The sequence below is a fragment of the Pantherophis guttatus genome, chromosome 6 (assembly GCF_059756535.1).
Source record: "Pantherophis guttatus breed Tessera chromosome 6, ASM5975653v1, whole genome shotgun sequence".
NCBI classification, from domain to species: Eukaryota; Metazoa; Chordata; class Lepidosauria; order Squamata; family Colubridae; genus Pantherophis; species Pantherophis guttatus.
Genome location: NC_142068.1, coordinates 10,097,228 through 10,228,575, shown reverse-complemented (window position 1 = coordinate 10,228,575; position 131,348 = coordinate 10,097,228). Strand labels below are relative to the sequence as shown.

Sequence of the window (131,348 nt, the reverse complement as noted above, 5' to 3'; positions counted from 1 at the left end):
CTCCACTGTGGCTATTTTTGGCCATTATCCCCAAACAGTATTTTTTGAGGACCTGCATACTGCACGAGTCAAAAAGGGGGCTGTGAAAATATCTACACACCCCTCAAAACGACGCAATTTTTCTGGAAATCTGTTCATATCCCATATCATTTGAAGGGCGTTCATCCCAAAGTGCATCTTGAGAGAGTTATATCTATATAACTGATTCGCCAGTTGCAGCCCTTTCTGCACCGGGACGCCTTGCGCACGGTCACTCACGCCCTTGTCACCTCCCGGCTGGACTATTGTAATGCTCTCTACATGGGGCTCCCCTTGAAGAGCACTCGGAGGCTCCAACTGGTCCAGAATGCGGCTGCACGGGTGGTTATGGGCGCAACTCATTGCGCCCACGTGACACTCCTCCTGCGCGAGCTGCACTGGCTCCCAGTGGTCTTCCGGGTGCGATTCAAGGTGTTGGTCATCACCTTTAAAGCACTCCATGGCACGGGACCCGGGTACCTTCGAGACCGACTTCTGCCACCAATAGCCTCCCACCGGCCAGTTCGCTCCCACAGAGAGGGTCTCCTCAGGGTGCCATCGGCCAAGTTATGTAGGCTGGCGACACCCAGGGGGAGGGCCTTCTCTGTGGGAGCCCCAGCCCTGTGGAATGAACTGCCCCCTGAAGTGCGTAAGATCTCCGACCTCCGGGTATTTCGCTGTGCACTCAAGACCCTGTTGTTCTGCCAGGCCGGGCTATCAACATAATAATTTTAAATTGGGTGTTTTAAATTTCTGGGGTTTTAAACTGAGCCGAATTATTTAATAATTTTAAATTATTTTAATTGATGTTTGTCTTGTGCTTTTAATAGGCTGTACACCGCCCTGAGTCCTTCGGGAGAAGGGCGGTATAGAAATAAAATAAAATAATAATAATAATAATAATAATAATAATAATAATAATAATAATTATTATTATTATTATTATTATTATATATATATATATCTGTGTGTGTGTGTGTGTGTGTGTGTGTGTGTCTGTGTGTGTATCTGTGTGTGTTATGTGTATGGGTAGATATATACTTTCTTTTGAGAACAGGCAACAAAATTTCATTTTTAATATGTGCCAGTGTACTCACAGTAAAAAAAATGACAATAAAGGTTATCTTATCTTAATTATCATGGTATAAATAGTTGAATTTATAATTCTGCTATTAGAGATAGTCCTCGGCTTCCAACCATTCTTTTAGTGACATTTCAAAGTTACAATGGCACTGAAAAAAGTGACATATGACCATTTTTGTCAGCCTCTATGATGCTTGCTTGGTTTCGGCTGCCATAGTAATGGGAGGTGGGGTATAATAGGTATTTGGGAGGGGGGAAGTGAGCTGGTGGAGATCATAATCATAATCGTAGGTTTACTTGTCAAGCATATATAAGATAACAGGTAAAAGTATAAACATAATTTGAATACATGAAAAGAGTAAGTAAAAAGGACGGTAGGCATGCTGGTGCACTTATTCACGCCCCTTACAGACCTCTTATGAAAGGGGTGAGGTCAACAGTCGACAGTCTTAGGTTAAAATTTTGGGGGTTTTGGGATGAAACCACAGAATCAGGTAGTGCATTCCAGGCATTGACCACTCTGTTACTGAAGTCCTATTTTCTGCAATCGAGTTTGGAGTGGTTTACCTTGAGTTTGTATCTATTGTGCGCTCATGTATTGTTGTGGTTGAAGCTGAAGTAGTCATTGACAGGAAGGACATTGTGGCAGATAATTTTATGTACTATGCTTAGGTCAGACTGAAGTCGGCGTAGTTCTAAGTTGTCTAAGCCCAAAATTTGGAGTCTGGTGGCATAAGATATTTTATTGCGGTTAGAGGAATGGAGGACTCTTCTCGTAAAATATCTCTGGACTCTCTCGATTGTATTTAGGCCCGATATGCAGTGCAAGTTCCAGACAGATGAGCTGCATTCAAGAATTGGTCTAGCAAATGTTTTGTATGCTGTAGTTAGTAGTACAACATTACCAGAGAAGAAGCTACGCAAGATTAGGTTAACAACTCTTAATGTCTTTTTGGCAATGTTGTTACAGTGGGCTCGGGCACTTACACGAGATATCTCGTGAAAGGGAGGAAAATTCTGTCTTTGTAGCAGCTGCAGGGAGTGCTGATAGCAGTCAAGGTCAACCGTTCTGGCATACCAGATAGATGGGACCATCTGAAGAAGTACCCCACATGACACTTTGGGGAGATGTGGATTGGACATTCAACTTGAATCCTTGGGGGGGAGGGATTTGGAGATGCTTTCAATATGTAATTTTCGCGCCTATTGCCTCAGACTTTGCTTTCCTTTCGTTGCATTCAGTTCATACTCAGCAAAAGTACCTTTCTCTACAAACATGGAGTTTTGAACGGAAGCACACCTGAGAATTTTTCACACTTATATGACCGTTGCAGCATCCCCATGGCCACGTGGTCAAAATTTCGATGCTTGGCAACTGGTTCATACTTATGACATATTGCAATGTCCTGGGATCATGTGATCAGCTTTTGTGACCTTCTGACAAGCCAAGTCAATGGGGGAGCCAGATTTAATTAACAACTGTGTTACTAACGTGACAACTGCAGTGATTCACCTAACAAGTATGGCAAGAAAGGTCATAAAATGGGGCAAAACTCACTTAACAAGTGTCTTGGTTAGCAGCAGAAGTGTTGGTCTCAGCTGTGGTTGTAAGTTGAGGATTACCTGTACTGAATTCTATTACTTTCTTTAGATTCTACTTTTAGTGGAACTATTATATCATCATCATCATCATAATCTTTTAACGACCCCATAATCCCTTGTGGGGTGGAGTCTGGGCAACGGAGCTAGCAGAGTGTTTAATGGCCGGATGCCCTTCCTATCGCCAATGCAGTGTTTTGTTCAGCAGATATATTGTTGTGGCCCGCCAGTGGCCAGCGAATCTGGTGACAGAATCAGACAGTGAGGAGGTTTGGGAGGAACATGGGCCAGTCCTGGAGTCTGGGGAAGGCTCTGACGAGTGCTCTGCGTCGGAGGCAGAGAGGGGGCCAGGGCCGTCTGACAGTTGTCAGCTGCCTTCAAAGTCGGACATCAGTGGGGCAGAAGAACAGCTGGATCCTGTTCCCAGTGTGCGCATGCACAGAGCTGCCAGGAGAAGGGAACAGCTAAGGAACAAGGGTCGAATCAGGAGTAAAGCCACAGGTGGATGGTGAATGGCCCCTCCCATAGGGGATAAAGAGGAGCGAAGGGGAGGGGAGTTTGCAGGAGACAATTAGTTCATTTGCAATGTTCCTGCATTTTTGCCAAGTATTGTCTGTTACAGTGTGGAGTCTGAAAGCCTTCTGATTGTGAGGCAAGAGTTAGTGGAACTATTATATATTGGAATTAAAATTGTGTGAGAGAATACTTTAACAACAATAACAACAAAAAAAGCTCTACCACATTGGCGTAATCAGTCATTAAGCCGGGGTGCTACTGTAACATGGTCTGGGAAAGAGAGAAGAAGAGAAAGTTGATGGTATGAAAATTATCTGACCTGGTCAAAGATGTTTGAATCCCAGGGGGACCAAAACAATTTTTGCAAATGTTGATACCCCACAGTTTGCATTCCATCATAAAGAAGAGATGTCCAAGATATACCTTGAACATGGGGTAGAAAAGATGCTGGCTCTTCTAATATTTATTTCTTCATTGTCAAATGTTTTTATTTTTATTTTATCCTTTTAATTGTCAAGACATTTATTTACTTCTAGGTTGATTCTCTGATCAGTTTCCACCCATTGCTTCTTGCCCTGCCTTCAGGTGCTTTGAAGAATAGGTTGACCCACTGTCCTCCCCTAGAGGTGCTGAACTATAATTCCCAGAATTCTCACCCAGGCTGACCAAAGCCATCTGGCCCACGAACGTCAAGCAAGACAAAAGGGCAAGCCCATTTTAGAATTGAACATTTTATTTAGGAAGTACCCCGTGCTTTTTGCTGTCAATATATTGGACTTTGTTCAACATTGCCCCTGTAAAATAATGTAGCATGGTGAAACATTCAGAGGGGGGGGAAAATCTCATAAGGAATAGAGGTAATGAGCAGATATTGTCAAATGTTATGCATTTTCTCTTTAAAAAAAAAGAAAGAAGAATTTTGACTTTGGGGCTAATATAACTTCTGTTCAACTTTCTTTTAGCTCCTTGGCTGAAGAGCGAGAGACTGGAAGATGTTAAGTTTGCAGTCAGCACCTGCATTTCTAAAAGCAGAAAGGCACGAATGCAAAGCCTCTTTCTCATAACAACAACGGGTGATCACAACACTTGGCCAGGACGGTAACGTATCAGGGTAAAACCCCCTTTTTTTTGGATTCAGGGTTTGAGTTCCGATTTGGAAAAAGGGGTTTTGCATTTAACTGGGCGGCTTCTCTCTGCTCTGTGTCACAGCTGGCCTAAATCTTGAAGTGATGTACTTTTCCGGGACAAAGGTTTGTAGCGTGTGTGTGATCATGTGATGCCTCTGTTGGAGCTTCCCTTTTGACCACAGGAGCGGCGACTGTCGCTGCGTGTTCGTGAGAATGAGTCTCGTGTGAGGCGCTGGTATGGTTGTGCGAATGGACGAGGTCCAGGACAGTATTGTTGTGTCCTGGGGAAACAATATTTTTTGCATAGTGATGCTCGATCAAATGGGCGTGAGGAATTCCCACCTGGAAAACAAAACAAAAACAACAACATGCAAACATAGGTGAGTCTTCTTCGGTCATGAGCCGTGGTGGCGCAGTGGTTAGAGTGCAGTACTGAAGGCAAGTTCTGCTGACTGCCGGCTGACTGCAATTTGGCAGTTCGAATCTCGCCAGGCTCAAGGTTGACTCAACCTTCCATCCTTCCGAGGTGGGTAAAATGAGGACTCAGATTGTTGGGGGCAAATATACTGACTCTGCATACCGCTTAGAGAGGGCTGTAAAAGCACTGTGAAGCGCTATATAAGTTTAAGTGCTCTTGCTATTTTATCCTGCTTTGAACTCTCCAACGCATTAACCCAAAAGTTAATTAAGAAAATCCACTGAAAATTGAAAAAAGAAAATCAAGAAAATCGATGGCTCTTAGTATGTTCAATACGGGGACTCCTCATTCATTTAGTGACCCTTCGAAGTTACAACAGCCCTGAAAAAAGTGACTTATGACTGTTTTTCACACTTATGACCATTGCAGCATCCCCATGGTCAAATTTCAGATGCGTGACAACTGACTCACATTTATGACGGTTGCAGTGTCAAAGGGCCCTGTGATCTCTTTTTTGCGGCCTTCTGACAAGCAAAGTCAATAGGGAAGCCAGATTCACTTAACAACCTGGTTACTAACTTATCAACTGCAGTGATTCGCTTAACAACTGTGGCAAGAAAGGGTGTAAAATGGGGCAAAACTCACTTAACAACAGTCTTGTTTAGCAATGAAAATTTGTGGTTGTGGTCATAAATTGAGGACTGCCTGTAACCTGGCAGTTGGCAAATGTTGGAGTAGAAGTCAAATGAATAAAACTGAAAAATGGCAGTTAGTCCTGCAGTTTAGTGGAGGGTTGTTCTTTTTGTTATTGTAAGGCATATGGCTAAGGCATAATTTGTTATAACCGCAGTTTGTTGAAAGAATAGCATGGCAATTAAGGGGCCAGTGTTAAACTGGGGAGATCTAGATTCAAACCCTTCCTGGCTAGGTAAATTTCTGGGTAGCTCTGAGCCAGTTATTCTGTTCTCAGCCCAGCCTACAATCCAAAGGGCAGTGGTGAGGATCAAAATAATAATCTCAGAGAAAAGGAAGTATATAAATAAAAGAATCTATGGTTTACAAATCATAAAAGGCTGCATTATGCTAAGGCAAACTCAAACAAACCCAGGGGTGAAATGCTCCCGGTTCGGACCAGAATGCTGGATCCGGTAGCGATGGTGGCAGATGGTTCGGAGAACCGGTAGCAAAAATCCCCCCCACACACACACACCATGCCCAGCTGAGCCGCACGATCATCAGAGGCTTTTTTTTTAATTTTGAAAAGCATTTTTTCTACAACCTCTTCCGAAGAAAAAATGCTTTTAAAAGTAAAAAAAAAAAAGCCTCTGATGATCGCGCGGCTCAGCTGGGATCATCAGAGGCTTTTCAAAGCAATTTTTTCTGCAACCTCTTGGCCGAAGAGGTGGTAAAAAAAATGCTTTGAAAAGTCTCTGGCAACTCCCAGCTGAGTAGCCTGATCGACAGAAGCTTTTCAAAGCATTAGAAAAAATGCTTTGAAAAGTTAAAAAAAAAAAAATAGTTGACCACGCCCACCCAGTCACATTAACCACCCCCCCCACTAAGCCATGCCCACAGAACCGGCAGTAACAAATTTTAGATTTCACCCCTGAACAAACCGTATTATATATCAGAGCTATTATATTATATACCCATGTGAAGGGATGCAGGGGAATCTATAGCTGGAACAGGAAGTCAATTTTGAGCTCCTTGGATGGACAGAAACCAAGAGATATGTTCTGGAGTTCAACTTCCAGAATTCCCCAACCTTCTGGCTAGGGAATTCTGGGAGTTGAAGTCTACACATCTTAAAGTTGGTGAGGATGAGAAACTCTGGTGTGGAGGAAGGGGAAGGAGGATGAACAAAATTGCCTTTAATGTATATACCTTGATATCAAAGATGATACAGTCTGACTCATACTTTTCATCTTTAGGTTTTTCAGTGGCAGCTTGCGATCTAAACACAGTCGCTCTGCAGAATCCAAGATGCTGGAGAGAAAGAGGGGGAAAAGGAAACATTAAGATATTTCCATGCGAACCCAAAAAGCTACTAATGAATTAAAGAATCTGGTCAGGTCACAAACCAATTCCATTGCACCCTGGTGGCGCAGCAGACTAAAGCACTGTTATTAACATCAGCTGCCTGCAATTACTGCAAGTTCAAATCTCAAATCTCACCAGGCTCAAGGTTGACTCAGCCTTCTATCCTTTCTAAGGTAGGTAAAATGAGGACCCGGATTGTAGGAGCAATAAGCTGACTTTGTATAAAATATATAAAAGTATGAAGGCTATTGTTTAACGCATTGTAAGCCGCCCTGAGTCTCCGGAGAAGGGCGGCATATAAATCTAATTAAAAAAAAAATCGTTAGAGTACTCGGCATCATATTCTTCTTCAGATATTGATGGGAAGGTTGGGGATGCATTATTTCTGGAGGAATTGTGATGACATTGACATTGCACAGAGGTTAAAGCAGGGGTAGGTTCTACTTACCTTTACTACCGGTTCGCAACGGGGCCACATGCGCAGAAGCATTTTGATGATGTCCGGGTCAGTGGGCGGAGCCTCCCGCTGGTTTTACTACCAGTTCTATAGAACCAGTGCGAACTGGGGGCAACCCACCACTGGGTTAAAGTGTAGGATTTGGGCTGGTGAAAGCCAGAATCAAGTCTCTATTTCTCTATGGAATATTTGGCCTTGCATATTTGTTTAGAATGTGGTCCTGGTTTGCTAGGAGAAAGAGGGGGGGGGAGGAAGGGAGGAGAGAGAGAGAGGAAAGAAAGAGGGGGGAGGGAGGGAGGAGAGAGGGGAGAGAGAGAGAGAAAGAAGAGAGAGAGAGAGGAGAGAAAGAAAAGAGAGAGGGGAGAGAGAGAAAGAAACAAAGAAGAGAGAGAGGAGAGAGAAAGAAAAGAGAAAGAGAGAGAGGCGAGAGAGAAAGAAAAGAGAGGCAGACAGACAGACATGGCAATTGCTCAGATAGGTTTGGAGTTGACCCTCGCACTTACTCCTTCTCCTGCTGCTTTGGGGTGGCAGTCATGATGGTTGTCGTGAGCTTCCTTAGCAGAGCAGTTGGTCTCCACAATAGCAAACTCCACATAGTAAGCTTCAGGCTCCAACTGAAATCAAAGCAAGAGACGTTTCAGCTGGATTGTGGGTAGAAATGGCTGGGAGAATGAAATTTTAGTCCTGTCTGCTGCATATCCCCACCATCACCCGTGGTCGCCTGTTCCGACTGAATTTCCCAGCTTCCTTTGGCAGAGGGAGAGGTAATTTGTGATTCCCCAGAGCCCCTAAGAAATAAGGATTTCCTAGCTTTTGCATGGCTGTTTCATCGCTTCTGTTTTAGAATATTTACAATAGAATAGAGCTGGAAGGGACCTTGGAGGTCTTCTAGTCCAGTTTCCTCTGCTCAAGCAGGAGAACCTATACCCGTGATGGCGAACCTATGGCACGCGTGCCACAGGTGGCACGCAGAGCCATATCGGTGGGCACGCGAGTGTTGCCCTAGCTCAGCTGATTTTCGGGCCTTCCGGGCCCACTGGAAGGCTATTTCCGGCCTCTGGAGGGCCTCCGGGGGAGGGAAAGGCATTTTTGCCCTCCCCAGGCTCCTAGAAAGGCTCTGGAGGCTGGGTAGAGCGAAGAATGGGCCTTCCAGTCCCACCGGAAGTCAGTATATAGGCCATTTCTGGTCTCCGAAGCGCCTCCAGGGGGATGGGGAAGGCTGTTTTCGCCCTCCTCAGGCTCCAAGTAAGCCTCTGGAGCCTGGGGAGGGCGAAAAATGGGCCTACTGGGCCCACCGTGCCATCGCGTGCCAAAAGCGGGGGGAGCGCAGGGGTGTCACGTGTGCTTGCGCGGGGGGGAGCGGGGTGCACTGAATTATGGGTGTGGGCACGCGTGAGTGCGACAACCCCCCCCCACGCACTCCCCCCACTGACCGATACCATTTCAGTCAAGTGGCTGTCCAGTCTCTTCTTAAAAAACCTCCAGTGATGAAGCACCCACAACTTCTGGAGGCAACTTCTGTTCCACTGTCCTCACTGTTAGGAAATTTCTCCTTAATTCCAGGTTGCTTCTCTTCTTGATTAGTTTCCATGCGTTATTTTTTGTCCTGCCTTCAGGTGCTTTGGAGAATAATTTGACCCCCCCCCTCTCAATTCTTCTTTTCTTTAGACTAGCCAAACCCAAAACCTGCAGCCGTTCTTCATGTGGTATTTCATCTGGTGGCTGTTTCTAAGTTTCACTTGACTGGGTATTGGCCGTAATTATATTTTATCAATAAAATGTCAGTGAATCCTTGTTCACTAGAGTCAGAGGCTTGGAAAGTAAATTTAAAAAAGCCGTCTTCAGCCCCTGGTTCTTGAAAAGGTATCTATCCCCTTTTTTTTCTTAGCAGCTGGTTCTTTGCAGAGTCTTGGTGCTCTCCGATCTCGGTTGTTTTCTTGCAGACATTTGATTACCCAAACTAGGTAACATCATTGGTGCTAGTTGATCATCGGTCTAGCACTGATGATGTTACCTAGTTTGGTTAACGAAACGTCTACAAAAAAAAAAACAAAAAAAACCCCACACACCCGAGCTCAGAGGGCACCAAGGACCCCTCATTTCAATCCTGAGCTACAAATATTCTCCTTTGTTGATTTCTGGTTCTTTTCCTAGACTTTTGCAGAGCATAATTGCCACCCCCCCTCCTATCTCCTCCTGCTTTCTCTTAGTTCTAAGTATCAAACCTTTAAACTGGAAGAGGTAATCGGAGATTTGCATACTAACTTTGTGCTGCCCTCTTGAAATCTCAAGGACTTCATAAGCGTGTTCGGGCAGTTGTTCATTGTGTTTATGGAGCACGTATTCAACACATTCTACCACATGAGGGTCATTCCGAGGCAACAGAATTGGACAGATTGGACAGTTTCGTCTCACATCTTCAATAGAATCTGAAAAGACAAAAAAAGAAAAAGTCAAGAAGGGCATTTACAGATACAGGTTAACAGAGTTGGAAGGGATCTTGTAGGTCATCTAGACCAACCCCCTGTCCAAGGAGGAGACCCTACACCATTTCTGACAGATGGCAGTCCAATCTCTTCTTGAAAGCCTCCAGTGATGAAGCTCCCACAACTTCTGAAGGCAACTTCTGTTCCATGGGTTGATTGTTCTCACTGTCAGGAAATTTCTCCTCATTTATAGATTGACTCTCTCGTTGTTCCGTTTCTATCCATTATTCCTTGTCTGGCCTTCGGGTGCCTTGGAAAACAGCTTGACCCCCTCCTGTCTGTGGCAGCCCCTCAAATATTGGAAGACTGCTATCATGTCTCCCCTGGTCCTTCTCTTCTCTTCACTAGACTAGCCATGCCCAGTTCCTGCAACTGTTCATCGTATGTTTGTAAAGCGGGTGGCAGTCTTAGCTGAAAACGGCTGCAAAAAAAGCAGGACATTGTGTACCATTTCGGACAAATGGTTGTCTAGTCTTGTCTTAAAAATTTCTGGAGGCAAGTCGTCCCACTGATTCATTATCCTGACTGTCAGGAAATTTCAGGCAGAAGGTTAAAAAAAAAAAATAGTTGGGCAGCAAGTTCAAATTACAGCTTTTGCAATGGGAGACCGTAAGGACAGACGGTGCTTGAGTTATGACCACAATTGAGCACAACGTTTATGTTGCCAAATGAGACTCTTGTTAAGTGAGCTTGCTCCATTTTACGGCCTTTCTTGCCACCGTTCTTAACTGAATCCCTGCAGTTCTTTAATTAGCCACACACACAGCAAAGTCAATGGAGAAGCCAGATTCATGTAGCAACCATGTTGCTACCATAGCTTAACACCTGCACTGATTCAGGAGTCTCCAACGTTGGCGACTTTAAGCCTAGTGGACTTCAACTCCCAGAATTCCCCAGCCAGCAAAGCCTCTCATTTTGCAGTTAAATGTTTTGATGTTTGCTAAGGAAGAGCCTTGGTAGTACAGTGGTCTAAAGCACCCTGTTATTAAGACCAGCTGCCTGCAATTACTGCAGGTTCGAATCTCGCCAGGCTCAAAGTTGGCTCAGCCTTCCATCCTTTCTAAGGTAGGTAAATTGAGGACCCAGTTGTGGGGGCTATAAGCTGACTTTGTATACAAAAAGGATGAAGGCTATTGCTTAGCGCACTGTAAGCCGTCCTGAGTCTCCGGAGAAGGGCGGCATATACATCAAATTAAAAAAAAAAATGTTCAATAAACATTGAGCCATAATTTTTCCTAGTTGATCCGAATAATGATTGTTCTTGTTCTAGATAATGAAATTGATTGGGAATGCCCTAAATGCAAACTAAATTGGAAAACTTCCATAGCAGTTTTCCAATTAACAGGAAGTACCAACAACAGAGTTAATTCTCCTGCACTTTCATTTCCTGGACTGGACAGCTTAGGGTTCTGATTGGCTGGGAAGAAAGGAAGGAAGGAAGGAAGGAAGGAAGGAAGGAAGGAAGGACGGAAGGAAGGAAGGAAGGAAGGAAGGAAGGAAGGAAGGAAGGAAGGGTTTATACAAATTTAATAAAATGAAACGAAACGAAACGAAGGGAGGGAGGGAGGGAGGGAGGGAGGGAGGGATGTTGAATGCTTTATTAAGGGTGTGTAAGTGCTTCCAGTCCATATCCAAACATCAAATTGATTTGAACTGTCAGTTTGATTCAAGCCCATCATTTGAATGGACTGAAAGCAGCATTTTAATTTGTATTCCTAAACAGATTGAGAAAGAAAAGTTTTTGCAGATGCAGAATAAACAGTTTGGAAGCATCTGATTCAGTGATCCATTCTATCTGATTAGATTGGCTTGAATTGCCTTTCAACTGAATTAAAGCAATGCATAGTTAGCCTCTCGGGGGGGGGGGGGGGAGAGAGATCTCAGGACCCTAAGATGCTGCTGAATTTTAAAGAAGGGCTGGGTTAGTAACTCCATCATCATAAAAAGTTAATAAAGAAGGACAGGAAATGACAAGGGGCCAGTGGCTCAGCTCTTAGTTTCTTGAACCCAGCCCAGTTAAAAATCCAACTGGGACAAAGATGAATTACCTGGTTCTGAGTGGCATTTCACAGCAACCACTTTCTCGACGCCCTCATCACTGAGAATCTTGACATCACAATCTCCTTCAACAGCCTGGAGATACAAGCCATCAAATTAAACAGGTTAAACTTTAACTTAACATTATTTAACTAACCATTTTGGGCTACTGCTTTAAAACTGGTGCTTCTGGGGGTGGATTTATAGCATTAGTAGGATTCATTATGGTCCATTATAGCACATTTCACGTTCTTAACAGATAGGAGATTATTAAAATGAGCACAATGCACTAATAACTTTGGTAGACTATTTTGTGAGGCAGCATCATTACAGTAGCTAGTGCACTGTGGTGGAATGTAGTCTGGATTCCCAGGTGGGAGGGGTTGCATTCCAGCGAAGCAAGAGACAGCAAAGTTTAGACAGTTTGGTTGGGAAGAAGAACGTCAACACAGCTCCTCTGTAGAAGTTCTCAGAGTACTGTATGCATTTAATGATGCAAGAGGTTTGCTTTAGTGTGGCACGATTTTGGTCTATAGGTAAGGAACAATAAAGGAAAATTGCTTTGCCCTAACTTAGCGGGAAGGGACAGGGTGGCTCAGTGGCTAAGACACTGAGCTTGTCGATCGAAAGGTCGGCAGTTCAGCAGTTCGAATCCCTAGTGCCGCGTAACGGGGTGAGCTCCCGTCACTTGTCCCAGTTTCTGCCAACCTAGCAGTTCGAAAGCGCATAAAAAATGGAAGTAGAAAAATAGGGACCACCTTTGGTGGGAAGGTAACAACTTTCCATGCGTCTTTGGCATTGAGTCATGTCGGCCACAGACTGCAGCGCTGACTCTTCGGCTTTGAAATGGAGATGAGCACTGCCCTCTAGAGTTGGGAACGACTAACACATATGTGCGAGGGGAACCTTTACCTTTAATTTAGCGGGTCTTTCTTGGTTTTGAGCCTGACATGCATATTTGCTCCAAAACTATCTTATTGGTGCCTTTGGGGAAACATTTGCAGGTGTGGTAATATGAGAACTTCTACTTGGCCAGTTCCATGTTGATAAAAATTGGACAGTAACCTTAAACCTGGGGCGTCCAACCTTGGACATAGCTTGCTGGGGAATTCTGGGACTTGAAGTCCACAGGTCTTAAAAGTTGCTGTGGTTGGATACCTCCTATAAGGCACTTTTCATGGAATCTGGCATGGGAACAATTCAACTTTGGACATCACGGGGTGAATGTGAAATAAGGATTGACTTCTTAATTCCTGGCTAATTCATTGTTCAGAGTTGAAATGAAATCTGGCTAGGTAATGTGCGCTCAGAATGAATGCCCATGGAATACATTAGACACCGCTGAGGTTTCATTAACCCTTTGTTCACCACTACATCAGTTTGTGTGTATATGTGTTCAGAAACTCAATTTACTCTTGGTGGAGTGGTAAGAAGCCACCTGTCCTCTCACAAAGTCTTACATTTTCAAGAACTTTCAGACACTTACATGGTATTTTTGGGGTCTTACAGTACATTTCTCGAGAGGGGATGGATCCAACACGTGACAGACTGTCTCCAGAAGACTTAGCTCAAGGAATATTATATTCCCACGGGGTCTCTAAAACGAAAAATTAGCATGAGAATGTGTACTTCTCAGTATCAACTGCTTTGAAGAAAATACACCCAACAGGAAATTTCAATGCTGCCTTAAGTTAAACACGGTTCCTTTGGAGGTTGCAAGGCAGGAATGGACAAGGCTGTCCTGTCCTGACGTCAACATCTGCTCTGCTCTGCAATGTGGTATGAGGTTTTCTTGTAGGCCTCAGTTGATTACCCAGTTGTTGGTTTTGACCAAGTCTGGGTGGAAAAAAATTGCCTCTTTCTGACATTGCATGGTTCACATGTGTGCATATTCAACCACCAGCATTGTGGCTCCAAAAAATGGCATTGGGTAGTCCTGGCCTGTCTACCTACAGATACTTAGGACAACAGTTTGGGACAGGGGTCTAATGAAGATTGAATTGTTGGGAAGGAGCTAACATTTTGCTCAGTTGGAGAGTTCATACAACACTTAACCCAGTTGCAGAATGAACCATTTCCTAGATTTCCATCCCACGCTGAACCATTAAATAACCCAAGGAGCTGAGCTGACATAACAAATCCAACTGGTGCTCACATCAAGTTCTGCATATCCAAATGCAGTCACAGAAACATGCTCTGCGCTGGTTAAACGTGTTGTGCGTATGGTGCAGATCACGAGATGACCCCCCCTTCCCTTTCTAAGGATCTGACAACTAAAGAAGCAGCAGTCAGGAGTATAAGCATTCACTGGGATGGGTCGGGGGCAGTGTGTGTCACTATCAACAAAATGGTGGACACCCGTTGTCCACACCCGTCTAGCAATTCAGCTGAAAATGGAAGCTATGAGATTACAGAACATGGACTAGAAAGAGGCTGTAGACTGCCCAGATCTCAGCAGGAAGGCTACAGAAATTGACTGGCACAACATCACCTCCCCAAAACAATCACTTAACTGTCATTGATTTAGTAAATGAAACTAGGAAAAATTTTCCTCCCATTGTACTTACCCGGGGTACGACATGAGCATCCTTGATTACATTGAGAGCTTGTATGTATCCATGTAGACTATGCTCATTGATGTAGTCCACTGCCAATTTTGCTAATCTTTCAGCTTCTTCGCCGTTGCAATCTAATTGCGGCAACAAGTGATGACTAAACGTGCATCCTATAATCTGACCCAGGAGTACGAGAGCTACCAGGGAATTCATGGCTGGGTTCAGAGATGATCTCCCAGGCACCGACGGAAGGAAGGTAGAGGATCCGACGTCAGGTGCTCCTTTTTATGGAGTATTTCTGTTCGCTGTCCCCCCCGCCACCTGCCACTTGCATTGGCTTATTTGGGAGGATGCAATATTTGCCGAAGGTCCTGCAAACAAGAGGAAAGGAAAAATAAATATGTGGAGACATCTAGTCAAAGTTTGATTAGATAAGGGGAAAAAATGCAGATTGTGCGAAAAGAGGACAGTTGGTCATATTAATCCCAGGATACCACTGCAGAAAAGGGTATTTTAAGAATACAAAATTATATAGCAATGATGCACAAAGATAGTGCAGGGAATCGAACCCCGGTCTCCCCGTGACAGGCGGGGATATTTACCACTTGACCGACAGGAAGAATGCTATTATGTCTACTAACCCCCTCTCCTAAATCCCCCCTCCTACTTTCCCACACATGAGGAGGTGGCAGCATTGAAGCTTCCGGCCTAATATGGCTTCCAGAGCTGACAGGGGCCCCCCACCCTGCAGAAAGACCCACATCCTGAAAAATAAAGCAGACAAAACACAAAAGAAAGGGTTAACACCTAGCGCAAAGCCCCTTAACCCCCCTCCCCCCCCCAGTGGGACCTTTCGGCTTCTCAGGAAATTTATTGTGAAACTGTTTCACGAGCGCATCAGCATTTACATCCCAACTCTTAACCCAAGTAGCTTCAGCTAACGGGTAGCCTTTCCAATGCACCAAATATTGTAATCGACCCCTATAGAGTCTAAAGCGCAGGATTTTCTTCACCTCATAATGAGTCTCGCCTTGCACTACTAAAGGAAGTGGTGGAGCACAGCGCATGCGCTTCCGAATCCGTAAGGAAGGTAAGTAGATTTCACCCCTGATCAGTACTGTTACCGCCATGTGAAGCAGAACGTTGGAACATTGTAAAAATAACCCCAATTAATATATTAAAAGTAAAATTAAAATTAATAAGCAAGTTAAGAGGTTGTATTGTAGATTCTGCAGAAGGCTCAGTGTCACCATTGTGTGATGAGCTTGTGCTTACTCTGCAACAGAGTGCAGCACGAGAAAGAAAGAAAGCTCAAGCCACAACATTCACAGTTCTCCGACCAAGCTAAGCCAGGAGTCTCAAACTTGGCAATTTTAAAACTTGTGGACTTCAACTCCCAGATTCCCCATTCAGCATAGCTGGCTGAGGAATTCTGGGAGTTGAAGTCCATAAGTCTTAAAGTTGGCAAGTTTGAAGACCCCTGGGCCAAGCCATAAAACCCTAGCCAAGTTGAGTGTTGGTTTTATAGCTGATCTGATTAAGTGCGTCCGTATATTATGTAATATCTTGTGTGAACAAAACACATGTAACAAAATTGATGGGCTTTGTGTTGTGATGGCCCAGTGTTCCTCTTTGCCATCCTCACAGATGTTCTTGTCTATGGTTATAAGTCATCCACAAGAATTTCCATAACAAGAGGTTTTACTAATAATCCAGGTTAAGGAATTCTAGGTGAAATTAGAAACCAGAGACAAACACTCTCCAGGATTAATTAAAAAACAACAACAGAATAACAGAATAATGGATTTGGAAGGGACCTTCGAGGTCTTCTACTCCAACACCCTGCTAAAGCAGGAGACCCTATAGCAGTGATGGCTAACCTTTTTTGCCATCGCGTGCCAGGAGTGGGGGGGGGAATTGTTGTGCGCATGCGTGCCTACACACATAATTCTATGCACCCCGCCCTGGCGCATGTGCACACGACTCTCCCTTCCCTCCACTCCTGGTACGCGTTGGCCCGGTAGGCCCATTTTTCTCTCTTCCTAGGCTCCAGAGCCTTTCTAGGAGCTTGGGGAGGGCGAAAACCCCTGGAGGCCCCCTGGAGGCCGGAAATGGTCCATTTGCCAACTTCGGTGGGACCGGAAGGCCTATTTTTTGCTCTTCCCCAGGCCCCGGAGTCCTTCTAGGAGCCTGGGAAGGGTGAAAATGGACTTCCCCATCCCCCGGAGGCCCTCCAGAAGCTGGAAACAGACTGTTTCCATACTTTCAGGTGGTCCAGAAGGCCTGAAAATCAGCTGGCTGGCGCGCGCATGCGCCCACTGATATGGCTACCATAGGTTTGCCATCACGGCCCTATACTATTTCAGCAGTGATGAGATTCAGCCGGTTTGCACTGGTTTGAGCGAACCAGTTGTTAAATTAACCGCCCGCCCGCTATCGAAGTGGATCCTGGGCACTGCGCTGCAATGGAGAAACGGGCAACAGAGCGGCTGGTGCGAGGGAAGGCGAAGGCCGCTTTCCCTCTTTCTTCTCCTTGCTCCTCCTCCTTCTCTCGTGCCAGCCGCTCCATTGCCTGTTTTTCCATTGCAGCGCAGCGCCCAGGATCCACTTTGATAGGTGTGTTTGTGGGGGAATTTAGCAACCAGTTTGCCCAGGGTCAGGTTGCCCATTGCAGGAGGCTTTCCCGCATGTGTGGTGGAGCTGGAGGACAGGAATAGGCCATGCCTCCCACAACAGCCAATCTGACCCTGGGGCAAACCAGTTGTTAAATTATTTGAATCCCACCACTGCATTTCAGACAAATGGTTGTCCAATGTCTTCTTAATAACCTCCAGTGATGGACTGCCAACAACTTCTGAAGGCAAGCTGTTCCGCTGATTGTTTTGTCAGGAAATTCCTTCTTAGTGCTAAATTGGTTCTGTCATTGGTTAGTTTCCATCCATTCTTCTTGTCTTGCCCTCAGATGCTCTGTAGAATAGCTTGACTCCCTCTTTTTTGTGGCAGCCCCTGAGATATTGGAACACTGCTATCATGTCTCCCCTAGTCCTTCTTTTCATCAAACTAGTCATACCCAGTTCCTGCAACCGTTCTTCTCATGTTTTAGCCTCCAGTCCCCTAATCATCTTGGTTGCTCTTCTCTGCACTCTTGTGAGCAACAAGAAGTCAAGAATTAGAGTAACAATGCAATTTTCACAACTGACACTACTTGGGACAATGCTTTCTATGAATATGGCTGAGCCCGTCTTCCATCATTTTACAAGTTCCAATGAAACCCGCTGGATTTCTGGTCTTCTGAATGAAGACCTCAAGGTCATTAATAGAGCCATCCAACCATTGGTGTGCCAAAATTACAATAACGTGAACAGGCTGGATATCATTTCAACAACGGCTGGGTGATCCCAGTATGAAGCTAGGAGGCCTCAATGGAGCCACAGCTATAGAATTGCAAGGTATATTCAGATACTGGGGATTAAACTGTGCTCTTTCAAGAAGGAACTGAGGAATAACAAACAGGATCTGGTGGTCCTTTGTGGCAACACATTTGGGACCTCTTATTTCACTAAGAGACCTTCCCTAATTTTAATGAAACTGTGGAGAGCATTCTATGTGACATCAAAAGGGAAGACTTTTCCACTATGCATGGACAAGGACATCAAATATGTTCAAAGTCAAAAATTAAGGTGAATGAACAAAGCTTAAATCAACAGAACTGTTTGTCTGAAAAGTAGCCAAAGCTAACATGTCTTGATAAAATATTTTACAAGTTCATGGACAGGTAGTTGCTGCAGTCCATCCCAAACTCACGGTTTGCCCTTTTCCCTCTGCTGATTCCATAGATTTAGACCACCCACTCCCCTTTTTTGTTATAGGTAGACCTTGATTTACAGCCCCAATTGAGCCCGACATTTCCATTGCTAAGTGAAATGGTTGCTAAGTGAGTTTTGCCACATTTTATGACCTTGCTTGTCACAATTGTTAGTGAATTACTGCAGCTCAGTGGTGAAATCTGAACCAGTTTACTATTGGTTCGCTGGCTGCGTATGTGTGCAGTACGCACTAAATGCGAGCTGCAGTTTAATGCGTGCTGCGAAGGTAAATAAGTAAGTAAGTAAGTAAGAGCCTTGGTGGTGCAGCAGACTAAAGTGCTATTAAGTAGCACCAGCTGCCTGCAATTACTGCAAGTTCAAATCTCACCAGGCTCAAGGTTGACTCAGCCTTCCATCCTTTCGAGGTAGGTAAAATGAGGACCCAGATTGTGTGGGCAATAAGCTGACTTTGTATAAAAAAGAACACCGCTTGTAGGGGGGCGAAAGCCCTACTAAGCAGGTATATACAAAAGTATGAAGGGTATTGCTTAATGCATTGTAAACCACCCTGAGTCTCCAGAGAAGGGCGGCATATAAATCAAACTAATAAATAAATAAATAAAAAATAAATAAGTAGATCAGCGTAGGTGTATGGGTGTGATCAACTGTGGCGCATGATCGTGGGAACCTTTTAACAAACTTTTTAAAAGCATTTTTTACTACCGGTTTGGGCGAATAGGTAGTAAAAAATGTTTTTAAAAAGTTTTTTAAAAAGGTTCTGACGATCGCACAGCACAGCTGCAACCAATTCCTGCAGCATCTTAGTTGCTCTTCTTTGCACTTTTTTTCGAAGTCTCAATGTCTTTTTTGTAATGTGGGGAGCAAAACTGGATGCAGTATTCTAGGTGTGGTCTTACTAAGGCTTTATAAAGCAGCCCAGAGATACCCAGGAACCATCTATGGTTGAGTTCTTCATATGTTTCAATTTGGGCAATTTGGGCAAACTAATTAAGTTGAAGCTACTTCCCACTTCAACATCTTACCTATAATTCTGCACTGCTTCTTGGAACGGAGAGAAGAAGTGGCTCAAAGTCTCCCAGTGAGCACGATGGGCAAAAGAAGCATCACAATGCCATTGTGCCAGTTCCATCTTTTTGTCTGTGTGCATGTCACAACATTGCATCCATGTTCAAAATAGGGGCAATGCTTGCATGGCAAGATCACCATTTCCGTTCTGCCATTTTGATGAAACGGATGGATTCTGCAAATGTCCACGGCCAGGTCATTGGGCCCTACAAAGGTCTCATAGGTATAGAAGGAAACATCTGGAGATGTTTGCCTCCTAATTAAATGAAAGTTCTGGGGATGTTTAGTTTCCAAATTTGCTCATAGCCCTCAAAGATTGAGAGCTAAATTATAATCCTGAGGATGGACCTTTAACTACTGCGAGAGTGAAAAAACAATCAGTGGAACAACTTGCCTCCAGAAGTTGTGAATGCTCCAACACTGGAAGTTTTTAAGAAGATTTTGGATAACCATTTGTCTGAAGTGGTGTAGGGTTTCCTGCCTAAGCAGGGGGTTGGATTAGAAGACCTCCAAGGTCCCTTCCAATTCTGTTATTCTATTCTATTTATCTAGAGCACCCTTAAAAAGATTCTGAATGTATATATACATGTGTGGTTTAAGAAGTTGGTTTCCTTTGCAGCTTTGTGGAATTCCTCTGGATTTGCCCCAAGAAGGTCAAAATTAAGGCTGCTGCTGCTGTAAAAAAAATACTTCAGGTGATGAGGTCCCTTATCTCATTTCTAAATCAGCCAGTGCCTAAACTTCCTCCTCAAAAGCCTTTAAGTCTCTAGTCTGATTTTTCTCCCCTTAGTGGATTTTAAGGAATAATAATAATAAAAAAACAACAACACAGCAACAAAAAGGAAAAAAAAAATGAATTTACAAATGGAGGATGTTTCTCATTTGGTGCTCTTGTAAATTTATCCTTGAAAAGGCTACGAGGTTGCACAATGGAAATTTCTAAAAAAACAGCCTCTGAACCTTGGTGGATCAATAAAAGAAATCTCTGCCCCAATTCTTATCTTATCACTTTAGGTGAAAGTTTAACTCGGAGCCTCCATGGATTGCCCACGCATCATTACAAAACTTAAAGAGACCCTACAACTCCCTTTAATGTTTAATTGTATAAAAAGGGCAGCATGCACTGCACCCCCTCTTCCCATGTTCTCTCCAACCCAAACTCTAAGACAAATCCATTCTAGCCAAAATCACCCAGGGAATTTCTGTGGCTGACTCTGGAATAGAAACTGCAACTGCAATGAAGAATAGAGGAAAAAGGGGAGGAACAGGGGATGGAAATGGGATAAAAAAGAAGAGGGGAATGGAGTTGGGAAACAAAGGAAAGAGAGGAACAAAACTGAATAGTGATCAGGAGAGGTAAAAAAAAAAGATAGTAATCAGAGCTAGAAAGAAAGAAGATGTATAATCTCCTTTCAGGTGGAGTTCTTATGGGAAGATGTGAGAAGATCTGGAGATGTGGAATTTGAGAAAACAGGTTTTGAAGGAGACACAGTGTCAACGCTCAAGTCATTTCCTCCTGGCAGGGAGTTGGCATTAGGAATAATTTTAGAGCTGGCATGGACTAGTGTTGAGGGGATACAGCTAATCTACAGAAATGAACGATCTTATCTAAATTACAGTAGTGGCCAAAATTGTGGAAACCTTTTGGGAAAAGTGTATTTTCTAAAACTAGCTAATAATGTCACTTTTTTGGGGGAGTAGTACCATAAAATTATACATCAATGGAAAGATAATTTAATCAAGAATGTAATGCAATAACTTTTATGAAGGATTTGCTATTAGAATAGCAGTTACAGTATAAAGAAGAAAAGTGAAACACGCAGAAAAAAACGAGATGTAAAAAAATGATCACCAAAGAAAAAATGAGATACACAAAAATTATCACGTCAGTTAATACTTAGTTGGGTAACCTTTAGCATGAATTACGGCCTTACAACGTCTTCCCATGGAATCTTTTAGTTCTGCAGCTGTTATAATGCAAAACCAAGATTGAATGATTGCTTCTATTAACTCGGTTTTTATTGCTGGGTCGCTTCTGACCAGGGGTGAAATGCTCCCGGTTCGGACCGGATCACCTGATCCGGTAGCGATGGCAGCGGGTGGTTCGGAGAACCAGTAGCAAAAATCCCTGCAGCCCCCCCTCCCAACCATGCCCAGCTGAGCCACACAATCGGCCGAAAAAATGCTTTTAAAAGTAAAAAAAAAAAGCCTCTGATGATCGCACGGCTCAGCTGGGATTATCAGAGGCTTTTAAAAGCATCTTTTCTACAACCTCTTCGGCCGAAGAAGTTATAGAAGAAATGTTTTCAAAAGGAAAAAAAGCCTCTGCCGATCAGGCAAGTCAGCTGGGATAGTCAGAGGCTTTAAAAGCATTTTTTTAATAACCTCTTCAGCCGAAGAGGTTGTAGAAAAAATGGTTTTAAAAGTAAAAAAAAAAAAAAAAAAGTTGGCCACCCCCACTCAGTCATATTACCCCCCTCCCACCAAGCCACACCCACAGAACCGGTAGTAACAAATTTTACATTTCATCACTGGTGCTAACTTTCTACAACTGCCTACCAACTAGAAGTCAATGGCCGGCAACCACACAGGCACCCAAAACAGAGATGGCAAGACACCATCAACAAAGATATACAAACCGTGTAGTGTTGTAGTCCGTTAGCAGCCTGCGGAGCTGGCAGCAGAGTCGGACAGGGAGGAGGCTGGGGAGGAACATGGGCCAGTCCTGGAGCCTGGGGAAGGCTCGGACGAGGGCTCTGTGTCAGAGGCAGAGATGGGGCCATCTGGGAGGTACGTGCTGCCTCCGGAGCCTCCAGAGTCAGACCTCAGCAAGGCAGAGGAATAGAGGGAGTCTGTTCCCAGTGTGCGCATGCGCAGAGCTGTCAGAAGGCAAGAACAGTTAAAACAAAAGGGAGTAAGGCCTGGAGATGATTGGCCCCTCCCATAAGCCTTAAAAGAGGAGCAAAGGCACGTGGGCCTTTGCAGGAAGCAACATTGTTAATTCTGTGCAGTTTAAAGCCTGAAGCTCTGTTTGATTCTGGACTCCGTGTGGCTTTGCCAATTAGGTCTTTGGCAGCGTGTCAAGGGAGATAAAGGTGGGTGATTATCAGCCTTATCCCGAAAGATTCTTTACAACTATTTGGGACTCATCTGTGAATGAACAGAACTCACAGCTGTTGCAATAAAAGAGGCTTTTGGGGCTACTCGTGTGTTTTACTGACTCAGGAAGCCTAGGTCAGAACACGCGGGCCTGGGCCCTGGAGATGCAGCTGACTGTGCAAAGTGGCATTCAATTATCCGAAAAGCGGACCCTACACCTGCGGGAATACGCTAGGAAGAAGAGGAAGAGAAGGAAAAGGAAGAGGAAGAGGAAGGAGGAGGAGGAAAAAGAAGAGGAAGAGGAAGGAGGAGGAGGAGGAGGAAGAGGAGGAAAAAGAAGAGGAAGAGGAAGGAGGAGGAGGAGGCAGGATCTGTTATGGATTTCAGAGTGAATGAGCTGGCACAAATTATCAAAATACCTGTTAGGGCAGCTAAGAGAGGCAGCTCAGCTCAAGCAGCGATAAAGGATAATAATAATAATAATAATAATAATAATAATAATAATAATAATAATAATAATAACGACGACGACGCAGCCTTCCATCCTTTCGAGGTAGGGAAATTGAGGACCTGGATTGTGGGGGCAATAAGCTGACTTTGTAGAAACACTGCTTATGGGGGGCCAAAAGCCCTAATAAGCAGGTATATACAAAAGAATGAAGACTATTGCTATAAGTGCATTGTAAGCCGCCCTGAGTCTTTGGAGGAGCCTTGGTAGTACAGTGGTCTAAAGCACCCTGTTATTAAGAACAGCTGACTGCAATTACTGCAGGTTCGAATCTCGCCAGGCTCAAGGTTGACTCAGCCTTCCATCCTTTCTAAGGTAGGTAAATTGAGGACCCAGTTGTGGGGGCAATAAGCTGACTTTGTATAAATATACAAAAAGGATGAAGGCTATTGCTTAGCACATTGTAAGCCGCCCTGAGTCTCCGGAGAAGGGCGGCATATAAATCAAATGAAAAAAAAACCAAAACTAATAAATAAATAAATAAATAACAACAACAACAACAATAACTTTTCACTAAAAATTCTGCAGCAAAAAACGTATATTGGGAAATTACATATAAAATCCCATAGGCTAGGCATGTTTAAAGTGCTTACCACAAAACTGCATATATTAAGGGGAACCATAGCTTACTAGGGCTGTGCCGGATGACAAAATCTGTTTGCTTTCTCAGAGACCTTTGCATTGCTTACGAGTTTTCTGCACCTGCAGTTCTGCACGTAACCCTGCAGTTTTTCTCCTATGGGTTAGAATTGGAGCAGTCCTTTGGCTGTTTACTGGAAACCAGATGCAAAGGACCTTGCAGTATTTCTTGTCTGCCAGGCGATGGCGCCGTTGCCAGTTTCCTCATTCATTTCTGCTAACTCAATGCTTTTCAACCTTGGCAAATTCAGGATGCTGGCATTCTGGGAATTGAAGTCCATGCATCTTAAAAATTACCGCTATTGAAAAAACACTACACTAAAATGTTCGAAGGCGGCCAGTTACAAGTTCGGGAGAAGGATTTACCACACATGATTGAAGGTTGTGCAGCTGGGTATTCTCCTTGGCTTGTGTGGTGAAGATAACTGGCACGACTGCTGAGGTGTGTGGGAAGCTACCCGCCTCCTAGAAGAATGAAATATTTTGAGAAATATATATATATATAAAAAAAAGGCAGGAGAAAATATTTCCCCTAAAACAGAGAGCCTCAGCTCCCTGCTCCCATCCCCAGCAGCTACTGAGCTGGGGCAGCTTTAGAAATGCAGATTTGGTAATCCATTACTCCCTGCAGCAAGGTCTGAACCAAGGTAGGATTAACCCACTACCATCTAGCAGCAGAACTCACCACGTGGCACAATCTCCTAAGGACATTGCATCACCCTCCAAACTTCAACCAAACTTAGCTCAGACAACCTACAGAGCCAGCTATGACCCCTACAACAACCAATAGAATACGTGTTCTTGCACAGGAACAGGAAGTTCAAGTGCAATACCCCCCATTCTCAATTACATGTGGTCAGCTGCCCAGAACCCATGTGCTTCTGCTTCATCATTAAACCATCTTTCCAATCAGCCTCCATGTTTCCAGTGTCTTTCTCCCGGCTTGGAACTGAACCAGATGGATATTTCTTTCCAGTGGTGAAATCCAATTTTTTTTACTACCGGTTCTGTGGGCGTGGCTTGGTGGGCGTAGTGTGGCTTGGTGGGCGTGGCTTGGTGGGCGTAGCAGGGGAAGGATACTGCAAAATCCCCATTTCCTCCCCACTCCTGGGGGAAGGATATTGCAAAATCTCCATTCCCACCCTACTGGGGCCAGCCAGAGGTGGTGTTTGCCAGTTCTCCAAATTACTCAAAATTTCCGCTACCGGTTCTCCAGAACCTGTCAGAACCTGCCGCATTTCACCTGTTTCTTCCAACAGGTGCAAAGGCAGAATTGGATCTGTTGAAATCACAATTTTCTCCATTTTTTTTCCGCTGGTTTTCCTCAAGTCTCCATTCACTCCAGCTTCTTATACTTAAGAGCTGTGTTTATGACAGTATCTTGGGGTCATGTGGTCACCTTTTGTGACCTTCTGACAAGCAAGGCAACGGGAAGGCCAGATTCACTTAACAACTATGCTAGTAACTTAACAATCGCAGTGGTTCACTTAACAGCTGTGGCGAGAAAAGTCATAAAACGGGGCAAATCTCTCTTAGCAACTGTCTCGCTTAGCAACAGAAATTTTGGGATCAATTGTGATCATAAATCGAAGATTACCTATATAAATGTCTGGTCATTATTGGCAGAGAATTCTGGTAGCCCTAGACCCAACCTATCAAGATATCAGAGACAAAATTCAAAATGGCGCCGTCAATGGCAGCCTCGGTGAAATGCTCTCTGATAGTTTTGTTGTTTTTTATTATTCCCTGTGATTCACTTTGGATTTCATACTTAAGTGACCAACTATTAAGCATCAAACAATACTTTTTTAAAAGGCAGCCTTCTGTGACTACAACCCCCCCTCCCCTTTTACAAATGCAGAAGAGATTCTCATCCAGGAAGAAGCCGCTCTCTCTGTACAATGGAAAAAACAAGAACAAAATGAGGAGCCGACGAAGGCGGAAAAGGGATGAATGGAAAAATTACTGCTAGATAGTTCAATCTGCTGAAGCTGCTGACTGTTAATGATCCAGGACTGTGATGTGCGTTATACAGTCAGCTGTGGCCAAAATACCGTATTTTTCAGAGTATAAGACGCACCTTTTTCCCCCAAAAAAGAGGGTGAAAATCTGGGTGTGTCTTATACTCCGAATGTAGCCCCGCCCAGCCTCGCAAACGGAGATTTCAGAGGCTGAAAGAAGCCTCTGAAAGAAGCTTCAGAAAAAAAAGCCTCAGAAAAAAAGCTTCAGAAAAAAAGCCTCTAAAAGGCTTTTATCTAAAATAATAGGGCAAGCAACCAAAGAAGAATCAGTAATGGTTCTAACCAAACTATGTTAACAAATCTGGAGAATGACACAATAACCAACAGATCGGAAGAGGTTAATCTACATACCAATACCAAAGATTGAACAGAGTACAGAGAGTCCTTCAGAATAAAAGCCTCTGAAAGAAGCTTCAGAAAAAAAGCCCTTTTTTCTGAAACTCTGTATCGGAGGCTTTCAGTGGCAGGAAAAAAAAAAAAGTTTTTTCTGAAACCGAGTTTCAGAAGTTTCAGAGGCAGAAAAAAAAGCAAGGCACAGAGCTCACAACCAATGAACCTGTTGCTAAAATTCACCTCTGGGAACAGCTGATTGGAGGTATTCCGGGAGGCCGATCCACCCACCAATTTTTTTCTTATTTTCCTCACCAAAAACTAAGGTGCGACTTATACTCCGATGCGTCTTATATTCCGAAAAATACAGTAGTTTCTGATGCAGGATCAAAGATAAAACAATTGCAATCACTCTGCCTTCTATTGAAGACCAGTATATTCCATGGGTCAGAAGGACGGTTGGGAAGATATCTGCAGACCTCTCAGATTCTGGATATAAACTGTTTCAATCCCTACAGGGCATTGCAAGCCAAAACAACTAGACACAGAGACTGTTTCCCCCCAACCTTATGCCATCACTCTGCTGAACACCTAATTCTCACGGTACTTTCTAATATCTATGTGTATTTTTTCATATAGTGTGGGTGTAGCATTATTATTTATCCTTCTTATTATTTTTCTTACTCCACCCTCTTTTTGATATTATGATGATGATGATCATCATTATTCTGTTAGTTTGCATGAGAGCTTTGGCACCAGAGAAGAAAAGAAAAGAAAAGAAAAGAATAGAGTAGAGTAGAGTAGAGTAGAGTAGAGTAGAGTAGAGTAGAGTAGAGTAGAACAGAATAGAATAGAACAGAATTCTTTATTGGCCAAGTGTGATAGGTGCATATGCTTTCAGTGTACATAAAAAGAAAAGATACATTCGTAAAGAATCATAAGGCACAACATTTAATGATAGTCATAGGATACAAATAAGCAATTGAATCATATTAGGATCAATCAATGTAAATCGTAAGGATACAGCAATGTTACAGTCAAACAGTCATAAGTGGGAGGAGATGGGTGATAGGAACGATGAGAAGATTAATACCATGTTTTCCCGAAAATAAGACCCTGTCTTATATATATATTTTTTTTTGAACCCTGAAATAAGTACTTGGCCTTATTGCCATGTGCTCAAAAGCCCGATTGGGCTTATTATCAGGGGATGTCTTATTTTGAGGGAAACAGGGTAGTAATAGTAATGCAGACTTAGTGAATAGTTTGACAGTGTTAAGGAAATTATTTGTTTAGCAGAGTGATGGCATTCGGGAAAAACTGTCCTTGTGTCTAGTTGTTCTGGTGTGCAGTGCTCTATAGCGTCGTTTTGAGAGTAGGAGTCAAAACAATTTATGTCCAGGATGTGAGCGGTCTGTAAATATTTTCACAGCCTTTTGTGAATCCCTTGTGTGTCTAATCACGCTTGGCCAAATAAAGTATTCAAAATTAGAGTAACAATTTCTGGATATCTAGTTTTAAGTTAAGATCAATCTGGCAATGGTGGTTCCAACACAGCTGCAGGTCTTCATGGAAACAGCTACTGTTATTTTGCCTGGAAGTCTCAAGAGGAAGCCATCAGGATAACAAATCTTAAACCAGCTTTAGACTAGACTCTCTTATCGCTGAAGCTACAAATGGATCATCTTGATGATACCAATGCAAGTGCTTTAAACAATCTGTGCAGTCCCTTGGCAATATTTTTTCCCCCTTTCCCTAATAATGTAACCCATTTTGTTCTGTTACGTTTCTGGCAAGCTCAACTGCCGTAATAAATGAGCACCATTAAGCTGGAAGAGACCTTGTTGAGGGCTGATCCACACATCCATCTATCTGTGATCAGAGGATATCAAAACAAATGTAAGATCAGATTACTTAGCATGAATTATGTCACTGGGATTGCTCTCGAGAGAAAGCAGAGTCCTTTCTTGAGGATCATTTGCTTTGCTTAAGGGTTTACTGACCTGGAGTCCATTACAGCTACTAAAGTAGTTGACCCTTTAGATGCACTCCATTAGTCTGTTAGTTATCTGCTCATCTACAAGGCCATCCATGTTTAAGGTCACTGCTCAATGCACCCGCGGTGATTCACACAGCCCATTCAGTGTGGTAACAGGCTGGGGAAAAAGAAATCTGAGTTCCACTGTGAGTTGCATAAAGTCTTCCTATATGCTCCAATCCTACATGTACTTCGAAGATCTCCCTGTTCCTGAAAATCAAAAACGATGAAAGCGAGTCGACTGTAGATTTTAAGAATCACTTTGTTAGATGTGACTTCCTTAGGGTTTGGAACGAATATCAAACAAGGTTCTCTAGGAAGGTACATCTTTGGGTGTCCCTTCAGGGAGCCTTTTTCAGAAAAGAAAGGATGGCAAGGCCAGACTGGTGGACCTATGGCCAAACAAGGTACCCCAAGGCTCTGTCTTAGATCCAGTATTCTTCAATATCTTCATCAATGATTTAGATGAGGGGATAGAACGGGAACTCATCAAATTTAAAGATGACACCAAGCTGGCAGGAATAGCTAATACTCCAGAAGATAGGCTCAATATACAGAAGGATCCAGTGGTGGGATTCAGCTGGTTCGGGCTCGTTCGGGCGAACCAGTAGTTAAATTGCTGGCTGGCCCCTTCCCTCCTCTCCCCACCCCTTCCAGGAGTCCCCACATGCCCCATTTTGGCTCTCAACTAAGTGCAGAGAGACCTCCTAGGCCCAAAACAGGGTGTGGGGGGTGCGGTGCCCCCCAGCCCATTTTCACTCCCAGGAGGCTGCAGAGAGGCCTCATAGGCCCAAAATGGGCAGTGCGGCTCCCTCGCGGCTCATTTTCCCACCCAGGAGGCTGCAGGAGGCCAAGTGCTGCCTGTCACACCCCCTGACCATGCCCACCATGGCCACGCCCACCCAGCCGGTCATTAGGGCAGAGAACCGGTTGTTAAATTATTTGAATCCCACCACTGAAAGGATTTTGACAGACTTGAACACTGGGCCCTATCTAACAAAATGGAATTCACCCGCGTAAAATTGGAGGTTTCTTGGCAACGTTTCGACGAAGTCTCATTCGTCATCTTCAGGCTGGTGTCTTCAGCTTTGTGCTTCTAGGAGCAATGTGTGTGATCGCAGCTGTTTCTTCCTTTTAACTGCCAGTGGGGGTGTGAACTGATTGGGTGGGAGCTTGGCTGTGTTCTGATTGGGTGGAGGTGTGTTCAAAAAAAAAAAAAGATGTTGCCTGATGAGACCTAATTCTATTTCTCTGTCAGGTTTCGAGGTCGTCTCAAATAAATTGCATTTCAAACAAAGTCTTTGAAGGAAAACTCCTATTTATTAAGCACAACATTCTAAATCAGACTCCATCGAAGCCAACACTGACTTCCAGACCCCAAAACCTCCCTTTCCGTTCCCCACTCCCCTGCACTCATTGGCCATTTCCCAAGTCATTCTACCCCTAATCTACTGCTCTAGCTCAAAGGAATTTCCCCCCTCTCATCCCATCCCATCTCCTAGGGGATATTATCTCCAGGGAAAATAAGTAGGTGAAAAGTCAAACGTCCCTTTCCAGACGCCTCCGCTTCTCCTTCTTATGTCAGCACTAGAGTAAATGCAACTTGAAGTGCTGACATTCTCACTTTTCTGCTTTAGAGATCATTGCATAACTGAAACATGTCTGTAGTTTCACTGGGATTAAACACTTATCCCAATTTAAAGAAATATTTTTAAAGCATCATCATCTTGGGGAATCTCGAAAAACCACTTGAGTACGTGGAACAATGTAGCATTTTCTCATGACACACACCATTAGATGTTATTATTTTTAAAAAATTATCCTGCCTTTTTTTAAATAAATAACTCAAGGTGATGAACATATCTTATATGCTTTCCTTCTTCTTCCCCACAACAACAATCCTGTGAGGTGGGTTGGCCTGAGAGAGAGAGACTGGCCTAAAGTCACCAATTGGCTTTTATGCCTATGGCGGGACTAGAACTCACAGTCTTCTGATGATTGGCCCAAAATCACCCAGCTGATTTGCATAGGTAAGGCAGGACTAGAACTCACAATCTCCTGGTGATTGGCTCAAAGTCACCCAGCTGGCTTTCATGCCTAAGGGCAGGACTAGAACCAAGGGTGGGCTGCTGGGGGTTCGCAGGATTTCAGGTGAACCTCTCGCTAATATTCTGTGCAGTTCGGAGAACCCCCAAATCCCACTCCTGACTGGCCCCACCCACCCCGCCTTGCCCCTCCCATGAGTTCCACACAAAGGCTCGGGGAGGGCAAAAAACTGGCCTACTGGAAGTTTGGGAAGGCCGGAAACGGGCTCATTTCTGGCCTCCAGAGGGTGTCCAGTGCCTGGGGAGGCCATTTTCACCCTCCCGGAGGCACAAAAAAAGCCTCCGGAGCCTGGGGATGGCAAAAACATCCCCCCCCACTATGGTGGAGGCCAACTAGGCCACACCCACCATGGCCACGCCCTCCCAGCAACCGGGCAGAGAACCCCTCACTAAAATTTTTGAAGCCCACCCCTGACTAGAACTCACCGTCTCCGGGTTTCAAGGCCAGGACCTTAACATTACACCAAACTGACCCACTGACACGTCAAGCAGGTGGTTGTGAGAAATGGCACCAGAGCAGGGGTGAAATCCAGCGGGTTCTGATAGGTTCTGACAGAGAACCGGTAGTGGAGATTTTGAGCAGTTCAGAGAACCGGTAGCGGAAATTTTGAGTAGTTTGGAGAACCGGCAAATACCATCTCTGGCGGGAATGGAGATTTTGCAGTATCCTTCTCCTGCCATGCCCAGCAAGCCACGCCCACCGAGCCACACTATGCCCACCAAGCCACGCCCATAGAACCAGTAGTAAAAAAAATTGTATTTCACCACTACACCAGAGTAGCCACTGCCTGGATTAGATTATTTTGAAACAGGATTGTGTAGGCTGAACATTGAAATTGGATTATTCTGATAGCCGTAATTCTCTCTGAAAGAGGGAGAGGGAGAGGCCTGGATACAGACAAGATAAGCAGCACCCAAGATACCTATAAAAAAACATTTTATGTATTTTATAACAGTTGGAGTCAGTTTAAAAAACTCAAATTCTTACCAGCAATTTCTGTGGTGATACTGTCAGAACAATTTCATCTGAATTTGCTTAACGCATTGTAAGCCGCCCTGAGTCTCCGGAAAAGGGTGGCATATAAATCAAACCAATAAATAAATAAATAAATAAATAAATTTTCTTTTTCTAAAATCGAGGCAGTGCCTCATATCATTCAAAGGGTAACCTGACTTTGATAAACTTGGAAGTTGTTTTGAAAGCATGAAAGAAAAATGGTACCAGTTATGTGGCATATCTTATCAACATCTTTTATTTTTTAATGTTTTCTCTGTGGAGAAGAGCATCTGGATGTGTTTTTCTTACACAGATTTACTACTTGGATTCCTACTCCAAAATTAAAAAGAGACTCTCTGTCTTCCATTTTCTTTTTTAAAAAAACAAAACAAAATCTATTCATCAGCCTAATGTGGGTGAGTCAACCCAAAGGAGTTTAAAAAAAGAAGATTATTTATTATCTCTTTTATTTTTCTATGCATAATTCAGGGCCAAAAAGTATCTTCCCAGTGGCAAGGCAAGTTTATTTCTTTAATCATTTGTCCTAAATTCGTTCTTAGAGGGATGTTTTTAAAGGGAACCAAGATTCAGATTTGGCTAAAGTTATGGATCCAAGCAGCTTGGAAAATAGCGGAGGAGACACAATCAAAGCTGTAAGACAGGGGTGTCAAACTTGATTTCACTGAGGGCTGCATCAGGGTTGTGTTTGACCTCGGGGGTGTGTGTGGCCAGAGTGGGCATGGCCAGTTTGACGTCACTCGTGTGGGGGGCGCGTGTGGTGGCCCGAGTGCTCTGCCAGCGAAAATGGGCTCCCGAGCTCCGTTTTCGGCTGCATCAGCCTCCTGCAACTCTCCCGAGCTCTGTTTTCACTGGCAGAGCCACCACGAGCCGGCCGTTCACTGTTTTCAGGGTGTAAGTACCCCGCGGCCACATCCGGTCTGTGGGCCTTGAGTTTGACCTCCCTCCTGTAAGAGATCCAAAATCTCCCATGTTTAATTGGACTAGTTTTATATTAAATGGATACAGGTGGTCCTTGAGTTACAACGATTCATTTAGTGACCGTTCAAAGTTACAATGGCACTGAAAAAAGTGACTTATAACCAGTGGTGAAATCTAAAATTTGTTACTACCGGTTCTGTGGGCGTGGCTTGGTGGTGGTGGGTGTAATGTGACTGGGTGGGTGGGCCAACTTTTTTTTTTTTTTTTTTTTACTTTTAAAACTATTTTTTCTACAACCTCTTCGGCGAAGAAGTTGTAAAAAATGCTTTTAAAAGGCTCTGACAATCCCAGCTGAGTTGCCTGATTGGCAGAGGCTTTTTTTCTTTTAAAAGCCTCTGCCAATCTGGCAACTCAGCTGGGATTGTCAGAGCCTTTTAAAAGCATTTTTTTTACAACCTCTTCAGCCGAAGCGGTCGTAGAAAAAATGCTTTTAAAAGCCTCTGACAATGCCAGCTGAGCCGCGTGATCATCAGGGGCTTTTTTTTTAACTTTTAAAAGCATTTTTTCTGTCAAAGAGGTTGTAGAAAAATGCTTTTAAAAATAAAATAAAAAGCCCCTGATGATCACGTGGCTCAGCTGGGCAATGGGAGGGGGGGGGGCAGGGATTTTTGCTACCAGTTCTCCGAACCACCCACCTCCATTGCTACTGAATTGGGCGATCCGGTCCAAACTGGGAGCATTTAACCCCTGCTTATAATCATTTTTAATACTTACGCCTATTACAACATCCCCATGGTCACATGATCAAAATTTGGATGCTTGGCATGCGGTATGGATTTACCATGGTTGCAGTGTCCCGGGGTCACGTGATCATCTTTTACGACCTTCTGACAAGCAAAGCCAATGGGGAACTGAGGTTATCTTAACAACCCTATTATCAACTTAACAACTGCAGTGATTCACCTAAGAACCACGGTAAGAAAGGCCGTAAAATGGAGCAAATTTCTTAACAACTGTCTTGCTTAGCAACAGAAATTTTGAGGTCAATTCAGAGGTGGTATTCAGCCGGTTCGCACTGATTCGTCCGAAGTGGTAGCGGAAATCACGGGTGGGGCTGCTCACCCACCCCGGCTCTATGCCATCCTATTTAGGCACATTTTTGAGGCCGGGCACATGCACGGAAGGGACACGCGTGAGCGAAGCTCCTGAGCGGAAGTCTGGGTGCATATGTGGAAGGCAGGCATCTGCGTGAACTGGCTGCATGCCAGTGGTGGGTTGTCCCCGGTTCGCACCGGTTCTATAGAATCAGTAGTAAAACCGGTGGGAGGCTCCGCCCACTGACCCCGACATCATCAAAACGCTTCTGCACGCACTTCTTCCCCTCTGCAAACTGGTAGTAAAGGTAAGTAGAACCCACTCCTGGTGCATGTACGCGTGCAGAGAACCAGTAGTAGCATAATATGAAACCTACCGCTAGGTCAGTTGTGGCCGTAAGTTCAGAACTACCTGTACTCATTATCCTCTTCAGGTTTGGACTAAAACGACAATTTTGGTGCAATTGCTCCATTAAGTTAGTCTTGCTATCAAATAAAAACTCAAAAAAGTCCTTTTAAGGCAAACTTGAATAAGTCCGTCAGATGAGACGAATCTGGTTTAATTTCTTGCCACTTCTACCCTGTTCCAAGCAGGCAAGGATTTAGAACATAGGATGTCCCTCTTGCTACTTACTCCATGTTTGATGGTTGCAGAATTTCTGGATGTATATTGTTACAAAAACTCCAATAGAAGAGAATTTTTGCCGCTCGGGGTAGAACTGTATTTGGTGCTCCCTGAGCTTGGGTGTTTACCTGCAGATGTTTCCGCAGTCATTATCCTATTCCCTAGATGTTATCTTACATATCCCTAGACATTCTTCTAGTTGGGTAATGAAACGTCTGCAACAAGCAAGCTCAGAGAGCACCAAGGACTCCACAAAACCTGTATTGGCCTCCCTTGTGAGGAGTGCAGATATAACTACCCAATGCACAACTTCTGAATATTTTGGGGAAGGTCAGAAATGGAGGAACTCCTTTGCTTGAAGAAGATCCCAGGTTCCACCCCAGGCATCTGCAGCAGAGGTGGTTCTCAGCAAGTTCTGACCAGTTCTGGAGAACCGGTAGCGGAAATTTTGAGTAGTTCGGAGAACCGGTAAATACCACTTCTGACTGGCCCCGCCCCATCTATTCTCTGCCTCCCAAGTCCCAGCTGATAGGGAGAGAATGGAAATTTTACAGTATCCTTCCCAGTGGTGGGTTCCTCCCGGTTCGGCATGGTTCGGCTGAGCTGGTAGCAGTGACAATATGACATCACCGAACCGGTTCTCTTTGTTCGGGAACAACCCCCCCCCCGGTTATCCTTACCTTTTATTTGGCCCCGCCCCCAATCTATTCGCTGCCTCCTGAGTCCCAGCTGATTGGCTAGAAGGAAAAAAACTGTTTAAACTCTTGCCGCGGGGCTTCAAAGGGCTGCCCTACAGCTGATCAGTGTTAAAAGGCACTGTGGTAGTAGACCTATGCCTTCAAAAACAAATGAGTAGACCTGTGCCTCCAAAAACAAATGGGTTGACCGGAACGCTCTAAGAACAAATGGGTAGACAGCTCTGCAAGCAGTTAAAAGCCTGGTAGACCAGTACCTCTTCTAAATCCTAAAGAATTGTCACATGACCATCAAACCACACCCACAAATTAAGCCCCGCCCACAGAACCGGTAGTAAAAAAATTTAGAACCCACGCCTGATCCTTTCCCTGCAGGAAACACAGAGCTGTTTCTCTCCCAGCTGAAGGATGAACAGCAGCTTAAAAAAAATAAAGTCTGACAAATATGAAAGGAGATGGAAGGGTCGCTTAACCCTTTCTGGCAAGTCCTTCCATCTTGCCCAAACGCTGTTCTGGTTCTCTACCATCAGCAGCACCCCCACAAAGAGCTCTCCATCCCCCACCCCCCCTTGGATTCAGACGTTTTTAAGGAAAGGAGGCTCTAGATTTTCCTTAGACTCTTCAACTCTCTCTGAGCATCCATCATTGTAGGAGAGATCTGCAACTTCTCATTCGGTGAGTGCTGCAGCTGTCTCTGTGGAGAAGGAATCCAGATTTGGCATTACAGATTTCCAGCTCTAGTTTTTGCCTGGCACAGATGGATGATGCGGAATTAGAGGTTAAAGAGGTGAGCAGAAAATGAAGAAAAAAAGGCAGCCAGATGCCTGAGTAAAATTATCAACAATGTTCATTTTCAGAAAAGTACCTTTGATTCAAACTTTGCTTTGCTTTGTTTTCCTTTGCTTTGCCCTTCCCTTCCTTTCCATTCATCCTTTCCTTCCCCCTACCTTTCCCTTCATCCTTCCCTTCCCCCTTTCTTTTCCATCATCCTTCCCCTTCTTTTCCTTCATTTTTCCTTCTTTCCCCCATTCTTCACTTCCTGTCTTCCTTTCTTTCCCCTCATCCTTCCCTTCCCTCCCCTTCCTTTCCCTCCCCTTCCCCCTTGCTTTTCCTTCATCCTCCCCTTCCCCCTTTCTTTTCCTTCATTCCTCCCCCCTTTCTTTTCCTTCCTCCTTCCCCCTTTCTTTTCCTTCCTCCTTCATCCTTCATCTTTCCCTTCTCCTTTCTTTTCCTTCATTCCTCCCCCATTTCTTTTCCTTCATCCTTCCTTTTACCCTTTCTTTTCCTTCCTCCTTCCCCCTTTCTTTTCCTTCATCCTTCATCCTTCATCTTTCCCTTCTCCTTTCCCCTCCCCTCCCCTTTCCCCTTGCTTTTCCTTCATCTTTCCCTCCCCTCCCCTTCCCCCTTTTCTTTTCCTTCCCCCTTTCCTTCTCTCTTACTTTTCCTTCATCCTTGCCTTCTCTTCCCCCTCTCTTTTCCTTCATCCTTCCCTCCCGTCATCACCCCAGCCCAGTTTAAGAACCACTGTTTGAGGCGGACCTACGAATCTGCTGGTATAAGGGGGGAGATAATTAACAATAATAAAGCAATGGACTTAATCCTTCTCACTCGTGGCCTGAGGCGGAGGTGAGGGGGAGCCCATGGACAGATGGCAGCAAAAGGAGATTGCCAGAGAATGTTTCCGCCATATTACATGAAACGGCCTGATTCTCACCACTCCTATGGTAACGGATGTGGATTGCTATTGGAAGGCTCCTGTTCTCATATACAGGTACTCCTCACCTTACGACTGGTCACTACATTACAATGCCTCCCTCCCAAATACTTAGAACCCAGTGCTGAAGTTTCAATGTCAGCCTTCACTTAACAGCTGTGGCAAGAAAAGTCATAAAATGGGTCAAAAAAACTCACTTAACAACTGTCTTGTTCAACGATGGATGTTTGGGGCTCAATTGTGGTCGTATGTCGAGGTCTACCTATACACACTGGCTGAATGTTATCCCAGCTCAGCTGCCCAAGTAAGCCAACTCCCCTGATTTGGCTTGGCTGCCTCTCTGGTTCCTCCTGAGCTTTCAAATTATTTTTAAATTGCAATATTTATTTATTTATTTATTTATTTATTTATTTATTTATTTATTTATTGGTTCGATTTATATGCCACCCTTTTCCGGAGACTCAGGGCGGCTTCCAATGAGTTAAGCAATAGCCTTCATACTTTTGTATATACCTGCTTAGTAGGGCTAAGTAGGGCTATTAGTAGGGCTAATAGTTCTGTTTCTCTCCAGCTTCTGACTTCCAGATTGAGGTGGGGGCTTGCTTATCGGTCAGGTCATGCCAGTGGACAGAGACCTGATGAACTAGTACAGAAGATACAATTAGAAGAAGGATGATCTTATTACCATAATAATCAGCAACCAAGCAAAAGTGGGGGCGGAAGATGGTAATGTAATATCTGACTGAAGTAATGGGCAACTTGGATGTAAAGACTCACCAATTCAGTGACATGATCAGGGCAAAATGAAATAATCTCCTTAAAAAAAAAAAAAGGATAATAGTAGAAAAATGTGGTCAGCTTGGCCACATGACCTTCCAGACACAATATAAATCGAGGGACCTTTACTGCTATTACTTTACTTTAATTCTGCTTCAGTGGAGAATGAGGAAATTGCAGGAGAGAAGTCGTCTCCCATTTAATTTTATTCCTGTTGGGTCAGGAAAGCTCCAGTAGATGCATTTCTTCTCCACAACTGCGGCTTCTCTGAATTCAGAATTCTCTGAATTAGGGCCTGGTAGCTCAGCAGACTGATAGCAACACCAGCTGTCTGCAATTACTGTAAGTTCGAATCTCACCAGGCTCAAGGTTGACTCAGCCTTCCATCCTTTCTAAGGTAGGTAAATTGAGGACCCAGTTTGTGGGGGCAATAAGCTGACTTTGTATAAATATACAAAAGTATGAAGGCTATTGCTTAATGCATTGTAAGCCGCCCTGAGTCTCCGGAGAAGGGCGGCATATAAATCAAATTAAAAAAAATTAAAATTAAAATTAAAAAAAAATTGCACTCTCGGAGAGTGGCATTTGCTTGTGTTGCTGAGAGCGAATTTGCATCTTCCCCTCGTGTATTAATTGCAGAAGGATAGTGACAGGAGAAGGGCATCTCCTACTTGTGGCTCCACCAGAGGGTTGGCTGTTGGCTATTGTGAGAAAGAAAAAGGCTAAAATGCATTTCAGCCTGGGAAGGAAGGAAGGAAATAAATGAAGGAAGGAAGGAAGGAAGGAAGGAAATAAATGAGAAAGGAAGGAAGGGAGGGAAGGAAGGAAGGAAATAAATGAGGATGAAAGAAAGGAAGGAAGTAGTAGAGAAAGAAAGTAGAGAATTGAGGAAGGAAGGAAGGAGCGTAGAAGGAAATAGAGGAAGGAAGGAAGGAGAGTGAAGGAAGGAAGATGATAAATGAGGAAGAAAGAAGGAAGGAGAGTAGAGGAAGGAAGGAAGGAAGGAAATAAATGAGGAAGAAAGGATATTCTGGTAAATAAGGAAGGAAGGAAGGAGAGTAGAGGAAAGAAGAAGATAAATGAGGAAGCAAGGAGATAAATGAGGAAGGAAGGAAAGGAAGAAAGTAAGGAAGGAGATAAATGGGGAAGGAAGGAGGGAAGGAAGGAGTAGAGGAAGGAAGGAGTAGAGAAATGTGGAAGGAGATAAAAGGGAGCAAGGAGATGAAGGAAGGAAGGAAAGAAGGAAATAAATGGGGAAGGAAGGAGGGAAGGAAGGAGTAGAGGAAGGAAGTAGAAAAATAAGGAAGGGAGGAAGGAAGGAGTAGAGAAATGAGGAAGGAAGGAGATAAATGAGGGAGGAAGGAGATAAAGGAAGGCAGGAAGGAAGGAAGGAAGGGAGGGAGGAGATAAATGGGGAAGGAAGGAGGAAAGGAAGGAGTAGAGGAAGGAAGGAGAGAAATGAGGAAGGAGTAGAGGAAGGAAGGAGAGAAATGAGGAAGGAGTAGAGGAAGGAAGGAGAGAAATGAGGAAGGAGTAGAGGAAGGAAGGAGAGAAATGAGGAAGGAAGGAGATAAATGAGGGAGGAAGGAGATGAAGGAAGGAAGGAGATAAATGGGGAAGGAAGGAGGGAAGGAAGGAAGGAAGGAGATAAATGGGGAAGGAAGGAGGGAAGGAAGGAATAGAGGAAGGAAGGAAGGAAGGAAGGAAGGAAGGAAGGAAAGAGTAGAGAAATGAGGAAGGAAGGAGATAAATGAGGGAGGAAGGAGATGAAGGAAGGAAGGAAGGAAGGAAGGAAGGGTCTTCAAGTGGCCAAGGTTGAGAAACTATGGCCTAGAATGCTCCCTTTCAACTCCAGTATTCTGAGAAATTAAAAATCTCTTCTTTATTCTGACCCTAGCAAAAAAAAAAACAAGAAGCAACTTTCTCAGGGCACCCATATATCCCATTATGCTATCCTAACCCTTTTTCTTGTTGTTGTGCTCTATTGGCAGATGTAGTTTTTTGAGATGACTTCATATTACTCTCTGCGGTGAGCCTACATATACATCCATCACAGCTTCCCTGCTGAGTCCTGGTCCGTGAGTGAGTCCCCCTCCTCCAGAGCCCTCTGTTTCGCAGAGAAAGGGTGGGTGGGAGACTGAGAAGAAGATGGGTGCTTTATTAATCACCAGAGAGGATCACCCTTTTAATCCCCAGCGCAAGAGCCCGCTATTAATACCCTTCAGTTCGAGACAAACAATTCCCAGAATTGCTGGATCAGGGAGAAATAGCAGGCTCTTATTTAGTCCAAAATGAAAAGACACGGTTGCATGAGGAGGAGAAACTCAGCAGAGGAACATACATTCCTAACATTTCTTTCTTGGTATCTTTCTTTTCTTCCGTCGTCTGTGGTATTCTCAAAAGCCAAGGTCATGATTTCATTTGAATTCTTTCAGGAGAAGCATTAAATATGGGAAGAAAACCTGGTCACCTTCAGATGTTTTGCAGTAAAACCCTGATTAGTTTATTTTTACTTTACTTTACTTTACTTTTATTTTATTTTATTTATTTTATTATTTTATTATTTTATTATTTTATTATTTTATTATTTTATTTTATTTTATTTTATTTTATTTTATTTTATTTTATTTTAGAATAGAATAGAATAGAATAGAATAGAATAGAATAGAATAGAATAGAATAGAATAGAATTACAGAGTTGGAAGGGATCTTGGAGGTCCTCTAGTCAAACCTCCTGCTTAGGCAGGAAACCCTATACCACTTCAGACAGTTTCAATGGTTTCAATGGTTATTACCTTTAAAGCCCTACATGGCTCAGGATCAGGCTATCTTCGAGACCGCTTTCTACCACATAGCTCCCAGAGACCAGTAAGATCCCACAGAGTTGGTCTCCTCTGGTCCCGTCAGCTACACAATGCCGGCTGGCGGGCCCGCAGGGGAGGGCCTTCTCTGTGGCTGCCCCAGCTCTCTGGAACCAGTTACCTCCTGAGGTCCGGACCTCCCCCACCCTATTGGCCTTCCGGAAAGCAGTGAAGACCTGGCTTTTCCGGCAGGCCTGGGGCCGTTGATCTCGCTGTTCAATCTTGCAAGATCCGGCCATGGATGGTGTGCATGTGTTTTTAATGTGTTTAAAATGTTTTTATAATGTTTTTTTTAAAAAAATTATGTCACTGTTTGTATTATTTCTGTTATAAGCCACCCAGAGTCCCTTGGGAGTTGGGCGGCATAGAAATATGATTAATTAAATTAAATTAAATTAAATTAAATTAAAGTTATCCAACCTCTTCTTAAAAACTTCCAGTGTTGGAGCATTCACAACTTGGAGGCAAGTTGTTCCATTGGTTAATTGTTTTGTCAGGAAATTTCTCTTTAGTTCTAGGTTGCTTCTCTCCTCGATTAGTTTCCACCCATTGCTTCTTGTCCTGCCTTCAGGTGCTTTGGAGAATAGCTTGATTATTTTATTTTTATTATTTCTTTTCATTTTCTATAGCCACTCAACTCAGCCAAGTGACTGGGCAGCTTACAAGTCTAAAATGCTAAAACAATTAAAACAAATTTAAAAGACATTAAAACAATAAAAAAAGAACATCCACAACATAAATAAGTATAAACGGCAGCTGTGATGTTTAATCAGCTAATAGTAAAACCAAGTAATGAGGCCCTTCACATTAGGCCCGGCTATCACAGCCAGTAATAATGGGAGATGTCATTCAAAACATTATCAAGGAGGTAGGTTGTTGTATCACAACTTCTAGCATCAAGATCAGAGGTGGTATTCAGCAGGTCCAGGCCGGTTTGGGCGAATTGGTAGCGGAAATTTTGAATAGTTCGGAGAACCAGCAAATACCACCTCTGGCTGGCCCCGCCCTCCCGCCCCCGCCTTTCCCTGTCCTATATTCCCTTGTTTTTCTTAGCTCAGCTGATTCGTGCGGCAGGGTGGATTGTTGTGCCTTAGCTGAGGTAAACAACAGCTCAGCTCACCAGCGCTGACACCAAGGGCGGTCTTTGAGTGCTGCGCATGTGCGTGAAGCACACGTTAGGTATGTGTGCACGTGAAGCGCACTCTCATAGAACCGTATGAAAAGATTTGGAATCCCACCATTGATCAAGATGTTGAGACTTTGGGAAGAGTGCAGAAAACAGCAACAAAGATGATTAAGGGTGTGCCTTAAAACAATGAAGAACAGCTGCAGGAATTGGGTAGTAGGACTAGTCTAGAGAAAAGAAGGACCAGGGGTGACATGATAGCAGTATTCCAGTATTTGAGGAGCTGCCACAAAGAAGAGGGAATCAACTTATTTTCCTTTTTTTCAACCTATTTTCCAAAGCAGGGGTCTCCAACCTTGGCAACTTTAAGACGTGTGGACTTCAATCCCCAGCTCTGCAGGCTGAGGAATTCTGGGTGTTGAAGTCCACACGTCTTAAAGTTGCCAAGGTTGGAGACCCCTGCTCCAAAGCACTTGTGGGCAGAACAAGAAGCAACGGATGGCATGGCAAAAATTGTGGTCACATAATTATAAAATGACAATGTCTACAGCATATAAGGAGAATTTGTATAAGATGTTTTACAGGTGGCATCTACCCCCGACGATGATAGCCAGAATGTTCCAGAGTAAATCGGAGAAATGCTGGAAATGTCATCAGACCCCAGGATCCTATTACCACATGTGGTGGTCATGCGTAGAAGCAAGGAGATATTGGACTAAGATACACACGTGGTTGGAAAAAATGATAAAGAGACATATTAACTTTAAACCAGAGATATTTTTATTAGGGATCGTACCGGAGACGTATAACAAAGAATTGCAATATTTAATGGTGAATCTTTTGACAGCAGCCAGAATTGTATTTGCTAAAAACTGGAAAGGAGAAAAGTTACCTAATGATGAAGAAATTATTAAGAAAATAATGGAATGTGCTGAAATGAGTAGACTGACATTTGAAATATGAGAGCAGGAAGATGGACAATATTATTTGATATGGGATTTATTTTATCAATGGATGGAGAATAAAAATTGGAGATAATTGTGATATAAATGGATGTTGAAACTTTTGGAAATAAACTAGCATGTTTAGTGATAAATTGAAGAGACGAAGTGCATAAAAAATGTTACCGACTGATACACTGTCTTTAATTGTTTGGAATGATAATGTTTTTATGTTTTGTTTTTGTTTTTTAAAAAAAATAAAAAAAATTCTTTAAAAAAAAAGAAGCAACGGATGGAAACTAATCAAGGAGAGAAGCAACCTAGAACTAAGGAGAAATTTACTGACAGTTAGAACAATCAACCAATGGAATAGAAGTTTCCTTCGGAAGTTGTGGGAGCCTCATCACTTGAGACTTTCAAGAAAAGATTGGACTGCCATTTGTCAGAAATGATATAGGGTTTCCTGCTTGAGCGAGGGGTTGGACTAGATGACCTACAAGATCCCTTCCAACTCTGTTAATCTGTTAATCTGTTAATGTGCTTGCCTTCCCAGAAGTTGTGGGTGCTTCCATTCCCCACCATCCAGTCAGAGCTGAAGAAGCTTCCTGGATGAAAAGCGAAACGTCTTCAAAGAAAAACAGGAAAGTCCAATTGCCTCTGGAAAAAGCACCTTTGGGACAGGAAGCAGGAAACTTCTCTACAATTGCCAACGACTGCCTCATCCATCATGAATTTGCCAAGTTCCCCTTTAAGAAGATATAAGTCAGTGGCCATCACTGCAATTAATGCAAAACTGCTGTATCACACACAAAAATCATGGAAACCTCTCATCAAAGCACATCAGATTCTTAGGAAGAGCCCACTGACTTACCAATGATGTTTTTCTTTACGAAGGATAATAATATTTTAAAAAGTTTAAACCATAAATTCAAGGAACCCCAAAACAACCTATGTCCGTAACTTTGAAAGAGGAGATGGAACCCCATTTCTTGTTTTTAATATTACTATTAGTGCTGGGTTAACCTTTCATCTGAAATAATTTTGTTGCTCTTCCAAATATGAGAACTCATTTCTTGCAAGTGCAGTCATGCTTTTTTTTAATGTGCCAGAATGATGAATCTGTATACCATGTTTCCCCGAAAATAAGACCCTGTCTTATATTTTTTTAAACTCTGAAATAAGCGCTTGGCCTTATTGCCATGCGCTCAAAAGCCCGATTGGGCTTATTATCAAGGGATGTCTTATTTTGTACAGGCAGTCCTTGATTTATGACAATTGTGACCAGAATTTCCATTGAGAAGCAACCTTTATTTGCCAGCGCTTTTGTTAAGCAAATCACTAGAGTTATTAAATGACTCATGCGGTCGTGAAATGAATCTGGCTTCCTCCATTGGCTTTGCTTGTTGGAAGCAATCTGGAAAGGACACAAATGGTAATCACATGACTCTGGGATGTCAAAACCATCATAAGAGCCGAGGTGGCGCAGTGGTTAGAATGCAGTACTGCAGGCTACTTCTCCTATCTGCCAGCTGCCTGCAGTTCGACATTCGATCCTGACTGGCTCAAGGTTGAGTCAGCCTTCCATCCTTCCAAGGTCGGTAAAATGAGGACCCAGATTGTTGGGGGCAAATATGCTGACTCTGTAAACTGCTTAGAGAGGGCTGTAAAAGCACTATGAAGTAGTATATAAGTCTAAGTGTTATTGCTATTGCTATACATCTGTGCCAAACCCCCAAATTTTGATCACGTGACCATGGGGAAGCTGCAGTAGTTGAAAGTTCAAAGGACTGCTCGTCAGTCCCTTTTTTGAGCATTGCGGTAACTTCAAACGGTCACTAAACAAATGGTCGTAAGTCGAGGAATACAGGTCGTCCTCAACGTACGGCCACAATTGAGCTGAAAATTGATGCTGTTCAGTGAGAAATTTGTTCAGGGAGTTTTGCCTCATTTTACGACCTTTTCTTGCCACATTTGTTAAGCGAATCACTGCGGTTGTTAAGTTAGTCACACGGTTGTTAAGCGAATCTGGTTTCCTCACTGACTTTGCTGGTTAGAAGGCCACAAAAGGGGATCACGTGACTCTGGGATGCTACAATTGTCATAAATGTGAGTCAGTTGTCAAGCATCTGAATATAAGTCACGTGATCATGGGGATGCTCCAACAATTGTAATCAGTGGTGGGATTCAAATAATTTAACAACTGGTTCTCTGCCCTAATGACCAGCTGGGCAGGCATGGCTGGGTGGTCATGTGACTGTGTGGGCATGGCCAACTCAACGTTACTCACGTCAATGGGCGCTTCGCCTTAGCTGTTACAATGTAATAAGGGTTAACCAGAGAGGCAGTTTCTGTAAGAAGGGCAATAAAGATTAGGCTGGAAACAACATCAGAATGTTTCCTTCCTGCCTTCCTTACAGGATTAGTCCTGTAAAGTGGAAAAAAAACAAAATAAGATTTCTTCCAACAACCGATTCTCCGAACTGCTTAGAAAGTTAACAACCGGTTCTCCCGAATAGGTGCGAACTGGCTGAATCCCACTGATCGTAACTGTGAAAAACAGTCCTAAGTCACTTTTTTCCAGTGGTGTTGTAACTTTGAACGGTCACTAAATGAACTGTTCTAAGTCGAGGACTACCTGTACCTACACTTTGTTCAGAATGTAAAGCACTTAAAAATAATAAGGCAGACAATCCAGCAGAGGGCACTGAAGCCACATCATTCATATTTGCAACTCATATTCTGTGATAAACGCAAGAAGGATAAACTTCCTTAAATTGTATTTCTTACTTTCTTTAGCACTGCTCAGAAATGTGGGCATCCATCCTTGCTTAGCAGCTAAATCTGGCTGATTCGGGTGACAATAAATTTCAAACACCGTTTTGGTGATTCATGTGCACCAGGGTTGTTTGGGGTTTTAGTCCAGCTTCCAAACCGTGTGGCTTTAGGTATGTGTTTGTCTCTACAGTATATAAATCAACAGCCGATATATTGTCAGCCTGTTGGTGTTTGTACAGATTTGCACCACTGAATGAGACGGTGTGGGGCTGTTCCCTTCTATGCTCTTGAGGAGACTAAATCTCACTGAACTCCGTGGAATGTGCTTCTGAGTAAACATTTTAAAGTTTGTGCAGTCAGACCTAATTGGCTTTCCATGGGGAGAATAGAAAATGCAAGAGGTTAAGACACGGAGAAGCCTGGAATCATTAGAGGCACACGGGAAAATTGAACTAGTCAGTCAGTTAATTCTTTACTAGAGTCAATGACCAGCGTTCCATCTAGAAAACCACACCGGTTGAAATGGGTTAGATAATGAAAACATATAATGCAATAAAATTTGGCAAGGAGAAAATAATAATCAGATAAACAGCCAGATCTAAATGATTAGCCAAATCTGCAAATCATAAATGGCACATGGCATGTCTTCATGTGTAAAAATTTTTTTTGACCATTGAGTGATATCACCAGAAAACTGAAAGCCCCACTTATAAATTGTCTGCTCTTGTCTAGAAAAACAGAATTTTCTTGTAAAATGGTGGAATAAGAAACTCTGTGACTTGACTGCTTCCAGATGATTAATCTGAATTTTAGGATAGGGATGTGTATTTATCTCATGCCTAAGAATTCATTGCTCTATTTCACACTTCAGAATTTTGAGAGGAAGATGTGAGGTCATTTAAAAGTTACCCACAGAAGCCAAAAGGAAAAACGAGGCATAGTTTGTCTTTTTTTCATTAAAGAAGAACCATGAGTCCATGACTAAGTTTCTTTTGATTTTGATTTGATTTATTAATTTTAAATGGCTGCCAAGCAACAAATATTCTCTGGCTGTCTTTCAGACCAAGATGAACTTAAAAAAAAAATGCTAACATTACAAAATGCAGGAAGTATTTTAAACAGCAAAAAATTCAGCCTAATAAAATTTTCAATAGTGACAGTAAGCAACAGCAGTTTAGATTAAAAACCATACCAAAATAGTGAGAACTATATCATCCATCCATCCATCCATCCATCCATCCATCCATCCATCCTTCTGTCTGTCTGTCTTCCTATCTATCTAGTGCAAAGGTCAGCAATCTGTGGCTCTGGAGCCACATGTGGCTCTTTCACCCCTCTGCTGTGGCTCTGTTACTCAAAATATGTGTCACAACCACCAATGTGCGACACCTGCTGGCACGCGATTTATTGAGCTTTTCAACCCTCTGGTAGGCCAACCATGGATAAATCCAAGAAAAGAAAAATTTCAGAAGAAAACAAAATGTTTAATTCAACTACATGTGCTAGTTTTGTGGCCACTCAAGAAATAGTCAGGCACGGAAGGGTTTTGTGGCTCCCGGTGTTTTCTTTTCTGTGGGAAACGGGTCCAAATGGCTCTTTAAGATTGCAGACCCCTGATCTAATGTATCATCTACCATCCATCATCTGTCTATCTATCTATCTATCTCTATCCTATCAACATACCATTTCCAATTAAAAAATTCAAAGCTACTCTTTGGTAAGCCTCAATTATCCTCTTGTAGCTGTTCACTGTATTTTGCTTGATGGAACATGTAAATACTGTATTCCCTTTTGATTTGCTTTTGATTGATTGGTCAAGTGCCATAAGTTGGTGTTGATTCTTGGCAAGCATATAAATCAGAGGTGGGAAATTACAGCCCCTTTATGACTTATGTACTTCAACTCCCATGCCGGCTCAGAAATTCTGGGAGTTGAAGTCCACAAGTCATAAAGGGGCCATAGTTCCCTACTTCTGAACATAAATAGATCCTTTCTTGCACCCATTCCCATTGTAATAAAATCCATCTATCTTGCTGCTGATTGTATTCTTCGTTCTCTTCCTTTATGCTTTCCCCATCATTATAGACTTCTCTAAACAACTTTTCTAGAGAAGTCCATATTTTGGATACTTTATGCATTATGGACTTCTCAAGACAACTGTCTTGAGAAGTCCATAATTTATCCAAAATATGATACTCTGGTAATTTGTGTCTGGAATTGATTGGTTTGATGATCAATGGATTTGTTTTCTGGCCTAACCTGGTATCCACCAAAGTTGCAAAGTGTCAATATGTTGTCTATCCTACTTCTTCCAAGTCCACGTTTCGCTGGAGTGCCACAAAAAGAAATTATTGCCTGCAGGATTCTGTTCTTTGTAGGTAGAGATAAATCCCAGCATCTGAATATCATGGTTCCTCTACCAATTGCTAGTCTGTGATACATTTCATGATGACTTGTTCCTTTATTATTCAGTTATTCAAGTCTAAAAGACATTAGTTATCTACCCCTTCAGAATCTTCATTGTCAGTTCTGAGGCTGGTTGCTATGCCTGCGTCATTAGTTTGGTCTGCGATATATTTAATCTTAATCCTTTTTCGCCGTGCTCCCTTACTTTCATTAGTAAGGTTGCAGATCATTTATACATTCAGGGATCAGAGTAGTGTCATTGGCATAGGAGAGATTATTGATGTGTCTTCCTTTAAAACCAAAGCTCATCTTTTTCTAATCAAGCTTTTCTCAATGTACGTATATTCAGCACATATGTAGAATAAATAAATAAGAAAGCATTCGGCTTTGTCTCACTTCTTTGCCAACCAGACTCAGCCTGTTAGCAGATATGGACATGAGACAGTAACAGGCGCATTTTCTGGTATCAACAACAGTGTACAGGTAGTCCTTGAGTTATGACCACAACTGAGCCCAAAATTTAAGTTGCTAAGTGAAACATTTGTGAGTTTGTCCCATTTTACAACTTTTCTTGCCAGAGAAACACGGTTGTTAAGTGAAACTGGATTCCCCATTGATTCTGCTTGTCAGAAGGTCGCAAAAGCTGATCACATGATCCAGCAACGGTCATAGGACCGTTGTGAGTCAGTTGCCAAGCATCTGAATTTTGATCATGTGACCGTGGCGACCGTGCGACGGTTGTAAGTGTGAAAAATGGTCATAAGTCACATTTTTCAGTGCCGTTGCAACATGGAACAGTCACTAAATAAACTGTTGTAAGTTGAGGACTACCTGTATATGTGCAGTATGATACAAGTAGTCCTTGACTTAGGACTGGTCACTTAGTGACTGTTTAAAGTTATAAACGGATCACCCTGGAGGTACTTACACCCTAGTTCAGAAGTTTCAGTGGCTTGTCCAGTCACATTATTGCATGTTGAGCATTTGGCAACCAGTCCGCATTTATGGCCGTTGGCAGTATCTTGCGGTCACATGTACATGTTTTATGACAGAAGCGGTCCACAGCAAATCATTGGACCAACTGCAGTGCTCGCTTAACAATTGCTGCAAAGTACTATTATGGTAAAACAAAAAGTTGTGATTTGTTATTAATGCCTTATTCTACTGCAACAGATAAGAGTCTTGGTAGTACAGTGGTTTAAAGCACCCTGTTATTAACACAGCTGCCTGCAATTACTGCAGGTTCGAATCTTACCAGGCTCAAGGTTGACTCAGCCTTCCATCCTTTCTAAGGTAGGTAAATTGAGGACCCAGTTTGTGGGGGCAAATAAGCTGACTTTGTATAAATATAGAAAAGTATGAAGGCTATTGCTTAATCATTGTAAGCCGCCCTGAGTCTCCGGAGAAGGGCGGCATATAAATCAATTTTTTTTTAAAAAAAAGAGTCGGAAGTCAATGCTTCTTTTTCTTTCCCTACCCTTCCTCACTTTTCTTTCCCCTTTCCCCTTCACTGTCCTCTTATTTGCTTTTGTATTTCATAATACTTTATAACCTAATAAAAATGTATTCTGAAGAGCAAAAAATCAAAACTAATAATTAAAACAATTGCTGCGAAAAAAAAAAAGATTGTAAAATCGGGTGTCGTGTGGTTGACCCAACTTGCGAATGTCATGACTTGGGACCATGATTGGCAGGTTCCATTAGGTCATTAAGTCGAGGACTATCTACACAGACTTTGTTTTTGTCAGATGTAAATGCCTTATTCTCCAATGTGTAAATAATGTATATATGGAACATCAGAGGTTAACTTATTCTTTGGACTTTAATGTATTCATAACTTACCACTCCCATTCCTAGCTCCACCCCTTGTATATATAAGGAGCCACCCTCACCATTCTCGTCGCTTCTACCTTGAATATTCAGTGAATATAGAATGCCTATCATAATTAAAAAGAAATATATTTAAAGCTTTAACTTCTATTATCTTTATTGAGTCTGATCCTGGAAATATTGCAACAAGCTGGTAGCAGAGGATGGTTAATTGACTCAATAAGTAATTAAAAATGTCCAAGAAAGATAGGCCCAACACCAGGGCCTACAGCAAAGAAATAGAAACTGATCAAGAGATGATCAACGAATCCACCAATGCGATTTCGAGAGAATCCGAAGAATACACCACTGAAGAAGAAGAACTAATGAGTGAAAATAATGACCAGAAAGAAATCGAAATAGAAAATAACGAACTCAGGTCAGAGATATTAAAGATACTAAAAAGCCAAAAGAATGATGAAAGTCTCATCGCGGACCTCCAGGAGATGCTGAAGAACAGCGGAGCAGCGAGAGAGAAAAACGTCATTAAAGAAAAACCCAAAGATCAAAAAATCGTAAGTGAGATGACTACTGAGAAAATAGTTGTTAAAAAGAAAAGATGTGATCCCGCGCGAAATTTTGAATGGCAGCCATCTTGGTTTCAACGAACTTCAAAAGAGAATGGAGCAGAGCCAATCAAAACGCTCAGTTCAAAATTTCTGGCGCGAAAAACACTATCAGACGAAGAAAGTGAGAAAGAAGTCTCAAACTCTTCAGATGATCCAAAATCAGAAAGTGAAGACGATTTAACAAAATCTCAAGTAAAATCAGCAATGAAAACGCTTTTTGCTGCTTTTGGGCCAAGACTGAAAATTACCAAGACATCTACGAAGAAGCAAGAAATCAAACCGGCGACTCAAGACCTGCACGCTCCCATCCTGACTTCGAAAGCGACGACGCCCGAGCCCAGAGAGCCATGCCGATTTCGCCCTACACCACAGACAAAATCGAATACCAACGCACACAAAAAGAAGAAAAGAACCGTCACCACCACCAGAACCCCAAAAACCGAGCCAGAGACCGACTCATCTGAGGAGGAGCGGATCGAGAGAGCTGAAAGGGAGAGAACCTTCCACGACGCCACCAAAGAAGAAATGAACAACGCGCATGTGCGAAACTACGTAGACGACCCAGAAGGACTTGAACTGGCCAGAGAACCGCGCAGACTCATTGCAAGCATCCCAATGCCGTTCTGTAATTTCCTGCACTTGAGAGATCACGGACTGCCCCAGGTTGTAAGTAATGGACAGAATAATGTAGGTAACTTACCCAGTGACTTCCCAAAACTTAGAATTGATGGCATTAATTTACAAGAGTGGTATCAACAGCTTCAGGTTATTTTCATGAAAGAAAATTTACTATTCTTTATAACTAGCCCTCCAAGAAGACCTTGGACTTTAAAAATAGATTGTTTACATCATAGAGCATTTTTCATAATAATATCTAGCGTGTCTCCTGCAATGTATCATAGCATCAAACCAAACCTAACTGTATCAGAAATAATTCAATGCATGTTTAATCTATTTCACAGCGATAGCGTAGCTACAACCACAAGAATGTCTAAGGATTTCTTTTCCTCTAGAGTAAAACCAGGGGTTTCTATAAGTGAGCATTTGATAAATCTAAACAAAATAAGAGCTGAGCTACAATTGAGGGGGGAAGTGATTTCAGATCAAACAATGAAAAGTGTTATTATCAATTCACTTGATCCATCATGGGATAGCTTTATGTCACACTTAGATACCATTAATTTGGGATATTTATCCATAGAAAGTCTATCTAACAAATTGATAGCAGAAGACAATTCAAGAAAAAATCGATCCAGTAACCAAACAGACCACAAACCTTTTAGGAAAGTAGTCTTTCAAGATAAACATAATGAGGCCTTTAGATGCTACAATTGTGGATCCAGGGAACATAGTAGAAGAGACTGCCCCAAAGTCTCAAGAGAGAGACATAGACCAGAATATAGGAGCAAATATAATTACAGACAATCTTCCACAGATAGACACAAATATAGAAGCCCACCAAATTACAAAGAAGGTAGAGGGGGTAGAGAAAATTCAAAAGAGAGGAAATCTGGGTCACTGAATGGGCTAAATAAGCAAGACAGCACCAGAACACAGCAGGATGAGAATAACAATTGGCTTATTGATTCTGGTGCAACAAATCACACCACCAACAACAAAAGTATATTATCTTCATTTATAGAAGATAAGTTTGTGATAAAGGTAGCTAATCAAGAAAAGGTTCAAGTACTAGGCAAAGGAAATGTGACCTTGCCTGGTCTAGGGAAAATAGAGGGGGTATTATTAATCCCAGAAATACCTCACAACATACTAAGTGCCATAAAATTAAGCAGAGAATCTGATATCAATATAGTTTTCTCAAAGGGGAAAGCAACTATAGAAAAGAACAAAACAAATGTAGGTACTGTAATGATAAAAGGAGGTCTACCCTATCTGATAACTAAAGAAAGATGTTTACATAACATTGATTCAAATATGGAAGATTGTATTGAAGCAGATGATGAAAATGTCAGTAACAGTGACAATGATGAGTGTAGAATAACTCATGATCACAAAAACACATACAAGGAAAAGAAACCAAAAATAGGTAAACCAATTCATGATGAGTGTGCTCACATCTTACACAGGAAGTTAGGACATGCAAGCTTTCCTGTAGTACAAAAAATGACTGAACACGCAGAAGGTGTCAAAATAAAAAATTGTGAAAATTATTTGGAATGCTCAGTATGTAAGTCCACCAAACTAAAAACCAGTCCCAGACCAAAAAAATCTAACAGATCAACTAACAATATTTTTGATTTGGTACATATGGACTTAGTTGGTCCATTAAGTCCCTCAATTACCTATAGAAAACGTTACTTCCTAACAATAGTGGATGACTACAGCCGATATGGTTTTGTTTACACATTAAAGCACAAGGATGAAACATTTCAGAAATTTAAGGAATTCTACAAACGTATAGAAACACAACATAATATCAGAATAAAGCAAATTATGACAGATAGGGGATGTGAGTTCATGTCTAAAGAATTCTCCCAATGGTTAAAGGATAGAGGAATGTTACATTTCACGTCCAATCCTTTTTCTGCATTTCAAAATGGAGTTGCAGAGAGGAAAAATTCCACACTACAAACCATGATTAGGTGCACATTAGAGGATGCTGGTTTAGGCAAACAATTTTGGTCAGAGGCATTACATTATTCGAATTACACTCAAAATAGAACCTGGTCCAGTATTGTGAATAAGACACCATATGAGGTGATGTACAATAGAAAACCCAAATTATCACACATGCACATATTTGGAGTCACTGCAGACGTACACATACCTGAACAATTGAGGAGAAAGGGAGAAAACGTATCCAGGAGATTAAGATTCATGGGATACGAAACTGGAACCAAAGGGTACAGATTTATTGATAGTAATAACAAATTTATAGTATCCAGAACAGCTGTGTTCCATGAACAGGCCAATTGGTCAAAATTGCACCTTAATGAAATATTTCCTAATAAATGTAAAGATACGATATCTTGCGAGGAAGGAACAACAGAAAATCAAAATATTAACAAAAGTAAGAACAAAACCAAAACTTGGACTAATAGTCAGCATAAAATAAAGACAGACACATTAACAAAAAAGGAAGCTAGATATTTGCATGATAACCATAGCAAGCCTGAAAGAACTATTAGAAACAATAGAAACCAAATACCAAATAAATACAAAGATTACATAATGCATATGAATGGAGAACAAATAACACCTAATACATATGAAGAAGTATTGAAACTTCCACATGAAGAAAGAGAAAAATGGGAACTAGCTATGGAAAAAGAGATGGAAAGTTTACAAGGATTAAATGTATTCACACCTGCGATCGCACCTAAGGATAAAACAATTATAGGTACCAGGTGGATTTATAAAATTAAGAACTTAGAAGGAGGCAATACCTTATACAAGGCTAGACTAGTTGCACAAGGCTATGCACAAAAATATCCAGAAGACTATACTGATACATATTCACCCACAGTGAGAACAGAGAGTGTCAAAACAGCCCTTGTAGTAGCATCTGCACTCAATCTGGACGTATTCCAATATGACATACAGACCGCATACTTACATGCAAAATTAGATAAGGAAATATATGTAAGAGCACCACACAGTCAATACACTAATAAGAACGAAATTTGGTTATTAAATAAGAGTCTGTACGGATTAAAGCAATCCGGCAAAAGATGGTACGATTGCTTGGTAAAAGTACTTAAGACCATGGATTTCAACGCCACCACTGCTGATAACTGTTTCTTTGTAAAAAAGAGTAATGATCATATTGAATTTGTATTAATTTACGTGGACGATATTTTATACATTGGAAAGCATAAAGAGAGCAGGGAAATCTTTGTAAATAAGTTAAATGAACACTTCTCACTGAAATCTCTGGGTAAAGTGAATAAATACCTTGGTGTGCAAATTAACAAAACTAAAAGGGGATTCAAACTTACACAGAAAGATAAAATCATCGAACTCCTAAACAAATGTAACTTAAATAATGCTAAAACCTGTGACACCCCTATGCAAACTGATTTTCTTAGAAACACTGATGAATCTTCCCCTGAGTTTAAAGACAACACATTTTACAGATCAGTTATAGGTTCACTCCTTTATATATCTAATTGGACTAGGCCAGATATTGCATTACCTCTCAATCTATTGTCAAGATATGTTAGTAAACCAACCTTGTATCATTGGGAAGCTGTCAAAAGAATTCTAAGATATCTGAAGGGTACATTAGATTTTTGTTTAATGTTGGAACCCAATAATGACAGAGAACCAAAAATTACTTGTTATGCTGATGCAGATTGGGCTGGTGATACAACATGCAGAAAGAGTACTTCTGGTTATGTTTTTCTATTGAATGATTGTCCAGTTTACTGGTATACTGGTAAACAAGAACTAGTGGCCACTTCTACTACAGAAGCGGAATATGTTTGTTTGTCCAAAGCTGCAAATAACCTTGTATGGTTCAATGATCTGATCACTGATGTTTGGAAGAAACCCACCTTACCATTTATTATGCATGAAGACAATAAAGCGGCCATTGAAATATCCAGATCCGATGCAATTGGACAAAGGTCCAGGCATATTGATATAAAGTTTAAGCATGTGAGACAACTGTCTCAAGACGGATTCATTAAAGCAATACATTGCGATACTTCTGAACAATTAGCTGACATATTAACAAAACCCTTACCTTCTAAACAACACAAATATTTAACTTCTAAATTATATGTATTATATTGTCCTGAATCAGAATGTAATTGGTGTTGTGTAACGAACCGGCATTTAGAGGGGGATTTGTCAGATGTAAATGCCTTATTCTCCAATGTGTAAATAATGTATATATGGAACATCAGAGGTTAACTTATTCTTTGGACTTTAATGTATTCATAACTTACCACTCCCATTCCTAGCTCCACCCCTTGTATATATAAGGAGCCACCCTCACCATTCTCGTCGCTTCTACCTTGAATATTCAGTGAATATAGAATGCCTATCATAATTAAAAAGAAATATATTTAAAGCTTTAACTTCTATTATCTTTATTGAGTCTGATCCTGGAAATATTGCAACAGTTTTCTTGTGGCCTCTTGGTACACGTCGTGGCCCCCCATTATGTCTCTCACCTGTGGGCCCCTTGAAATCTCCTAGGACCCCAGGATACCATATGGTTTTTATCTGAGAAGCACTGGAGCAGTTGATTCATATAATCCTTCATTCTGTTGACCTTTCCCATGTTCCTGCTTCTTGCAGTTTATGTTCCCATTGTAATTCTTTCTTTGCGGCTTTTGGATTTGGGCGCTCTTGGCGCACACTCCTGTTGTGCTCCACTCAACCTTCCCAGGAAACCCTTCCCCACCGTAATCCTAGTCCATCCCTAGACAGGGTAAGTTGGCCAACTGACAAGAAAAGCAATGATCTGAAAAGGATCTATAAATATATTTGACTGAATGCATTCCCAACCAGGTCTGTGCATAAAACTCTGAAATAGGGATTCAACATTTTTATGTTCTTTTGGTAGACGGATATAAACTCATGAATGTGAAATGACATCGCTTAAACAAGAAAAGAAAAATAAAAGGAATGTTAGTAAGAGTTAACTCTATTAATATATTAATAAGAATTTGTTAACTAATCAATGTTAATTAATCAATTGGTTAATAAATATCTGCAGGAGGTCACCTGTCTGAACTCTAAATACTTGCACACATCCCCCCTATTTGGTGAAACTTTTGCCAATCTTCCTTTGAGGGAGTCTTAGTGAATGAAATTGAACTAATCATATACAGGTAGTCCTTGACTTACAACAGTTCATTTAGTGACTGTTACAAGTTACAACAGCACTGAAAAAAGTGACTTTTGACCATTTTTCACACTTATGACTATTGCAGCATCCCCATGATCATGTGATTCAGGAGTGAAATCCAGCAGGTTCTGACAGGTTCTGGAGAACTGGTAGCGGAAATTTTGAGTAGTTCGGAGAACTGGCAAATACCACCTCTGGCTGGCCCCAGGGTGGGGTGGGAATGGAGATTTTGCAATATCCATCCCCAAGGAGTGGGGTGGGAATAGAGATTTTGCAGTATCCTTCCCTTGCCACGCCCACCAAGCCATGCCCAAGCCACACCCACCAAGCCACACCATGCCCACCAAGCCATGCCCACAGAACCGGTAGTAAATAAAATTGGATTTCACCACTGATGTGATTTATATTTGAATGCTTGACAAATGACTCACATTTATGACGGTTGCAGTGTCGTGGGGCGATGCAATCATCTTTTGTGACCTTCTGACTAGCAAAGTCAAGGGGGAAACCAGATTCACTTAACAACCATGTTATTAACTTAACAACTGCAGTGATTCACTTAACAAATCTGTGGCAAGAAAGTTCGTAAAATGGGTCAACATTCATTTAGCAACATAAATTTTGGGCTCAGTTGTGGTCGTAAGTCCAGGACGATCTATATTCTCCCTCCATCTCTCCACTATTGTAAATCCTTTGGATTAAAAAAAAACTTCTTGGATTCTGTAGAGGCAACAATATGTTGAAATGCTTTTTTGTAATATCCAATAAGTCATCTAAGCCTCAGTATTCACAGAACATGCTTAGCCCTGTTAGTAAAAACAACATTGGCTCCATTTGCAAAACACGCTAAGCTTGACTAGAGTTCCTCTAAATTTATCTCTCTGTGTAGCTAGGGTGTTACTGTATGTGAAAACAGCCAGATTGATTAATTTATGCTTTGGTGCATTACGTCACCCCAGAAAATGGGTGAACTCAAAACCCAGGTTATTCACATCACACACTGAGTCACAAATCAGCCAGCGCCATTCCGCTTGGATCGTTGTGTGTCACTAACTCATAAAGTCAATTTCTAGTTCAAGGGATTGTGCAAACCTTGGATGAAGTATATGAACATTGTGTCTAATGCTTCAAATGAAATTAAATATATAATAATAGGACTGGCCCTAGTTCCCAGAAGTTAAAAAAGAAACTTAGCTAAGCAGCAATGCATATGTGTGAGGAGACTTGCCGCGTAAAATATTCTGGATTTGTTCAATGACAAGAGTGCAGGAAAGATCCCCCTTTTTTCAAAAGGCTCAGATCTGTCAGAACAGGGGTCAGCAACCTGTGGCTCTGGAGCCGCATGTGGCTCTTTCACCCCTCTGCTGCGGCTCCCCGTCACTCAAAATATGTGTCACAACTGCCAATGTGCGACACCCACCGGCACATGATTTATTGAGCTTTTCAACCCTCTGGTAGGCCAACCATGGATAAATCCAAGAAAAGAAAAATTTCAGAAGAAAACAGAACATTTAATTCAAATACATATGCTAGTTTTGTGGCCGCTCAAGAAATAGTCAGGCACGGGAAGGGTTTTGTGGCTCCCGGTGTTTTCTTTTCTGTGGGAAATGGGTCCAAATGGCTCTTTGAATGTTTAAGGTTGCAGACCCCCGTACCAGAACATCATTCTCTCCATTCGGGTTTCCATCTAAGTTATGCTCGCCCCTGAATAAATGTTTTCAGCTTCTGCAACCTCTAAGTTCGAGGCACTTGTCACAGAGTGACGAGAGACCCTTTGAATGCGGAGAGTGGTAAGGACAGCCGAGAAGTTTACAGGAAGCTCACTTTCCATTATTCAGGATGCTTAGAGCTCGAAGCATTATTAGAGACCCCACACACCCACTTTACAATCTGTTTCTGTTGCTCCCCTCCGGGAGGAGATTTCAAAATATCTATAGCAGGACCATCAGATTCTGTAACAGCTTTGTTCCCTATGCCATCCATTTGGTATACTCGCAAGATTCGTTTTTCTCGCCATGTACATGTATGCATCGAACTTGACTGCATTGTTTCTCTGTGCCATATAATAATATATGTGGGTATATGCATAATTATGTATTTATTCTGTCATGTTTATGTAGTGCATAATGGAGGTGGTGGCCCTTTTGAGTGCTGTATGCAATGAAATTTCATTTTAATGTATGTCGATTAGTGTACAATAAAGTTATTCTAAGTTTCTAAGTCTAAATGCTGCTTTGAGTGAATGAGGAGAAACAAACAGGCAGACGGAGGTCACAGCCACCACAGTGCTTGCACCAATACAAATCCCACCATCCATCTCCTTCCACTTATGACTGCATGACTGTAATTTTGTTGCTTGTATCCTTACGATTTGTATTGATATTGTTTCCTGAGTGCTTATTTGTACCTTATGACAGTGGTGGGATTCAAATAATTTAACAACCGGTTCTCTGCCCTAATGACCAGCTGGGTAGGCGTGGCTCGGTGGTCATGTGACCGTGTGGGCCTGGCCAACTCAATGTCACTCACTTCGATGGGCGCTTCGGTTTCTGTAAGCAGGGCAATAAAGATTAGGCTAGAAACAACACCAGAATGTTTCCTTCCTGCCTTCCTTACAAGATTAGCCCTGTAAAGTGGAAAAAAACAAAAGAAGATTTCTTCCAACAACTGGTTCTCCCGAATAGGTGCGAACTGGCTGAATCCCACCATGCCCTGTGACTATCATTAAGTGTTGTACCTTCTGATTCTTAATGAACATATCTTTTCTTTTATGTGCACTGAGAGCGTATGCACCAAAACAAATTCCTTGTGTGTCCAATCACACTTGGCCAATAAACAAATCTATTCTTATTCTGTTCTATTCTAAATCAGCTGTCCTTTTCCTGGATTTCAGATAAACCTTTCACTATTTCATAGGAAGTTGGAAACAATGAAGTTCCCGGCTCAGTTCAGCAGAACTGATAAAATCACTTGTCCTTCCTTAAAAATGTCCCTTGAAACAAACTGTATTTTGAGGAAAATCAGTCCTTAGAGGTGATATGTTTACCCCTAACTTGGGGTGTCCTGCTTGCCGTATTTCAACTCCATTTCAAGAGTACTTATTTATTTACTGGTTGAATTTATATCCCAACCTTATTAGGTAGGTTGGGCTGCCAGTGGCTGCTAGTTTCACGCTTGAGGTCAAATAAGGACTTTAATGTTTAACTTTAGGTTAAAAGTCCAATCTTCACCTTTAGAAAACAATGATCTCACAAGTTATTTCCGCTCTAATAAGCAGAATTCAAATGTTTCTACAATACTACATGCTTATGCCTCATGCGAATCCATGAATTCTCCCTTCTGACATTCAAATAAATGCGTCACCCACATTCAGACATTCAACATCAACACGTAACTTAGAGGCCTTTTAGGCGCGTGAGCAGAACGCCCCGCCCACAAACAGGGGCGGGGCTTATTCTCTACTTCTTTCCCGTTTTCTTATTGGACACCCGAAGGGGAGAGAAGAACCGCTTGTATCCTAGCAACGGGAAATCAATCGCGCAGCCGCACCTGTACCAAGAGGGATTCGCTCGCGCACGCGCCTTGCTCCCTCTCTTTTTTTTCTCTAAGAGAAATGACGGCGGAGCTTCCTTCAGTTTGTTCTTTCTGTATTGCCCCGCCCCTCCCCCCAAACGATTCCGAGGTCCTCCAACCTCCCTCCCGCTTGCGCACAGACGCCTGCGCAGAACGGCCCCCTCCGTTTCTCCTTCCTCTCTCTCTCTCTCTTTTCCGTCCTCTCCCTCCCACCGCGTCTCTCTCTCTCTCTCTCTCTCTCCCCGCCCGTCGCTTTTGTCGCTGGAGGATGACGTAGGCCTGCTGGGGCCGGTCGCCGCCGTGTAGGTTGTGGGAGCCTGACCCACGTGAGTCGTTGCTGAGGCGGTTGCCGGGTGCTGTCGCTCAGGGGAGAGTGGTGGTGAGGAGGGAGGGGGGACGGGAGCGGGGGAGGCCAAGCCCTACTCGGAGGCCGGGATGCGCCCAGCGACGAAGGTACGCGCCGGACTGGCAGCGGCGGGAGGGGGCGTGGTGATCCGGGGGCTCGCGCCACGCTTCCTGCGGGGGGGGATGTGAGTCACGGGTGGGCAGGGCCGGCTTTCGGCCTAGTGGACCCCCCCACACACACCCGTCCTCCGGCCGGAATCCTCTTAGGGGCGGGGGTTCCCGTGGGGAGGGGGGGTCTTCTGTACCCCTAACTTCGGAGGGGGGAGGGTGGCGAGGATGGGCGTCCATTGAGGGATGCAGGTGCCTCCCCGGGGCCGGGTGGGGGAGGGGAGGGGAGGGGAGGGGGGGCTCCGCGCTCCCAAAGGGGCTCGATTCGGATCAGCCTCAGGCCCCTTTCTAATGAAATCTATCCCCCGTTCCGATGAACTCGATCAACCCGGGAGGCGCCACCGTTTCCTCGATTTTAAGCCCCCCCTCCAAAAAAAAAACCCGAGGGAACTTGAGGCAACCAAAACGAACATGGCTTCTTCCCCCCGCCCCCAGCAATCTCTCCCCTCTCTTTCCTCAATAGAATCCGAAGGTCCAGCCATTTAGAACCTGATGCGGGGGAGTGGGGGGGGGAGAGAAAAATAATAATTAAAATTAAAATCCTAACTCTGGTTTATTGTGACTTCTGTTTATTGAGGATACTCGCTTGCCAAATAAAATCCCACCTGCAAAAAAAATATTTTTTTTTAAATGTTTCTCTCTGTGCTCTTAAATTGGTATGTTGTGGTAGCAAGAACTGATTGGAGCTCTGACACAAAACACATCTGGTTTAGCTCTGGCCTCCCTTTTTTTTTTTTGCTTTAATTTATATGCCGCCCTTCTCCGGAGACTCAGGGCTGCTTACACTGCGTTAAGCAATAGCCTTCATACTTTTGTATATTTATACAAAGTCATCTTATTGCCCCCACAATCTGGGTCCTCATTTCACCTACCTTTGAAAGGATGAAAGGCTGAGTCAACCTTGAGCCTGGTGAGATTTGAACTTGCAGTGATTGCAAGCAGCAGATGTTAATAACAGTGCTTTAGTCCACTGTACTACAGGCTCTGTCCTTCAATAATATTACTTGAAGCAAAAAACAACAACAACACATATTTTTTCCTGTTAAATAACTTGGCAGTGGGAATGGAAATAACCCTTAGATTTATATACCGCTTCATAGTCCTTTTACAGCCTTTATGCACATCTCTTTTTATCCAGTGTTCTGCAGGAATTAAAAGGAACTGTAGAAATGGACAGTGAAGGTTAAGAGCTCCAGAAAGTAATGACTGTATATGCAAGCCTGGGAGTGTTAGGGAAACTAAAAGAGATTGTGAATCCGTGTTGTCTGCTGAGATTTCTTTTCCCTATGGTGTGGAGAAGTTATAGTATGGAAAAGGGAGTGAAAATGATGATGTATCTAATTTCAGAAAGAAGATTCAGAGAACATGCTTATATAAAAGCATATTTTCAGTAAGGTAGCAGTAAAAGAATGAAGAAAAATATCAGAATAGGAGGTAGTTATATATCTAAGAAAGCAGGGGTGTACATGAAGTACAACAGCTGCTTTAAAGATATACAGACAGGGCTGTGTATCTTCTCCGAAGATCCTTATTAGAATTAAACCTGAAGGGAAGGGGGTACATATTCAGGCTGCAAATTGTACAGACCTAAGTTGCTGATGCCAAGCAGATTTTTTTTTTTTACTTTATCTTTTCTGCTGAGAATTTTTTTCACAAGATGTCTGAAAAAGCTGTTTGGAAATACTTCTTGTATTTTTTTCAAGGGCAAGCACTTTATTCCTCTTGGCTGCAGGGGAAAATACAGAACTGTTTAAAGCACTTAGGTTCAATGTATTTTAGTATAGTTACATTCAAGGAGCTGCTAAGATCTAGATCCTGCCCTCATAATATTTGAGTTATTAAATAAAACTGATGATCAGGGTTGAAATTTAAATTAAATCAGACATTTAATTTATGGAACGTGCTTCCACAAGTTATGCTGACAGTTGCTAATGGGTGGATTTAAGGCGGATTAGACAACCTGTAAGATAATGCTGGTAGAAGCTCCTAGTCAGGAGAAATCCCTTTGTGTCTTGTTTGAGGTTCTCAAGAGACATCTGATAGATCACTATGGAAGGTGGTGACTGATGTTGATCTGCTGGTCTGATTCCACAGATTTTTACGCTGCTCAGAAAATGTCAAAAAAAGAGAGGCCATTTTCATATATCAGGTGTTTTTTTACCGAATCCAGTGTGAAGAGGTAGAACTGATGTAATGGTCACTGGTGAATATGCATGCTTGTACTGATTATACTTAAGAAGCTGGATAAGAATAAATGGGTGAGTGTTACATTGGCAGCTTATGCTTACATGGAAACAAGCGTCTTGATTGTTAAATGGCTGCAGATGGGAGGATAGGAAGCGTAAAGATTTTACATTATAAAATTTCGTTAGCCAAAGAACACAGCTATTTCGTAGGTGGAAGAATTAGATACGCTTAAGACCTGGCTTGTTGGACATTATTTTTAGGACAGTCTTTCCTCCACTCTTTATTATTTTCCTCTTGCATAAAGAAAAGTCTGGCCAGGAGAACCAGACAGGGACTTGCCAGACGCTGATCAGTTTTAAGTCTAAAAAATGGAGACTTTCAAGTTCATAGTGCATTAAGTCAGTGGCTCTCAACCTTTTTCTTCACCACGGACCCTCTTTAAGTAGCTTTTGTGGCCACGGACCGCCAAGACCTAATTCAAGATTTAAATCATAACATTTGGTTCAAGCCTTCACGAACCCCCTGTGATGACATCGCATCCGTGGACTACAGGTTGTGAACCATTGCATTTAGTTAAACAAAGAACTGCACCCTACTCTGTATGTTGAAAGTGGTATTGCAGGGAAGAGCACAATCCTGGCAAATGCACGGTGTACGGCTTGCCTTCATAATCTGTGGTCTGGCGTGTACTTACAAGTCAGATTTCTCTGACTTTGGGACAATGTCTGTGTTGCAGCATATTTTAGGGTGTGACAACCTTATAATTTAGCAATTTTAAACAGGCTAGTATTTAACAGCTTCCCTGACAGCCATAGGCAATAGGGAAAGTGATGCAGGAGAGTATATGGAGTTCCAGGCTGATGAACCAGTTGGCTGGAAAAAAACAACAGATCCTTCCTCTGGTTCCTTTGCCATTTGCACAGGGAGAAATACTTCCTCTGCAACCAGCAGAGAAAGATCAAATATTCCATCCTTCAGAGGCCATTGACTTCTTTGTGAACAAGTTAACATCTTGCAGGCTATAAATCTGTGATCTGATTTTTCAAGTTGAGTTTAGAATTTTGGTAGAAAGCCTTTCATATTAAAAAGAAAAAGTTTTGTGTGGAGTGGGAGACGGACCTGTGACATTGAGATGAGGGGGATAAGAAATCTGAAAGAGATGGATCCTAGTTTCTGCAAATTTTGAATGTGTAGCCTATTTATCACATTGCTGGGAAAACGGTGTGTTTCAAGGCCAGGATGGTTTGAATTTAGTTTTACAAGGCCGAGCTGGTGGAAAGTGAGCACTTTTTTTTCCACAGAAAGTGATGTCATGAAATTATCCTCATTTACAATTGAGAACAATGAACTTAAAATGTGCAGTTCTCTCCTCTGCCAGTGTTATATTTTTGGGGGACAGAACAGAAGAAGGTTTTGAGTTGTGTGCAAACTTTTTGAAATGGTTTCAAACAATAACATCTCAGACTCTCAGATACTTTTCCTCATTTCTGGGTAGATCAGACTTCTTCCAGTTGTGTTTTTCAGATATGTTGACTTTAATTTCTGCTTACAGTGCAGCCTGAGCAGATTTGAAGGGCAACAAGTCAGAAAAGGGTTTTTGTAAACCGATATTCCAATTTGTTTTTGAAATGAGTTTGTTGTTTTTCTTCTGAATTTTAGAGCAGTTGTTTTCAGTGACGATCAGCTGGTCTAAAGTGGAAGAAAGCTGAGTATGGTCCATGTCTAGTCTTTTTTTTTTTTGGTACTGTTTTACCTCTCCAGAACATTGTGCAGCAATATTGTTTTAATATTTTTATATTTTTGTGATTATTATGTTGTCCCCTGTAGCAAAACTGCTTAGATAACTAGAGTTCCCCACATTTTCCAGTAGTTCCTCTGGCACTGAATAATTGCCCACTTCTGCTTGTGTTGCTTTGTTACTTGCCAATTTGTGGTCAGTCAGTAACTGTTTACACAAGAATAAAATGTACAGTTTTCCAAAAATGTGCTGTTTAGCAGACAAAAATTTTCAACAAGAGATTACTAATAATTGACTTTTAAATATATAAAGCATGTGAAGCTATGTATAGTCTTCCGATATTTTGGACCTTTGAGAAAATAGCTTGACTTACAGCCAGGAAAATTTCTTAGAGTGAAACCTTGGTAAAGTCTGAGCAGAAAATGTTTCAGAATTTCTATTGTTTGCAGTTCCTTGGGGGGAAAAAAACCAAGTCAGTGCTATATATTATTTAATACGAAACATAAGCATTCTGAAACAAAAAATATTAGCATTCTCTGTGTGTAAAATTAAATTTAGGGATCTTCACATATTCATCTGATTAATTTATGTATTTAGGGATAGGGGCCACAAATCATTATTTCATTTCAGGTTAATTTTCTGTTGTCGACTTTGGTTAAAAAGATAGTAACAAAAATTTTATCAGTTTGCATGTTTGAAACCATTGCAGGTAATCCTCAATTTACTGCCATTCATTTAGTGACCATTCAAAAGTCATAAAGTGGGGCATAATTCACTTAACTCATTTAGCAACAGAAACTTTGGCCTCAATTATAGTAGTAAGTCGAGGGCTACGTATATGTGAAGTGGAATCATATTTACAGCTAAAATCTTTCTTTTTAATGGCAAGGATATACAAAAAGCATACATTCAGAAAAATTGCCTATAAACTAACACAGTTATTTGTAAAATGAAGGGTTCACTCCGCATTTGAACAAAAGAGTTATTCCATCTTCACTTGAAGTATGTTCCAGAAAAATAAAGCTTGGGAAAAAAAATAGGTGTTTTGCTATTTTCATTGTGGAAATTTGAAATAGTCCCTTTGCTTCTTTGTTTTATAGCAGTGAGCCACAAACTAGGATGTGGTCTAGGCTAAGCACTACCACCGCTCAACCTATAGAAAAATTGGGTAGGGGAGGGTTTTTTTCTTCCCTATTCTGAAACACTCCTATCTAACACTGGAAGAATAATAAGCAACTTTTACAACCAATGTCTGTTTAAAGCATTCGTCAGAAAACAGATACCAAAGAAGCAACAGCAATAGACTCATACAATACCTGCAACATAACAGCAAAAATATTTGTCTTGATGTTTCTTCCTGATGCACATGTTTGCACATTTTTCCAGTTATTCCTCCAAAGCTTAGTAAAGAGATAAACCTACATAATTTTCCGTATGGCACCTGCAAAGCTGAAAACCCAGTAATAGTGTTACTTAATTTTATTTTGAAAAATTTGTGGACTACCCACTCGAGACGTGCCAGTGGATAACGAAGCAAGGATAAATCAGAACACACTAATAATCAGAATGTTAAAAATGTGATACTCATATACTTAGCCAAGACAGGCACCCTCAAACAATTCAGGCTGAAGGCACATTTGAAGCCTACAATAATAAAAAGGAAGAAAAAGGAAAGGAGTAAGCAGAACTAAAATAATAGAATAAAATAAATCATGACAAAGGAACACACTGAAAATACCGTATTTATTTATATTACACCTTTATTATTTTTATAAAGAATACAATAGGTGATGAACATACTTTAATACTCATTCCTCCTCCTATTCTCTTCACAACAAACTCCTGTGAGGTGGGTTGGACTGAGAGAGAATGACTGGCCCAAAATTACCCAACCAGCTTTCAGGCCTAGAATAGGATTTATACTCAGTTTCTTGGTTCTTGGTGCCTTAACCTGCACATTTTACATTTAGAACATTCTAGAAAACAGAAAATGTTAGGGGCAGCAATACTGTGTTATAAACCGTGGACTTAACTTCCTTTAAATATGTGCAGTTTCTGTGTAGATTAAGACTAAAATACCATGTGGCAGCCTGCCTACTTTTGTTGCCCTAAAATAGAGCATGAGGAAGCAGCAAAGCGCGGCTTTTAAGTTCCCATTTTTCATGTTTCTATCCCTTTTGAATAGTGAACATTTGAGGTACTTTTGAGTTTTGTTCAATGAATATACATTCATTTAAAGCTCAGAACATACGGTTTTGGATTCGCACCTTGTTACAAATGATTTAAATATATATTTCAGTTACAATATTAATCCAGATTGGAGGAATAAGCATCACACATAATGGGGGGGGGGAAAAAAACCCTCATGATTTTTAGAAATCTTGTACTGCTGAACAAACATGATTTTATATCCTGTTGAGTTTTGTATGTTCTGGATAGCGTTGCAGTTTTGCAATCCTCCATTTTGGCTGGCTGCCTGTCTTTAGAGGAATTAAAAAGGAATATTTTTTTTTTACTTATCAAGCATCTGACCTCCATAAATCTTTTAATTTTTGTAAACCAGTTCAGAAGGTTTCCTCAATGTACCGTATATACATACAGTATATTATGTAGGCACCTTTCTTTCTGTCCATCGATGCTTTTTCTTCATCGTCCCCCCTTTTTTCCCCCCGAGATTCTTTTTTATTATTACTGCAAGGTGGGGTTGAAGGAGCTCTACACTGATTAGCTCTCAGTGGTAGAGATGACCTTGATAGGACAAAAGCTGATTGCTTCGGTCACCTGCTGTAATAAAAGACCAGCTCACCTTTGTTCGGCTCCTACATTACATATCATCACAGTATCCGTATAGATGACTGTTTTATTGAGGTCTGAGAGTGATGCCTTCAAAGGATGCGATAGTTATACACAAATGGCAATGTTTGAGTCATGTTGGCCACAGTTATGAATGTAGTCTTCGGTGTAAATGGTGAAGTAGCTGGATTTTGAATTAGAACAGCTATTTCAGTTTTTGATACCCAATTAAAGGCTCTTAACAAGAATAATCCGAAATATCTGAAGGGCATTTGTGGGGGCTGGGAAGGAGTGTGAATGGATAGGGTAGAAGAGACAGCACCGAAGAAACAGATGATTAAAACTGTGTGGGAGTGAGATTGCAATAGGGTGATCATTTATAGAACAGATTTCAAATGTTCAAATCAAGGCTTTTCCCGTATGCCTTGAAATAGTCTCGAATTAGCTCAGTTCCCCACTTATTCCTGTAATAGTTACTGTAAATACAACCATTGCCTGGATGCACAGTGGTTTGCCTAAGGATGCCTAGCAATTTTATGGCTGAGATACAGGTTGTCCTCGACTTACGACTACAATGGAGCCCAGAATTTCTGTTGTTAAGGGAAACATTTGTCAAGTGACCTTTGGTCCATTTTTTTTGCCACCGTTGTTAAGTGAATCACTGCAGTTACATAAATTAGTAACACGGTTATTAAGGGAATCTGGCTTCTCCATTGGTTTTGCTTGTCAAAAAGGTTGCAAAAGGGCATCACATCACCTTGGGACACAGCAACGGTCGTAAGTATGAACCAGTTGCCAAGCATTTGAATTTTGATTACAGGATCATGGGGATGCTGCAACGGTCGTAACTGTGAAAAATGGTCGTAAGTCACTTTTTTCAGTGCTGTTATAACTTTAAAGGGTCACTAAATGAACTGTTATAAATCGAGGATTACCTGTATTTGAATTTGATATTTGGTCTCTTCTCCTTAACTATGTCCGTCTCAGGTTTTCCCTTGAAATATGTTGCCTCACTGGCCACACATTGTTAGGCACATAGTATAGAATAGGGTAGAAGTTTTTAAAGATAGTGTCAGGTTTTCAGGCCGTCTTCAAATAAATTGCGTCTCAAACAAAGTCTTTTTTGAAACAAACTACCATTTTATTTAGCACGGCAACTTTTACACTGACTCCATGCAGCCAGCACTGAGGTGCTGACCCAAAATCCCTCCTCTTCCTTCCCCCACTCCTCTGCATTCATTGGCCATCTTCCCAATCATTCACCCCTAATCTACTGCTCCAACTCAAAGAATTTCCCCCTTCCCATCCATTTCCTAGGGGACATTATCTCCAGCTAAAATAAGTAGGTGAAAGGCAACCGTCCTGTTGCAGACACTTGCGTTCTCCTTCTCACGTCAGCACTAGGATAAATGCATCTTGACGTGCTGACAGATAGTTTAATATATTTGGATAAACATGAAGATGTAGATGAAGCCTTGAGGGCCAAGATAGTGAAAAGAAAATCATTGGAGGCAAAAGCCAGGGCTTTGGTGAAATTAGGGTGCAGTTGGGAATTGGCATGAAGCAGAGGAAGGGATTAGGTCAGGGGTGTCAAACTCGATTGCATTGAGGGCCACATCAGGATTGTGTTTGACCTCGGGGGGGGGGCATGGCCAGGGTGCGACCCTCCCAAGCTCCTTTTTCACTGGTAGAGGCGCTGCGGGCTGGTCCTTCATATTTCTAGGGTGGCTCCTCGAAATAGATCCAGCCCACGGGCCTTGAGTTTGACACCCTGGGTTAGGTCCTGTATTTCCTGTTTTCTACCAATAAGCAGCATGCAAGGCTGGTTGTGACCTCTTTGTAGGTTTTAGCAATAGCGCTTAGTCTCATATACAGCTTCGCAGTGCTTTACAGCCCTCTCAAAGCAATTTAGAGTCAGCATAGTTGCCCCCAGAGATCTGGGTCCTCATTTTACTGACCTCGGAAGGATGGAAGGCTGAGTCAACCTTGAGCTAGTCAGGATCAAACTCCTGGCTGTGGGCAGAGTTAGCCTGCAATACTGCATTCTACCCACTGTGCCACCACGACTCTTCTTTAGAAAGAACTTTAGAAAGAAAGTTATTGATACTGTAGGGTCTCTTTGTGACCCCACTTAGAAAAGATACATTTTTTCTTTTAGGGAGCAAATTCTAAGCCATTACAGGTGGTCATCAACTTATAACAGCTTTGTTTAGTTGACAATTCAGTTACAACGGCAATGACCTATGACTGTTTTTCACGCAAGATCCCCATGGTCATCTAATCAAAATTCAGATGCTTGGCAACTGCTTCATGTTTATGACGGTTGCATTGTCCAGGGGTCATGTGATCCCCTTTTGCGACCACCTGACAAGTCAATGGGGGGAAGCCAGATTCACTTAAAAACTGTGTAACTAACTTAACAATTGCGGTGATTACTTAACAAAAAGAGCCTTGGTGGCGCAGCAGACTAAAGTGCTGTTAAGTAGCACCAGCTGCCTGCAATTACTGCAAGTTCAAATCTCACCAGGCTCAAGGTTGACTCAGCCTTCCATCCTTTCAAGGTAGATAAAATGAGGACCCGGATTGTGGGGTCAATAAGCTGACTTTGTATAAAAAAGAACACCACTTTGGGGGGGGGGGGAAGCCCTACTAAGCAGGTATATACAAAAGTATGAAGGCTATTGCTTAATACATTGTAAGCCGCCCTGAGTCTCTGGAGAAGGGCGGCATATAAATCGAACCAATAAATAAATAAACCGTGGTAAGAAAATTCATACAATGGAGCGAAGTTCACTTAACAAATGTTTCACTTAACCACAAAATTTTGGGCTCAGTTGTGGTTGTAAATCACAGAGTACCTCCCTATACATTACCGGAGAACGGTAAATGAGACAACCTGCATGTATTCTGTGGTGTAATTCTGTCTCTCTTTTTCATTGCAGCTTCACTTTGGGATCATAATGCTGCAGAAAAATGAAAGAGCATAGTCAAAACTTGCAGTGGAGAAGTCTGTTGCTGGCCAATTGTCGAACATGGACTGCGGGACTTTGGGGGCCAAGGCCACGCTGCTTCCAGAGGAGGCGACAGCCTCTACTTAGAAGAAGGAAGCAAAACAATCGGACATCTTTCAATGCGAAACAAACTAAACCATACCGAAGGAGGCCTCTTCTGCACCAGAGAAGTTGGATTCCTGATGTGTTCTTCAATATAAATCTGCCAGTTGGATTTATTCAGAATTGCACATGTCCACAAAATAGATTCAAAACCCCTTTCTCCAGTTGTGGAAGACCCTGTTCAGGGTCTAGGGGGCTTCGCAGGACACCTTGCCAGAGTGAGCTGCTGGCTAAATACATTGGCTTAGGGGTTGACTCAAAGGTTTGTCAATACAAGCCATACAGCCCCAAGGCCAGCATTACTGGTTTGTCGCTTAAAAGGAACAGACTTGCTTCGAACGGGGGAGTTCGTAACAATGACCGAAAACAAAACGAAATCATAATTCTGAATAACTCTACGAGGAAATATTGTTGCCGAGGACTGAAGCACCATGGAACTTGCGGCCTCTTGATTGCCCGACGGCCTAAATTCAACCAGCGTACTTTAAAAAGATCCCGATTTATGATGCATAAAAAACTTTCTCTGGTTAAGTTTCGAATTAGCATTGCGAAATCTCTTCCCAAGCTTCGGAGAGGCAAAACGTGTAAGTTGAACAAAAGCAAGCTGAGTTGGGCGGCGAAAGTAACAAGAGATTGGCAAGAGGCTAAGCAGGCGGAGGCCTTCGCAGTGGACCGCGGGGCCTCGCTTCCTTTACGGAAATCCAAGCGTAACTCTCCTTGGGACCTGTTCTGCTTCTCAGATATGAACAGTAACATGCCAGGACCACTTATCGAGGAGAGTCAAACGTGTCGGCCTGATGCTTGCCTTACACAGGAGAGACTGTTTCATTGTAGGCAGCTCCATTACAAAAACCTGGCGCCCCGAGACCAAAATGGTATCGCGGAAACCTGCCTGCTTCCGGAGTTGCAGAAAAGTCCTCCTTCGGGGACAGAGGCCCTGCCCAGGGCGGACATGGGGGAGATGCCATCCTTGGACAGCTGTCCCGAAGACATTTTCATCGTAACGGAAAAAGAAATCTCTGTTTCAGGGCACGACGAGGAAGAATCCAATCAGGTGATGGGTTCTGATGAGGTGGTCCTGGAGCCCTCCAAGTTGGATTTGGGTACAAGCGACGGTTGCACTAACGGACCTGTCATGGAGCCGGTCCAGAACGAAGACTGCCGTAGTCAGATGGAAGTGGAAGGGCCTATCAGCACGGACGTCTTTGGCACAGAGCTCTTAGATCACCTGTATTGTAAGAGCCCTCTGGACGAGCCTCTGAGAGGAGGAAGCACAGGACAGAAATCAGGGACTCCCAAAGGTGGCAAAAGGAGCAGTCAGAAAGTGTCTTGTGTCAATGATGAGCAATTGGCTGCCTGGCTCTGTGGTATTTGCCTATTTTTCCCCCCTCCTTACGTTATTGAGTGTTTTGCTTGGTGTAGTTATTCTGGGTTGAGATTCAGATGCTGCCTGTAGAGCAGAGGGCAGTGGTGAAATTCTCCGAGGTCGTCTACCGGTTCGCTGCCCGTGCATGCGCAGTGCGTGCTAAATGTGCGCTGTGCATGCATGCGCACAACATGCACTACTGCGCAGCGCTGAAAAAGGAGGCTTAAGGTAAGTAGAACAGTGAGGGGAACAGCTGTGCCGCATGATTTAAATACGCTAGAAAGCAGGATTTCCTGCGGCACAGCTGATCGTCGGAATCCGAACCGGTAGTATTTTTTTACTACCAGTTCAGGCGAACCGGTAGCTTTTATTACTCCTGGTTCGGATGAACCGGTCCGAACCGGTAGCATTTCACCCTTGGCAGAGTCCCCAACTTTTCCGGGTGGGGAAGGAGGGGATGGTTTTGTTGGAGGAGCAGGTGAATGCACGTGCCTGCGCGTGAATCGTGATTACAAGGGCACTGCAGAAAGTGATTTACAATCGGTCCTCACACTTAGGACGCTGGCTGCAACTGGTATACATTTATGATGCTTGCACCATCCCTCGTGATCAGAACATGAAGCTTTGCAAGCAGCTGCTTATAACCCAATTAATGATACACACACAGCTCCTTTCAGCCTAGAAATATTAAATGGAATTCAAGGTTTAACAATATTTCCGTTTTAAACGACAAAAAAACAAATCGTACCGGTGACTATCTGCAATACGGAGAATGAAAGAGCGTTTTTGAAATTTATAAGGCTTTTGGTGTAGAGGTTTTACAACATACTGCTGCACAGAAGGATGTATTTGCTGACCTTGTGATTAAAAAAAAACGTTATTTGAGTGTCGGTGACTAAATTCTGGTGTAGTCTTAGGTGGCCTGTAAAAATAAGCTCAGGTCTTGCTGGGAAAATGTGACTTTGGTGTTGGCATTCAACAACTTTTATGTAGTATTCTGCATTCATTTTTTATACAGGTAGTCCTCGACTTACAACAGTTTGTTTAGTGACCGTTCAAAGTGACAACGGCACTGAAAAAATGTGACTTTACGGCCTTTTTTTCAAAGTTGCAACCTTTGTAGCATCCCCATGATCATGTGATCAAAATTCGGATGCTTGACAACTGGCTCATATTTATGACCGTTGCTGTGTCTCTGGGTCATATCATCCCCTTTTGCGAAGACCTGACAAGCAAAGTCAATGGGGAAGCCACATTCACTTAACAACCGGGTTACTAACTGAACAACTGCAGTGATTCACTTAACAACTGGCAAGAAAGGTGGTAAAATCGGGCGAAACTCACTTAACAAATGTCTCGCCCAACAACAAAAATTTTGGGCTCAATTCTGGTCGTAAGTCAAGGACTACCTGTGCAACCATTACTACACTTTGCTTTGGAGCATTGCGTTGCCAAGTTCTACAATACAGCCGTTTTCATGGAATTCATAATTCTGACTTAATATTTCCACATTATTTCCACATTCTTTATTTACTACACCATTTATGCACTGATGTCTTCCATCTGACTCCAAGGCTGCAACATCATCAAAGCAGAATGTAAACAATAAAAACCATCAGAAAGCTAATATAATAAAAACAATTTCAAATGCAGTTATAATAAATCACAGCTAAACCAATCTCTGGTACTGTCCTGTAGGTTACATGAGAAGTGACGACAACCCTAATTGTAAGAAATACAGGAACCGGTCTTTGCTTTTTATTGGAAGATACTGGGCCAGCATTGATATAGGTGGTCCTCGACTTACGACCACAGTGGAGCCCAAAATTTCCATTGCTAAGCGAGACATTTGTTAAGTGAATTTTACCCCATTTTGCAACCTTTCTCGTCAGAATTGTTAAGTTGAATCACTCTAGTTAAGTTAGACTCATTGACTTTGCTTGTCAGAAGGCTGCAAAAGGCTCATATTTATGACACTTGCAACCGTCATAAATATGAGCCTGTTGCCAAATGGCCAAATTTTGGTCATGTAACCATGGGGATGCTGCAATGATCATAAGTGTGAAAAATGGTTATAGGTCACTTTTTTCAGTGCTGTTTTAACTTTGGTTACTAAACAAATGGTTGTAAGTCCAGTCCCGTGGGTGATTCGAGATGCATATTTAGATTTTGTTAGTACAGATATCCTCGACTTAGAACCATTCATTTGACAGCCATTCAAAGTTACCCTGTTTTCCCCAAAATAAGACATCCCCTGATAATAAGCCCAATCGGGCTTTTGAGCGCATGGCAATAAGGCCAAGCGCTTATTTCAGGGTTCAAAAAAATATAAGACAGGGTCTTATTTTTGGGGAAACATGGTACAAGAGCACTACAAAAAGTGATTTACAACCAGTCCTCACACTTACGACACTTGCTGCAACCGGCGTGGTTGCGGCATCCTAGGGTCACGTGATGGCCATTTGTGACTTTCCCAGCCAGCTTTCCAGCAAGCAAAGTCAGTGGGGGAAGCCAGATTCACTTTAACGACTGTATGATTCACTGAACAACGGCAGTGATTTGCTGAATTGTGGCAAAAGGGGGTGGGACAACTCACTTTAACACCTACATTGCTCAACAGTGGAAATGGTTCCAATCACAGTTGTAAAATTAGGATTACCTGTATATGAACTTGGAATAGAAAGTATAGATTGACGGCGAAAAGAGCGTATTGTATCTATGAAGCAAGAGGAATTCGAGATCTGACAATTCAGGTTACCATTTCATTGCAAAAAGAAGGTAGAAATTGTAGGAAATACTTAATTCTGTCTCCTGCTTGTTTCCTTCCATTTAGTCCTTTCATTTGCAGACATATTAGAGTAAAGCAGAGAGGTCTGTAAATTGCCAATGGATTTCAATAAGTCAAGGAGCACCCCTACTGGTAACCAATCTAGTTTAGTCTTTTTTTTTTAATTGTTTTACTTTAATTAAAATTGAGAACTTAGCAGCCTGCCAACAAAGCATGATTTAATGTCCAGTAATGGACATTACTGGACAACCAGATGACTGCACCTTCTGCTTCCACTTTCAAGATTCTAGATGCTTTCTGGGTTAAAAAGAGGGGGGAGAAATTACAATGGAGTGCTTTATTTCCTGGTTTGCCTATTTCCCTTTAAAAGGAAAAAAGCCAAAGCTTGTTTAGCGCCATGATAGCATTAGAAAACAGTGCCACTAATTTGCCTTCCTGTCAGGGAATATTTTCTGTTTGCCATGCTTATTGTGGCAGTTGTCCCAAAAGTGCTTTCTTTCAAAAGGCAACTGGATTTTCTTTGTTTTTCCTTGAAGACGTTTTGCTTCTCATCCAAGAAGCTTCTTCAGTTCTGACTGAATGGCGGAGAATGGAAGGATTTATATTCCTTGCCGTCATCTGGTTGTTAGTCCTCTTTCTGAGAATCGTTGAGGCCGCTTGCGGGGGGGCTTATCAGAGTCACCTGAATCCTATAGTCCAGGGGTGTCAAACTCGATTTCATTGAGGGCCGCATCAGGGTTGTGTTTGACTTCCGGGGGCCAGGGTGGGCGTGGCCAGCTTGACCACTCATGTCGGTGCCTGTGGTGGTTTGAGTGCTCTGCCAGCGAAAACGGTCTACCGAGCTCAGTTTTCAGCTGCCAGGGCCTCCTGCAACCCTCTACCAGTGAAAACGGAGTACGCAGCTCTCCCAAGCTCCATTTTAGCTGGCAGAAGCACCTTTACTGTTTCCAGGACAGCCCGGTGGGCCAGATCTACATACCCCGCGGGCCGAATCCGACCCCCGGGCCCTGAGTTAGACACCCCTGCTATAGTCTGTTGTGGCAGAGTTTTTGTGGAAGCTCTTAATAACCTTAAATTCCGAGGATGTTTGGTAGCTTAGTAAGATCGGAGTCCCTGCAGTAAGTAGGCAGGTGGATGAGTTGGAACAATAAATTTCAAAACTCTGATCAGATATGCGTTTGTCCAATTCTGTCTTTAAAACACAATGAAACCCTGTATTGCATTTTATGGGAGAGAAGTTGATTCTCATTTTAATGAGAATTTTCTATCTCAGAATGTGAATCCAAGTAGAGCTATTTGGCATTTGCAGTTCTCACAGTTTTTAGTAATATATGTATTACTGTGCAAACATTAATATGCAAAAGGTGGAGAGAGAGAGAGAGAGAGACATAGAAGGCATATACGAAGTAGAACTATGTGCAGAAATGAATACGTTAGCAAAAATAACTTGAGATAAAAACGTATATAGTGGGAGAAACGGATGTTAAAATGCATTTATTCTTCCATGAATATAGAAACATAAAACTTCATTCTTAAAAGGCAGGCTGAATGTGGAACCAATTCAGTATGGATTTAAGATGGGGAAATTGATTTATATTTGCCCGTCTAAATCTGACTAAATTATGCACGCGTGCTTTTGAAATGCTTATTGTGGTCTTAATGTGTTCATGTCTGCTTCAAAGTCTTTAAGTGGCCGCAGTTGGATTTGTGGATGTAACAAATCAACAAGGAAGCCACAAAATCAACTTAAGATAAATTGCTGAATAAAGTAGTGGATGATGACGCCTTGAGCTTCTAGTATTTCATGAGTTCCAGAGATAGAAATGGTGGAAAGTAAACTTATCATTGATACAATGAATGAATTTGATAATTTAATAATGAAAAGGCAAACAAGGTTTTTTGCTAGAGATTGGTGAATGAATCTGGAATGAATCTGGTGAATGAATCAAGACTGCGTCTTGAATATCACATCAATTTGAGTTGAGAGCAATTTACCCATATAAAACCAGTTAAAAATACTATGTGAACATCAAATACTCAGATAGGTTTTGCATGCTTCTCTCTTTCCTTTGTTTTTTTCACATTTATAATTTTTTATAAATAACATACCTAATACTTTTTTTTAAAAATTTGATTTATATGCCGCCCTTCTCCGAAGACTCAGGGCGGCTTACAATGCGTTAAGCAATAGCCTTCATACTTAAGGCGGGACCAGAACTCATAGTCTCCTGCTGATTGGCCCAAAATCACTCAGCTGGCTTTCATGCCTAAGGCGGGACTAGAACTCATAGTGTCCTGCTGATTGGCCCAAAATCGCTTTCATACTTAAGGTGGGACTAGAACTCAGTCTCCAGTTTCTAGCCTGTTGCCATAACAACCTAACCTTAACCACTAGAGGCCAAACTGGCTTTTTACAGTTATTTACAATGAGCATTTCAAAAGAGGCGATTGGAGTGATTGGATCAATTACTTTGTAGTTGAAGACCAATAATCCAAGGTATCTGCTTCCTTATCATAATATATGCCTCACCCATCCCTTATTAATGGAACACATCAGGGTGAAATCTACTTACCTTCCCTACTGGTTCGGAAGTGCGCGCACCACGCACGTGTGCTCACTTCACTTGCGCGCTTGCCATCGTCAGGTCCGATTGTAGACCCTCTGTGCATGTGCAAAACCTGCACATGCACAGAGGGTCAAAAACAGGTTACTTCCTGGTTAAAACCAGGAAGTAACGACGTCCGGGCAGGTTGGCGGAGCCTTGCGCTGCCGCCGCTACCCTTCGCCGAACCACATACCGCCACCATTACCGGTTCGCCGAACCACATGCTGCCGCTGCTACCAGTTCGCTGAACCACGCGCTGCCGCCACTACCGGTTTTCCCGAACCGGAGCGAACTGGTAGCATTTCACCCCTGGAACACATGGAAAAACAGTTTGTTTCATTTCATTATTGAGAAGGAAGATTTTTTTTTTGTTCCAGATGTCCTAGAATAGATGATGCTTGTTGAACCTCTTGTTATCTGTCTAGAAATGCTTCCCATCCTAGATTTAAATGAACAGGCTCTGTATCATGTTCCCCCATCTAATCTGACTGAGACCATAGTACTAGATGGCCTTAGTGCAGTGTTTCTCAACCTTGGAAGCTTGAAGATGGGTGGACTTCAACTCCCAGAATCCCCCAGCCAGCGCTGCTGGCTGGGGGATTCTGGGAGTTGAAGTCCACCCATCTTCAAGCTACCAAAGTTGAGAAACACTGCCTTAGTGGTATTGCTAAAAATATCTAATCTTTCTTTGGATCAGTAGATTCTGGCTGTTTGGATCAAGCCTATTTTCTTCTGAATCTGTCCGGACTGCGGCTCTGAGTCATTACAGCAAGCATGTCGCAAGCCAACTTTCTGTCTAGGAATTGGGGTTTTTATTTATTCTAACCCATCTTGAGAAATAAAGCTGCCTCTTTTCCGATTCTCGCTGTCCGGAAGTAAGCATGAAATTACTGGATTTAATGAGAAACGACTTGGTTTGTTCACATTATTATTTGAAACTATATTTCTGGGATCCTAGGTCTACTTCCAGTATAGGCGGTCCTTGATGTATAACCACAATTGAGCCAAGCGTTTCTGTTGCTAGACGAGACAGTAGTTAAGTGAGTTTTGCTCCATTTTACAACCTTTCTTATCCCTGCAATTGTTAAGTTAGTAACACGGTTATTAAGTGAATCTGGCTTCCCCATTGACTTTGCTTGTCAGAAAGTCACAAAATATGACGCTGGGACATTGCGACTGTCATAAATATGTGCCAGTTGCCAAGTGTCTGAATTTTGATCACATGACTACGGGGTTGCTGCAACCGTTGTAAAGTGAAAAATGGTCATAAGTCACTTTTTTCAGGGCCATTATAACTTTGAACGGTCAAATGGCTTACAAATGAACTGTTGTAAGCTGAGAACTACCTGTACTGTCTTTGACCAGCAATGTTCATTAGTTAACCTTGCGGGTTAATTTTGGGCTGTATTTTCTAGATGAAAAAGTGGTTTATTGAAACTTGTCTGTGGAAATAGATTAGCCAGCTCTTTTGTAATTAATTCTGCAACTTTTTAATATACCAATCTTTTCCTTGAAGGATTCTTAGATGAAGTAATAAAGAAGTACGGCAGCTTAGTTCCGCTTTGTGAAAAAGACGTTATGGGAAGATTAAAGGAAGTCTTTAATGAAGATTTTTCTCATCGGTTAGTAACTCTCTATAATTTTCTGCTTTGCTCATTCCTGCTCATTCCAGATTCCATGTTTATGGATTTATGTACCTGTATCTCACAAGTACTGGGATTATTTAACATCGGCTGTTTTAATTCTGTTGCAGAAAGCCATTTATCACTAAAGAAATCATGAAGTATCAGACCAGGCATCCAAAATCTCCCACTTGTAATTTCCGGGTCTTTTATAATAAGCACATGCTGGATATGGATGATTTGACAACGCTAGATGGCCAAAACTGGCTAAATGACCAGGTAAGACTCTGCTGTAAATATCCACCAAGATGTATCTGCTTGAAATGATGTTTGCTGACAACCAGTGTTGTTGCATGGAATGCTGGCTTCTTTGGAGAACGTCCTAAGAAGCACCAAGCAATGATGGAAGGGAGCATGTCGGTGGATTTGTAGCTTGTTGCTTACCGTGCCTGGATGTTAACCATTCAGTGAAAGAGGCCAAATGTTCAAAATGTTGTGCTCACTTATCCAGAAAGGTTCAGAGTCTCTGATTTGTAGGGATTAGAAGATGTGTAGGAAAGAATTGCCAGTGTTACACAACAGAGGCTTTTCTAGAGTAAGGATTCTTTAAGCTCAATGAGATACTTTCAGGGAGCGGCTTGATGGCCTAGTGGTGAAGACGCTCGCCTCCCACTCGGAAGGTTGAGAGTTCAATCCTAGGTAGTGGCAGATGTTTTTCTCCTAAGGCGCAAAATATCTGCTGTGAACTCCATGTGGCATCAGGAAGGGCATCCGGCCAGTCAACGCTGAGCTCCATTCAGTCGCCCTGACTCTACCCTGAGTAGGGACCACAGGGTCTTATAAAGGGAATTTAATGAGATACTTTCAGATGAGATCCTCATAAAGATATATAATAAGCCATAAGAATGATCTCTCATAATTTAGACCTGGACATATCAATCAATCAGAATAGAGCTGGAAGTCCAACTCTCCCTGCTCAAGCAGGAGATCCTATACCCGTGATGGCGAACCTATGGCACGCGTGTCACAGGTGGCACACGGAGCCATATTAGTGGGCACACCAGCTCAGCTCTGGGGTGCATGGGCGCTCCGGCCAGCTGATTTTCGGGCCTTCTGGGCCCACCAGAAGTAGGGAAACAGGCTGTTTCCTGCCTCTGGAGGGCCTGGAGGGGGGTGGGGAAGGCCCGTTTTTCTTTCTTACCTGGCTCCAGATCCTCTCTGTGTATCTGGGAAGGGCGAAAACAGCCTTTCCCACTCCCTTGGAGGCCCTATGGAGGCTGAAAGGGCCCATTTCCCGACTCCCGGTGGGACAGGAAGTGACGTTTTTTCCTGTCCCCAGCCTCCAGAGACTCCTAGAGAGGCTCCTAGACACTCCTAGAGAGGTTCTGGAGGCTGGGGACAGCAAAAAATGTCACTTCCTGTCCCACCGAGAGTTGGGAAATGGGCCCTTTCAGCCTCCGTAGGGCCTCCAAGGGAGTGGGAAAGGCTGTTTTCGCCCTTCCCAGATACACAGAGAGGATCTGGAACCAGGTAAGAAAGAAAAACGGGCCTACCAGGCCATCATGTGCCAGGAGCGGGGGGGAGGGGGTTGCGCACACATGCGCGTGGGCACATGCGCGCGTGACCCTCCCTTGCCCCTCCCTCTCCTGGCACGCGATGGCAAAATGGTTAGCCATCACTGTCCTATACCATTTCAGATAGGTGGTTGTCCAGTCTCTTCTTAAAAACCTCCAGTGATGAAGCAACCACCACTTCCTATGGCAAGCTGTTCCTCTGGTTAATTGTCCTCACTGTTAGGAAGTTTCTCCTTAATTCCAAGTTGCTTCTCTCCTTGATTAGTTTCCATCCATTATTTCTTGTCTTGTCTTCTGGTGCTTTGGAAAATAAGTTGACCCCCTCTTCTTTTTGGCGGCCCCTCAAATACTGGGATACTGCTATCATGTCACCCACTAATCCTTCTTTTCTCTAGATTGGCCATACCCAATTCCTGCAACTGTTCTTAATATATTTTTTTCTCCAGGCCTTTAATTATCTTAGTTGCTCTTCTTTGCACTTTTTCCAAAGTCTCAACATCTTTTTTTGTAATGTGTAATATATCATACAGATGATACAGTAAACTTAGAATAAACAATAAATTCCCATTCAGATTTTTACAAGCCCACTGATCTACAAAGTAGGTGACAGCTGTATTTGAATGAATTCTGAATTCACATTGGATAGGTTGTCTTGGTGGGAGAAGATGGCTTGACCTCTATAAATGTGAATTCTGAATTAACTGGCTAACCGTGTGGAGTAAAGAAAAACGGGACAGCTAAAATGTCAGATTTTAAGGTGGCATTCGTAGGCAGTTAAGCAAAATATGTTCAGAAAGAGAAATGATGTTGAACAGTAAGATATGATGAATCTTTAAAGAGAATAGCACAGCAATTTCTTTTCTCCTATATTGTGAATGTATTACCGGTAAGTGATGATCTCTATCTCTGCCTAAAAATGGGAAGGAAAGTTTTTCTTAAAGACATGATTTAAATGCTTACTTACCAAAATTGTGTGTGTGCGTCTGTGTTGGAAAATCCAAAGCATTTGGTTTGATTAGTTGTGAAAATGTGTGTGCAAATAATCCACTTTTTCTGAGAATTAATGTATGCTTGTGAGCATGTGTCTATTCAAAAATGTGTAAATTGTATTACATTAGGCCACTATGTGACATATTAGTTCTACAGTGTTAATCCTATAAAGGAGAATAAAATTCCATTCAGAACATGTTTTATTCTTATCTATACACTGTATTTGCTGAACTCTGAGAAGGCTGCAGAAGTAAACGGGCTCTTTATCAAATTTTTATCTTGCATTTTTTTCCCCAAGGAGTTAAAAGTGGCTTATTTGTCGCTGGCAGAGTTCAGTTCCTTTTTTATAATGATTGTTATTGAAACTTTCAAAGAAGAAGATTAAAAAAAGGAACTCTGCGATAATATAATTACAACTGCAGTGAAGAAGCAGGTTTCTTTTTTATTTTTTCTTCCTTATTTTTTTACATTAGCCACTTGCAGAGTTCCCAAAGAATCGAGCTGCTCTGCTCAAAGATGTTTGTTATCGTGATGAAAGTTTAGAGGCTAATAAACATTACAAATGCCAAAAGATGCTTTAGGATACAAGGAACAGCATAGGTTGTATTGTTCCCACAGCCAATGAAGCTCATTTATTTTATTTTTGACACAACCTCACTATTTAATACCTTAAGCATGTTTTCTTGTGAGTCAAAGTATTTCAAGCAGGAGCAACAGGTTAAATAGCAATAGCACGTAGACTTATATGCCGCTTTACAGTCCTTTGACAGCCTTCAGTAAGCGGTTTACAGAGTCAGCATATTTGCCCCCAACAATCTGGCTCCTCAATTTGACCCACCTTGGAAGGATGGAAGGCTGAGTCAACCTTGAGCCTGGTGACACTCGAACTGCCAAATTGCAGGCAGCCAGCAGTCAGCAGAAGTAGCCTGCAGTACTACATTCTAACCACTGTGCCATGCAAGTTCTGAGACATAGTTATCATTGTAATGGAGCCTGCCATCACGATTGTAGGTTGTAAAATGACAACTGACTTGTGGGGTGAGGTGGGTTTTGGCAGTTGTTAAGCGAACATGACAGTGAAGCAGATCCATTGTTTGCTCTGCTGCGGTTTTGCAGAAAACCGGAAGGAAGTGCTGGTTTTTGGCAAAACCAGTCAGGTGATCGCAGGACGCTGCCAACGGCTGTAAAGGAGTCAAGCTATTCTCCAAAGCACCTGAGGGCAGGACAAGAAGCAACGGATGGAAACTAATTAAGGAGAGAAGCAACTTAGAACTAAGGAGAAATTTCCTGACAATTAGAACAATTAATCAGTGGAATGACTTGCCTCCAGAAGTTGTGAATGCTCCAACACTGGAAGTTTTTAAGAAGATGTTGGATAACCATTTGTCTGAAGTGGTGTAGGGTTTCCTGCCTGGGCAGGGGGTTGGACTAGAAGACCTCCAAGGTCCCTTCCAACTCTGTTATTTTATTCTATTCTACATATGGCCAGGTTGCCGAGCATCCAAAGTGTAGTGACGTGACTGTGCAGGGGGCACTGTCAGAACTTTGGATCTGGGTCGTAAGTCCCCCTTTCCAGGTAGGTCTTAACTTCGAATGGTTGCTAAATGACAGATCACAAGACAAGGACTACCTATAAGCAAATAATTTCTCTGAACCAGCAAATGTGAAATACAGCGATTTTGTGTTGTGGACACTGGCGACTCCTTTGTGAGGTGGTCTCCCAAAAATGTTTGGAATTCACTATGTTATTTATTTATTTAGTGCATGGCAAATCATGTATGGACTAGCATTACAGGTAGTCCTCAACTTACAACAGTTCATTTAGTGACCATTCAAAGTTACGACGGCAGTGGAAAAAGTGACTTACGACTGTTTTGCACACTTACGACCTTTGTAGCCTCCCCATGGTCATGTGAATCAAAATTCAAATGCTTGGCACCTGACTCATACTTACGACCGTTGCTGTCTCCCAAGGTCATGTGATCTTCTTTTGCAAACTTTTGACAAGCAAAGTCAGTGGGGATGCCAGATTCACTTAACCGTGTTACTAACTTATCAATTGCGGTGATTCACTTAACAATGTGGCAAGAAAGGTCATACAATGAGATGAAACTCACTTAACAAATGTTTCCCTTAACAACAGAAATGTTGGGCTCCATTGGGTCGTAAGTCGAGGACTACCATATATATATATATATATATATATATATATATATATATATGTATATGTATATGTATATGTATATGTATATGTATATGTATATGTATATATATGTGTGTGTCTTTGGTTATTCGGGTTTTCTCCCGCGTAAAATTGGAGGTGTCTTGGCAACGTTTCGACAAAGTCTCATTCGTTATCTTCAGGCTGGTGTTCTCAGAGCACGAAGCCGAGAACACCAGCCTGAAGATGACGAATGAGACTTCGTCGAAACGTTGCCAAGACACCTCCAATTTTACGCGGGAGAAAACCCGAATAACCAAAGACCTACATACAAACACCCGCGAAAACCTCAGAAAATATATATATATATATATATATATATATATATATATATATATATATATATATATATACACACACACACACACACACACACGCACACGCACACGCACACGCACACGCACACACACACATGCATATTCTTTCTAGCCAGGTTTTACCTACGTAAGCTAAGATGTTCTTCAGCCCTAGTTCTGTGAAATCTCATTCACAAGTTTCTGGACTTTTTGTATCTTGCTGAAAAGCAACAACTCTGTGCTGCAATTTGGGAGACTCAAATAGCTATTTCTGCCTTGTAAGGCGTCATCAGTGAGCCACACCCTCTTCTCAAGTATCCTCCCTGTAAAGTGTGGCTCACTGATGACGCCTTACAAGGCAGAAATAGCTATTTGAGTCTCCCAAATTGCAGCACAGAGTTGTTGCTTTTCAGCAAGATACAAAAAACCCAGAAACTTATATATAAACATCTCACCTAGATTAGAAAAACCCAGTAAAATATAAATGTTAAAAAGATCTATGTTCAAATAACGATGTCTAGGCCATCTAACCATTGAAGTGCAGCATTGTTTATATATAAAAAAAATCAACATACTGGACCGATGTATTTCTCGGCTTACAGCCGGTCATGACACGATCTGTGTGATTCCCTGTACAAAACCCACAAGTGGAACTTAAAAACAAATCACCCAGGCACACCAAACAAGAGCAGCTATTCAAGGTAGCCTTTGATTTTAAAATCTTTTTATCTAGAGAGCTTTGAAGGGGATGCATTCATATGCCTCATTTCAATGCAAGTACAGAAAAATATGCAGAGTGGGGCTTTAGGCAAACAATGAACTGCTGAAGACATTCTGGGTTTCTTTTCTATCATTTATGTCTGTAGAAATATTAGATTCAGGTGCTAATATCTTAATACGCTACACAGATACAGGACATCCAAACGTAACATTTTTTTTGACACCCTCTCCATAAACCAGTGATGGCTAACCTTTTTCTCGTCGTGTGCCGAAAGCGCTCGTGTGCGCACGTGACAGCGCGTACGCGTGCCGGCACCCATAATGCAATGCGGGGAGGCCTGCACATGTGCACACGACCCCCCATGCTCTCCCTGCCCCCCCCGCACATGGGCACGGGACCCTCCATTCCCCATTTTGGGTGTAGCAGGCTTCCCCACAGCTCCCTGAGCCCCAAAACAGGCTGTGGGGGTGTGTGTTGCCCCCCATGCTCCCCCAGCCCCCCCACGCATGCGCACGCATCCCCCCCTTGCCCATGCATCTCCCTCATGCGCCCTGCTCCCCCACGCCTCCCGAAAATCAGCTGGATGGCGGGAGGCATGCGTGCACATGTGTGGTGGAGCTGAGCTGGGCGACAGCTCGCATGCCCACAGAGAAGGCTCTGCATTACGGCCCTAAACTATTATGAAGTTACTGTATAAGAGAAAATAAACATTCTTTTAATCAATGTGAGATACTTGTAATTTTCTCTTTTCCTTTGCCTAGACTTGGATTGCGTCTGCTGTGTATATTACATTAAGCATACAGAATTTGTTATATACTTCTTTATGTTCGAGAAAATGACTATGCATTGGACATCATATCCTTCCCTTTTTTAAAATATTTTTTTCTAAACCATTTCAGATTATCAACATGTATGGCGAGCTAATAATGGATGCAGTCCCTGATAAGGTGGGTATCTTTCATTTTGTCTTTTTAGGTAAAATTAGCCAAATAAGATCCAAGAGCGGGAAGGAGAATAAAAAATTATCTTAAACAAACAAAAAAGGAGAATCAGTTTATTTATCAAACAGGATCATTTGTAATCAGTTAAATCATCTGGCAAGTTGGGTGATGGTGGAGACAGTAGAGTAGCTGAAGTGCTGGGTCTAAGCTGCCTATGTTTTATACATGCATTTTATGAATATTATTTGAATATTTATGCACAGGCTCATAAACTGGTTTTAGAATAGAATAGAATAAGAAAGCATAGAATAGAACAGAACAAAACAGAACAGAACAGAATAGAATAGAATAGGAAAGAATAGAGTAGGGTAGGGTAGGGTAGGGTAGAATAGGAAAGAAGAGAAGAGAACTTTATTGGCCAAGTGTGATTGAGCATAAAGGAATGTGTCTTTGGTGTGTAAGCTGTGGATGTACATACAAGACAAGGATAATAGAAATACAGCTGTATTACATGGTAAATATCCTTAGGCATAAGACAGTGCTATGGGAATTAGATGTTCAGCAGAGTGATGGCACGGGGGAAAAAACTCTGTGTCTAGTTGTGGCACGCAATGCCCTATAGTGGCATCCTGAAGGGAAGAGTTGAAACCTTTTATGTCCAGGATTTTTCTGGTGTGCAGTACCCTATAGCGTCTTTTTGAGGGTAGGAGTTGAAACAATTTATGTCCAGGATGCGATGGGTCTCTGTATATTTTCATAGCCCTCTTTTTGACTCGTGCAGTGTACAGGTCCTCAATAAAAGGCAGACTGGTTGCAATTGTTTTTTCTGCAGTCCTGACGATCCATTGTACCTGTCCTGTTTGGTTGCTGTACCAAACCAGATAGATAGATGTCTAAAGATGGGTCCTTTTCCTTCTCTTTGAAAAATGTGGATGACAGCACAAAAAGTCTTTTTTAAAAAAATCTACCCCCGTCTGCCAGCAGAGCTCCAGATTCCTCTTTTATCACTTCACTAAATTTCAGCAAACATGTTTACTGATTATACTGATTATAATGCTGGAAATATTTAAATTGCTGTTTGGTAGCTTGGCCTCACAGATATGTAAATGGTCGGGTGATGATTGAGGAGCCCTGGGTTCAAGTACTCCCTCAGCCATGGAAGAAATTTCTGGAAATTTCTCTGAGAGGGCCTTGCAGCTAGCCAGTCACTGTAGGCCCAAGGTACCTCACAAGGTTGTGGTGGTTGTGAAAAAAAGATGGGAATACTGTATTCACGGCTTCTTCCTTCCTTTGGGGAGAGGCAGGATATAAATCTTTTCCTTCTCTTGTTGCATGCAGTAGCTTTACTGTTGAGGACACCGTTCAGTATTGGAATTGTGAGCTTCGATTGGATCAGTAAATTCACTGATCACTCTGTCTTTATAGGTTCATTTCTTCAACAGCTTTTTCCATAGACAGCTGGTAACCAAAGGATATAATGGGGTGAAACGATGGACTAAAAAGGTATGATCCTATTTCCTCATCTTGACAACCCTTGGCAGGTGAGAAATGTTGAGCATTGGAAAAAATGCACCTGAAATTTATGAATTTTATGTTTATGAACTTTTCCCATTTATAAAAATATTAAACCAAAGCGTATAAATGTAAGGGTACCATTGATGGTATAGCTGATGAGAATATTCTTTGGGGAACAGATCAAGGAAAAGTGTTTTTTGCCTTTTGGCTAAAGTCAAGTGTAGTATCACAAAAATATGATTACTTTAGTCGTTCGTGCAGGCCAAACCTCTTTCAAATCCTTTTGAAGTTAAAATAGCTTTTGTAAGTATTTATTTGGAACCGGTCTTCAGAAATCGAAATGTTCCATTCTGTTCTTTGGAATTAGAAATTAAATTGGATTTTGTTACTTGACTTGTGTAGTAGAACTTAGTTTTGTTTTGTTCACGCTTTGTGTAGAGCATTTTGAGTTCAGCCGCAAATGGCAGTTTCACCTGGCTGGATTTTAATTAAACTGAGAATGTGCATTTTCCTTTTAAAAAAATAAAAATCTGAGATTAAGGGCATCTTATTTTGCTACTTCAGCTCTCAGTTACTCCCCAAGCCATAGTTAATTCTCATTGTATAATTTTTTATGAGCTGGAGTTATGTAGCTCTGTCTAAATGGTCCTGGTTAAGATTTACTAATTGAAAGCTGGTTTCATTTCCAATTTTGTTAACCATCTTGATCTGACCATTTTGGTTTGAACTCACTCAATTTACTCTCTGTCCTTTTTTTAACTGTGATGCCCAGTATTTGTAGTTGGTGCTAATCATCATCATCTTCATCTTAATGACATTGGAGATGGTCTCTGCTCCAGCAGTTCGAACACTAGCACTACTTGGCGGTGGGAGCTCCCATAACTCGCCTCAGCTGCTGCCCACCTGTGGGCATGTTCTGTGCGAGTAGATAAATAGGTACCATTTGGTGGGGAGATAAGCTGGTGCTTTGTGCGGCGGTTAAATCCTGCCAGCAATGGACCTTACCAGTCGTATTGCCCATTTGGGAAGTGGCTTCGCTGGAGGGGGAGGGGGCTTGGATAACGCTATAGAAAAAGGCCCTCATTTTTTTGCTGGTGCAAAATTAGTTCCCCTCTTGTGGGCACTCTGGGAAGAGCACAGTTGTGTACCTTTAGAACAACCAATCAGTGGAACAACTTGCTTTCAGAAGTTGTAAATGCTCCAACACTGGAAGTTTTTAAGAAGAGATTAGACAACCATTTGTCTGAAGTATTGTAGGGTCCAAGCAGAGGGTTGGATTAGAAGACCACCAAGGTCCCTTCCAACTCTGTTATTCTATTCTATGTTCTAACCTAACATTGCTGGTAAACAAGCAGCCAAACTACTGCTCTGAATTAGCATCATGGTCTCCTGGCTAATGTAACAATGCCATACACTGAATGAATGAATGAATGAATGAATGAATGAATGAATGAATGAATGAATGATCGATCACCATCATCCTAGTTTTATTCCCACAAATGCAAGACGTGCTTTTCGGGACAACAAGCATGTGATCAAACACAGTATCTGGGTCTAATTCTCCCTTTGCCAGTTCACCATTGGACCTTTTGCTTTTCTTTTGTTTCTAACCCAAACCATCCTTTTTGTTGCTTTTGGTACCTCTAAAACATTTGTGTATCCTTTTAATCTTAGGCAAACTCACTTGCCATGGGATGTCCATGCTGCATTCCTAACTCTGTAAATACAAATTTTCTTCGCATACACTACAACGTCTTCATCCCTTTTCCTTCTGAAAAGTTATATAACCTTCCAGTGTTGTAGGATTATAATCTCTATTGAGTTTATATAATGTCTTATCACAACAGCTTTGTCTTCTGATTACTTTTCATATTCTGGAATGGTGTAGAAACATCAGAGGTTCAGAGTATCGCCTGCCAGTATTTCTGTTGTAATATTCTACAAAATGCTGAACGCTCACCCTGGTTTTCTTCCTTTGTGTTCTGCTTTGTAGACTAGACTAGACTAGACTAGACTAGACTAGACTAGACTAGACTAGACTAGACTAGAGTAGAGTAGAGTAGAGTAGAGTAGAGTAGAGTAGAGTAGAGTAGAGTTGAATTGAATTGAATTGAATTGAATTGAATTGAATTGAATTGAATTGAATTCTTTAGTGGCCAGGTGTGATTGGACACACAAGGAATTTGTCTTAGGTACATATGCTCTCAGTGTACATAAGGAGAATGAAATACATTCATCAAGAATAAAAAGATATAACACTTAGTGATAGTCAAGGTTACTAATAAGCTATCAAATCGTACTAGGAAACAAATAAAAATATTGAAAGATACAAGCAACATGGTTATAGCAATAAGTGGGAAGAGATAGATACTAGTAAGGAAGAGAAGAATAATACTAATACAATCTTAGTAAATTATTTGACAGTGTTGTGGGAATTAGTTAATTAGTTAATAAGCAGAGTGATGGCATTCAGGAAAAAACTGTCCTTGTGTCTAGTTGTTTTGGTGTGCAGTGCCCTAGAGCGTCTTTTTAAGGGTAGAAGTTGAAACAATTGATGTCCAGGATGTGAGGGGTCTGTAGATATTTTCACAGCTCTCTTTTTGACTCATGCAGTATACAGGCCCTCAATGGAAGGCAGGTTGGTAGCCATTGTTTTTTCTGCAGTTCTAATTATCCGTTGAAGACTGTGTTTGTCTTGTTGGGTTGCCGAGCCAAACCAGACAGTTATGGAGATGCAGATGACAGACTCAATAATTCCTCTGTAGAACTGGATCAGCAGCTCCTTGGGCAGTTTGAGCTTTCTGAGTTGGCGCAGAAAGAACATTCTTTGTTGAGCTTTTTTGATGATGTTTTTGATGTTAGGTGTCCATTTTAAGTCTTGAGACATGATAGAACCTAGAAACATGAAGGACTCTACTGTTGATACTGTGTTGTCTAGTATTGTAAGAGGTGGTAGTATGGGAGGGTTTCTTCTAAAATCAGCATGTTAACTTCTGGGCTGTTTCTATCTTCCATCTTTGATTCTTGTTTTATGCTGTTCTCGTGAGCTGAGAAAGTGCCTGCCAAACCATTTCTTCTCAATCTTCCTGTATATTCACTAATGTCCTTTACGAAGATAGCATAGTCCATTGTTGTAGAAGCTAAACTCTTGGTTTTACCATCTACAGTACAACAGATGTTCATTCCCAGAGTCTTGTTTAGTCTACTTGCTCATTGACCTTCAACGGAACAGATGGATGAAAAAATGTACTTGTCCTCCCAGTTCTCTTTCCTGGCAGTAGATTCTTTAAGATATCTTCTGGTCATTATACATTCCCACATGAATCAAGAGAAAATTAACAATGAATAATATTGTCCCAAAATATTGGCTTTTCAAAAGTCAATAGGACTTTCTTAGTTGTTGTTTTTTTTCTCTTGAAAACCAGAAAAAGAAGCCAGGATGGGAAGCAAAACATTTTCAGGGGAAAAAAGTAAGAAGCTCCCAGGAACAGAACAGAACAGAATATTCTGAATAGAATATTCTGAAGAACTGAGAAAGCTTTTTGGATGAGAAGCGAAACGTCTTCCAAGAAAACCAGGAAGTCCAATTGCTTCTTGAAAAAAGCACCTTTGAGATTCTTAAAAAAGGTAAAGGTTCTCCTCGCACATATGTGCTAGTTGTTCCCGGCTCTAGGGGGCAGTGCTCATCTCCGTTTCAAAGCTGAAGAGCCAGCGCTGTCCGAAGACGTCTCCGTGGTCATGTGGTTGGCATGACTAAACACCAAAGGCGCTCGAAACGCTGTTACCTTCCCACCAAAGGTGGTTCCTATTTTTCTACTTGCATTTTTTTACGTGCTTTCGAACTGGTAGGTTGGCAGAAGCTGGGACAAGTAACAGGAGCTCACCCTGTTACATGGCACTAGGGATTTGAACCACTGAACTGCCGACATTTCGATCGACAAGCTCAGCGTCTTAGCCACTGAGCCACAGCATCACTTAAATTATTATTATTAATTATTTTAATTATTAATTATTATTAAATTATCATTAGATTCTTAAACTTGAGTTAATGTAGAGGTGGAACATTGCGTTCTGATTGAGAAATCCTGTAAATAGTTTCATTTGTTTCAGCAGTTTGATCTGCGACTATTCCATCTATAGTGGGGTTACTTGATCCTTCCTTTTTAGTAAGAACAGTGTGTTTGCCTACGTAACAGTGTTAGTTCTTTAGAGACAAGATTGCAGATGCTGGTGGCAGAAGGTTTCTGGTGTTCTGTTATTTCTGTATCTTTCCCCTCTTGCACATTTTTTTTAAAGTGCCAAGACTTTTGTTCCCTGATAATTGCAAAGAAATGAGAAGTTTGTTTGGAGTTTTCATTGAGTCTTCTGAAGCTGTTAAGCATATGTCCTTTTGACTTTTTTTTTTTTTTTGGAATTCTTTCCTGGTTTTGCCTCCTTTCCAAACTCACAATATGTTCAGGGTGGCGAGCGCCAGCAAATAAACAGGAGCCTGCATTTTGGATTAATTAAAGCTTCATCCATGAATGGAAAAAAAATCGTAACATTTATTTTCAAATATATGTTTTGTTTGCAAATACGTTTCTCCTCTCCATTAAGCTATTACCATCCTCACTTGCCCAGGACATTTTCTATCTCTCTTAGGCACCTACCAGATCTTCACTATACTGGGTTGGGTTGCAGAATTAAAGAGCTACTTCAGCATTTCACAGCGTGAATTGATGGACATTTCTCTCTGTTGAGCACCTTGCATAAAAATGCTAATTTTATCCTTAACACCATCTCATTGTATGCCGTCCGATATTTCTGATTTTGAATAAGTCAATACGGGAGATTTTTTTCCACGGTTTTTTTTTTAGCAAATTAAAAGTTCTCATTTATTTGGCAAATTGCATCAAATAAATGACTGCTGGGAAGGAAAATTGACTCTCATGTGACTGGGTCAAGGATATGCATTCTTTTATTGATTGAGGACAGATTTTCTTTTTTTATCCTTTACCAGGAATTTTACTGGCCAAGGCCATCATGCAAAGTGGGTGAATGAAATGGAATGAAAAATGTGGATGACAGCACAAAAAGTCTTTAAAAAGAAAAAAATCTACCCCCGCCTCTGCCAGCAGAGCTCCAGATTCCTCTTTTATTACTTCACTAAATTTCAGCAAACATTTTTACTGATTATGCTACTAAAAATGCTGGAAATGTTTAAATTGCTGTTTGGTAGCTTGGCCTCACAGATATGTAAACGGTCGGGTGATGATTGAGGAGCCCTGGGTTCAAGTACTCCCTCAGCCATGGAAGAAATTTCTGGAAATTTCTGAGGGGGCCTTGAAGCTAGCCAGTCACTCTAGGCCCAAGGTACCTCACAAGGTTGAGGTGGTGGTGAAAAAACAAAAAACGATGGGAATACTGTATTCACGGCTTTTCCTTCCTTTGGGGAGAGGCAGGATATAAATCTAAAAAACAGCTTTAAAAGTTATCATTGACCCCAGAAGTTGTTTCAACAAGGGTCTCTCGTTGTCCTCTTGTGTGCCTTTCGGGACGAAATGTGTCTAGCTAATTGGAATTCCAAAAAGCATACAGGAAAAAAGAAATATAATGTGTTGTGTGATCTTTATTGGTCCCCTAATGATCTTTTTATCAGGGATCTTCTGAAGAAAGAAACGTTCAGACAGTGGTGTGTGCTCTCTCTGTCATTTCTTTTCCCTGTGACTATTGCTGTTTTTCTTTTTCCAATGTCTCCTGTAAAAAGCCTCCATCTTCAGATGTCCAGGGAGGCCTTCTTAAACGACTCTTATTTCATCAATAGGCATCTGGTTACTGTCATCCAGAATTCAGAAGTCCTCCTTGGTTCAGACCATATCCCTGCCTATGGTTGTTAGGATGGAAAAGAGAAAGATAGTTCAGAGAGGAAAGGTTCTTGGAGCTTGTACTCTGCTAGTATTTTTTTTACCAATAGAAGAGAATATTTGTAGCTCCTGGATGAACTATGGGGTCCTTGTTGCTCCCTGAGCTTGGTGGTTTTCTTACAGACGTTTCATTACCCAACTAGGTAACATCATCAGTGCTGGAAGGGAGCGGGCTTTGCTTTGTCATTTCCTTCCAGCACTGATAATGTTACCTAACTAATGAAACTTCTGCAGAAAAACAATCAAGTTCAGAGAACAGCAAGGTGTTGTGGTCCGCCAGCAGCCTGCAAAACTGGCAGCAGAGTCGGACAGTAAGGAGGCTGGGGAGGACCATGGGCCACTCCTGGAGTCTGGGGAAGGCTCGGACGAGGGCTCTCCATCGGAGGCAGAGAAAGGGCCATCTGGGAGGTACGTGCTGCCTCCGGAGCCTCCAGAGTCGGACCTCAGCGAGGCAGAGGAACAGGGGGAGCCTGTTCCCAGTGTGCGCATGCGCAGAGCGGCCAGAAGGCAAGAACAGCTAAAATAAAAGGGACGACTCGGGAGTAGGGCTGGGAGATGATTGGCCCCTCCCATAAGACTTAAAAGAGGAGCAAAGGCATGTGGGCCATTTGCAGGAAGCAACGTTGTTAATTCTGTTCCAAGTCGGCATCTTTCTTTCATTCTGGACTCCGTGTGGCTTTGCCAATCAGGTCAATTAGCAGAAACTTAGCACCTGTCTGCAGCTCATTGTCATACCTGCAGCTGTAAGGGAGATGGTATATGGTATATTCCGAAATACGTCTTGAAGCTTGCTCTGATCGGTTTCAATTTCTCAGAAGTTGCTTATCTTCCGAGCTCGCCTTCAGTCATCTGTCATTGCAGCATTGCTGGTCTGTTTAAGATTGTCCAGATTGTCCAGCGTTGCTAGAGCCTATGGTGCAGTCTGCATGCAGTTGGTGTTCTTTTAAGAGAGGTCATGTTTGTCATCAAAGCTGCAGCTCGCAAAAGAATTGCTCCTTGCAGTTCAAGGAGCTCTTTTGCCTCTTTTGAGTAGGAAGGGGGGGAAAAGCAGTTCCATGTGGAACTCCTGCCCGGCATGATATCGGTAGCATTCTTTGTATAACCACTGCTGTTTTGAGAAGCAACCTGGGGTTATTAATTTGTTCTGCCAGAAAGTAATTTGGGCCTCAACCCTTCCATTTCCACTGCCTTGGGGGAGCTCGGGTTTGAATGTAGTTTTTTGCATTGGGTGGAGAATGGAATAATTCTCTTTGCCAGATCCTGTAAAGCAGGGGTGAAATGCTCCTGGTTCGGACCGGATCGCCCGATCCAGTAGTGATGGCGGTGGGTGGTTTGGAGAATCGGTAGGAAAAATCCCTGCCCCCCCCCCATGCCCAGCTGAGCCGCATAATCATCAGAGGCTTTTTTTTTTTTTTTTTACTTTTAAAAGCATTTTTTCTACAACCTCTTCTGATGAAAAAATGCTTTTAAAAGTTAAAAAAAAGCCTCTGACGATCGCGCGGCTCAGCTAGGATCCTCAGAGGCTTTTCAAAGCATTTTTTTCTGCAACCTCTTGGCCGAAGAGATGGTAAAAAAAATGCTTTGAAAAGTCTCTGGCGATCCCAGCTGAGTTGCCTGATTGGCAGAGAGGCTTTTCAAAGCATTAGAAAAAATGCTTTGAAAAGTAAAAAAAAAAAAAAAAAAAAAAAAGTTGGCCACGCCCACCCAGTCATGTTACCGCCTGCCACCAAGCCACGCCCACAGAACCAGTAATAACAAATTTTACATTTCACCCCTGCTGTAAAGTTATAGGTAAAACTTGGCTTGAGGATGTAAGGCAGCGGTCCCCATCCTTTCTCGCTTGGCGGCCCCGGGGGAGGGGTAGTTCTCTGCGAGTGGCAGGTGGGCACGAGTGTGCGCAGCTCAATTTGTGTGAGCAGACATGCCTGCCGTTCACGCGATGAGAGCTTTGCGTGTAAAGGCAAGTGGCCGCCACTTGCACGAGGGGCACTTTGCACGTGCTCATGTGCTCGCCCCCCGTTTGTGCGGCCCAGTTTTGAACAGGCCGTGGCCCGGTAGTAGGCCGTGGTCTGGGGACCCCTCGTGTAAGAGTTGCTTTCAACTGGAAGCTGTGCTCCTGGTTTTAACACCCTGGTCCTAAAGTCGTGTACGAGCAAAAAAAAACCTGGCTCCCAGGAACACAGGTTCCACCTTCCTGTCTCTAATAAAATAGATCAGAAATTAGCCAATCTTGGAATCATGGCTACCTAGGATTCTCCAGACCAACTCCTTTACAAATTCCTCATAGCAAATTAAACGAGTATAAGGGAGGAAGAGAGCTTTGTCCAGACGTTTGGGCAATAAGTTTCATTTTTCCTGGTTGTCAGTTGCAATTTAACATCCTCGGAAGCAGGGATGCAGAAATCTTACGACCTGAGAATCGGAAACGGGGACGGGGTCTGTATGGGAAGGGCCAAAATAAGCTTTGCGGATACACCCTTCAAACTTCTGAAATTGTCCCCCAGTAAAAGCTGTGCAGCTCCCTCCGCTTGCCGTGGAAACCTTGAAAAGGTTATGAAGTTGATGGAGATTCTAACCTCTAGTTTGGAAGGCAGTAATTTTTCACCTCGGGTAAAGAGGAAGGAAGCATGGTGTGTTTGTGAGAAATTGGCAGGCAAGTGTATCCTACATTTCCTCTGTCTGTCCTCTTTGTCTTACGGTTGGAATTTCTGGTGGTTTTCTTTATGGTTCTGTGGGAATTAATGATGCATTCAGCATTGTGAGCAGGTGAGACATTGCTCGTTCCTGCTGATGGATGACCTGTACTTTTTTTCTCCTTCAGGTGGACCTCTTCAAAAAGACCCTCTTATTAATTCCTATTCACCTGGAAGTCCACTGGTCCTTAATTACTGTGAATCTCCCTAACCGAATTATTTCATTTTATGACTCTCAAGGCATTCATTTTAAATTCTGCGTAGAGGTAAGAGGAACAGCTGCTCTTCTAATAAAACGTGTCCCATCTTTTCATATCCCAAGGACCTTGGTCGTCCCTTTGATAGAGCTGTCATGAGTGTAGCACGGTCATTCTGATTTACAAAACTGGGACTCGCCCGCTCCACTCGTGCTGGCAGAGGAGGCATGCTGTGGGTCCCGCCAGCACGAGTATTCTAGATGGTGGGGTCCTGGAGGAGGGGCTTCTCTGCTGTGGCTCCTCCCCTGTGGAACATCTTGCCTCCCCCCCATGTGAAGTTAGCCCCAACCCCCTTTCTTTTCATAAGGGCCTAAAGCAGGGATGGGCAGATGTGGCCCTTTTACAACCTGTGGACTTCAACAGGTTGTTAAAGGGTCACATTTGCCCACCCCTGGCCTAAAGAATGGCTGTCCCAGTTGGCTTCGGGCCCCAATGGGGGATCAGCACAATGGAGGTAGTTGATCGAGTAATAACAGACCCCCCTGCCCCCTACTCTGCCGCCCTCCCCCATATGTCTCTGGTTTTAAGGTTTGATTTTAACATTTTACGTTTTAACTAAGATGTAACTTGTAAGCCATCCAGAGTTACCCTATGGCAGTGATGTCAAACGCATGTCATCACGGCGGCGTCACATGATGTATCGCGACTTTTTTCCCCTTCACTAAACCAGGCGTGGCCGTGGCCAGCGCATGATGCATCCGGCCCATGGGCCGGGAGTTTGACAGTCCTGCCCAATGATAAGATGGACGGCCTATAAATTTTATAAATAAATAAATAAATATATTGTTAATTCTGACTGGGTCGTACCTCTTCTCACTTTTTTCTGAGTTCTTAATATCCTTTTTTTTTTAAAACCAATCTAGCGTTCTCCAAATTCACTGCGACGGGAAGTCTCAGTGCTCCCAACCCTTTTTGCCCAAGGTCAACATGTACTTAAGAATTCTGGGAGTTGTAGTCCAACAAATCTACCATAGTAACAACCCAGCAAAGGTTCCTGCCCCTTCTTAAAGCCGTCTTAAATAACTTTAGCAATTCGTGTCTGTTATTGATCCTCTTCCTTTCGGTAAAACTCTGCAGGCTACACAGACAGATTTGTTGCAGAGATAAAATGAATTAAAACCCCGCGAGGTTAATTACACGGAAAGCTAATGATTCCTGCAAGATTTACCCAGGATGTTTTTTAAATCATGGCCATTAAGGGAGCTTTCTGTTCCAAGCCAAACGCTTTTCATTGTATCCCACTGACTCTCAGAGGGCACGATGTGTGGGGAAGTGCTTGTTTAAGAAACTTACAACCGATCCAAACAGGCTCTTGATTCATATTCCTCCTCCTATTTTTTCCCTCCCTAAAAGAACATACGGAAATACTTGCTGACAGAAGCTAAAGAAAAGAATCGGCCCGATTTCCTTCAGGATTGGCAGACGGCTGTTACAAAGGTAAGTTGCTAGTCATGGAGGTGAGGTAATTTTTGGGGTAGTACCTGGTGGAAGGTGTGACTTTGTGATAGCTCACAAACCCACATTTAATCATCATCATCATCATTATAACAACAACAACTACAAGGCTATGGAAGAAACATGTAACCGTGATACCCATTGTCATCGGGGCACTTGGTACCATGTCCAAGAATTTTACAAAACACATCAAGAAATTGCAGCTTCCTGCAATAACACCAGCGGAACTGCAAAAAAACCTGTGCTACTCGGAACATCGTATATTTTAAGAAGATACTTGGTTGATACCTAGGATGCTGGCAGCAACCCATATCAACCATCAGCACCAGTCAATGGTATTTATGACACATTTTTAAATGTTCAGTTGACTGAGTTTCATGTTTAATGAATAAAAGAAATAATAATAATAATAATAATAATAATAATAATAATAATAATAATAATATAAAAAAATAAAAATACCCTTTATTGTCATTGTACATCATGTATACAACAAAATTTACACTCAGCAAAGTGTTTTTCCGGTGAGACAACCTGGTCTACCTAATTATGGGACGGAACATACTGCTTCCGGTTTAGCCTTTCAGCCCCAGTCCAGGAGTCTTCGCAGGCAGTTGCTTTTGCAACAAACTATTTTTGTGTTGAATATTTATATTTATATATGTATATGTGTGTGTGTGTGTGTTTGTGTGTGTGTAATGTTTAATATATATTTTATATATTTATTTCTTTGTCGGTAAAAAAATATATATATATATAAATTCAATACTCAGAAAAGAGCCATCTAAAGCAGGGCTGTCAAATTCGTGGCCCGCGGGCCGTATGTGTCACACACTGGCCACACCCATGCCAGTTTAGCAAAGGGGGGGAAAATTGCAATACGTCATGTGACGCCACCGTGATTACATTCGTTTGACACCCCTGATCTAAAGTCAAAGACAAAATACAGAAGGGAGATTCTACCAAAGGAGCAATTAATAAGAAACATATTGATCCCGATCAAACATATGAATATATAAGAAACCTAGACCCATTCGAATGATCAATCAACAAGGGAACCAATCAACTGCTCAGAATTTAAACATAGCTCCAAACGAACAACCAATCAAACAACCAACTGACCACACTGGCACACAAGACATAAACTAGAGAGGAATAGGGCAAGAAGATTCTACTGATGATGTTATCTAGTCTGGTACCGAGACATTCAGAAACTAAACTGAAACCAGGTTGGAGAGCAAACCTACTGCCCAAAGGTTTGACTTGGTCTAAAATGAAAGCTTTGTATGGAAGAGCTGCATTTAACAATAGCGGGGTAGAGTCAGAGAGAGGGCAGGGTAAAAATGTAAGCTTGGGGGGGAGGGGCAAGATGTTAAGATTTCCCCTCCCCCACTACCTTGGAACTATTTTTTACAGCGTTGGGTCTTCTTTAAGACATACTACAGGTAGTCTTCGACTTACAACCACCATTGAGTTACGACCGTTGTCAAGTGAATTTTGCCTGCTTTTACATGCCACAGCTGTTGGAGTGAATCGCTGCAGTGGTTAAGTTAGTAACAAGGTTATTAAGTGAATCTGGCTTCCCCCTTGAAGTCGGCACAAGGTGATCACATGACCCCGGGCCATTGCAACCGTCATAAATATGAGTCAGTTGCCAAGAGTCCGAATTTTGATCACGATGCTGCAGCGGTCGTAACTGTGAAAAACGGTCCTGAGTCACTTTTTTCAGTGCTGTTGTAACTTCAAACGGTCACTAAATAGGCTGTTGTAAGTCAAGGACGACCTGTACTATAATTTTCATAAGTTCCTGGGGTCAGAATGGTGGAGAACCACCGAGTTTTAATTAGAGAAGAACTTCAGTACCTGAAAAGAAAAAAAATTGGTGGCTACGTTTTTGAGGCTTTTTGGGGGGCATTTTTTTGGGAAAAAACGGGCTCAAAAATGGGCCAAAAAAGCCTCCAAAACAGGCAGAAAAAAGCCTAGAAAACGGGTCAAAAAAAAAAAAGGCTGGAAAAGGCCCGAAAATGGGGCCCGCAGAGGGCAAAAACCTTTTTTTGTTGATTTCCTCTTCTAAATTTAGGTGTGTCCTATAGTCAGGTGCGTTATATAGTCCAAAAAATATGGTACTTAATTTTGTGAGTGCCAGGCTCGAGAGAGGCTGCTCTGATCCGGGCAACTTTCAGATGTCTGAATTTCAAGCCCCAGAATTTCCACCCAGATGTTCATCACCAGGCGGTACAGAAAGCTTCCCCCTCCCTCCAACTACATATCATTTTAAAAGTGGAGCTCTGTTTATAATGTCAGACAGAAAAATGAAAATTAGAGCGTTTCAGTAGCTGAGGCAGCTTTCCGCTGCCAAAAACATAACCATCGTGGAATCGGAGCGTAACCAGCATACCAGATCTTCTCTTTAGAAAAAAATTCTTGTCTGCCTGCCTAAGTACAGCTTAGCTGCTGCTTTAACCATAGCGTCGTTACGCCAATTCCCTATAATTATAAAGATGGATTGAATAAAAATCAGATTACGTAGCTTGTTCAGGATATCTCTTGAGTTTGTGGCTTGGTTAAGTTTATGTCTGTTGCTTGAGAAGGAGCAGCAGACAGCTACTTTGCCTGGTTGGGTGTCCCTCCCTATATGTTGGAAGCAAAAGTCAGAATTTCCAGCCAGATAGAAGAGTCCCACCTCCCCATTTATTGCGGGGGGGGGGGGTACCTGGTTGGGAAAGGTTTCTGCATAGTATGACTCAGAGGTACGTACAGTGGTGGATTTCCAATATTCTTACCACTGGTTTGCCACGCATGCGCACACTTTGTGGGTTCACCTGCGATCTCTGCTACCGGTTTGCACGAACCGGCTGAATACTACCTCTGGATACAGGGATAGTTGGAGGGATAGTTTGAAAGGTGGGAGATGTGGCTTTTTCCTGTAGGATATCAAGCTGCCTGATTGGTCGAGTACAATAGCCGTTGACAATCAAAGATAGCCCTGGTGGAATACAATTTACGGCCTCAATTTACGGCCACAATGGAGTCCAAAATTTCTGCTGGTAAGTGAGACATTTGTTAAGTGAGTTTTGCAACCTTTCTTGCCATAGTTGCTAAGTGAACCTCTGCAGTAGTTAAGTGAGGAACACGGTTGTTAAGTGAATCTGGCTTCCCCGTTGACTTTGCCGGTCAGATGATCGCAAAAAGGGGATTGTGCACGCGCTCAGGACACTGCAGCTCTCATAAATATGAACCAGTTGCCGAGGGCTTGAACTTTTGAGCACGTGAACACGGGGATACTGCAACAGTCGTGAGCGTGAAAAACGGTGATAAGTCACTTTTTTTTCAGTGCCGTTGTAACTTCAAACGGTCATTAAACGAAGAGTTGCAATTCGAGGACTGCTTGTGAAAGGCAAAGAATCGGGATGAAATGAAAGCAAGGGGATTTGTGACTTGCGTAGCTACATCCCGTAATAGCTTTGGAGATAATAAAACAGGTCTTTGAACATTATCCGGTTTCTCAGTGAGAGGCCTTGGAGCTTTCTGGCTGTCTTAAGAATGATTTTTCCAGTTGTGCCCTGCCCTCATCCTAATAAATGACCTAGTCCTTTTGTGAGTGGGGGGGAAAGGATATTGTGAGTTCTAGGATGTGTCTTGACCTCAGGAATATCGGATGGTATTGATGTTGGAAGAAGTCAGCATAGACTGGATGGGCTGATGAAACTGAATAGTGCAAGGAGATCAAATCGGTCAATCCTGAAGGAAATCACCTCTGACTCTTCTTTGGAAGGCCAGATCCTGAAGCTGAAGCTCAAATCCTTTGGCCAACCAAATGAGAAGGGGCGGGGGGGACTCATTGGAAAAGACCCTGATGTTGAGGAAGATGAAAGGCAAAAGGAAACAGGGATGGCAAAAGGGTGCTATGGTTAGATAGCGCCATCGATGCAATGAACGTGAATTTGGATAAACCCCCGGAGACAGTGGAGGGACGGGGCCCTGAAGTGCTGTGGTCCATGGAGTTGCAAAGAGTCAGACACTACCTAACAACTGAACACCAACAGATACACACTTTGAATTCAAAAAGGAATGGGGGTGCTGAAGAAGAAATCACCAATCTTTAGTTTCATCATTACAAAAATGCTTATGAACCCATAAACAAACACATTCACAAAAGTACAGAAAATAATAATAGGTGAGAAGCTAGTGCCCAGCTGTTCATGGAGAACTCTCCCTATCAGCTGGAGATCATAGAAAGGATCCAGGAGATGTGGAGTTCACACAATAGGGAATCTTTTCTGAATGTGTGGTATCCACCACAGTGATCCGTGTTTGGAGAATACAGGTAGTCCTCGACTTACAACAGTTCATTTAGATAGATAGAATTCTTTATTGGCAAAGTGTGATTGGACACACAAGGAATTTGTCTTGGTGCATACACTCTCAGTGTACGTAAAAGAAAAGATACATTCGTCACGAATCATAAGGTATAACAATAATAGTCATAGGGTACAGATAAGCAATCAAATCATACTAGGAAACAATCAATATAAATCACAAGGATACAAGCAACAAAGTTACAGTCATGCAATTGTAAGTAGGAGGAGATGGGTGATAGGAACGAGAAGATGAGAAGATTAATAGTAGTGCAGACTTAGTAAATAGTTTGACAGTGTTGAGGGAATTATTTCTTTAACAGAGTGATGGAGTTTGGAAAAAAAAACTGTCCTTGTGTCTAGTAGTTCTGGTGTGCAGTGCTCTATAGCGTCGTTTTGAGGATAGGAGTTGAAACAGTTTATGTCCAGGATGTGAGGGGTGTGTAAATATTTTCACAGCCCTCTTTTTGACTCGTGCAGTATACAGGTCCTCAGTGGAAGGCAGGTTGGTAGCCATTGTTTTTTCTGCAGTTCTAATTATCCTCTGAAGTCTCTGTCTGTCTTGTTGGGTTGCAGAACCAAACCAGACAGTTATGGAGGTGCAGATGACAGACTCAACAATTCCTCTGTAGACTGTTTAGTGATTATTTGAAGTTACCAGCGGTGCTGGAAAAAAGGGACCTATGACCATGGTTCACACAACATTGCAAGCATCCCCATAGTCACGTGATCAAAATTCAGATGTTTGACAACTGGTTCACATTGTCCCGGGGACATCTTTTGTGACCTCCTCGCCAGCAAAGTCCATGAGGAAACCAGACTCACTTAACAACCGTGTTACTAAATTAACAATTGCAGTGATTCACTTGTGACAAGAAAGGCCGTAAGATGGGGCAAAATTCACTTAACAAATGTTTCACTTATCAACAGAGATTTTGGGCTCAATTGTGACCGTAAGTCAAGGACCACCTGTACCTCCCTCTCTAGGAGCCCTAGAGAACATTCAGGAGTTCCGATTGGCCCCAAAAAGCTTGAGTACCCTAACTTTAAACTTAGAATAATTTTATTGTCACTTTAAATGTACATAATCGACATACATTAAAATGAAATTTCATTGCATACAGTTCTCAAAGGGTCACTACCTCCAATATACACTATATAAAAATAAACAAACAAATAAATAAGCATATACCTACATATATTATTATATGACACAGAGAAACAAGACGCACTAGTTCAGAAGTATACATGTACATGGCGAGAAAAATGAAACTTGCGAGTTTACCAGACGGATGGCATAGGGAACAAAGCTGTTACAGAAAGATAAAGACAATCATGTCTTAGGGAAAATAAAAATAGATCAATCAATGGGAAAGGGCCAAACTAAATCATCATTATTTTCTTAACAACATATAAACATTGCCTCCAGCAGACATTAGGATCCTGGGACATCCTAATATAGAACTTAATTAGGATGTTACTCATTACTCAGGAAACAGGTTTTTGAAGTTAAGGGTCGGCTCACTTTTTCCACAGACATTGCCATTTATTGAATTCCCCGTAAAAGCCCTCTAAATTACTGCTCTCACTCTGATTGATGACAGTTCATCGAATGGTGTCCTGTGAAGCAAATCTCTTAACACATCTAGTTATCTCCCTCTTCCTCCCAGTTAGTTACAAACACTAATTTGTACCCTCGACTATCATTAAGTGTTGTACCTTATGATTCTTGACGAACGTATCTTTTCTTTTATGTACACTGAGAACATATGCACCAAAGATAAATTCCTTGTGTCTCCAATCACACTTGGCCAATAAAAAAGTCTGTTCTGTTCTGTTCTGTTCTGTTCTGTTCTGTTCTGTTCTATTCTATTCTCTACTCTACTCTACTCTACTCTACTCTACTCTATTCTATTCTATTCTATTCTATTCTATTCTATTCTATTCTATTCTAGTGCATTGTGAAGGTGTGTTCATAGGGGCTAGTAAGTCTTTAATACTCAAATGGACAACCTTGCTTTAAAATGCCTTAATGATGACCAAATATGCTATGCTGTAAAAAAAAATCTGTGTTCTGTGGAGAGAAGGCTAGGAGTAACTCTGAACTAGTGTGTTTGGCCATGTGTGTGCATGCTCAGAATAAATGGAGCCTGTGTAAAGGAGATAGCAGAGTTCAAATATTTACTTGAAATAATTGGGAAGAAGCTGCCCCATCTTGGTTATTAAAAATTTTGGCATGTGCCTGGGAGGTGGAATTTATTTTCCATTACAAAATAACATGTGTGTTTACTTATGTGGCCAGATCCACATAAGAATCTACCGTATTTTTTTTTTAACATCGAGACCCTGCCGACCTTGGGATTGACCCCAAGCCGCCAACCACAAGTATTACCCCTAAAAGAAAAACAGGCATTGCAATCTCTTTTTTAAAAACACAGTGGCGCTTTCTTACTCTCATTTGCACAATTCCAAGTGAGAGTGCAGGTAGTCCTCGCTTAACGACCATTTGTTCCGCAACCGTTCAAAATGACAACACTGCTGAACGAAGACACTCATAATCTGTGCCTGAATTTATGGCTGTTTCAGTGCCTCCCACAGTCACATGAATGTGGTCTGGGCGCAAGCACCCCATAATTGTGCAATCACTATGTGTAATCTACCAGGGGTCTCCAACCTTGGCAACTTTAAGACTTGTGGACTTCAACTCTCAGGGTTCCTCAGCCAGCTTTGCTGGCTGAGGAACCCTGGGAGTTGAAGTCCACAAGTCTTAAAGTTGCCAAGGTTGGAGACCCCTGGTCTATCCTGCTGGCTTCCCCAGAAAATCAATGGGGAAGCCTGCAGGGAAGATCACAAGCTGCTGCCACCTGCCCAGATGACCCTTTGGTTCCTGAGGACTGATTGAAAAAGATTTGTCACAAAATCCAAGCAGGAAATCCTGCCTGGATTTCGGGAGGGATCTTTTCACCCAACCTCCTTGAGAGTAAAAAAATGTTTGGTGGCGAGTTTCCATCCTGCAAAATCCTTCAGGCAACGCTTTTTCTCTCAAAAGAGGCTAAACGGCAAAGTCCCTTCATGAGGTTCTGGGTGGGGAATTCTGGGAGTTGAAGTCCACCCCTCTTAAAATTGCCAAGTTAGAAAAAACACTAGCGAACTCATTCTTAGATGTGTCAGCTTTCTTCTCGATCCTAAAATTGTAGAACTTCACAACTATATTTGGACTCGGAAACGCCAGCCAGTGCTGATACTGACAGGATTCTGGGAATTTTTCTGGGAAGGCAGCTTTAAAAATGTGGGCAGCGCCTTTATATTTCTGGAGGGAAAGTTTTCCAAGGTGTCGGAAAGGGAGAGAGTGGGTTGCCATATGCCTTCTTGGCTCATGTCAACAGGAGGAAATAGAACGGAGCAGTGGGCAAATTTGGAGCAGCTGTTCCAGCGGCTTCCTCATTAGGATGCCCTGGGAAATTTAGACAAGTAAACTTGTCATATGTACTCTTAACTTATTTCTATGCTGGCCATTAACAGTAAAAGTCATGAGCTTGTACATTTACAAGCTTCAGCTTGGAGCTTCAGCCCCAACTCTCCGATGTGCAGCCTTCGGGCTTTGCTAATCTGCAGCGGAATACTGTGCACCTGTATGGATAAACAGCTCACGTACAGGACTTATTGATGTTCAACTCAACCATACGATGAGGCTAATTACTGGGTGCATAAAATCTACACCTAGTTACTGGTTACCAGTTCTTAGTCACATACTCCCCCTGCACTTACGACGACAAGAAGCTCTCATTCGGGAGTATAGTAAGATCCTGTTAAATTCCTCTCTACCCATACATGGATACATTCCTGATCTCTTAAGATGCCGATTAAAGTCAAGAAATCCACCAATCTTGACAGCGCGTAAGTTGATGGCCGATCATCAGAACACCACACAAAAGTGGATGGAGGCGTGGAATAGCTGTTCCCTCCAAGATGTCTCCGAGCATATCAGTCCTAGTAGTATACCTCCAGGATTTAGCCTACCCCGACACATATGGGTGACATATAAAAGAATTAGAACAACTCATGGGGTGTGTGCTGACTCCCTGTATAAATGGGGAAAGACACCTTCAGTACAATGTGATTGCGGGGCCCCTCGACAGACTATCCAGCACATAGTGAGGGAATGCCCTAACAGAAGGTATCCAGGAGATTCTAGGGACTTCCTCTGCGTAACAACGGCAGCTTCTGACTGGATCTCCAAACTCGACATTAAACTTTGAAATGTTATTTCTGTTTTCCCTTTAGGTTTTCTTACTGCTTTTTTATTGTTTTAATTGTTTTTAACTTGTAAAAATGAAGTGTTTTAATACTGTGTGTGACCAACCATACGCTAAATAAATAAATTGTACATTTAGAGCTTTGACCCTCCCTCTTTAAAGAACTGGGCCAATCAGAATGTTTCCTGATGACCTCCCTAGCTCAGCAGGGGACTAGGTGTCCAATCCGGGGTCTCCAAACTTGGCAACTTTAACACTTGTGGACTTCAACTCCCAGAATTCCCCAGCCAGGAAGATTCTAGCCAGCAAGACTTCTCAGTGATCTGCAGGCTGTGGAGGAGATAATCTTTTTATTATCTGCTACCTGGTCCTCTAATTTTAAACGGGTGACACAGATTGGATCTTTCCGAAAGCAAAACGATTGGCACAGTGTTGAGATACACACCATAATTAGAGATTGGTTGCAAATTGTTGGTGATCTGGAAACGAGCAACTGCAGAATGCAAATCGGTTACTTGGAACCCAGTGTGCATATTTGTGTTAAACTCTTGTTTTGTTTATGTGGTTTTCCAGTGCATTCCACAACAGAAAAATGACAGTGACTGTGGAGTTTTTGTACTCCAGGTAAGGCAGTAGCTTTTCAAAAATATCGGGTTTTCCTTTTTTTCAGAATCTGCGGGAACATTGCTTCTCGTCTCTGTTTCTAAGATGTGTTCCTTCTTGGTTTTTCCCACAGTACTGCAAGTGCCTCGCCTTAGACCAGTCTTTTCAATTCTCTCAAGAGGACATGCCCAGAGTGCGAAAAAGGATTTACAAGGAACTCTGTGAATGCCGACTAATAGACTAATAGAAAAAGAAAAACAGCCCTTGGTATTTTCTGAAGAGTCTCAGCTGGTATTTGTGTACTTGAATTTTCTGAGAAGAAAGAAACTTCCATGAATTTCAAACAAATCTTGGTGGAGTGGTTATAGCCAACAGAATTACCTCAAGCATTTTTTTTTTTCTTTCAGTCTGTACCTTTACCCGGTGAACCTGCCGCAAAATATTCCCAGTGTCATGGGTTTTTTTTTTTCTAATGTTCTTTCCTGTATTTAATATTTATTATCTAACGCATGTGCATAGGCAAAGCATGCGACTAAAAGCAAAGAGAAGTATAAAACTGTAGAATTGGTGCACCTTTGAAATGTAGCTAGAAGTGACAAGAATAATACAGGTTAAACGTTTTTGTCTGAAAACATGAAACGTGCATGATCCATTTTTTCTGATGCAATAATCTTTGAATGTACAAAAAAAGAAAGAAAGAAAAGAGAAGAAAATCCCAATTCCATGAAAAGAATATCCAGAATCCTTTTCTTTTCTTTTTTTTAAAAAAAAATTATGTTTTCTCCTTCCTAATCCCTTCCCCGTTAAATTGGGAAGAAAGATAGTTGGAAACTGGACTCTGTATGTAGTTTGTGAAAATCCATTTTAATCGGTCATTTCATTTTTATTTGTATTTTTTTTAATTTGCCAAGTGGTACTAGATCACAGTCTTCAGACCATTCGGAAGGAATTCTTTGTACCACAGACTCCTTTAGCGCAAATAAAATATGGAGATGCTCGTTCAGTTGGATTTGGCAGTCTTGCTTGTAGATTTACCGAGGAAATGTTGACATTTCATCTTGTTTTTAAGCAACATCTGGGTCATGGTGTCTCAACTTTGCAGCTTTAAGATGTGTGGACTTCAACTCCCAGAATTTCTGAGCCAGCTGAATTGCCATATATCTTAAAATTGCCAGGGTTGAGAAATACTCAACTGGGTACATCAAGCCACTCAACTATCTCTTGTTCCTTTACCCTATCCTACCTTGTCCTACCCTACCCTCTCCTACTGTATCCTACCCTACCCTACCCTGTCCTACTCTACCCTACCCTTTCCTACTTTATCCTACTCTTTACTCTACTCTACTCTACTTTACCCTACCTTACACTACTATACCCTAGCTTACCATACTCTATCCTGCCCTACCTTACCCTATCCTACCTACTCTATCGTATCCTACTCTACCCTATCCTAATGGTTAGCAGCCTACACTCCAGAATAATTTTTGGACCCTCTCGATTTCCCACAGGATTTTAAAAACATTTTAACCTGTGATAATAGGTGGTGATAAGCCAGTTATTCAGCCTTTTTAAAGGAAAAAGCCTTCATTCCCCCAGTATTAAGTGGCCAGATGTTTCAGCTGGAGACACTTACTGGTCAGGATCCCTGTTACAGTCAGAAGCAGGTACATACACAAAAATGGGCATTTTATGGAGAAAAGAAACATCCTTCCCTTTCTATTGCCTTTGCATTTGTGTTAATAGTGCCCAGGGCAGATTCAAGGGAACAAAATCCAGCCTGCAACATCTTTACTCCCCAGTGGATGCACCCTGTGGTAAACCTTGGATACTGGCTGTCTTCCTTCTCAACTCCAGTGTGCTTGTTTTCAAATTCAGGCTCACTTCCTCAGGTGAGGAAGGTCTCTGGAATACATGTTTCCAACATGGATAAGCTAGATTTGTGTAATTGCGGAATGAGGGGCTGACTTTCTAAGGCTCTAAGGAAGAAGTTTTTTGCCATTGGAAGAACTGTATATGTCAGAAAGAGAGAGAGGAGAGGGAGGGAGATGATGAAACAATATAAATCGGCTTCAGTATTTTGGTACTCAAAATATTCAGTATTATAGGGATGCGGTGGTTCAGTGGCTAAGACGCTGAGCTTGTCGATCGAAAGGTCGGCAGTTCAGCGGTTTGAATCCTTAGTGCCGCGTAATGGGGTGAGCTCCTGTTATTTGTCCCAGCTTCTGCCAACCTAGCAGTTTGCAAAGCACGTAAAAAATGCAAGTAGAAAAATAGGGACCATCTTTGGTGGGAAGGTAACAGCGTTCCGTGCGCCTTTGGCGTTTAGTCATGCCGGCCACATGACCACGGAGACGTCTTCAGACAGTGCTGGCTCTTCGGCTTTGAAACGGAGATGAGCTCTGCCCCCTAGAGTCGGGAATGACTAGCACATATGTGCAAGGGGAACCTTTACCTTTATTTTGGGGCTAAGTGGGCATGAATGTGCCAGTTGTTAGGAATTCCCACAGTTTCACTTTGAGGCATTGGGGCATGATGTTAAATGTCTTGACAGCACTAGGCTGTCTGTAAGTTGATGGCTCTTAAGGCTCAAAGCAAATTGATTTATTCTGGATTGCCTAGATCAAGTTTTCAAATGAGGTTGTCTTGAGTTCCCACCATCCTTTTGGCTAAGGAAGGCTTGACCCCCAGCACATCTTGATATGAAAGTAAGCTCGCTTTGCTTGATGGAGATTTCGGGCAAGTTGTGTGGGTTTGAAACATTTTCTACAAAGATGTTTGTTAATGATGCACAAAGTCCTAGAGAAAGACTTAAAAGTCTATGCGAGGTGGGCGTGTGAGTGTCTTTTACAAGCTGTTGGAAACGCATATCTCGTTTTACTAGATCTACTTCTGGAAACAGACGGTTTACACAGAAGGCATTTTTGGCTGATGCTGCCTTCTAGCAATTCATCACGTAATCCTTGGATGAGCGATATCCTTATTTTTGTTGCATTCATCACCTAAAAGGGGGAGAAACAAAGACCAATGACAACACAGCCTGGTCTGTGAGAAAGAACTGTTTACACTTCTTAGATATTTCTGACAGAGGCTGAACACTAGAAAAAGCGATGATTAAAATACCAACTATACAGCCTTGGCAGAATTCATCATCGCCTTTGTGTATAATGATAATCAACATTAACAAACACGATGCCTTCATACTGAAGATTAACAGGATTTGCAAGTAATGGTCTAGAAGAATCTTGACCTTCGGTGTCACAGGCTGAAGTTGTGATCTATGTGGGATTTTAAAAAAAGAGTATAATTGGGAGTATAATGTCGGATTATTATTAATGTTTTTAAATAAATGATCTCTGCTTCCATTAAGATCTAGCAATATCTCAACTACGCATGTGTGTATAAAAGGATTGAATACTGAAAATTGTTTGGCTGCTTTTTTAAAAAGTTGTTTTCCCCTACTTCTTATCCAAGAAACTGATGTTCAGTGGCTCCTACCAACTTCACGAAAATCTTCCAGTGTAGGATAGAGATTCTCTGAGCTTGTGGGTTGATTTCCGAACGTTTCGTTACCAGGCTCGGTAACATCTTCAGTGAAGTAGGGGGTTCCCTAAACTGAAGATGTTGAGCCTGGTAACGAAACATTCAGAAACCAACCCACAAGCTCAGAGAACGAATCTTCACCCTCACACCCGAGCTACAGATATTCACCACTATTGCGTATTGTGTGTTTCAAAAGCAAAATCTTCCATAGTAATTCAGATCTTGCATTACAATCATGTATATTTTTTGGGGGGGGGGTGACTTTGGAGGACTAGTGATTTTGTAAACCTGTACATTTTGAGATGCTGCATGATTTATGCCAAACTGACAAGTTTCTATAGCTCAATGATGGCGAACCTTTTTTGACATCGAGTGCCAAAAAGGTCGCACGGAAATATCACATGCACACTCGTCGGGGCCGCGCTCCAGAAAAGCCGAACTTCCGGGTTCTAGCACGCATGTGAATCCCAACGATCAGCTGGCCGGCGTGCATGCGCACACCAGTTTTTGGCACTGCCACATGTGCGAAGGGATTGTGCTTCAGAAAAGCTGAATTTCTGGGTTCTGGCGCGCATGCACGCCTGACAATCAGCTGGCTGGTGCACATACGCACACTGGTTTTCGGCACTGCCGTGTGCACAAAGGACAGCTGATTGTCGTGCGTGCATGCGTGCTAGAAACCCGGAAGACAAACATGCATGGCTGTGCGTGCCGTGCAACATGGCTTCGCATGCCACTTTGGGCACGCGTGCCACAGGTTCGCCATCACGGCTATTGCTATTGCTAGTAATGGAGGCAGAGGGAGGAACCTCTATAATCCTTGTCTTGATTTCATCCACTTTTCAATACACATTACAGCTCTTGTAAGCTTTATGTTTATAATCATCGGTGTCTGAAGGATGTTTTTTTTTTCCAAGTCTGCAGTTTTTGAAGCTGGATGTTCGACAGGATGAGACTCGGCCCTTGCGGTCTCAAAATATTCCACCCTCCTGGGATTGGAATCGAAAACGCTACCAGGTCATAACCAGAAATCCAACCCAATGACTAAAGCCTAATGCATAATAAACATTTTTACAGTTTTCATATGTAAGCAAGGTTACCACTGCAAATGGTCATTCTGTCCTATGCTTGTTGGAATGTTAACAGACCCAGGGAACATGAAAAAGAGTAAGATTTGTTACAGAAGGAAAGCAGGGTAATTGCAGAAAAGATTCTTAAGTCTAAATAACAAGAGTTGAAAGGGACCTTGGAGGTCTTCTAATCCAACTCTCTGCTCAAGCAGGAAACCCTATACCCGTGATGGCGAACCTATGGCACGGGTGCCCCAGGTGGCACGCGGAGCCATATTGGTAGGCACGCGAGTGTTGCCCTAGCTCAGCTCCAGCGCGCATGCACGCGCCGGCCAACTGATTTTCAGGCCTTCCGGTCCCTCCGGAAGTCGAGAAACTGGCTGTTTTCGGACTCCGGAAGGCCTCCGGGGGAATGGGAAAGGCTGTTTTTGCCCTCCCCAGGCTCCTAGAAACCTCTGGAGCCTAGGGAGGGGGAAAAACGGGCCTACCGAGCCCACCATGCCATTGCATGCCAAAAGCAGGGGGAAGTGGGGGGGGGGTCAGGTGCGCATGCGTGAGAGGGCGGGGCACATTGAATTATGGATGTGGGCACCCGCGACGCCTCCACTCCCTCCACTCCCTCCACTTTTGGCACGCGAGGGCAAAAAGGTTAGCCATCACTGTACCATTTCAGACAAACAGTAGTCCAATCTCTTTAAATATCTCCAATGTTGGAGCATCCACAACCACTGGAGTCTGGTAGATGAGGAGGATGTGGAAATGTGGGGAAAAGACCCAAAATAACTCCACCTTAACTACATTAGGTATAAGTTGACCTGGAGAGGGTTGTTTTTTTTTTGTTTTTTTTGATGGGCTTCCAAGCATCTGTTATCTTGCTCTATTAGCAAAAAGTGTCCTATTAGCAATAAAAAAAAAATTCTTTAATGTGAGACTATCACCATGGATTTGAATTACAAACCCCATAATCCCTAGCCGGAACACCTAGCCAGTTGGTTAGGACTAATAGCAGTCCAAAATTAGCATTTGTTGGATGAAAGCCCCATTAGAAAGTTTCTCAAACTCAGACACTCTTATTTTTATTTTCCTGAATTTAAAATAAGAAACAAATGGGACGTTTTAGGGTCCAGTTCTAGGAAAAAGTGAATTAATATTTTAGAGAAGAACTGAAAGATTCAAATCCACCTAGGAGAAGAACAGTGAATTGCAGAGAGACACATGAGGTAATTTTCAAGGAATCCAAAATAAATGTGTTTGTTCTAGATTTTCGGTAATTCTCTGGCACGGTACTATTTTAGCAAATATTAGTCTATATGATGTAACCATTGCCTATCCTGACTAAAACAGATCAGTGTAGAGCATTGAACCTTCAATTTTGCTTTCTGCTGAAGTCAGGATCTTAGAAGAGACTGTTTTTCTAATTAGCTTATTTCTAATTTACACAGAAGCAGAGATCCACATGGCTGAAGTAAACCTTGTTTACTTGTGTAAGTAAACCTATAGGAGCTGACTCAACAGAAGCGGGTGGATATTAATGCAAATTAAACACAGAGAGATCCAGTGCCTGGATCTGTTTACATTGATTTGATCAACCTCAGGGGTCACTTCTGAAGTAGGTGCCCTCATAAGACCTACAAACCAGACTAAAAATTAAAAATCCTGCATTCTCCAAGAGGAGAATTCCAAGAGGAAAATTCAGTATGGTATTATGTTTTGTGTCTGGGAGTTGTGGCATCCACACAACTATGGCTACAACCGGGATGAAATCCAACAGGTTCTGGAGAACTGGTAGCGGAAATTTTGAGTAGTTCGGAGAACCGGCAAATAGTACCTCTGGCTGGCCCCAGAGTGGGGTGAGAATGGAGATTTAGCAATATCCTTCCCCTGGAGTGGGGTGGGAATGGAGATTTTGCAGTATCCTTCCCCTGCCATGTCCACAGAACCGGTAGTAAAAAAAATTGGATTTCACCACTGACTACAACCCATAAAGGATTTTTGCTGAGCTTTTTTATTAGAACATTTCCTTTAAGATGCTGAAGTGTTAGGTTCATCTTTTCTGGTATGCTTAGAACAGTGGTTCTTAAACTGACGTAATTGTGGCATATTTGGGCATATCCTGAGGAAAATGGAGCAATTTGTGATTGTGAATTGAGTACAGGTAAGTCCTTGGCTTTCTTCAAAATGAAAAAGGTCTTCTGCAGTCATGACATAAGCCTAAAACTGAAAATGAGGCTTGTCAGATGCTATATCTTTCTTTTATCCTGCTCTATGGAGTAGAGAGTTGGTCTCTGACAGAAAACCACTTGAAGAAACTAGAAGCATTTGAAATATGGATTTGCAGATGGCTGTTACGTATAAACTGGGTTAACAAAATCACAAATGAGGTGATAAGCCAGCCTGGGAAAGCAAAGGGAAATCATTAAAAAGCAAAAGTTAGAATATTTTGGACATGTGATGCGACACCCAGAAAAATACGGCATCCTTCATTTAATCTTCCAGGGAAAGATTGAAGGCAAATGAGGTCCAGGCAGAAGAAGAACATCATGGCTTCAAAACCTAAGGGACGGGTTTGGACAAAACTCAGCAGGACTTTTTCATGCAGCTGTTGACAAAAATAGGATTGCCAACATGATCGCCAACGTCCGATGACGGATATGGCACAAGAAGAAGAAGTCCTTGACTTACAATCATGCATTTAGTGACCAATGAAACTTACAATGGCACTGAAAAAAGTGACTTACGACCATTTTTCACATGAGCTTTGCAGTGTCCTGGGGTCAGGTGATCACATTTTGTGACCTTTTGACAAGCCATGTCATGTCAATGGGGGGAACCAGATTCACTTAACAACTGGGTTCCTAACTTAAGTGCAGTGATCCACTTCACAACTATGGCAAGGAAGGTTGTAAAATGGGGCAAAACTCACTTCACACTCTCGCTTAGCAATGGAAATTCTGGGCTCAATTGTGGTCACAAGTAGAGGACTACCTGAGTCCAGTTTGGGATTGCTGCTCACAAAACCCTTGTTTAAAATAAGACACTGCCTTTTTTTGAAGGAGTATTAATTACGTTCACTGCCTTGAGTTACTGATAACGTACAGGTAATAAAGGTGAGATGAAGAATCAAATGTATAACTAATGAAATAATTACATTATTTGAGTCTAAGAATGCATAATTGGGTCAAACAGTTCAGAAATGCTGGCCTAGAGACTTTCCTTGCATGACGATGGTAATGTCCAGGGATGTACAATGGGGGTTGAAAAAAATCAAGATGGCAGCTACCATCATGAAATCAGAACGCCCCTCCGTTTCTTTATGGGCATTGACAACCCTGGATAAGGTATATCTTGACTTTTTGAAACTCCCCTCCCTGTGTGAGATCCAGTTTGAGGTAGTGATTTTAAAGGCACTGGAATAGAAATGTACAGTTGCAGATTAGGTGAAACCTGGCTCAATAGCAGTAACTGAAAAAGATCTTGGAGTCCTAGTGGACAATTGCTTAAATATGAGCCAGCACTGTACAGCACCAGCCAAAAAAGTCAATGCAATCCTAGGCTGCATTAAGAGAGGGATAGAATCACGTAAAGTATTAGTACAGTTTTATAAAGCCTTGGTAAGATCACGCTTGGAATATTGCATCCAGTTTTGATCATCCCATTATAAAAAAAGATATAGAGACTCTGGAAAGAATGCAGAAAAGAGCAACAAAGATGATTTGGGGGGGGGCGGGGAAAGGGACTGAAGGCTAAAACATGAACAGTGCAGGAATTTAGTATGTTTAGTGAAAAGAAGGATTAGGTGTGACGTGGTGTTTCAATATTTGAGGGGCTGCCACAAAGAAGAGGGGGTCAGCCTATTTTCCAAAAGCACAAGAAGGCAAGACAAGAAACGATAGAAAGAAGGAATCAAGGAGAGAACTAACCTAGAACTAAAGAACTAATTTCCTAACAGTGAGAACAATAAGAAATTGGCAGAATTCTAGTCCCGGGTTTGAAGCTTAAAAGTAGGAAGTGAGTTTTAAGTGATGTTGGGCCAGTCATTTTTTTTTTTTTTAAATTTGATTTATATGCCGCCCTTCTCCGGAGACTCAGGGCGGCTTACAATGCGCTAAGCAATAGCCTTCATCCTTTTTGTATATTTATACAAAATCAGCTTATTGCCCCCACAACTGGGTCCTCAATTTACCTACCTTAGAAAGGATAGAAGGCTGAGTCAACCTTGAGCCTGGCGAGATTCGAACCTGCAGTAATTGCAGACAGCTGGTCTTAATAACAGGGTGCTTTAGACCACTGTACTACCAAGGCTACCATTTTCTCTCAGCCCTAGGAAGAAAGCAATGGCAACCTCTTCTGAAAATCTTTGCCAAGAAAAAAAACTGCAGGGACTTGTCCAGGCAACCTCCAGCAGTCAAGACTGATTGGATATACACACACAGACACAGGCAGCTGCACAAGAGGGAATTTCTGTGCAAGGGGCAAAGATCTATGGCCAATCTAGTGGACCTAGAAAATAGGCAAGGTTTCAATTGCGAATGAAGGCAAATATACGTGTCTCAGGGTAATGTGGCAGGATCCAAATTGGATTGGTCACCGGGACCAGAGGTTTAGTTTTCTGAGTTTTTGGACTTGTGCTGGAGCCCATCCTCAGGGAACTTCTCTCTATCAGAATGTGTCCTTAGGGAAATTTTCTCTCTCACACTGGTGAGAGAGAAGAGAGAGAGAAAGAGAGCAAGAGAGAGAGAGAGAGAATGAAAGTGAGAGAGAATGAGGGAGAGGGTCAATGAGAAAGAATGAGAAGGGACAATGAAGGGAGTGAAAGAGAGAATGAGATAGACATAAAAAAAGGAGTGAATGAGAGAATGAGATAGATAAAGAGAGAATGAGAAGGGACAATGAGGGAGTGAAAGAGAGAATGAAATAGAGACAAAGAAAAAAAGGAGTGAATGAGAGAATGAGATAGATAAAGAGAGAATGAGAGGGACAATGAGGGAGTGAATGAGAGAATGAGATAGAGACATAAAGAAAAAAAGGAGTGAATGAGAGAATGAGATAGATAAAGAGAGAATGAGAGGGACAATGAGGGAGTGAATGAGAGAGAATGAGAGAGACATAAAAAAGGAGTGAATGAGAGAATGAGATAGAGAAAGAGAGAATGAGAGGGACAATGAGGGAGTGAATGAGAGAGAATGAGTGAGAGAAAGAATGAGAGAATATGAGAGAGAGGAAGAGAGAGAGAGAGAAACTGATCCAGATTGGATCCTGGAAGGTTTCATTTGCCCTGTGATGGCCTCCATCTTGACTTTTTTGACCCTACCCTGCAGACACCCCTGATTGTTGAGTAAAGAAGGTTGGAAGGTTTGTATACATTTCAGAAGGGCCCTGAATAGTCAAGAGTTTTTCTGGCCTCTTGAGACCTCTCTGATAACATCGCTGAGATTTGCCAGCAAAACTCCCCAAATCCTCAGACGGCTTTTCAGCTGCTTTGAAGTAGGAAGCAAATAAGCTAAACACAGGGCAGGCTTGTATAATAATGTAGACAAAGGTTAGGTCATTTGTGATTCAGAGTTATGGAAGTCAGCCAGCCTGTTGGCCAAGTTGTGCAAAGTGGGTCTTTTATGTTAAGCTGTTGAATGGTTTGTTTGTTTATTTCCCTAGAAAATTTATATGTCTGCCCATCTTAAATAAATTACTCCGGGTGCCTAACTAACCAGTCCACAAGAAAACAAAAGGAAGAAAGAGAAAAACAAAACAAAATAATAACATATAAACAAAGCAAAATCCTCACCCCAGAGCATTCACTCCAAGCAGAAATGACCAGGTTCAAATTATCCCACTTTGGACACATTATGCAAAAGCCAAGCTCCCTGGAGAAGGTGTTGATTTTGGAAAAGGTGGAAGGAAAGAGAAGAAGAGGACAACCAGCAGCAAGATTTTATTCATTCATTTATTTATTAGTTTGTCAAACGTGTACAAGATAGCAGGTATAAATATGAACATGGACATGAACGAAGGAAATGATTACAAATAAATGGGGACAGTAGGACAGGGATGGTAGGCACGCTGATGCGCTTATCCACGCCCCTTTTACGGACCTCTTAGGAATGGGGTGAGGTCCACAGTAGACAGTTTAAGGTTGAAGTTGTGAGGGTTTGAGGCTGTAACAACGGAGTCGGGTAGAGCATTCCAGGCGTTGACCACTCTGTGGCTGAAATCGTATTTTCTGCAATCGAGTTTGGAGCGGTTTACCTTGAGTTTGTATCTATTGTTTGCCCATGTATTATTGAGGTTGAAGCTGAAGAAGTTGTTGACAGGTAAGATGTTGTAGCAGACAATTTTGTGTACTATGCTTAGATCGGACCGCCGGCGGCACAATTCCAAATTGTCCAAGCCCAAAATTTCAAGCCTGGTGGCATAAGGGATTCTATTGTGAGTAGAGGAGTGGAGTACTCTTCTCGTGAAATACCTCTGGACCCGCTCAAATGTATTAATGTCCGATATACAGTGTGGATATATAAGATGGATGCACAGTTTTTTGAGACAGTGTTCTGACCCAGCTCCCCAAACACGACAAATCCTCTGAAGTGAAGGCAAAGATTCCTTTATTAGGAGTGACGGCAGCCCTGGCAAAAAGTTTCTCTCTCAATGCAGGCTAACAACTCCATCTGGCCGGAAGATGAATAGTTGTCTGCCACACCTATTCATCTCCACCCCCTGCCTTTTATCCCCAGAGCTAGGATGGGGCTTCGCTAGCAGCGGTGGCTCTTCTGTCCCAAGGACCGGCCCATAGATTTCCACTGCTCTCCTCTCCTCTGCCTTCTGTGCATCTGCGTGTCAGGCACTGGTCCCAGCTGTTCCTCCTCTTCCTCATCAGCCACCTCCAGTCCTGGGGGCTGTTGACTCTCCATCTGAGCGTTGACAGATGGCCCAGGCTCCGCCTTTGACTGCTCCATTCCCTCTTCCCCATCGGAGCTGTCAGGTTGCCTTGATGCTGGCCCCAACTCCCATGCCTCCTCCTCCTCTGATTCGGTTGTTGGAAGGGCTGGCGGCCGACAGGCCACAACAGACAGGAGTGTCTGCAGAGTAAGGTCAAAAAAGTCAAGATGGTAGCTACAATGTGCAATTGAAGTTCTGCCTTTTATGTGCATTGCTGCAGATCATACTGTGGCAGCCGCCATCTTGATTTTTCTTTTTTTACCGTATCCTGCAGAGATCCCTGCCCCGAGAGGCTTAAACGGTCTGAAAAATGAGCATTGAGCAAATTGCGTGTCAATTTGGGGGAGGGGGTCAAACTCCAGGCCTCTCTTCTCTCCAACCCCCCCCCCACTCCCCCCAAATATCGTGTAATTTGACCTCTCTGGTCCTTCCTTAAGTATTTGCTTTTGCAGACCTGGGCAGAGTGCCATACAATTGTGCAGGCCTGCACTGTGTAACACACAAATTGGGCCTCTGAACCGTAATCTTTCTCTCTCCCACCCCCCACACCCCTGTTTTTTTTTTTTTTAAAAAAAAATAAAGTACAAACGCAGAAGCAGCTGCTTTGAATTCTGAATGTGCACAGAGCTTTAACCGTCTCGCTGTTAAAACCCGGGCTGATTGAAGGGAGTTGATAAAAAGGGTTAAGACGCATGCAAATCACGGTCTTACCTCGCAGGCTGAACGATGGCAAGACCTGGAAGGGAAAATAGTCATGCCAACAAATTGGATCTGTTTCTTTCAGTCAAGCTGTCCAAATAATTGGGGGCTCCGCTTCCTTCTTTGCAAATGGAGTTTGGAGGGGCGGGGGGGGGGGAGGCAGGCCAAAGGGAGGTGAAAAGAAAATCAGCGGCGTTTTCATGGAAAAATAGGCCTACAGATGCACATTTTCAGTGATCCTGGCAGGTTTTCTCTCTTCCCCTCGTGGGCTGTTTTTCATATAATCATAAAATTCTATTGATTGTTCTTTTTTTTTTTTTATAATTTAATACAGAAGATTTACAAAGCATCTTGAGTTGAACTGAGCTGGGGCTATTCTTTAACGGCTCAGCTCAAGTATTTTGCTTTGGTTCCAGAATGACAAACAGGTTACATCAATTTTATTTATTGTTCCCTAACATCTGGCATTTAAAAAAAAGAAAAGAAAAAGAAAAAAAGGAAAGCACTTAAGTTTCCTTGTTAGGAAAATACATTCTCCCTCCCTCCCTCTCGGTTCTGAGGGGATGAAAATGTGCATAGCCGTATAAGGGTAACTTTACATTACAAAGGTTTGTTCGGCTTGGCTTTCCTTGTTGTATGAACGCTGTTGCAATGATCTGCAAACCATGGTTTGTGATTTATTGTTGTATGAACACTGTTGCAATGATCTGCAAACCATGGTTTGTGATTTATTGTGTCCAAACCTGTCAGTTGTGGCTTAGTCCATAAACCACACTCAACCAAACCATGTTTTAACATGAAGTGCAAAACTCTGTTCCTTTCCCCTCTCGGATTATTTATTTATTTATTTATTTATTTATTTATTTATTTATTTATTTATTTATTTATTTTTAAAATTTATATGCCGCCCTTCTCCCGAAGGACTCAGGGCGGCTCACATAAATAAAAAAACAATAACAATAAAATCTAAAACCAATCCAAAATTAAAATCCCCAAATTTAAAACCTCATAGAATGATCAGGGAGTTTGCTGGAACAGCCATGTCTTCAGGCCAGCGCGGAAAGTGCGGAGCCGTCCGGAGCTCGGTGGGTAACTCATTCCAAAGGGTCGGTGCGGCCACAGAGAACGCCCTCATCCTGGGAGCCGCCAGCCGACACTGTCTGCCTGACGGCACCCGGAGGAGGGCAGTTCTATGTGAACGCACTGGGCGGTGGGAGGCCGATAGGAGGAGGTTCTGCAAGTACCCCGGGTCCATGCCATGTAGGGCTTTATAGGTCAATACCAGCACCTTGAAGTGGATCCAGAAGGCCACCGGCAGCCAGTGCAGCTCACGCAGGAGAGGTGTTGTACGAGAGTAACAGGAAGCTCCCGTAACAACCCACGCGGCCGCATTCTGGACTAGCTGGTGTGAGTTTTCCGCGGGCCGCCCATGAGGTCAATATTGAGGAAAGACACAGACACGAGTTTTCTCGGGATGAGACGACCCAGATCTGACTCCGGGAGCCTCTTTTATTGTACACAGACAAAGGCAGGAGGGGTTTGTTAGCATAAGCCAATAATATATTACAGCATGTCTCATGTAATGCATACGTAAGTACAAGTAATACATGGAAGCAATGCCCAAATTTGGGAAGATCTACAATCCTAGCTGCTAGTGAGTTGTTACAGCCCTTATCTATGAGTTGTTGCAACCTTTATCTAGTTTTTCGCATACGCGGTACAGCATGATCCTCTCATGCCTGCGCGTAGCTCCTGAGCATGTTACAACAAGCTGGAGCCTCTGGGTGCACCACAAGGGCAGCCCCCTGTAGAGGGCATTGCAGTAATCCAACCAAGAGACAATGAGAGCTTGAGTGACTGTACTGTTGGAAGAAATCTCCTTCTAGGTTCTGCTCCAAGTGGGGAAAAAGACACTGGAAACATGGAGACTGCTTGGAAAGATGGTTTAATGGTGGACAGGAATCACATGGCTTGAGTTCCTGAACAGAAAAGGGGCAGATACAGTAAATCCTCGGGTTTTTATGCTCTCTCTGGCTCTGCATTTCTTGGGGCCCCAAAAGAGTATCCTGATTGGTTGTCAGACTCCCAGGGGGTGGGGGTCTTAGCTAGCCTTGCTGTCTGATGGTCACATGTGCTTCCCAGATCACATGCTTCCCAGGTCACATGTGGTGAGTTTCGGTTGCTAGATGGGGCCCATTGTGTTAGTTTCTGTTGCTATTGTGTTGCAAATGTCCTTTGACAAAGGATTGGGTTTCTGCCTCTGGTCCATTAACAAAGGGTGGGGGGGCAGGAAAGTGGGAGCTGCTTTGTCTGTAAAATATGCTTCTCCATTTCTCATCCAGGGAAATATAATATTCTGTCTTTTTAATATTTCCCAAAATATTTCCCAAAATATTTCACTCTTCCAGGAAAGGGGTGGGTGCTAACTTCCTACAGTACGGAGGGCATCACCGCCCTGAGTCCTATATTGGAGAAGGGCGGTATAGAAATTTAAATAAATAAATAAATAAATAAATCCCTGTCTAGGAAAGGCCGCAACTGGCTCACTAGGCGAACCTGTGCAAAGGCCCCCCTTTTATGTATTCATCCATCTTAGTTTTATTTCTTGTAAATGGGCCACTATACGAATGACATCATTCTGTATGTGACCTCATCATGGCTGTTGGATGCCTATGGGCCCAAGGGTGCCTTCCTTGATTTCCAAAGGAAATGAGGCTATTTCTATCAACCAGACAAGCCATAACCTGGCCTCTGAGCCAATAAACCTGCTTTAGTTTTTCTTTTCAGCCTTGGTATAAAATGAGTCAATAATTAGACTAGAATAGAGTGGGAAGGGACCTTGGAGGTCTTCTAGTCCAACCCCCTGCTCAGGCAGGAAACCCTGCACCCGTGATGGTGAACCTATGGCACGTGTGCCACAGGTGGCATGCAGTGCCCTCTCTGTGGGCATGTGAGCCGTCGTCCCAGTTCGGCTGGGGAATTCTGAGAGTTGAAGCAGGGGTGAAATCTACTTACCTTCCCTACCGGTCATGTGCACGCTTGGACCATCTGCGCATGCACAAAGCTCTCTGCGTATGCGCAGAGGGTCAAAAACAGGTTACTTCCTGGTTAAAACCAGGAAGTAACAACAACCGGGTGGGTGGGCGGAGCTGTCAGACCTGGAAGCCATATTGCTGGCACCACCGCTACCAGTTCAGGCGAACCGGTTCGAACCGGTAGCATTTCACCCCTGAGTTGAAGTCCACACATCTTCAAGTTCCCATGATAGAGAAACATTGATCTGAAATGTTCAACTTTCAGGCTCCAGACCAGTGATGGTATTAAGCTGGTTTTATCCGGTTCAGGCAAACCGGCTGTACCAGCTGTGCGATGCTCTGCCCACCCGCCCAGACGTCATCACGTCCTGTTTTTGACGCTCCGTGTATGCGCGGAAGGCCCTGCGCGCAAGCTCACATTTGCAAACCGGTAGCAAACGTAAGTAAATATCACTCCTGGGCCAGACCTTAAATTTGTGAACTTCCATTTGGGTTAAAAAAAAAAAAACCACCTCAAACCATCATCCCAAAACATAATGATGCCGATTGTGTGAAAGGAAGAAGCCGTGTTTGGCCACCAGATGTCTCTCGAGTGCCACCAAGCTGTTGTTGGTGTGAGAGTTTGGGACATGGTATTTGTCAAATGCCTAATTAACAGCAAAATCTTCTGATGTTTGTAACCTGTCATATTAATAACCAGTGTGTTCTCTCATGAAACCTGAAATATGCAAGTCTGGTTTTGAAAGCATTTGGCCATCTGTCAAATTCTCTAAATACACAAAGCACACGCTTGTTTTGGTGGTAAAAAGAGGAGGTGAATTGTTCCAGCCCAGAGTCACACTATTTGTATTTTTACTTTTTTTTTTTTTAAGTTGACCCTCCCCTGTAAAAACGCATAATTGCAACTTTCCACAGGCCTTCAGATTCGTGGGACTGCCCTAACCTTTAGGGGTTAATGGGAATTGTAGTCGCAGGCTGGAATGGGCCACCCCAATCTGCTTTCTTCTTTGCTGAATTCTTCACTAAAATCCCTTCCTAAAACATATGGAGAAAAACTAGGTTTTGTAAATTGCCGAAGATGGCTTACACAGGAGGCACAACTGGGACTGCAGAATGCAGCGTTTTAATCACTTTGTAAAAAAAAAAAAATTAAAATGGATTTAAAGGGGGAAAAAATTAAGCAGGAAAACAGGTCGTTAGAATAAATGTAAATGAATTGCAAAATATGCAGGATGGAATGATTGATAACAGTTCTAAAACTGGAGCTGGAGAACAAAAGATAGTTACCCCACTTTGGGTATTTTTTTTTTATTTTTTTTTATTTTTTTTTAATTTGATTTATATGCCGCCCTTCTCCGGAGACTCAGGGTGGCTTACAATGCGTTAAGCAATAGCCTTCATACTTTTGTATATTTATACAAAGTCAGCTTATTGCCCCCACAAACTGGGTCCTCAATTTACCTACCTTAGAAAGGATGGAAGGCTGAGTCAACCTTGAGCCTGGTGGGATTCGAACCTGCAGAAATTGCAGGCAGCTGTGTTAATAACAGGGTGCATTAAACCACTGTACTACCAAGGCTCTGTAGATTGTAGTTTCTTTGATCAAGACCATGATTCCTGATTCAGTCCTCGGTAATTCTAATTAAAATGTCTATGGAGATTCTCGGTCATCCAGGTCAGTGGTGAGTTGCCCCCGGTTCGGACCGGTTCGCAAGAACTGGTAGTAAAACCGACGGGGCTCCGCCTACTGACCCGGATGTCATCATAGGTGATCTGCATATGGGGGCGCAATGCAAACTGGTAGTAAAGGTAAGTAGAATCCACCCCTGATCCAGGTGATGATTTTTTAAGAGGCAACTGGACTTTCCTGGTTCTTTTTAAAAAGACATTTCGCTTCTCATCCAAGAAGTTTCTTCAGCTCTGAAAAGCAAAATGCCTTCAAAGAAAACAAGAAAATCCAGTTGCCTCTTGAAAAAAGCACCGTTGGGACATTCTAATTAAAATATTTTTAATTACTGAATGCATTTATATTCTACATTTCCTCTGGGGATCCAAGGCAGTACATAGTCCATTGTTTGAAACAAACTGCAAATCATAATCTAAAACCCACGAGGACTGAGTTGGTGGATAGTTGGCATGAATAAAATAAATGCAATTATTTATTTATTCCTCATTCTTTGGTGCTTATGCACCAATCTTTGCATTACTGCAAAGTCAGCTCTGAAACTGCATTTTGGGGCTTTTTTAAAGCAATTATGCCAAGTTTTTTTTTCTTTCTTTTAGCTTATGGCATGTGTTAGTCAGGGATCACTGAAGCGGCTGGCTGCCTCTGTGAAAGGATTGTTTTTCTGGCGGTGTTATCTTACCTGCGGGATACCTGAATCGGAGGTGGTATTCAGCAGGTTCTGACCAGTTCTGGAGAACCGGTAGCGGAAATTTTGAGTAGTTTGGAGAACCGGTAAATACCACCTCTGACTGGCCCCGCCCCCATCTATTCTCTGCCTCCTGAGTCCCAGCTGATCGGGAGGGATTGGGGATTTTGCAGTATCCTTCCTCTGGATTGGGGTGGGAATGGAGATTTTACAGTATTCTTCTGCCACACCCACCAAACCATGCCACGCCCACCAAGCCACGCCCACAGAACCGGTAGTAAAAATTTTTTGAATCCCACCACTGACCTGAATGCCAGTAGGCAGTTGAGGGGGAGGCTCCTTTCCTGTCCCTACACGGTTTATTCACTAACGGGAATCGAGCCGCCGAGCTGCCGACCTCAGCGGAGCGCAGGCTCAGCCTCTTACCATGTGAGCCACCGCAGCCCCCTATGCCAGGTTATTTGTTGTTATTGGTTGCTCTGTTATAGTGTCCTCGGCTTACAACAGTTGATTTAGTGATCATTTGAAGTTACAACAGCACTGAAAAAAGTGACTTATGATCATTTTTCACACTTACGACCATTGCAGCATGCCCATTGCCGTGTGATCGAAATTTGGCTGCTTGGCAACTGATTCATATTAGTGACGGTTGCAATGTCCCGGGGTCATGTGATCACCTTTTACGACCTTCTGACAAGTAAAGCCAATAGGGAGGCCAGATTTACTTAACAACAATGTTATAACGTAACAAGTGCAGTGATTCACTTAACAACTGTGGCAAGAAAGGTTGTAAAATGGGGCAAAACTCCCTTAAAATTTTTGGCTTAATTATCGTGGATTATGCTGGAGTGGACGCACTGTAGGTTTTTAAAAAGAGATTGGATGACTATTTGTCTGGAACTGTTCTGTCCCCCTTCTCCACACAGGCAAACACATCACCAGGCACGCCTGCCAAGATTTTATTAAGCAATCAGACTAGAAACCCTTGCAGATAAGAGTTTTGGCAGTAAACTGCAAAATGCCTGCCAAGTCAGTTTTCACTCACAGTCAGCAAGAGAGAGTTTATCCTCAGTCCGGTTCAGTAGCAAAAAGTAATCCACGAAGCAAGAGTTAGCCAAGGTCCAGTCCAAATATGCACAAGCCAGATTTCAGGTAATGCGATGTGACTCTCAGGTTTTTAACTTTGATCGTCACAAAGCCTGAAGAGCAATCACATCCACTTTTATTCCTTGTGGGGTATGGCTCAATGACTCAGCTCAATCTCTGCCCCTCCCACGCCTCTTTCGTTGCTGCGCACGCTTCTCCCTCCAACGCTGCCTGGGATCAAGCCAGGATTCATCATCCTCGCACCCTATCTATTGCTTTCCTCCTGGCATATCCCAGGCTGTTCCTCTTGGCCTTTGGATGGAACCTGAGGCATTGCCAGAGAGGAGGGTCCTGGAGAGGGAGGCCTTATCAGTTCCTCCCCATCACCTTCTGAGTCCTCTTCCTCTGTTAGGACAGGCTTGGGAGTCGGGGTCACAACAGGAATGGTATTGGGTCTCCTGCCTGAGCAGAGGGTTGGACTAGAAGACCTCCAAGGTCCCTTCCAACTCTGTAATTCTGTAATTTTGAGGGGAAGAGGGATGCCTATTTTTTCCTGTTGGAGCTATTTATGTGGCGTGCATGCAAAATAAACTAGAAATATAAACAAAGAAGCAGCCCCTGTACGTTGTAGTCTGAAATCTTTAGTTTTTCAGAATGATTACCACACCAGCCGGATGCTTGATCCCAATGATGATCCTAGCACTCGAAATGGAAAGCTGTGAGCTTTCCAGATTTTAAGCCAAGCACAAGAACCGAATGCCTTGCTGGAGTTTGGCTTTACAGATCCCACAGTCTATGAATGTGATGGCGAACCTATGGCATGCCTGCCACAGGTGGCATGCAGTGTCCTCTCTGTGGGCATGCGAGCCGTTACCCCAGTTCAGCTCTGCCACACATACACATGCACCTCCCACTGGTCAGCTGGTTGTCAGGTCTCTGCCGTACATGCGCAGGGGGCGGGGCGCATATGGGGGTGTGCATGTGCATGCATGAGGGCTGGGACATGTGCGGGGGGGCCGTGTGTGCATGAGTGGGGTTGGGGGCACATGCGGTGGGCCCGCACACATGCGGGGGTGGTGGGGGGCATGTTGGGGGCACGCATGCATGCGTGGGGGTGGGTGCATGCACAGGGGCCATGCGCGCATTGCATTTTGGGGGATCGGGCACACGTGGACGGTTTGGGCATTTGGTTCGGAAAAGGTTAGCCATCACTAGTCTATAACGATTAGACATCCTCAAAAGGATGCTCTCTTGAAGTGTGAGAAACGGGGGAGTTTGCAAAATGTGGGGAAAACCTTCGCACCCTGAAAGGGTGGGTTACTCAGACGATGTCCTTGCCATCGTGTGAATAAGAGCAGGACAAGAGCCCTACATTTTAATGGAAACGGAAAACAGTTTCTTCTCTGCTCAGTTGAACGAGAAGGATCAGTAAACAGAAACGAAATCTTCACATAAGTGGGGTCGGGAGGCCAGTGGAAAACCTGGTTGCACACTGTACTCAGCTTAGTTAGCCTTGACCTCGGATTTTGAGCGGTGGTTATATACAGTATTGTGCAAACACAGCTTGATTAGTTTAGAGCTCGCTGTATGGTGAGAACCTGGAAGGGGGTTAATCCATGAACCGGGTTAAAGGTGCCGTGTGAACGGAGGTGTTCATTATCCTGCTTAATGAGAACCAGAAGGTTAGCTAGATGGCCTGATGCGAAGCTCAGGAAGTCCTTTCTGTCTTTATCAGAGGATAGCTTCAAAACCGGCTCACTCTTGCCTAGTTTGCAGTACCGATAAAGGAGAATATTTGTAGCTCAAGGCTTGAAATGAGGGGTCCTTGGTGCTCCCTGAGCTTATTTATTTATTTATTGGTTCGATTTATATGCTGCTCTTTTCCGGAGACTCAGGGCGGCTTGTTTTCTTGCAGATGTTTCATTGTTCATTAAACTAGCACCGATGATGTTACCTAGTTTGGGGTAATGAAATGTCTACAAGGAAACAGCCAAGCTCAGAGAGTACCAAGGACCCCTAATTTGCTTGAGGAAAAAGTTTGGGAAACACTGCTCTAATGTTATGTCCTAGCTCCCTTCTTTCCACCATTTCTAGTCATCAAAGGAATCAATCACAAGTTCATTTTTTCCCCAGTTTTGGCAAAAAGTCCATAAAGGGTTTCCGGTCACTGACAAATAGAGTTATTGTCTTTTTCTCTATTCAAACAAGTCAATTTTGTCATCTCTGCAAATTCTGACATCTTCATCAGCCATTCCTCCATTGTGGGTAGCATCCAATCTTTCCATATAATAATCTTTCTGCAGTTACCATGTATAAAAACAATCACCCAACTGGTTTTTTCTAATTCATTATGCCTTGTGATGAAGATGTACAGTTTCTAAATTTGATATTCTGTTTCCCCGAAAATAAGACCCAACCGGAAAATAAGTCCTCACATGATTTTTCAGGATGCTCATAGTATAAGCCCTACCCCCAAAATAAGACCCAGTTAAGGTTGTCAGCTAGATGGATGCATTTAGTACCGTATTTCCCCCACAAAATAAGACCTAACCAGAAAATAAGCCCCAATGCGTCTTTTGGAGCAAAAATTAATATAAGACCCGGTCTTATTTTCAGGGAAACACGGTATATGAATAATAAATATATTAAAGTGCTCACGTTCAGTTGGAGTTGGGTCTCAGTTGTGGGGTTGCACCCTAAGAATTGAGTTGAACTCATTGCTGATTTTAGTAAGCCACCTTACATTACACAGTTGTGTTCACTCAACAACAAACAAAACATGGTATAACCAGGGGTAGGTTCTACTTACCTTTACTACCAGTTCGCAACGGGAGTGCACTTGTGCACTTGCTTCCCTCGCACATGCGCAGAAGCTTCTGTGAATGCGCAGATCACCAATGACGACATCTGGGGCAGTGGGCAGGGCCTCCCGCAGGTTTTACTACCAGTTCTTGCGAACCGGTCCAAACCGGGGGCAACCCACCACTGGGTATAACGGTGATGATGATAATAATATTATCAGCAGGAATCTCACCAAAGATAAGAGGGATGGACAAAGATGCCTTCACCTTTCATGGTTCCAGAAGCTAGGAAAAAAGTGAAGTTACAACAGCCAAGTATTGGATTTTATAGCAGACCTCAGTGAGATCTCATTGAGGAATATTTTTCAAAAGTCAAGATGGCAGCCACGATAGTGCAGTTGAAGCTCTGCCTGGTTTTATATGCATTTCTGTGCTTTGCTTGCTCAGTTGTGGCTGCCACCTTGACTTGTTGTGGCTGCCATCTTCACTTTTTGGACCACATCCTGCAGCTTCCCTTTTTGGGGAAACTGCCCTGTGTATGAGAGGTTAAAACAGGATTCTCCAACCTTCACAAGTTTAAGATGTGTGGACTTCAACTCCCAGAATTCCCTAGTCAGCCATGGAACTTCAACTCCCAGAAGTCTTCAACTCCCAGAATTGGAGGACTTTCAACCCATACTAGCTGGGGAATTCTGGGAACTGAAGTCCATGCGTCTTAAAAGTTGCCAAGGTTGGGAAACCCTGAGCTAAACCATCTAAGGTGGGTATAAAAAGATACAAAAAGAGAGCAGCGAAGCAGTGAAGCTTTGAAAAGCTGAGCGCACAGACAGGTCAGCATATTCTGCGTTAGAGCAAACTGTAGGTCCATTTAAATTCTGGTCATTATTTGCAAAATTTCACCTCTCTGTTGAAGGCCTTTCCTTGCCCTTAACTGTGGCACCAACACGCCCCGTCAGCTTCTTTCTGCAACGGACTCTGGACGTTGCCACATCTTGTTCCCATCACAGAAGGGAGACAAGCGTCAACCTACCTTTGTTCAAATAGCCTTTTCTCCTCTCATTCCGGCCTTGTCCAAGGTTAGTTGCACACAATATGAAACGTGTTCAGCTTTATCACCCATTCCTCTGACAGCAGTGACCGAGACAATTGAACCGGCGAAAGATAGGCAACGCAGAAATAGATTTAATATGGTTCCAAGCTAGTCTTTTTTTTGCTGATTTCAAGGTGGAGGGAGAATAAAAAGTAAAGGTAAAGGTTCTCCTTGCATATATGTGTTCCCGCCTCTAGGGGGAGGTGCTCATCTCCGTTTCAAAGCCGAAGAGCCAGCGCTATCCGAAGATGTCTCCGTGGTCATGTGGCCAGCATGATTAAACGCCAAAGGTGCACGGAACGCTGTTACCTTCCCACCAAAGCTGGTCCCTATTTTTCTACTTGCATTTTTTATGTGTTTTCGAACTGCTAGGTTGGCAGAAGCTGGGACAAGTAACGGGAGCTCATCCCATTACGCAGCACTAGGGATTCGAACTGCTGAACTGTCGACCTTTCGATCAACAAGCTCAGTGTCTTAGCCACTGAGCCACCGTGTCTCTCTGGAGGGAAAATATAAGCATGCAAAAAGTGCAACGCAGCTGTCTCCGTTTAATTTTCCCTTTAGGGCCATCTTGGCTGAATCAAAGCAAGATGGACACCCCCCCTCCTCAGGAAACTCTAGGACTGTTACTAGCCAGGAGCCACAGGATTGTGGGGTGAGGGAATCAGGGTTGAAGGAGCAAGGAAACCCACAGGCTGAGCTTTGCAGCACCACCAAACAGGGCTGTCTTAACGCATGGGCCTGATGGGCACTTGCCGGGGTGGACTGCTGGGGGTTCGCAGGGGTTCGGGAGAACCTCTAGCTAAGATTCTGTGCAGTTCGATAAATCCTCAAATCCCACTCCTGGCTGGCCCCGCCCACCCTGTCCCTCCCCTCCCAGGAATCCCCATGTGGCCCGTTTTGGATGCAGGTAAGTGCAGGGCGCATGCGGAGGCTTGGGAAGGCCAAAAAACGGGCCTACCGGAAGTTTGGGAAGAAGGCCAGAAGCCCTCTGGAGCCTTGGGAGGCTGTTTTCGCCCTCTCAGAGGCTCAAGGAAAGCCTCCGGAGCCCGGGGAGGGCAAAAACACTCCCCGCCGTGGTGCAGAAGGCTGACTAGGCCATGGCCACCATGGCCACGCCCACCCAGCAACCGGGCAGAGAGCCCCTTGCTTAAATTTTTGAAGCCCACCCCTGTGTGGGCCCCATGAGCATAGGAGCTCCATACTAATCTGTGTATGTTAACCCTTCAATGCAACTTATCATATACAGTAAATGCAACAACATATTTATTACATTTTCCTGCTTTTTTAAAATTAATACTAACATGCAAATATATATTTAATTTTACTGACCATTTACATTTTTATTCCCGTGAGTAGTTGTCGTAGGGCCGTGATAGCAAACCTATGGCATGTGTGCCACAGGTGGCACGCGGAGCCCTCTCTGCAGGCACGTGAGCCGTCGCCCAGCTCAGCTCCACCGCGCATGCATGCATGCCTCCCACCAGCCAGCTGATTTTCGGGTCTCTGGCGTGGGGGTGGGGCACGTGGGAGGGGGTCTTGCGCGCATGCACGGGGGGTGGGGGAAGCATTGGGGGGAGCAGTGCGGCCTCCATGCCAAAACAGGCCACAGAGATTGCGGCATGGACTGTGACCCGTTTTTAGTCCCAGGAGGCCTCAGGGAGGCCTGCCAGGTCCAAAATGGGCCACACAGGGTCACGCGCGCATGCGTGCAGGGAGTGTGTGTGTGGGGTCATGCGTGCTTGCGTGCAGGGAGTGTGTGTGCGGGGTCACGCGCGCTTGCGTAAGGAGGATTGAATGCTCATGTGCGGGGGGAGCATGGGGGGTCACGAATGGATGAGTGGGGGCGGGACATGCGGGGACATTGCATTATGGGTGTGGGCACGTACGTGGGCTCCTCCCACTCCCCCCACTTTTGGCATGCGACGGCAAAAAGGTTAGTTATCACTGTCGTAGGGGCTCCACTACACGGTTTTGCCCGGGGCCCATAATGCTGTTTAAGATGGCCCTGCCACCAAGCACCCTCTCCCTCAAATGAACAGGGGGGAAAACCGAGCACCGGGGCCATGGGCCACCTGTCAGGGCTTAAATTAGTAAAACCGGCCCACATGTTCTGCGGAAGGTGATGTGAAATCCAAGACTTACACAAAACATATTTCCCGGTAAATTATTCATTCGTCAACCTATCTTCAAACTCTCCAGCGTGAGTATAACTGACAAGGGTAGGGGAAGAGGATTAAGAGAAATTCTTTTGAGCTTCACACTTATGCAAATTTTATTCAGGTTTTTTTTCTCTCCCCCCCCCCTTCCCATCTTCTTCTCCAGGCAGGGCCCTTCCCCCAAATCCAGGGCTCATATGTGCAATTCTGAGCTTCTCCTTTCCCTTTGTGGCTTTGCGAGCTCTTCTTGCAAGACGAGGCTGCAGCCCTCCAGCTGCACACATGGTGGGGCTCTTGCCTAGCCTGAATTCTGCTCACTGGATACACCGAGGTGCACGTACTATCATTGCCACAGGATGGACAGGAATTGAACTGCACAGAGGTCAAGGCTGCCCACAGACAGAGGCGTGTGCCGTGTGTTTTTCAAATCGTCCCAGTTTCTCTGGATGTTACTTTAAACTAGTGTTTCTCAAGCTTAGCCTTTTTAAAGATGGGTTGGACTTCAACTCCCAGAATTCTCCAGCCAGAAATGGTGGCTGGGGAATTCTGGGAAGAAAAGTCCACCCATCTTAAAATGGCTACGCATGAAAAACACTGGTTTAAACAAATTATTTGACTGAGACCCATTCTCTTGTCTTAGATACTAGGCCTTGCATTCAGCAGAGGAAGGATTGGAAACAAAGCAGGGGTGGGCTGCTGGGGATTCGCAGGGGTTCGGGAGAACCTCTAGCTAAGATTCAGTGCAGTTTGGATAATCCCCAAATCCCACTCCTGGCTGGCCCCGCCCACCCCGCCCCTCCCAGGAGTCCCCACGTGGCCTGTTTTGGATGCAGGTAAGTGCAGGGCGCGTGCGGAGGCTCGGGGAGGATGAAAAACGGGCCTACTAGAAGTTCGGGAAGGCCAGAAAAAGCCTGTTTCCAGCCTCCAGAGGGCCTCCGGAGCCTGGGGAGGCCATTTTCACCCTCCTGGAGGCTTGAGGAAAGCTTCCGGAGCCTAGGGAGGGCAAAAACGACCCCCACACACAGTGGTGCAGGAGGCCGCCTAGGCCACGCCTACCATGGCCACGCCCACCCACAACCGGGCAGAGAACGCCTTGCTAAAATTTTTGAAGCCCACCCCTGAAACAAAGATATATGCATGTCGCAACAAATAAAAATAACAAATTAGGTTTTCAACATCTGATAAGTGCTCAGTTTCTTCCAGGAAAAGGAAAGGAGTTTTAAATAAAGAAAGGGAGCAAAGTTAAGTGGGAGAAAACATGCTTTGCCTACCAAAGGTAACAGAACAGTTACTAGAGTTGCCATGGT

General features: G+C 42.8%; 2 protein-coding genes across 3 annotated transcripts; one reads left to right on the top strand and one right to left on the bottom strand.

Moving 5' to 3' along the window:
* Positions 1–3,931: 3,931 nt before the first annotated feature.
* Positions 3,932–14,601, bottom strand: AHSG (alpha 2-HS glycoprotein). The gene is made up of 7 exons (XM_034438884.3): positions 14,349–14,601; positions 13,268–13,378; positions 11,793–11,877; positions 9,524–9,687; positions 7,762–7,872; positions 6,646–6,747; positions 3,932–4,685 (listed from the first exon to the last, which is right to left on the bottom strand). The coding sequence occupies exons 1-7, from the start codon at positions 14,547–14,549 to the stop codon at positions 4,431–4,433; spliced, it is 1,029 nt and encodes a 342-aa protein (XP_034294775.2). The 5' UTR covers positions 14,550–14,601; the 3' UTR covers positions 3,932–4,430.
* Positions 14,602–58,696: 44,095 nt separating this feature from the next.
* Positions 58,697–106,262, top strand: SENP5 (SUMO specific peptidase 5). Of its 2 annotated transcripts, none has more exons than XM_060682855.2 (10): positions 58,697–59,076; positions 68,924–70,461; positions 77,371–77,476; positions 77,608–77,755; positions 84,178–84,225; positions 85,645–85,722; positions 94,459–94,596; positions 95,941–96,024; positions 105,230–105,280; positions 105,393–106,262. In XM_060682855.2, exons 2-10 carry the CDS (start codon positions 68,955–68,957, stop codon positions 105,501–105,503), a joined length of 2,271 nt encoding a protein of 756 aa, XP_060538838.2. In that variant the 5' UTR covers positions 58,697–59,076; positions 68,924–68,954; the 3' UTR covers positions 105,504–106,262. The 2 variants fall into 2 exon arrangements, with proteins under 2 accessions (XP_060538838.2, XP_060538839.2); XM_060682856.2 differs by having other exon boundaries at positions 58,895–59,203.
* The last annotated feature ends 25,086 nt before the right edge of the window (positions 106,263–131,348 follow it).

Excerpts from the sequence above, each read along its gene's own strand:
- AHSG (XM_034438884.3), bottom strand. The coding sequence starts at position 14,549 with ATGAATTCCCTGGTAGCTCTCGTACTCCTGGGTCAGATTATAGGATGC. Across the intron at positions 9,688-11,792 it reads GAAATGCCACTCAGAACCAG|ATTCTATTGAAGATGTGAGA; the intron begins GTAATTCATCTT and ends TTGTCTTTTCAG. Across the intron at positions 4,686-6,645 it reads GTATCATCTTTGATATCAAG|GTGGGAATTCCTCACGCCCA; the intron begins GTATATACATTA and ends TTTGTTTTCCAG.
- SENP5 (XM_060682855.2), top strand. The coding sequence starts at position 68,955 with ATGAAAGAGCATAGTCAAAACTTGCAGTGGAGAAGTCTGTTGCTGGCC. Across the intron at positions 70,462-77,370 it reads ATTGGCTGCCTGGCTCTGTG|GATTCTTAGATGAAGTAATA; the intron begins GTATTTGCCTAT and ends TTTTCCTTGAAG. Across the intron at positions 94,597-95,940 it reads ATTTTAAATTCTGCGTAGAG|AACATACGGAAATACTTGCT; the intron begins GTAAGAGGAACA and ends CCTCCCTAAAAG.